Source organism: Vitis vinifera, chromosome 7, assembly GCF_030704535.1.
Source record: "Vitis vinifera cultivar Pinot Noir 40024 chromosome 7, ASM3070453v1".
Classification (NCBI taxonomy): Eukaryota; Viridiplantae; Streptophyta; class Magnoliopsida; order Vitales; family Vitaceae; genus Vitis; species Vitis vinifera.
Window position 1 is genome coordinate 24,905,659 of NC_081811.1, and position 144,179 is coordinate 25,049,837.

Below are 144,179 nucleotides of genomic sequence, written 5' to 3' on the forward strand. Positions count from 1 at the left end.
TTGAAACATGTTGAAAGTAGTATCCTCAGGATAATCATTAAGAACTGGTTGAGTTGAAGATAATTGTGAGGTTAGCTTTGCAGGGTCCTCATGTGTACTACCTCTACAGTCAATATGGTTTTGGGAAGGGCGACATTAGGCAACTGTTTATTGCTGGTTTTGGGTCCTCTATGTTGTTTGGGACAATTGTTGGGTCTCTGGCTTAGGAATGGCAACGGGGCGGGTTCGGGACGGGTCGCCCCAATCCCAACCCCGCCCCGTTTATTAAAAATAATTCTCATCCTCGTCCGTTTAAAAAATTAAACGGGGCGGGGCGGGGCAGGGCAGGTATGGAAAATTCCCAAACCCGTCCCGCCCCGCCCCGTTTAGCCTCCTTTTTAAAAAAAAAAAAAAAAAATTTAAAAATTTTAATTACATTAAAATAAATATATTTATAAATAATAAAATTTTTATATTTTTTATAACTTATTTTATTAATTTTTTTATTATTATCTATATATTAAAAATAGTAAAATAAAATTAATTTTAAATTTTAAATTAAATTAAATTTTAAAATTGATTTTATATATAAACGGGGCAGGGCGGGGCGGGATGGGGCAATACCTGAACCCGCCCCGAACCCGTCCCGGGTTAAAAAAAAAATTCTCATACCCATTAAAAACCCGTTTATTAAATTTCAACCCCGTCCCATTAGGGGCGGGGCGGGACGGGTACTCGGAAAAACCCGCCCCGTTGCCATCCCTACTCTGGCTGATAAACACTAAGATTTCCTTTTAAGTTTGTTTGTTTTATAGTCTATATTAATTGATATATTGATTCATAATATTTTTTGCACCAAATTTAGAGGTCGGAAGAGGCCATGCGTTACTTACTGCATAACTTATATACTGAGCTGCATCACCAAGCATTCTCCCCAGGTTGGTAATAAGGCATTGTATGCGTGAGATGTGATCAGAACTTTAAGGAAAATGGGTCCCTACCCTCCCACATACATGCGTATTCTAAAGGCAAAAGATTTAGAATAAGAACCTGGCACGCCTCTGTTAGATTATATTTTTGAATAATTTAAATTAAATTTGAAAGTTTATTTTATATATTCATTATTAAAAAATATAGCTTATTTATAAATTATTTTTTTTAAAAAAATATTTTTTATATATTTTAAAACTAATTGAAATAATGAGTAAATATATAAAATAATATGAATAGCTCCCAACACAATTATCTTTGTGAATTGTTTTAATATATATGTATCGACAATAATTTGATTTTTATTACATCCTTACTTAACACCTAATCTATTTCTTACATCTTTCATGTATTTCATATCACTTATTTGTAATATTCATGAAGTAAAATGTGGAAATATATAGAAGAAAAGGGGTATATTTGTAAAAGAAGAGAATGAAGGAAAAAAATGTTATTTTTTTTTCACTAAAAAATATAAAGAGAAAAAAAAATATTTTTGTTTTATTTTTACTTTTGAACAGTAAATTTGTTGTCATTATCTTAGGGGTTAATTTCATTCACATCTCTTGAGATTTTGATTAAATACATCTAATCCCATAAATTTAAAATTAAATTGAAAGAGAAAGCACCCATCATTCTTTTCATGTTATGCCTTTTTTGTTTTTTTTTTTTGATAGTACAGTAAAGCTTCTAAAGAACAAGAAATAAGCCTGTATCCTTAGGAGGGCATGATGTTTAGATATAAATTTTGGTAACATGGAAACCATGGGAAGTTGTCTTCCTCCATGGTTCATGCCTTGTGTGGAAAGCATCTGGGTAGCTAGCTATATCACGTTCTTGTCCAATTCAAAGTCCTTTTCAAACGCTAATATCAAAGAATTAGAATATGGTAGTTTTGTCCGATTCAAAGTCCTTTCCAACCACTAATATGTTATAATTTAAAGACGGAATGATTGATAGTACTCATTCGAATTTTTTTGGATGGCCAAGCATAAAATATTTGACTTAACCAAGAATCTACCTCGAGATATATACAAACGCCAAGTGGAAAACGTTTTAGAAGAGGCAGAGTCAATACATGCCCGGGAGGGACATATGGCCTCCCTTGCTTGCACAAAGAGGCCATCACTTTTAACCAAACACACGCTTTCTCTTGCTTATTATTATTATTATTATTTGGATGGGTTGAAAATTCTCTTTCTTATTCTCTTTCTTATTTTTGGATTTAGAAATAATGAAAACTTTTAAATCTTTGAGTGAAATGATTGATTTGTTTAAAAATAATAAGCAATTGAATACAAATCAAACAATGAATGATAACTTAATTTGCAATATCATGGAAGATTATGACAAATTTGTAGAATAGAATATTATAAACTAATTTTTAATTTTTATATTTGGTATTTGTATTTTTTTTTTTTTTATTAATGTTGCCATTATTGCAAAAAGATGTCTCCTCTGTACCAAAATTTTGGCTCGTGTGTAGCACTGAATCGGATGGTAAGAAACTTCCGGTTACAGGGCATGATTTGATTTCTTGATTACTCCTTGTGCTGGAAACCAAAGCATCATTCAACAGAAGCTAAAACCTTTAATTTTGTGACTACCTGTTGAATATTATGATTGAAACTATTGCAATAATGTATGAGATATACTGCTAATACACCAATGTGTCTGATCACTGTCTTTGAATTTATAGGACTTACATTCAAAAATGATTTAGGTAGTAGACCAATAATAGTCCATTACTCATCAAATCACTGTTCTATGATCATTCTATTTAACTTCACAACCATTACAACTCCATTACAAATGAAAAAACTATTAGATATCACACATCAGGTTTGGGCAATTTCAAAAGGGCTTTAGAAGAGCCTAATGACATAGAAGAATCTGAGGTGCAAATGTTGCAGGAACACCCACTTTGATGACTCTGTGAATCAGTGGGGGTGGCAGAAGACGTATAGGAGAACTTACACATATGCATCGGAGGTGCAAAATACATTGGCACTGGCATGGTCATTGGAAGGTTGGGCAGTGGAGCTTCAAAGCTGAGAACATTTATCACTTGTCTTATTGTTGGGCGGTGAGTGCTATCAGGGTGACAACACCACAGCCCAACTGTCATCAAGCACCCCATTTGCCTTTGGTCGAATTCCATAGACAACCCCTTGTCCGCTGCTTCAAAGAGTTGGCCTTTTCCATACAGGTTCCACACCCACTCTACTAGTCTTGTCTTGCTTGGTTCTGCCCTTGGCTCAACTGGCCTTCTTCCGCATGTGATCTCAAGGGCCACAACGCCAAAGCTGTAGACATCGGATTCCTTGCTGGCCTTGCCGGTGGTCACACATTCCGGGGCGAGGTAGCCCATGGTGCCAGCCAAGACGGTTGTTTGTGAGCCCAGCTCATGGTCCACAAACCTGGCCAGACCGAAATCTCCGAGCTTGGCATTGAAATTTGAATCCAACATGATATTGCTGGACTTGATGTCTCTGTGGACCACACACTGTTCCCACTCTTCATGAAGATAGAGCAGTGAGGATGCTAAGCCAAGGGCTATTTTGTACCTCACTGTCCATGTTAGCGTGGAGTTCCCTCCAAATAGGTGGGTATCCAGGCTTCCATTAGGCATGAACTCGTAGACGAGGAGTAATTCTCCGTGTTCATGGCACCAACCAATGAGTTGAACCAAATTTCGGTGCCTCAATCGACTGATGATCTTCACTTCTGATACATACTCCTTTTTCCCTTGCTTTGATCCCCTTGAAACTCTCTTCACCGCCACTTCTGTCTTGGAATCGGATAATAGACCCTTGTAAACGCCTCCAAATCCTCCCTCTCCTAGCTTCCCTTCCTCGGAGAAGTTCTTGGTTGCGTGACTCAGTTCACGGTAGGTGAACCTCTTTGGCCCAGTTCCTTTTTCAAATTCATCATCAATAGCCAGTTCAAGGGCCATATCTTCTTTTCTGGGACCAACCCTTTTTCTCCACCAGATGAACCAATACCCACCAGATCCACAAGTCAAGACACCAATGGTCACAACTAGCGCGACCACCAATCCGAAACTCTTCTTCCCTTTCCCACCACTGGCCTCTAAGGTCGACTCGAATTCCCAAGAGTAAACAGTGTGCAATTCAATCGACTCGCCTGTGGCAGCTGAAAAACCAACTCTTATCCACTCCGGCAAAACTTTCGTCAAATCAACAACATACGAAAGGGTGGAATTCCCGCTGAAAACCGGATTATCAGCATAAGTTAGAAAGACGCTTAAATTTTTGGTGGCTGAATTGTAACTCACCCAGGCATTTGCTCTTGAACCATTCTTAATGCTACTCTTCCATTGGACCTTTTGCACAGAGATTATGGAGTTGATATTGATGCCTACATGATCTGAACTTGGATCCCATTCATCTTGGCGGCTGTCAAACTCAACTGCAATAATTTTATTTTGTGAGGTGTTGAAGGCAGATTTGGCGCTGAACAGCGCAAGGTAACCACCGCTTGAATCGGGAGGAATTCTAGAATCAAATGGTGCCAGAAATAACGAGAGGCCATCACCATACACAGAGTCATTAACCGCCTTAATGGCGAAGGAGAAGTGAGTGGTGAAGTTTGTCAGCCTTCCTGTGCTGGCATCCCAAAGGCGCACTGGTTCTGCATATGAGGCTCGACCTGTGCTACTAGTGAGGGAATCATCAACTTGATTCTTTGTGACTTGGAGAAGCCCGCCTGTTGCAAAAGCATCATTTTCAAAGAATATGTCTGGCATGTTCGGCTGGAAACCGGAGAAACTGAAGGAAATAGAATTTGCATGGGGGAGCAGCAAGAGGAAGAAGATGACTATCTGAAACAAGGGAGAATGAATTTGATGAGCTTGAAGTTGAACTATGCATGATCTTGTGTGGGAGAGAGCCATGGATGATAGCATATAGAGAGAGAAAAAATGAAGGTGATATTGGATGGACTAGAGAAGGCTAGGAGTATATACTTCAACAATATGCATGTCCTAATTCAACCATAGGTTTGATTAACCAGGTCAATCTGATGATCTTCAGCCCAATCCTTCAACTACCGATTCAACTAAAGGTTTTATTAACCAGGTCAATCTAAATCTTCCATGGGACTACTCCTAGTCAAGTGACAGATGGAGTCCCACTTGTTCATATTCATGCCCAGATGTCAAACCTATTGGACATCCAATTCTGAGTATTGAACAAATGCCTGGTGGGGAATATGGAAAAGTTAAGTTCTGACTAATTAATTTACAGGTGACCAGTCCTTGGTCGGCCTACTAGTTTAATTTTATGGTTATTTAAATCATGGGAAGAATACTTCATGCGCGTTAGGTATTGAGTTTTGCTTCAATCCCATTGACATTTACTTTTAAATAAACCCATCTGCACCAACTCAAAAGCCTGAAATTATATGATCATCTACTTTGTCTGAACTCGGTTTGGCTTCTTGTATTTTGGACTTCAACATGATGAGAAGGAGGAAAAAAGAATAATAGGAGGAAGGCTTCCACCAGAAGGCCTTCAATGACAAACAAGATACAACCAAGTGAGACAAATAGGAGAGGAAAGAGCATATTCTAGAATTGGTACCCAACATCACTAAAAACGCCGGTTGCCGTCTCAGATTTCTGAATTTTCATAGGTACTAAAAGCATATGGTTGTTTGTTAACCTCGGATTCAGTGGACTCCATGGCGGTGTTGGCCTAATTCCAAAGGCCCAAGGGTCATAGTAACATGCACCAATGATTCCATTTAACATCCTTGTATTTTTGGCAAATTGAATTTAAAACCAGATTTTAAAAAATAAAAAAAATAAAAAAAATTGTTTGGATGAGTTGTTTTAAAAAAAAAAATTTTGTAAAAATATTTAAATTTAATTTATATATTATTAATTTAATTTAATTCAAATCTTATTAAAAATGAAATTAGATTTTTAATTAAAAATAAATATTTTTTTAATAAAGCATGAATAGTAATATTATAATAAAAACATAAATTATATATTTTTTTATATAAAAAATATACTATTTTAGCATATGCGGATATTAACATTTTTGTGAAAGTATATTGGATCTCTTTTTTTGTTAAAAATAAAGAATAATAATAATAATTTAAAATATAATTGTTAATAATATCTTATTTAAAATAAATAGTGAATAAGTTTAACTTTTAAATGAATTAAAATTCTCATTATATATACACATTCAATGGCAAGAGCTAGAGATTGTTAGGTGTATCGAAGAAAAATATTATATTATAATCATCATTATGGTAATTAATGGTATTTTATATTATTATAAAAAAATAAATAATTTTAAATATTAATTATGAAAATGTATCGAGTTAAACAACTATTGTACTAATAACACTTAAAAAAAATTAGATTTTAAATGAAAAAAGGATGCCCCATTAGACCTTATTGTCTTACAACTTGATCTCATTTATCCATACTTTCATTTCATTTTTTATATTTACATCCAAAAGCCTAAATTTTTCTATATACTTTGAAAAGTGGAGATTAAAATTTCCACAAATGCCAAATCAATTTTAACATTAAAAATTAAATCATAATAAAGTTGAAATTCAAATTTATTAAATTACTAATATTTTAAATTTTATTTATCATTAAAATATATTATTTAATGGTTGAAAATTATATTGAAGAATGAAATAGAATTCTATTATTTAAACAAATCCATATTTCAATAATTATATATTATATTATTTTATTATTGAAAAATTTATTATTTTCTTTTTCCTATATTATTTTCATATTTAGCATGTATAATGGGGATAAATATTTTATTTTCAAATTTTTTAAACAATATATTTATTTAATTTAAGTCATAACAAGCAAATCAACCAAATGGGGATTGTCTTGTTCAACAACGCCCATTCAATTCATATTTAGATAAGCGGAAAAATGGTCACATTAAGCATTTGATGGAAAAGAAATATTAATAATAGAAATTTTTATTTCTCATAGTAATTTCATTAAATATATACCAAATAAAAAATTAAAATGATATCTTCTAAAACTATACATATTTTTTCTAAATATGTGGAAAAATATCTTATGCCATGGACATGACAAATTACACATATGTATATGCACCTTGAAATAGAGACATTTGTGAGTACCAAAAGTTTGACGGTTCAAATCACTATCATATTGGTTCTCAAATTTGCAACTCAACATCTTGACTTTTCACCTAGCAAATGGTGAAGTCTTCCAGGTTACATGCGACATCCAACTTATCAAACCTTATGAATTGTCTACATGGAATTGTTCTTTCAACAGAATCACACCAAATATTGTTTGGCTTTATTACCAATTAATCAGATTTTGTCTAATATTAACAATTTATATTTGATATATATATAATTTTTTTTTCTTTTCATTGAATTCTCTCATTTTTAATCTTGCCTTTTCATTCATTATGTCCATTTATAATTCTTTCTTTCTTCACAGATTTTTTTCCGTATGTAAGCTTGGATTTTCCCCCATGTAATTAGTTTTGAAATCAATAGTAACATAAAGATGCAGTAGCCAGAATAGAAAAATCTATTGACTAACCGTGCGTCTTAATTTAACAACAGTTATTATTTTTATTGTCCTCGGGCAATTTAGTTGTATGCTTTTATATTTACCTATTACAGCCTTCTCGGTTTGCAGTCATAAGGCCGGAAATTAAATAGTACTGCATTGTCACATTTTTCAAGCTATTAAATTTTTCAAATGAAACCAAAGCCCAAAGGGAAATTAACCATTGCAAGACAATCCTAGTTCTCATCCTCTCATCCTCGTAAGTTCTTCATTTTTATGAATTTTGTTCCTTCTCTACTTCTAAGATGAATGAATCAAACTAAAGGGAAAGGAGAGCCCAGAAGTGCAGCAGGTTTTTTTAGTGATGTGTGCATGTTTTTGCAGGATTTTTTGATTGAAAATGGAGGTAGTTTGGAAGAGGCAATGGGGTTTGCTGGTTTGGTTTTCAGTAATGATTCAATTCTTTCTTCTCAGTCACTGTCATCTGAAGTATCCCACAAGGTTCTTTCTTGTAGAAGAACCTATTTCAAGTAACATGTTTATTTACATTCTTGTCAAAAATTCCTTAATTTTTTGGAAGGAGTGGTTTTCATTTTCTACCATATTGTGATCAGTTAACTTATTTATTTTGTAATAGTTGCAGGAATATTTTGAGAAACATCTCTGGTGAAGGATCAAATAGTGGGGTCAAACTGATTATACACAAACATGAAGTAAAGAAAACAATTATAAAATGCGAAATCAGGAATTGCCAAATTGATTTTCTTCTAAGCAGAAGAAATTAATTTTAACTTTCTTTATAATGAAAATATGTTTCAGGTGGAGATGAACAATGGCATTGTGAAAATCACTGTGTCACGTCCCTATGGTAATTTACGGGGAATAAAATACCATGGAGTGGAGAATTTGCTTGATGATGATCTCGATAGAGATGATAGAGGGTATGCAACTTTTCCTATCAATCCATTAGAAGGCTACATCCTATGGCAAACATGACCCTTTTTTTCGTTTGGATAAATTTGATGCTTAATTTGTCATGATTGAATCAATAAATCAATTCAACCAGGTATTGGGATTGCTCCTGGGAAGACGTGAATGGTAGTAACAGTAAACAATCGATGTAAGCACTGTCCATTCCTCTCTTTCTTTGGTCTCTTCTTCGGTCATGATTTTATGGATATAGGTAATATTAGTGAAGATGTAAAGAATGCATTTGTTTCCAACTGAAGCCATGTAAATGATTTTGGCTGCAGGATTTTAGGAGACCGATTCCAGGTTATAATGCAAACTAATAATCAAGTTGAGGTTTCATTCAAGACAACATGGAAATCTTCCGATCCATTGCCTGCTTTAAATGTAGACAAAAGGTGCTGTGCAAGCCTTAACATGCATGCCCCTCTTTTTGACAATGAGAAAAAAATGTGTTCATAGTGCTAACGGGTTTGCAGGTATGTAATGCTGAGTGGCTCCTCCGGGTTCTACACTTACGCCATATACGAACGCTTAAAAGGATGGCCTGGCATGTTTCTCTGGGAAACCAGGATTGTTTTCAAGCTTTCTCAAAAGTGGTAATTATTATTATAATTCTGTGAGATTTCATAGGAAAAAGCAAGTGTTAATATTTGATCTTAAATTAAGCAAAGTTGGCAGGCAAAATTGTTAACGTGGTATTTGAAATGAATGGTTAGGTTTCAATACATGGCAATCTCAGACACCAGGCAGAGGATAATGCCGACGATTGCAGACCGAGAGAGAGGTCAATCCCTTGCCTACCCAGAAGCTGTTCTGTTGAAAAATCCAATGAATTCTGAGTTGGAAGGAGAGGTGGATGATAAATACCAATACTCAAGTGAAAGCAAAAATGACAGGGTGCATGGGTGGATCAGCTTAAACTCAGGAATAGGATTCTGGATCATCACACCCAGTTATGAGTTCCGTACGGCTGGACCTCTCAAGCAAGATCTTACTGGCCACGTTGGCCCCATCTGCCTCTCTGTATGTGATCTTAACAATTGTATCGGATCTTTTGAAAATTAAAAGTTATTTCTTAAATTTATAGCAATTGATGCGCAGATGCTTATGAGTGCTCATTACACTGGAGTTCCTCTAAATGTTACATTTGAAAATGGAGAGCCATGGAAGAAGGTTTTTGGTCCTGTTTTCATCCATCTAAACTCGGTTTCAGACAAAACAAAAGCCACTTCGCTGTGGGGCGATGCTAAACAACAGGTACTACTATTTCATATGTAGTTATACTTGTGCGGGGCCTCATATGATTTCCATTGATTCATGTTATATGTGTTTATCAGACGTGGAAAGAAATTATAAGTTGGCCATATAGCTTCCCACACTCACCAGACTTCCTTAAGTCTGATCAACGTGGATCTGTCATCGGTCAATTATCAGTCCAAGACCAGTATGTCGCTTAGCTTTCTGCACTGATTAGATACTGCGATTAATTAATATTATGAAGGAAGTGACTTTATATTATTGTTTCAGATACCTTAAAGTTGGGAATGGGCCCGCAAGGTTTGCACATGTGGGTTTGGCTGCACCAGGAGATGCAAGATCATGGGAATACCAAACCAAGGTTTGTACCAAAATCAACTTAGACTGGATATTGAGACTTCCATTCATAAATTATGTATAATTACATCAAATGAGGATGAGATAATTCATATACAATTCCAAGATAAATATAAGGGATAGTGAGAGTTTCATTAAGACATCTAATTAATCTTCTGGTATTTACCTCAAGATATTGATCAACTCTAGATACTTCTAGATGAGGTTGAAATTTGATCTTTAAGACCATAGACCTTAATTACTGTGAGTACTTGTGACCTCTACGGCAAGTGGTTTCCAATTCTCTTGGTTTTTTCTTGAGATACTTAGGACATTTGCTAGTTCCCAAGATATGATCTCTTAAGACCATAGGTCTCAATTTTGACCATAGATCTCAATCGCGGATAGTATTTGCTACTCAATCTCCAACATGTGGAACAATCAATTTTTCTAAAAGTTTAAACCCAAAGGATTTGGATCCATCATGTTTATCAATAAATGTTATGCTCTCCAACAACACCTCCCTCATATATAACATTTTTTTTTATTTATTTGAAAAGCTTACATTGCACTTATTAAATTAAAAAATTAAACATACGTTGACCTAGTGAGATTTGAACATATAACTTCCCACCAAAGAAAATTCTAATACCATATTAAACTATCAATTTTTCCAAAAGTTGAAGTTTATAGAATTTGGATTCGTTGCATATATGAAACTCTCCAACAAGAAGTGATCGTTAATGTGAAGTTTGATTGATGTTGAGTGGCTGAAGGTAATGGAAAAAATGGAGACTTGTTTGGAGTTTGGTTCTATGAGAATGGAAGATGTTGGGATTTAATGTTACTCACATGGACTCTGATACCATGAAATAATAACATGGCATAAGGAAACACAAATTTCTTCAATTCATTTTCTAAAGATCGAGACTTCCATTTACGGAATTGTATGTAATTACATCAGTTGAGGATATGATAAGTCAAATACAATTTTAAGAGATGATACAAGCATTAGTAGAAATTACTTTTAGACAAGTGATTAAGGGTAATGATTAGCCCAAGATATATAGTCCTAAATGAGGTGATACAGAATTATTTTAAATGATCAGACTCCTTAATTTAAACAACGAACTAAAGTGTGATGGGGCACCAATTTTCCGTAAAATTGTATTGTTTTATGTGTGTTTTCAGGGTTATCAGTTCTGGACTCGAACTGATGAGCATGGGAATTTCTTCATTAAAGCCGTCCTACCTGGGGCCTATAATTTGCACGCATGGGTCTCTGGTGTTATGGGAAATTACATGTATGAAGCTACTGTTACCGTTACTCCAGGTACTCAACCCCACAGTCTATTTCATGGTTTGGTGCTAATCAGAATGTAATGCCAAGGGTTTTTAACAGAATGGCCCAATGGCATCTTTCAGTGAAATAGTTGGAAGAAATTTGTATTATTATGTCTTTATAATCTCTCTCAACAATTAAACAGAATTACATTGCATGTGAAGAAGATCAACAAACAACTTGATTGACTACCAAACTAATGCAGGATCTGTAACCAAACTGCCTCCACTTGTATTCAAGCCTCCAAGAGATGGCCCTACACTTTGGGAAATCGGCATCCCCAACCGGCATGCTGCCGAATTCTATGTGCCCAATGTCACCAAGAACATTAACACATTATACTTGGAGCAGGACAAGTAAGCTCTCACCAACATGATTAATACTCCTAGCTTTGAACAATCATATTGTAACTAAATTGCAGTACTCCCTTACCCTAATGGTTTTCCAATTAACAGGTTCCGACAATATGGATTATGGGAGAGGTATGCAGAGTTATATCCTGAGAACGATCTTGTCTTCACAGTTGGCACTAGTGATTTTGCAAAAGACTGGTTCTTTGCTCATGTGTTAAGGTGTGGGTTTGGCATCAATGATTATCAAAAAGATTTTGTTCGTTGCTCATGTTAATTAGCAAGCGTGTTCATCTCTAGTTTGTTAACTTTGCAAGTGCTTCTTCCAATACTGCTTTGCAGGAGATTACCAGATGGAAAATTCAAGGCAACCACATGGCAGATTGTATTTGATCTTCCAAAGGTGGACAAAGCCAGAACTTATAAACTCCGATTGGTGTTGGCAGCAGCTCATATGGCTGAAGTTCAGGTAAATTAAACAAAATTCCAACCCCATCAACTTCTCTCGGAAAGCCCATGAGAAGTTTTCAATGCCATTTCTTTTTTCTTAAGTTTCGTCTAATTTAGTTTTGACAAGGTGATGTGTTCCAAGGTTCGGGTGAACCGCAGAGACGCCATCAGGCCCGACTTTACAACAGGACCAACAGGGAGAGATAACGCCATTGCGAGACATGGGATTCATGGGGTGCAGCGCTCTTTCACTGCTGCTCTACCAGGATCCCTATTTGTGAATGGTCGCAACACAATCTTCCTGCATCAGCCAAGAAATCAAGAGGCTTTCCAAGGAGTAATGTATGATTACATCCGTTTGGAAGGTCCTCCTCAAAGCACACATTGAAGCCAAGGCCATAAATATGACACAGATCCTCACGTCCATATTGTAGAATTGCAGGCTCAAGAATGAAAAAAATCAGTAAAGAATTTAATTTGTTAATAGCATAAATAAGGGTGAGACATTCTTGATTTCAGAAAGATGTTGGCATTGAAGCCAAGCCTACATATCTACATGACCTAAAACCACAACCTACAAGCAAGAACCTCAACTTCTTGGCCTTCTTTCTGGTTTAAATTCCTTTCTTTCTTTCATGCATACAATATATATATCACGCTGCCTTTCTAGTAAAAAATCAAATACTTGTGCATGAATCATTAGCAACTATACATAATTTTTTCCTTCTATTGAACATGATAATAAGAATTACACTGTAAGAAAATGAATCTCAGAAATCTAGTGGAAGAATCACCAATTATTCAGCGACCCACATTGGCGCCGGAAAATGTCATGGAAGGCTCACTAGTAGTGCAAATCCAGGAGTTAGGCTCATAAATATAGGTGGCAACAGGCATCTTCATTGGAAGATTTGGCATCCCCACCTCAAAATTGAGAACCTGCATTGCTTGCCTTATAGAAGGCCTCAGAGTGTGATCAGGGTGAGCGCACCACAATCCCACAATCATCAAACGCTCTATTTGTTTCCCATCAAAGTCCCCACACAGTCTCTGATCCACAGGATCAACAAGGCTTTCTTTTCCATAGAGCTCCCACACCCATGGTACCAGCACTACCTGCCGCTCATCCATCTCAGGTTCCACTGCTCTCCTGCCACATGCAATTTCCAGAGCCACCACTCCAAAGCTGAATATATCTGATTCCTTGCTAGCCTTTCCAGTTCTAATGCACTCTGGTGCCATGTAGCCAAAAGTACCAGCCAACCCTGTGGTGTACCGACCTTGGGCATGATCTACAAGCCGTGCTAGGCCGAAGTCTCCAAGCTTGGTGTTGAAATTTGTATCCAACATTACATTGCTGAATTTAATATCTCTATGCACCACGCACTGTTCCGAATCTTCATGCAGGTATAACAATGCAGAGCCCAAGCCAAGTGCTATCTTTTACCTCACTTCCCATGAGAGTATGCTTTTCCCATGGAAGAGATTATAATCGAGGCTGCCATTGTGCATAAACTCATAGACGAGAAGGAATTCGCCTCTTTCATGGCACCAACCCATGAGCTGCACTAAATTTCTATGCCTCAATCTGCTTATTATCGTCACCTCCGACTTGTACTCTTTTCTTCCTTGTCTGGATTTTTGGAGATCCTCTTAACGGCAACGTGTAAGTTCAAATCACTCAACACGCCTCTGTAGACATCTCCAAATCCTCCCTGCCCAAGCTTCCCTTCGTCAGCGAAGCCATTTGATTGGTATCAGAGCATTTTTGTCTTGAGGGACCAGTGAGGTGTGTGAGCCTAAACACCGTATACCAAACCTGTATCTGAAAACCTTCTGAAAACCTTGCAGAAATGGAAGAAGCAAGCTTCACAGCAGCACCACCAGTCTTCAATGGAGAAAATTACCAAACTTGGGCTGTCAGGATGACTGTTCATCTACAGGCTCTTGATGTCTGGGAAGCAATAGAGGAAGATTATGAAATTTCTCCACTTGGAGCCAATCCAACTGTGGCACAGATGAAAAACCATAAGGAGAAAAAGACGAGGAAGGCTAAGGCCAAGGCTTGCTTATTTTCTGCAGTCTCACCATTAATTCTCACCAGAATCATGCAACTTGAATCTGCTGCAGAAATCTGGAAGCATCTACGGGAAGAATATCAAGGCAATGAAAGAGTCAGAAATATGTAGGTGATGAATCTGATTCGAGAATTTGAAATGGTGAGGATGAAGGAGTCTCAAACCATAAAAGATTATGCAGAACAACTTCTTACCATAGCAAACAAGGTGAGGTTGCTAGGTAAAGAGTTTTCTGATGAAAGAGTTGTTCCAAAAAAATTTGTCACACTTCCTGAAAAATATGAAGCTACAATTTCTTCTTTGGAAAACACAAAAGATTTGTCAAGTATCACCTTGGCAGAACTACTAAATGCTTTACAAGCTTTGGAACAAAGAAGACTCATGAGGCAAGGAAGTTCTGTAGAAGGAGCTTTTCAAGCAAAGACACAGACCAATGAAGGCAACACAAAAAGGAGGAAGAACAAAAAGAACAACAATAAGCCAAGCAACAACAACAATAAAAAAACTGGAACCTATCCACCCTGTCCTCATTGCAAGAAAACAAATCATCCTCAACAAAAATGTTGGTGGAAACCAGATGTGAAATGCAACAAATGTGGTAGACAGGGACACATAGAAAGGATCTGTAGAACTCAACAACAGCAGGGAGAAACCAATGTAGCAGCTGAACAATACCAGGAGGAGCAACTATTTTCAGCAACATGTTTTGCAAACGGAAGCACCTCTGAAAGCTGGCTCGTGGACAGTGGTTGCACAAACCACATGACATATGATCAAGATCTCTTTAGGGAGATTGATAGGACAGCTATTTCCAAAGTCAGAATTGGAAATGGTGAGTATATTCCAGTAAAAGGTAAAGGAACAGTAGCTATTGAAAGCCTAATAGGTTTAAAGCTCATTTCTGATGTTTTGTTTGTGCCTGACATTGACCAAAATCTGCTAAGTGTTGGACAGCTTGTTGAGAAAGGGTTTAAAGTTTGTTTTGAAGACAAAAATTGCATAATCAAGGATGCTGAAGGCAGAGAGGTGTTCAACATAAAAATGAAAGGCAAAAGTTTTGCCTTGAATATGTTAGAAGATGAGCAAATTGCTGCTGCACAACATGAGAACAATACAATGCTTTGGCATAAAAGATTAGGGCATTTCCACCACAATGTCGTGCTCTACATGAAGAAGAATCAGATTGTAGAAGGACTCCCTGATTTGGAAGAAGAACTTCCTATATGTGCAGCCTGTCAATATGGGAAGCAAACAAGACTTCCTTTTCCTCAAAAAGCAGCATGGAAATCAACACAGAAACTACAATTGGTTCACACAGATGTTAGTGGACCTCAAAAGACACCATCTTTGAAAGAGAGTAAGTACTATATTGCATTTATTGATGACTTCACAAGATTTTGTTGGATTTATTTTCTCACTTACAAATCTAAGGTTGCTAATGTGTTTTTGAGATATAAAGCCATGGTTGAAAATCAAAGTGAATACAGAATCAAGGTTATAAGGTCGGATAATGGTACAGAATATACTTCAGAAAAATTCAACAAATTTTGTGAAGATGCAGGCATAGATGACCGCTCACTGCACCATACACCCCACAACAAAATGGGGTGGTGGAAAGAAAAAAATAGAACAATAATGGAGATGACAAGATGTCTTTTGCATGAGAAAGAGCTGCCAAAAAGTTTCTGGGCTGAAGCTGCAAATACAGCAGTATTTTTGCTAAATAGACTACCAACAAAAGCATTGCAGAAACAGACACCTTTTGAGGCCTGGTTTGGTTATAAGCCTATGCTAATGAATTTAAAGACCTTTGGTTGCTTGTGTTTCTCTTATGTTCCTCAGGTGAAAAGAGACAAGTTAGATAAAAAGTCAAAACCAGGAATTTTCATTGGATACAGCAGCACCTCAAAAGCTTACAAAATCTACTTGCCACAAAATAATAAAATTGTGGTAAGCAGAGATGTTAAGTTTTTGGAAACGGAGAAATGGAGCTGGGATGAGCAGAATCAGCAAAATATTGATGAAGATGTTGATGAACTTCCAGTTAGAGGTTTCAGGACACTTTTTGATATTTATCAAAGGTGTAATATAGCTGTTCTTGAACCTGCAGGGTTTGTTGAAGCTGTTGAAAATAAAAGATGGAGGGTTGCAATGCAGGAGGAGCTAAATATGATTGACAAGAACAACACTTGGGAGCTAGTAGATAGACCTTCACACAAAAAACCTATTGGGGTTAAGTGGGTTTACAGAACCAAACTCAACTCTGATGGTTCTATAAACAAACATAAAGCAAGGCTGGTTGTCAAAGGGTATGCACAAATGTTTGGTGTTGACTTTTCAGAAACCTTTGCACCAGTAGCTCGTTTAGATACAATCAGGATGTTGTTGGCTCTTGTAGCTCAAAGAAAATGGAAGATTTATCAACTAGATGTGAAGTCAGCATTTTTGAATGGCTACCTAGAGGAAGAGATTTTTGTCGAACAACCAGAAGGTTTTGCTATCAAAGGAAAAGAAGAAAAAGTATACCTTCTTAAGAAGGCCTTGTATGGGTTAAGACAAGCCCCTAGAGCCTGGTACAGCAGGATTGACACTCACCTGCTAACTTTAGGCTTTCACAAGAGCTTGAGTGAATTTACACTCTACATTAAGAAGATTGAAGAAGATATATTAATTGTTTCTCTATATGTTGATGATTTGCTTGTAACAGGAAGTAATGCAAGGTTTGTGAACAAATTCAAGGCTGAAATGGAGCAGGTCTTTGAGATAACAGACCTAGGTGAGATGTCTTACTTCTTGGGAATGGAAGTACACCAGAAGCAGAATGAGATTTTCATCTGCCAACAAAAATATGCCAAAGAAATTCAAAATGGAGGAATGCAAATCTACATCTACCCCTATGAACCAGAAAGAGAAGTTCTGTAAGGAGGACGATGCTGAAAAGGTAGATTAAGGACTTTATCGAAGCATGATTGGATGCTTAATGTACTTGACTGCAACAAGACCCGATATAATGCATGTTGTAAGTCTACTTTCGAGATACATGCATTGTGCTAGTGAAATTCATTTCCAGGCAGCAAAGCGTGTGATAAGATATGTTAAAGGCACTGTGGATTATGGCATAAAGTTCAGTCAAGTTCAAAGTTTCAATTTTCATGGATTTTCTGATAGTGATTGGGCTGGTTGTGTTGACGATATGAGAAGTACTTCAGGCTATTGTTTTAGCTTTGGTTCTGGTGTTTTTTCATGGAGTTCAAGGAAGCAAGAAGTCGTGGCTCAATCCACAGCTGAGGCAAAGTATATTGATGTTGTTGCAACTGTAAATCAAGCCTTATGGCTTAGAAAGTTGCTGACAGATTTGGATATGAAGCAAGAAGTGAGTACAAAGGTGTTTGTAGACAACCAGGCCACCATATCTATTGCAAATGATCCAGTGTTTCATGGTAAAACAAAGCACTTCAAGATTAAATTGTATTTTCTGAGGGAAGTACAGAAAGAAGGAGATATACAACTAGTCTACTGCAATACAGAAAGTCAGAATGCAGATATTCTGACTAAAGCTCTTCCTAAAATAAGATTTGAGTTTCTACGAGAAAGACTTGGAGTTTGCAGCTCCTAAGTCAAGGAGGAGTGTTGAGAGTTATGCCTTAGTAGCTGCTGAGGGAAAGGCTGAAATCGTCAACCACATGCAATTGAAGTCAACAAGATTACTAGAATGCTGAAGCTATTTTTATGTTTCTGTTTTTGCTGTTGCTATTTTTATGTTTTTTGCTTTTAAGTTAAATTCTGATGCTATTTTGTAGGAGGTAGTTGTTTGTTCAACAAGTGGCTTAATTTGATGCTTTTTTTTAGGTCATATCTGTTACACAATCTGTATAAATTCAGCCTTATGATCAAATAAAAAGATCAGATCAGTAGCAGCATATCTCTGTTCTCTGTTGCTTGGTGTGTTAACCTCCCCTGTTTCCAACAGTAGCATTCTCCAGTTCACTATAAGAGAACCTCTTTGGGCCGGTTCCCTTTTCGAGTTCATCATCTGTAGGGCTATCCATGACCACATTGTCGTCCGCTACAACATTATTCTGTCTTCCTCTGTCTGTCTTTTTATGTGACCTCAACCGTAGCAAAATATATCCACCAATCAGAAAACAAGCACCACCAATGAGAACACAACCAGCAATCGCTGATTTCGCAGCCAGATTGAGCTTCCTTCTCTTTTTGCAGCCGGCGATGCTTGAACTTGGAAGACCTCCTAAAGATCCTGCCCCTGTTTTTTCAGCTTCAACAACTTTTAAGCTTGAATAGAATTGCCATGAATAAATGCTATGTATCTGGACTGACTCAGACTCCCTCACTACGGCTGAGAATCCAACAATGACCCATTCTGGCAAGTATGCTCTCAGATCAACTACTCTACAAAGGGTCGAGTTTCCACTAAAATCAGGGTAAGCATCATGAATCAAAAAGATACATAGAAGTTCAGTACTGGCGCTAAAAATGATTGACACACTAGCTCTTTTTGTATCACTGATGAAGCATCTCACATATTTCACAACCCTGACAGACTTGTTATTTATCCCCACAGGCTGCATACTCGGGTCCCAGTAGTTGGGAAGATCAACAATCTCCAAGGCAACAGTCTGATTTTTCGTCAAGTTAAGTGGACCATCATTTGGACCAGGAAGGATATCGGAACCATTTGGGACAAGGAAGAAAGAAAGTCCATCACCAGGAAGGAACTCAACATGAGAGTCTACAGCAAAGGAGAAACTAGTGTTGAAGTCAGTAAACTTTCCTGTGGCCTTATCCCACAGATGCACTGGTTCTCTGTAGACTGCTTGGCAAGTGAGGTTCTTATCAAAACGGCTTCCATTTATTTGGATTGTGTTGTCTGTAGCACTAGCACCTCCATGGTATGGTACATGAATACCTTGATTGAAACAGGAGATGTCGAATGAAACTGGGGTGACAGAAGGAATTTAAAACAAGAAGATGGCTATCACAAAATCCGTACTGTTCCAAGGAGACATAGCTTGTGATGATGGTGTGATAATAAGCACTAATTCCATGGGGATTCATGTGTAGGTTGACATTACTGCTCTTTGTTCCAACTGTCTGAGTTTCCTTACTGTTTCCTTCATGAAATCTCTGTACTATTGAGTCTTGCAAGTCAAGCAATATTTTTAGGAAATCTAGTGGTCCTTTGAATAAAACTGCCATTGCTGGAAAGCACATTCAAATTGTTTGGAACTTCTGATCAGTTTAATTGCCCGATCAACCGGAGGGCTGATGTTAAAAAACTACCGATTGGCCACAATTGGTAAGCCGGGAAAAATGGAAATGACCAAATAGCAAATTTCCACAGGATGAACGTGTACGACATTCAAATATAGTGGTAAAGTAATCCGGACATGGTTGGCAGGAAGTTGAATTGATAGAGATCTTAAATAATACAATAAAAACCCTTAAAAATAATCGGGTATGGGACCATGAATCTTGCTATACCCATCATGAATGTGGAATATTGGGAAAGGAGAAATAAACTGAAATCTTCAATGACAGTGATAGGCAGGATATAATAGATGTAAACTTGTACTTGGCTCAAATGAAAAACACTGGGACCTGCATATCTTTGCATTTGATTCTTTCAGTTTGGCCCATTTATGGAACGTCATTCTCATGGTTGACAAAACGAACTACAAAAAAATGAAAGCGTAATTTCTAAGGAAGGGGTTAGCAATAGGAGATGGGTATATAAGTGAATTTTCATGTGATTTGGTAAGTCCCCATATAATACGGTCCAAAAATCAAACAATTATGTGTATAAAATAATGTAATACTGCGTTGGATGGTATAGTTACAGGACTTTCTAAATTATTAAGGATCAAACTACTTAACAGTTTGGGCCACGGCCGGCTGGAAGAAGCTAATAGGAAAGTGTTTGGTACATGTAAAGAAAATATGATGTTTTGATAAAATATCTTTTAACTGTTTTTATTTATTTTTTAAAAATTATTTTTAAAATAATTATATAAATATAAGAAATGATTAAAAATAAAATACAATAAATACAAATTATCTTTAAAATATATTTAAAAATATAACAAATAAATTAAAATTATTTTAAATTTCCAAATAGGTTTTCTTTTTTTTACAAAATATAGTACAATAGTTTTTAAAACCTGCTATCAAAATCTATTTTTTAGAACAGTTTTAAAAACACTTGCCAAATAAAGTTTTTTATTTTTATTTTAAAAATAAAAATTATTAAATAAAAAGAGAGAATTTTTATACAAAACTTACCATATACCTTTAAAAATTACCTTTTCAAACCTTAAAATTTAATATAAGAAAAAAAAATTGAATAGCTTGAATTTTTTAATCTTTTAAGTTTCTACAAATTCCTCTATTTTATATAGAAAGTACTATTATTTTTTATTTTTCAAATAAAAATTTCCATTTTTTGTTATAAAAGTAAAAATTGTAACATCTATGTAGAACATTATAATTCTTAAACAGCTTTTGAAATTATTTGTTTTTTTTTTAAGTCAAGTCTAAAAATTTATATGCAGCTATTATCATTTTATATTTTTTTAAATAAAAAATAAGAAGTATTCAAACAAACAACTTAATAATTCAATTCTTTATCTTTAAATATTAGTGTTTATTAAAATTTACTTGAAATTTTCTTTAAAACAAAAAACACCGTATGAAGAAATAATGGAAAAGACCAAGAAGAATAAGGCAAATTTGGTAGGAAATACGACGGGAAAGTATAAAAATGGCCTATTTGGTAATTGTTTTTAAGTTTTTTTTTTTAAAAAAAAATAGTTTTTAAAAATTATTTTATAAAAAAAAAGTCTGTTTAGAAACCTAAAATATTTTTAAATATGTTTTAAAAATAATTTTTATGTCTAATTAATCATCCGACATGTTTGAATAATTATTCTTTAAAATAGGTCTTGAAAAATAAGTAAAAATAATATAAAATAACTAAAAGATATTATCTGAAACATCGTTTTTAAAAATAAAATAAAAAATACTTTTTGATTACCAAACATGTTTTCTATTTTTTCTATTAAATAGAAAAATATTTTTGAAAATAATTACTAAATATACCTAAACCCTGTTTCTTTTTTATTTTTTCATTTATATTTAAAAAATAATAAATTTTAAATTTGTATATTTTGATTCAACTTTTTTTTGTTCAAATTCAATTACACTATTTTATTAAATATGCAATTTAATTGTTAACAATTCCAACACAACTTCTACGCCAATTCCAACATTTCTATAATATTTGTTAAACTAATTTAAATTATAAATAATGATCAATTTAAGTCCTCAGTTTATTAAAAAAAATTGAATTAATTGATAATTTAACATCGATTTGTCTCTCCTTTTGTGAGAGTTTTCGATTTGTCTCTCCCCTTGTGAGAGTTTCTGCCTTTTTCTCCTACCATTTGTTTCTTTCTATGAAGGTTGTGCTTGCTTCTATTATGGATTCTCGACTGGAAAATCTCTCACTCTCAGTTGATGAGGAGGAGGAACTTGTTCTCGATACGGGTGAGGATGGGAGCACTACTCAGTCTTTTGATCTATGTCTCATTGGAAGGTTTCTCACTAATCGGATGATCAATTTTAATGCTATGAAACATCGTCTTGCCAGTGTTTGGAGACCCAGAAAAGGTATCTATATCAAAGAAATCAACAAACAGCTTTTCCTTTTCCAATTTTTCCATATTGTTGATTTGAAGAGAGTTCTTAAGGGAGGTCCATGGACTTTTAACAACCACCTACTCATTCTCCACCATCTAAAACAAGGTGCAATTCCAACTGCTATACCTTTATTTCATGTTTTGTTTTGGATTCAAGTATATGATATTCTAGTGGTTTATGTCTCTTAATGTTGGTAAGCAACTTGGCAACTTTATTGGAAAATTTGTTGACTACGATATAAATAACAATGTTGGCCTGTGGAGAAATTTCATGCGTATCAGAGTTCTTCTGGATGTGAGACAGCCATTAAAAAGGTGGAAGAGAATTCGAAAACCTCAGGGGGAGTGGTCCTTGGTTCAATTCAAATATGAACGGTTGAACACTTTCTGTTATCTGTGTGGCATGCTAGGGCATTCAGAAAAATTTTGTGATAAGTTTTTCTCTATAACTGATGGTGAGATCAAAAGAGAATGGAGTCCAGATCTTTGTGTTCCAATGAGAAGAGGTTTTGAATATGGTAGATAGCGATGGTTGCGAGAAACAATGGAGAATTCTACGCATGCAGACGATTCCGGGTATGGTAATATTGTTATGGGATCAGGATACGGATTTGATTTTTCCATTCAATGAGTAATCAGCTCCGAGTCTGGTGGGATCAAGGATTTTCAAACTGCTAACAGGTTGCCGCAAATATTGCATGGATTACAAACTTTTCCCACGTGCACTACCAAGCCAACTGGTTCCTCTCATGCAGATGGTCACGTGATTACTTCAGGAGGTGATAACATGGGCTTTAAGGAAAATGGGCTGGAGATTGTGGAGGATAAAAAACGCAGAAGGGCTGAGCTATTTTTTTCTGGCCATTCAGATAGCATGGCTATTGATTCTAGAGAACGGGCCACTGTGAGTCAAGTTGCAGGGGCTGCTAACAAGGTGCTGGAAACAAGCTCCACTACTGACATTTCATTGGCAGGACCTAGTAACCAGGCCTTCCAACAGCCATGATAGGCATTAGTTGGAACTGTCAAGGGCTGGGCAACCCTCAAACAGTTCTTGCTCTATGTGAGATCAACAAATCTCGCAAGCCTGATTTTATTTTTCTTATTGAAACTCTTGTACATTCAGCACAAGTTGAGAAGTTGAAGTCTAAGCTGGGTTTTGAAGGTGCTTTCTATGTTGATCGTGTGGGACGATGAGGGGGTTTGGCTTTTCTTTGGAGGAAGGCAGGGATGTTTTCTTTGTTGAGTTACTCTCAATCACATATAGATATGGAAGTCTCAAAGGAGGATGGTCTTCGGTGGAGAGTTACTGGTTTCTATGGTTTCTTAGATCGAAGCCAAAGACATTTGTCTTGGAATCTTCTTCGGTCTCTCTATTCTGCTTCCTCTCTTCCATGGTGCTATTTGGGTGACTTTAATGATATTGTCTGTAATGAAGAAAAAAAAGGCAGTGTCCCACATCCTCCATGGTTAATTAGAGGTTTTTGTGAAGCTCTTTCAGACCGTCAACTTCAATATCTTCCTCTCAAGGGGTATCTTTTCACTTGGGAAAGTGGTCGTGGGTCAAGTCACTGGGTTGAGGAGCGTCTTGATCAGGCTTTAGTAAATGTATCTTGGCTTAATCTTTTTTCTAATGCAAAGCTAAATAATTTAGTAGCTCCTATCTCTGATCACTCCCCAATTGAGTTGATTACGGTGGACAAGTTTTCTTGTGTTTATAAACACAAGTTTCGGTTTGAGAATGGATGGCTCAAGAAGGATGGACTAGATTTTGTAGTGTCAAATGCATGGAGATCTCCTCATGTTGTGAGCCTGATAGACAAAATTCATACTTGCTCTTTTGCTTTAAAAGAGTGGGACCGAGAACATGCTTTCAAGTTCAAGAATAAAATATCTCATTACAAAAGGTGTATTGAGCAATATAGGGACAAGGATTGGCCTATGGACAGTCAAGTTTTAAAAGCTTATAAAACTTTTTTATCTAATGTTCTTATGCAAGAAGAGTTTTTCTAGAAACAGGGGGCAAAAAGTCATTGGTTGCAGAGGAGAGACATGAATACACGCTATTTTCATGCAGTGGCTAGTGCAAGGAAAAGAGCCAATAAAATTAATAAACTGCAGGATGACATGGGGACCTGGTGAGAGGATCAACCTAATCTGTGTCGGGTGGCCTTATCATATTTTAAAACTCCTTTTGCTATGGAAAGAAATATTTCTCTGCCGAATTTGAGCTATGTGGACAGTAGGGTAACTGTGGCTCATAATGCAAACTTGCTATCTCCTTTTTCTTTTGAAGAATTCTCCATTGCAGTTTAACAAATGCATCCTGACAAGTCATCGGGACCGGATGGTTTCAACCCTGCTTTCTTTCAGCATTTTTGGTCTCTTATTGGCAATGATATTTTTCATGCTTGCTCTTCCTGATTAAACAACAATGAGTTTTCAGCTTCTTTAAATGAGACTATCATTGTTTTGATTCCAAAAAATGATAATCTTGTCTCCATGAGGGATCTTTGGCCTATTGCTCTCTGTAATGTCCTTTACAAAATTTTAGCAAAAGTTTTGGCCAATCAATTAAAAGTTTTCCCTCCTATTTTAATTGATGAATCTCAATCAGCTTTTGCTCCTGGTAGGGCTATCACAAACAATGTGATAGTTGCCTTTGAGATTATTCATTACATGAAAAGAAAAACTCATGGCAAGGTTGGGGATGTGGCTCTCAAAATTGACATCAACAAGGCTTATGATAGAATACGTTGGGACTATCTCAAAGCTATCATGTTGAGAATGGGCTTTGATTCTAAGTGGGTGGAGTGGATAATGTTGTGTGTCTTTACTGTTTCCTATTCTGTCTCTGTGAATGGTGAGCTAGTTGGGCCATTTTCTCCTGGGCACGGGCTAAGACAAGGAAACCCTCTGTTGCCATATTTATTTATTATTTGTGCAGAAGGTTTGTCTTCCCTCATTAAGTAGGTAGAGAGGCGGGGTGCTATTCATGGTTGTAGGATTTGTAGAGGTGCTCCTAGGATCTCACATCTTTTATTTGCCGATGATAGTTTCTTTTTCTTTAGAGTTGATGCAGTAGAGAGTTCAACCATGCACACTATTTTTGCTAAGTATGAATCTAATTCGGGACAAGCTATTAATTTTCAAAAATCAGGTATTTTTTTAGCAGAAATGTCTCCTCTTTGGATAGAGATTTTATCTCTAATATTCTTGGCGTTTCCACTCCTCTTAACACTAGAAGATATCTTGGGCTTCTCTCTTTGATTGGCAAGAGTAAAAGAGTTGTGTTTGGTTTTCTCCGTGATAGATTGTGGCGGCATTTACAAGGATGACAGAGTAAGTTGCTCTCTCATGCAGGTAAGGAAATCTTGATCAAGGTAGTTGGTCAGGCTATTCCTTCATATTGTATGAGCACTTTTTCATTGCCTATTTCTCTAAGTGAAGAGCTACAAAAAAATGATGAACTCTTTCTAGTGAGGCCCGAAGTCTGATGGAGGAAGGCGTATTAATTGGCTCAATTAGGATAAATTATGCCTTCAAAAAAAAAAAAAGTGGACTGGGTTTTCGTAATCTCTGTGATTTCAACCTAGCCATGCTAGGCAAACAAGGATGGAACTTGATCACTAAACCAGATTCTCTTATTGCTAGACTCCTCAAAGCTAGATATTACTGTTCTGGGGATTTTCTTTCAACCCGTCTAAGCCATAATCCAAGTTTTACTTGGAAAGGGCTATGGAGTTCTCGAGCTATTCTCTTAAAAGGTAGTAGGTGGAGAATTGGAGATGGTTGTAGTATTGATGTGTGGAACAACCCTTGGCTTAGGGATGCGGAAAACTTTAAAGTTGAAACTCCTATTATTCATGACTTAGCTCACTTAAAAGTTCATGATCTCTGGATCCACAGCTGTAAGGAGTGGGATGTGGAATTACTTAGGGGGATATTTTCACCTAGGGATGCTCAAGCCATTGCTAGTATTCCTTTGAGCTCGAAGTCTCCACCTGATTTGCTCATTTGGCATTGGGACAATCATGGAAACTACATGGTGAAATCAGGGTATCGTATAGCGAGATGGCTTTCCTTGCATGGTAATTTGCCTTCACGGCCTGTAGCATGGAATATGCTATGGGATTTGTCTATCCCACCAAAGACAAAATTATGTCTATGGCGTGCTTGTAAAGGATGTCTACCTACCAGGTCTGCTCTCTGTGCACGAGGCATGCCTGTGACTGATACGTGTGTACTCTGTGGAGGATATGAGGAGGATTTAATGCATCTTTTTCTCTCATGTCCGTTTGCTCTTTCATGTTGGTTACAAGTTGACTTGATTCCCTCAGTTAATGGTGTCTCTTCTTTTCTTGACTGGTTTTTCATGCTCCTCACTAATGTTGATAAAGAAGTGGTGGGGCGTGTTGGGTCTATCATTTGGGGTATATAGAGGTAGAGAAACTCCTTCTTATGGAATAATAGTGCCTCATATCCTACTCAAACAGTCTATGCTAGCTTATCGTTCCTAAAAGATTGGTTAGATGCAAGATTGGGTTCTGATCAAAAGCTTTCTAATGGAAATGCTAACACTCAAGTCAAATGGAGTAAACCTTCCCCGAGAATGTTGAAATGTAATGTGGATGCAACGATTTTCTCAGAACATCAAACCATCGGGCTGGGTATGATTCTACGAAATGAATTCGGCTCTATTATTGGTTGCTACTCTAAGGTTGTTAATGGTGTGAGTTCTCCTAAGGAGGCTGAAGCTTTGGGGTTACGTGAAGCTGCAAGATGGCTATTGGAGCTGCGTGTTTCAAATGTTATAGTAGAATTGGATGTTAAAGGTGTTTATGATGCATTTTACTCTAAAGCTCTTGATAGGTCTGAATTTGGCATGCTTATTCAAGACTGTAGATCTCTATTTCTAGATCAAAGTTTTACTCTATGTCATGTGAAAAGGCAAGCTAATGCTACTGTTGATGCTCTTGCAAAAGCAGCAAGCTCTTTTGCTAGTCCAAGTTTTTGGCGGGATGCTTCACCTCTATTAGGAGCTATCTTAGCCTTTGATGTTTCTATTTCTTCTCATTAATAAGATTTATCATTATTTCAAAAAAAGAAAACATCATTTTATAAAGAGTTAAGCCTGAGGTGTATTGATAAACGAGTACTTTGAAGGATTCTATAGAACAAAAGTCGGTCAAAATATTCATTATTATACTATTTACACATTTGAGCATATGATTTACTTTAAATTTTTATATTTTGATTCAACTTTTTTTTGTTCAAATTCAATTACACTATTTTATTAAAAATATATAATTTAATTGTTAACAATTCCAACACAACTTCTACGCCAATTCCAACATTTCTATAATATTTGTTAAACTAATTTAAGTTATAAATAATGATCAATTTAAGTCATCAGTTTATTATAAAAAATTGAATTAATTGATAATTTAACATCATTTTATAAAGGGTTAAAACATGAGGTGTATTGATAGACAAGTACTTTGAAGGATTCAATAGAACAAAAGTCAATCAAAATATTCATTATTATACTATTTACACATTTGAGCATATGATTTACTTCATTTTATATGAGACATATGACTAGAAAATTCATTTGAGCATTTTCTATGTAAAGATTGGTCATAAATTACTTGCATGAACTTGCCTCTCTTACCAATTTCGATTGAAGATGACTTTTGCAACCAAGGTTGAATGGGTGAAACTAGTTCTTTATATCTCGTGAATTTCCATGTTACATCCATGGTAGGTTATTCTTTTAAGTTGAATTGATAGAGACTTTAGATTGATATTCTCTTTGACTAATTTTTTTTTATGAAATTTTAATTATTTTGTTGTTTTTGGTTTAAATTTGGTGCATATTTTAATTGTAGATTTAATTGAAAATTAAAATAAAGTTAGTGTTCTTTTATTTCTTCGGTTCCAAATTGATTCTTTCTGTTTGGCCCATTTATGGAACGTCATTCTCATGGTTGACAAAGCGAACTACAAAAAAATGAAACGTAATTTCTAAGGAAGGGGTTAGCAATAGGACATGGGTATATAAGTGAATTTTCATGTGATTTGGTAAGTCCCCAAATAATACGGTCCAAAAATCAAACAATTATGTGTATAAAATAATGTGATACTGCGTTGGATGGTATAGTGAGAGGACTTTCTAAATTATTAAGGATCAAACTACTTCACTGTTTGGGCCACGGCCGGCTGGAAGAAGCTAATAGGAAAGTGTTTGGTACATGTAAAGAAATGCAATTTGGTTGGATAATTATTTCCCATGTCTCATAACTTAGACTAGGTCAAGACAAAACCAACAACCAACCCACTGCAATTTCACCTTGAACATCACACCAAGTACTCTCCCAGCTCATTCCCCAATTAACTTCCGTAGAATGACACTATCACAAGAAATTCCAGAGAACTTAAACGAATTTATAATGAATTTAATAAATACCATTAGAATATGAATGTAGATCAGAAAATTCATGTATCAATCTATGAACATATTATATCAGTATATATATATATGTATGAAGAAACCAATAATCAAATAGCCATATGGATTTCACGATCTATCATTTTCCCGCAGCTACAGAAGCTGAACACTAGTTTTAACCTGCTCTGACCACGGTCCAGAACCAGCTTACAATATTCTAAAGTGTAACAGAGCTCGATCTGGCACATTACAAAAGATCCCTTAAACGTTTTCTCACAAGAATTATGACATTTCAGCATCCTTACCAGATAGCGAAGCCAACCAACATAAGATTAGGACTGAATCCTGAGGCTTAAACATGACACCCACCAAATCAAATATGGGCCAACATACCAGTTTAAGTATCATTAGTCTTTGTGTGTAAGGATGGAAACAAAGTGGGTTCATTTCAATCATGACCTATTTCATTTATTTTAATATGACTTAATTTTTTTTTTTAAATGGATTTTTTTTCAAATTTAACGGGTTTCATCTCTGACAAAATTACCTAATCTGGCTTTGATCTTTCGGCCGGCCTTTCAATTATTGTCCATGCCCATATGCTAAAAATTTAGGCAGGCCTTGTTCTTGGGCAAGTATGTATGATTGGTATAGGGATGGTATTGGTTTGGTTACTTTTTTCAAGTGCCTATCTCGCTCCAGTCCAATGAATTTGAGATTTTTAAAAAGACTAATTAGATCAAATTCGGATATAACTTTGTTTCTTTATAATTATATATTATATCAAATAAAAAATTATTTAATTTAATTAATTAATTATATAACATTGGAACCCATCCTAAATAGTACTTGGGTTATAAAATTTTCTCCAATTTGTTTGTCATTTTTTCAAATTCATCCTAATTGGAATGAAGTGAAACGTGTACTCAAAAAATCAGTCTCATCATCATCCCTAGATTTTATGGGGTAATATAGATAGCAATTATTATTATCTCTACACCTTAATGTAAAAACTTTCATTTATGCAAAGGAGTCCACCACTCCCTAATTTTCACATTGAAAATATAAAATTAAGCCACACAAACGAATTCACCGAGTCTGAGTCCTTGTCCTTCTCAATATAAATTAGCAAACCCACTAGATCTACCTTGCTCCAGCCTACACCAATCTTGTGAAGGTTTTCTTAAGCTCTTAGCATCAGTTCATGATTAAATTTTACAAAGGTGAGATACTAGCAGCAAGGACACCGAAGCATTCATGCAGGGAGGAGAAAAGGCTAACATAATATAAACAATAAAATTAATTCATATTTATGTCAAGCTAATCCACAAAGAAGACAAATATAAGCACCAAAGGGTCCAGAGAAGATTGACTCTGGAGCTTTCTTGGCCGGTTAAGAGTAGATATGAAGTCTAGAAGATGTTTCCCTGTCTTGCCTGCCGAGGAAAGAGCTGAATTTTTTGCCAGTCAATGCCTTTCCTCCTTTTTAAAGAAAAAAATATGTACAGGTCCTGATCATATGGGATTCTTGGGTTTGTGACACATGGACGGTAGCTAATAGTAGTTTGACAGAATCCATGCCAACTGGCAGAGATCTGCGTGAATGTGTGTAAGACAATTGGTTTGGTCTAATCCATGAAAGTAAGGGAGACAGGAGACTAGCTTCTGTGTGTTTTAGAGTCTGTGAAACCAAGCACCAGGTAAATAGCTGAATACAACAACATAAGAACTTCAATATAAACATAGACAAATTAGATAGCCCACATACCATTACAAACTGAGATATTGGTTTAGTTGTTTAACGACCCTCTTCAAAGCTTGAGTTAGTTATAAAAGGTTCACCAGAGCTTACTGCCGGCGTAGGCACATAATACATGGGAACAGGCATCTTTGGTGGGAGATTTGGCATGACTGCCTCAAACTTAAGAGCTTGAATTGCTTGCCTTATTGATGCCCTCAGGCTACGATCAGGGTGAGCACACCACAGTCCAACAATCATCAAACACTCCACTTGCTTGGCGTCAAAATCTGTATGCAGTTTCTCATCAACAGCTGAAAGAATGTGCCCTGTTCCATACAGATTCCATACCCACTCCACCAAACCCATGTCAGATGTGTCTTTCATAGGATCCCTTGCCTTTCTACCAGTGGCAATTTCTAAGGCAACAACTCCGAAGCTAAAAACATCCGACTCTTTACTAGCTTTACCTGTGTTTATGTACTCCGGTGCCAAGTAGCCCAACGTTCCGGCTAACCCAGTTGTTTGGGGACCGAGCTCATGGTCCATGAGTCGGGCAAGCCCAAAGTCACCAAGCTTGACACTAAAACTGGAATCAAGCATTATATTGCTTGATTTTATATCCCGGTGGACTACACATTGCTCCCACTCTTCATGAAGGTAAAGTAAGGCAGAAGCCACGCCAAGAGCTATCTTGTATCTCACGGCCCAGGAGAGAGGAGCCTTTTTTCCAAAGAGGTGAAAATCGAGGCTGCCATTGGGCATGAACTCGTAGACAAGCAGGAACTCACCTCGATCATGGCACCAACCAATGAGTTGCACTAGATTTCGGTGTCTCAACCGGCTTATGATCTTCACCTCTGTAATGTATTCTTTTTTCCCTTGTTTAGACCCCCTGGAGATTTTCTTCACTGCAACTGCCATATCTAAATCCATTATGTACCCCTTGTAAACGCCTCCAAATCCTCCTTCTCCCAACTTCCTCTCCTCTGAGAAGTTGTTCGTAGCCGAAACTAGATCTCCGTAAGAAAACCTTCTCGGTCCTGCCCCTCTTTCTAGATCATCATTCATCGATGTTAAGTTGGTTGTCTCCGCTGTTTCCCTTCTCATCTGCTTCTGCCTCCATAATTTCACAAAAGCTATGATCCCAACAGCTATGAAAACCCCAGCAGAAACTGTTACACCAATTATTATCCTAACCCTTTTTGCATTCTTTTCGCTTGCCTCTTTTATATCCAAACTTGAATTGAACTCCCATGACAGAAGCGTATGTCGCTCACCATACTGACCTGTAGCAGCTGAAAACCCAATGGTGACCCACTCAGGTAAAACATCCATCAAGTCAATTCGGTAAGAAAGGCTGCAAATTCCTTTGCAAAACAGGATTTGCTTCATAGCTCCAGAACACAGTCAAATTCTTAGTAGTAGCATTGTAGGTAATCCAAGTATCAGCAGTATCTCCACTGTGAAAGCTAGCATTCCATCTAGTGGACGTAACTGAAGCAATCGAGTTGTTATTGATACCCACATGCTCGAATGGAGGATCCCACTCTTCATTTGAGTAAGAGTCGAACTCAACAGCAATAATTTGATTCTGAGATGAGAAACTGGTTGTGGTGTTAAATAGGCCTAAAAATCCACCGTCTGAGTTGGGTGGGATCTGAAAACCGACGGGAGCGAGAAAGAACGCCAACCCATGACCATAGTTCGTGGCACCCCGGGTGTCAATGATGAAGGAGAAATGAGTAGAAAAGTCGGAGAGCTTTCCTGTGTTAGAGTCCCAGAGCCGCACTCTCTCAGCATAAATGGCACGACCAACACGGCATAGGTAATTCACTTTGTTGAATTCAATGGCTCCAACAGAAGGTACTGCATCTCCTTCATAGAGGATGTTTCCATCACGGCCAAAGCGAGATATTTGGAAGGAAACTGAGTAAACACATGGGAGGAAAATGAAGCAAAGAAGGGAGGATAGGATATTGGTAGTAATTGAAGTTGGTAAATCACAGAAAGAGGTGGCCATGGCTCTCTTCACACAGAGAAAATTCAAGGACAAGTAGCCAGGGCTACTGCATGAAACTGGCATTTGACCTTATATAATAATTCTAGCATTAGTTTATACCTTGATGCTCAAGTTTCAACTACCATCTTTTTATTTTAAATCTGAGGAGAAGCTGTATTGAATCATTGAAATGGATCATCTCCCCAAAATATGAAGAAATGCTGATAATTGCGGATTTTTCGCTGCAAACTGCCGGCATTCAAGGAAATAAAAAATAAACAATCATCATCATGATAACCTCGAAACATTAAATATGCCTTCCTTTCAAACCAAGTCTCGTATGTACATCTCATATGATTACGTTTACGTTAACTCCATGACTTTGCAACAGCAGCTAGCAATTCCCCATGCTCAGCTGAAACGGGTAGGAGACTTATCAACGAGAAAGAAAACCAAGGACCAGAACATGGCAGAAGGATTCAACACAAGATTTTATATCATTTCACAACGTTGACCTCCAATGGTCGAATTCTAAAAGGAATCCGTAATTGTTGGGAAACAGAATAATTAAAGAATAATGCTGCTATTTTCTTAAGCCAGAGAAACATTAAAAAGCATTTTTAGCAATCGACAACCCATTTTGCTACAAGTGAGCTGTGCGTGTAATTAATATTTAAGACCAAGTAATTTTCCTCGTAATATGATAATATTTATTTCAAACACTTCAATGTGACTGCCAGTTTGGCCAGCGGCATCTATGCAGACAAGCGAATGAAGACAAAATATGAAAATAATATTTCTTCTAATGTTGAAAACATTACTCCGGAGTTATAATTTTTAAGGTTACATTTGATTCATAAAAAATATCAAGAAATGAAAATAAATATATGAAGGAAAATAATTTTTTCCTTAGTTTGTGAAAACATAAAAGAAAATTAAATATAATTTAAATTAATTAGAAACTTCAATATTTTAAAATTATTATTTAATCTTTATATCAAAAAATTTAAATAAATTAAAATCATGATATAAAAATAATTTATTAACTTTAAATCCTTTTTTTTATTTTTTTTCACTTTCTCTTTCTTTCTAATTTTTCTCTCTATTTTTTTATCTTCTATTTTCCCTCAAATTTTTCAAAAATCAAATATAACCTAAAATTTTAGAAGTTTGAGAAATATTAAAAATTATTATTTATTTAGGTTTTTTATATTATTTAAGACTTTAAGTCTAATTATAAATTAATAGTACTTTCAAATGATAAATTTATTATAAATAGAGACTTGTTATTACATATGTTGATTAATGAGTTGAATAAAATAAAATATCATTTTTTAAATAGAATGATTATCAATACCGAAAGTATTCCAATATGTGGTATTAGAGTTAAAAGATCAAGAAAGGTGCAACATTGGAAGATTAGAACTTCAATACAAAGAATATGCATAATATTAAGAAAATTGCAATTATGTTGATGAAATGAGATTACAAATGGTAACTTAATTGAAATTTACAAGCAATAATTTCAATAATCGGGTCTTATTTAGATCCCACTAAAAAAAATGGTTACAACAAAGTGACTAATTCAAAAGAATTATTTTATTTGAGGTGCTATTATAAGAGCAAAGAAATTTATTCAATGATCCCCCAAAAGAAAGATTATGAAGCATTCTATAATATTCTAAACCGTAGATAAATCTATATTTGTGAAAATCTCAACGACAAAAACAACAAAGTGTGCATGGGATACTCTACAAAAATTGTGCAAAGAAGATGATCATGTCAAGCAAATGAAATTGTAGATACTAAAATATGAACGGATGAATGACTTTGAACTAATCCCAAAGAAGGAAATGACTTTGAACAAGTGTAAGATGTTTCTTTTTTACTTGGTGTATTGTTTATTCCCATATACTAGAAAAGTGTAGAAAAAAATTTGATGATAAAAGTGAGAAGTATTAACTAAAAGTTACAAATTATATAATCCAAAATTAGGTAAGTCGATTGTGAGTATAGATGCACAATTCTTAAAAAATAAAAGTTGAACATTGGCTCAAAAAAAAGCAAGAAGAACAGAATTTTAATTGAAGAAGGGCTTAAGAAAGATAATCCGAAGATTTTACAAATGATAAGTTGTAATTGTATTGACAAATAATCCAATGTTTTATGGTAAAAGCAAACGCATAAATATCAAGTTTCACTAAGATCCCGTTTGGTAGTGATTATAGGAAATGTTTTTAATATTTTTAATACTCGAAAATTTTCATCATTCAAGTGTTAGAAATTCTAGAAACATTTTCTAAAATCACTCTCAAACGTATTCTAAATAATAAAACTTGTAGAGGATGGCGATCAAACTTTAAGTTTTTTAAATTTAAAGATTGAGTTAAAGCGAATGTATTCAAAAAGTTAAAAGATGATGCTTAGTATTCAATAAGTGATATTATTGAAAATATTAATTAACTTAAGAGAAGTATGAGGAATTGTTTTTCATTTTAGTTTAGGAATCCTACATTTATTATACCCAAAAAAAAGAAAAAGGATCTGTCTTACAAGAATTGAGAATACTATGAAGCCCAAACCCAGCATTTTTCACTTGCAGAAGACGAAACGGAGAAAGAAGATAGAAAACCAGAAGGTCAGAAACGGTGTCGTTTAATAGGAACGAAGAGCTCATTAAAATGGCAATGAAGCACCCTGTATTCCTTCCAATTGTTACTACCATCATCCATTGCCGGACCCGAAGCAAAACCCTAATTTTGTATCACATTTGGTAAGGGTCAACTAAACGATACGTTCGGGCTAGAAGTTGTTGGGCTTCTACAATTGGGCCCAACCCACTACAAGCACCTAAGTGGCCTTCGAGCCTTGCTGAGCAAGCCTAGCAGTCTTGGAGCCCAAGAAATACATTTCATATTTAATAAGTAATAATTAATAAGAAACATTATCTTGAAGATAAAAACCATCAAACCCGGTGAAATGGGAACTATTCAGTGAGAAATTGAATGGTGTAGTGTCTCTGGCTGTGTGCCCTTATCCTCTTGGAGATAATAAACTCAAATTTTGCAATTTCCAACCATATATATGAAGATTAAATGAGGTGAACTAGTGGTTTTGGATTTGAAGATGTCCATCTGTCTTGTTTCCATTCCTCGATATACATAATAGGATGGACTACGTGGTTGAAGAGGCTTCACTGATTCTTTGAGATGGAGGCCAGAGAGACAAATACAGGCAAGTGGGTGGCTTGGTTAAAAGTGTAAGTTAAAAAGAGGCAAACAAGATTGGAATGTAGTCAGCTTCCTTGTGCTTCAAATCCCTCAAAATCCATGCATGCACAGCTAATGATGAGGGCTGTTCTCAAAACTCAAATCGTACGTGAATTTTGCAAGTTTGTTCCTTCCAAGTGCATGTGGGGGTTGAGGCATCAAAAGGGGCATACCCCATCCTCCTTTCCAGGAAAGCCATATCTTCTCTCCTTGGGTGGAGGAAATTGAGAGTTATGATAAAAGTTCATGTGCTGATCTCATTATTTTATATCTCTGCCCCTTTAACAATATCGCATCTGTAAAGAAGCAATTTTCAATGGCGGGTGACTCAGAAAAGTGGCATTTCCATTTTTTGGGAAGATAAAGTAATGAACATTGTTTATGAGATCACCTCTTTTCCTCGGCCTATGCACATATATGATTTGTTGATGATTGACACCTGGCTAAGCTCGTTGCTCGTAGTTGGAGGCATGACTACTCCCCACTTTTTTAATCCACTCTTGACTTTGGGTCTCCCTTGTTCCCATTACCATTTTCCTGCTAAGACTCAATCTCATTGGTTGAACAAATCCACTTCACGTGGCCTTCAGCCAATCGTAAATTGTGTTTACAGGCAGTCACCAAACCTTTATCATTGTTGATGCACCGACCGGAGCTAACATGATTTGTTTATACAAGTCTATTCAGGTCTCTAACCATCGCATATAATATATATATCCACAGTTTCTGAATAAATTCTTTTTGGCAAGAGTAAAACTCACAACCCTGGGTGATGGGATTGTACGGATTGTTTGCCATTGGGCTAAGCACGATAAGGGCGTGCCAAGACTCCTCTCGATTGGCGGATGGGGGGTTTCGGCCCTTCACATGTGTGTCGGTAACATGCCATTGGCCTGCAGCCAGTTGCAGGGTTTCTCCGTCTTGGAAGGAACTGTAACAGGTATCCATCTTTAGAGATCATGATGTTGTAAGGCAAATGAAGCAAGAAGATGGAAGCAGAAGGATGGTGTTCCATAGTAGACAAATACACAACATTACTAATTCAACTGAGACAGAATTCTATAAGTAGGTTAACCAAATCCAGTGGCCGTGGATTTGGTTCCAACAGAGAATATGGCCTTTTCTGTATCACAAGTTACAACAACCAATTACATGTTCTCACGTTTTGAATTGCGAGCACTATGTATATTATCCATGCATACAGTGCAATGAAAGACTACATATCCATGCATAGAACAACAGTGTATATCATGGAAAGACCAATTTGATCATTTCAAATATTGGTGCAGCTTCAATCCAAAATTTTTGCTTGCTTGGCTCATTAAATAAACATGAGCTAGTTTATCAGGGATTGCTTATACTTTAGCCAGTGGTTTAACTGCAGTATGACTTGATAAATTAAGCATATATTTAACTTAAAGTCACTTTTAAGTCATTAAACATTAAGTATAAAGCTTTACCAAGCGTCCGCCTTGTAATTATCCTTCACAGTGCTCAAGCGTTTAGTGCAACCCGTGTTATATTAATATTTTCCGTGTCTTAAAAAAATTAATCAAGTAACCATACTATACTTGAACTAGTATTCCCAGGTGTCACTGACTAATACGGCGGACGGGGATGACACCATCAAAATACTAAAAAAAATTAAAAGGTCTTTACAGCTTCTGATTCATCCTCGAGTACACAACTGTAAAACAACCCCACTCTTATTAGTGGTTTCAGGATTTCAAACCAGTCCTATATTCTCCCTATTAAGTGGTTTCACTTTCATTGAAAACCACTTATTCCCTTATAAAGAAGATGTGAATAAGAATGCTTACAAACCTCTCACAGCATCAACCATTGAATTTGAATCTTAAAAGAGTAAGATCATCTATAAATCCTCTTCCATTTTACGCTAACAATCATTTGGTTTATTCACTACGGTATCTCTTTTCCATGTTGTAGAAACCCTAGAATCTAGAGCGAGCCGTGAGGATGGGAAGAGGAAAGATCGAGATTAGGAGGATCGATAATACTACGAGCAGGCAAGTTACCTTCTCAAAGCGAAGGAAGGGACTGTTGAAGAAGGCTAAGGAGCTAGCAATTCTATGCGATGCAGAAGTTGGACTGATTATCTTTTCCAGCACTGGGAAGCTCTATGAATTTGCAAGCACAAGGTTTGCAGCATCTTATCACCTTATCATTTAGAACTCTTATGAGTTTTTTTGCATATTTAGAAGCTTATATTATCATTTACAGTAGCATATTGTCTTTTCTTGATAGGCAAGCAATAAATAGAATACTGAATCTACAGTAGCTTCTTGTTAATTAGCTGTGGATTAAGTTTTTCTGTATTTATCATAGGATTTTTCCATTCATTTTATAAGTCTAGATTCCCTTTTATAAGCATATATCTTTCTGTCATGAATAAGATCTTTGTTCATTGATGTTGTGACATGTAGTTTTGTGATGCAACAAATATAGTTTCCATAGCATCATTACATAAGAAAGAGAAGGGTTTTTATGCTTACTGCGAATGGCAACAAGAGAGACTGCACTTTCATCCTGAACCGGCATGATATGATGAAAAAAATTTAGAAGTTGTGTGAAAGGATAAGGATAAGCTACTTCCATGTAAAATTTTATTTAGAACGAAATGATAATTCATATAGCTGGCAAAGGCCTTGCATGGTTGTCTCATTTAGGATGATTGAATTTGAATAAGAAACTTGAATATGGAGTGTATTATTGTTTTAGTTCCTAGATTGTGTGGAAAGACTGCTCAAGACTCTAGTCCCCTATGTAGAGGAATCCTTAAGTGACCTGGGTTCAAGCATTAAGCTGAAGTCTGCCATGAGTTCCCTCAATCCTCTACTGAACAGAAATACAAACAGCAAAAGATTGTAAGAAACATTTGAAGTATAAATAGGGGATTAGCTGTCTTTGATCTCTTACATCTTGTTTTCATTGGTGTGAAAAGTTTCAGTATCCTACTTCAGAAAGGAAAGGAAAGGAAAGGAAAAAATTGGGTGTGATTTGCAGTGTCACCAAACTTGTTTTCTTCTTAGATACTTTGCTGCAAAGCTATATATCAAGATACCAGATATGAGAATGTCATGGCAGCACCATTACGCTGAAATGGCAGTTTTATTATTTTTGTTCTTGTCTAGAATTGATTCTTCATTGAAAGTTTTTGTTATCTCAAACTTAATGTTCATGTCATATTTTTGTATCTTTAAGACCATGGCCCTCTCTTGGGCAATTCCACACTGCTTCCCAAACTGAAAACTACGAGAATCTAATTAAGGGCACAACTATCATTTCTTTTTGTCTTTACAAGAATGGTTAGAAAAGGGGGGCCTTTTTATAATTCCGTCTTTAGCTATCCGTATATTTTACCGGAGACCTTGCTTTACTGAAGAGCTCCTTTTCTTAATTTCCTTGAATTCTTTCCGTGATGTTGATGAGGATTGTGATGCAAATTGATTTGGCGTGCACCAAGTAGCTTTGTCTAATTGGAGAAAGATGATGACCATGAGCAACTTTCCATGATTCCATATCTAGAAACGTAGAAAAATCATTCTTTCTTGTGATTTTCGTATTGAGATAAGGAGATGGGTGTATACTTTTGGGAATTCAGCATGGAACAGGCATTTAAGTAGATTAGTCCAACTTTGCTACGTTTCTTTTTCTCTTTTTGGTCCAAGTGTGTTAGGTAACATAACATTATAATAGCCTTCCCTTAAAAACTACTATATAATTTTAAATTAAGATTATTCTACACCCATACTTTCATAATCCAACATTGTCCCAAACCTGTGTCCAATCCAAATGTTCGATTTCAAATCTAGTCTATATTGGGTATGAAAAAAGGAGGAAAGCAGGCCACAATTGACACTTGTGCTTCAATTGCATCCTTTGCTACTTTCTAACATGTTTATGGACTTTGGCTGAACCTAGATGCCAGCATCTTTATATTCTCCATGTTCAAGATGTGTTACCATCAGCATTGGTCAGTATAGTTATGCCCAATTTGAATTTTTTGAAGGTAAAGTAGACCAAAACTTAATTTTAATAATGAGTTATATATCAACTTGTGTCATTGTTAATCCCAGAACTAAATTTTTTTCATTATTTATCTGTACACTAGAATACTACCCTCACATCTCTGCTTTGTCTACTGACATAGAGATGAAGGGACACCGGCATGCTAGTCGATTTACTCATTTTACCTACGAGGGATGTGGGATAAAAGATGGTGAAAGTGGCACTTTCCTTGTTTTAACCAATAAAAGAACCAGGTAATCTGGTGAGAACAACTACATATACACCTTTCATAACCAAGTACAAATAAACAACTAAGGAGAACATGAAAGGAGTAAGAGAATCAAACCATCTTCCATGACTAAAGGAACCATTGTAGAGTGAATGTCTTGGGATCTAATGGATCCCTTTTTCTCCTGCTAAGAAGCCTGTAGTTCTAATAAAGAGCCAAGGCCTAGTGGCTCATTGTCTCATCCTTACAGAATTTCTAAGCATGTTCCACTCCATACTATATCAGTTCAAAACCACTACAAGGACCTCATCTGTTAGCACAATAAAACTTACAGTCTGGTTGCAATTGGTACAGCAACCCCTGGCCCTAGATACAACCCTTGTTTAAAGCTTGAAGATTCTTCTTAGTATTGAGGTTTGAGCCCTGAATGATTCTGCAAGAAAGCAACAAAAGAATCAACCTCCTTACATGCTCAATATCACAAATGACATGGCTGATTCCCCACTTTGATTTGAGAACTTCCATAGTGAAACTCTAAGCAATCCAGAACCCCTACCAGAAGGAAATGGTTTCCAGTGCACCAGGTACTCCAACATTTTCTAGGAAACACAAACCTTTTAGTGGCCACCTACTTGTTGAGAGCTTGCAAGAAGCCTCCATCCAAATTGCTATTAAATTTCATGGACATTAGATAAACCTTTGTGTTTCACCAAGAACAAATTTGAAATTTCTAACTGACAAAATTTTAGGAATAAGTGCAATCCCTATGGAACAGAAAGTTAAGAAAAGAACGAATAAATGTAAATGATGTTTCCTTCAAAGCAAAATAGCCAACCATCAACATGTTTTTCCTGTGATATTGAAAAGACAGGTTCAGTGGAAAACAGCTAGAATTTCAGCAGAATGATGAATGGAAGGACTAGCATGAAATATAGTCAGATGAGTAGAAAGGAAAGTGTGAGAGGTAAGGCCTAGTTTTGACCAAACCTAAATTTATAGCAGCAGGAAGCAAGGAACATCATAGCAAAAGAGTCATTAGCAAATGTTTTTTGAACTCCTTCAGAGAGGAAGAGAGAAGTTCTTCTAAATGTCTACTAAAAGAATCTCAAGTACAAGCCCTGCTAAGGCCTCTCAATTTAAAGATACCTAATTTGGAATGGTATCTGCTGACTCCAAATAAGTTTCAAGCATACAGTTTCATTTTTTATTTACTTACTCACTTTCCTGCTTTCTCTGCAGTCTGCAGTGATAAGTGACAAAATGAATCACAGGTTCTGAATCAAATTATACATAAAATATGTGCATCTCTTCATAACTATCTCATTGTTCATGCATAAAACTGAACCATTTATAACTTATAATATAGTCAACATTCTGAGTATCATGTTTACAAAAAAATCTCTTTCCATGAGAGAGAGTAACAACAATGTTAGAAAATTGGAGTCTCTAATTCCAAGGTACAATAAACCATTTGCACAGAGTTTGCATCCACAAGAGAAGAATAAGTTGAGGTATGTTACAATGAACTTCTGATTTCCCCTCAAGCACCAACTGATCAGACAAATAGGAAGTAGCAAAGATATTAAAAGATATTTTATGACAGAGAAAAGTAAGTGATGGAAAAATGACCAAGTATCCCTAACAAGCAGTTCTCAAGTCTTTAGATTCAACCTAGTATAGCTAATCCTGTCAAGGTTTTCAGTTAAAAATTAAAATAGGAAACTAGCCTTAGATCTTTTAAGTTTGGATATGGAAAGTTCAAGAAACTGAGAGGACATCTCCACTTTTAAAACCTGTATGTTATTCTAGCTCCTCAACATGGAAATCTCAAATTCTTGACCACAGATAATCATCAGTTTCTTACATTAAATAGCATATATCACGAATTACATATACCCGTATGACACAACATAGCAACCAAGAAGAAAGGCTACAGGTATTTGGATATTATGATCTGCATTATAGCCTTCGTTACTTTTTATTCCTTTCTTTTCTCCCCTTTGATTTCTGTTGCTGTGTTCCTGGAATACCACAATATCATGTTGAAATTTCCAGTATTAAAGTTAATGAATTGTGCAAAAATTAATCACTTTGCTCTTCACTCTTACCAGCATAAAATCTGCAATTGACCGATATCACAAATCAAAAGAGGAGAATCATCAATTGCTGAATCCAGCATCAGAAGTCAAGGTATTCCTTCATTAACCATCCTTCAATGTTCAACTGCAAGTTCCACAGCACAAAAAGAGCTATATCTAAAAGATTTAATTTCATCACATTATTTGTCTAATTATGAGTGCTGAACATGTATGGGTATTACCAAATAATAGAAAATTAAGAATTTTTTCTTTTTAGACACAACTGAGACAGGCAAACAACATATGTTTTCCGTGTCAAGTATCTGTAGCAGGTAGAAGAGGGGATTTTGGTTTCTACCAAGAACTAGGCATTTATCCTGAACATTGAACTGATAGGATAATTCTGATCATCCAATAAGTGTATCCTTTGTAAGGCATGTAATGCTCAAAAGGGTTGGCAGTCAATAATGCATGCATGGGTGATAGGACCATCTTAATTTACCTTTCAGCATTGCAAAACCTAGTCTACAAGATTAAGTTATTGACTAAATAAAGAAATTAAAACATGCCATAGGTGCACCAACAAAATAAAACCTTTTTTTAACACTGACAGAAAAACAAAAACAAAAAAAAAAAAAGCCTTAGTTGAACCTGTGATCATAGATACAAAATTCCAAGTTCATCCCTTTTTTTAACAATGAAGCCTCTTACAGAGTTTGGGAAGAGTCACAGCAATATTAAATATGCATTAAAGAATTAGGAGACATCAAAAGAACAGAACATTCTGTCTGAAAGAGGAATACCAATGAGAAACTTAACTAATCTTAAAACCACACATGCATGCATACAATTTTGCATGTATGCTTATTATTGTAAGTGTATTTTGTGTGAATGCATGCATATTATATGGTACAGAAACTTGAAGATCTTGCATATGAAACCAGGCTTTTAAATGCTCTTTACTGCAACCCCTTGCCTATTTTACTGTTTACTGGGCCATCATCACAATCATCATCACTTGACCACTAGCTTCTGTCCTTGAAGACTCATTTCAAGGAAAACTAATACCTGGATATTGTATCTTAATCTAGCACTGAAGAAAAATACCACACAATGGCTAGTACAGCTGCAGAAACTTTCGCAAATAGCATCCTCCCTAACTTTTTAGTATTTTACCAATCCTTCATGTTCTGCAACTGGAGTGCCATTCAAATGTCTAGGAATCCTGTATTCCAAGAACAGATCAAGCATGTAGAAATATTGCCCATTTTATTTTTCATCACTGCATTACTTGGAACTCTACATACAACATTCAAATTTGTCAATTTCTTCAAAAAGATATCATTTGCTTTTGACAGAGTCTTTACTAAGTGATAAATCCCCAACCACGTAATCGCATGGACATTTCGAATTTCTTGTCCTCTCTCCAGATGTCTCATGTTTGGAAACAAGTTTTGAAGTAAGGTATTTTGATCTTAATCCTTAGGAGTATCACTGCTACCAATAGAATCGAACTTCCTGAATGCTGTATCCCTAAGGTTGTGTCCAATTAAAAAAAATATATAAAAGCAATTTATTAGTAGTTAAAATTTGTCCAGTTGTATCCTGCTGTCCCCTTGGGGCACCCAAAATACTTTTTTTTCCACCAATTTGGAAACATCCAACAGTGACAATGTTCTAGCTCGGCACGCATGACTTCCTGTTATCTATGTCTGTGCTATATAGGTCAAAATTAGTTATGTGCACTGGATTAGAAATTGGTATGACAAACTCAGAGTGCTAACTTTTCTTCACTTTTGCTTAGACTAACTACCTTGGGAAGGAGAGGAGATACTTAGGTAGCCTTGCTCTTCCCTCACATTTTATTCTTCTTATTCTGCTCATTTCTTTAGTTCTTCTTTGTTCTTTCTATATCATATATAGTCTTCATGGGGCTCAAATCACTAGGATCAGGGTAGATATCTTGAAACCTTCTGCATCAATGCCACCTTGTAAAAGACCCAATTCAGAAGGTCTTTCATTGTCTAAGAAGAGAATTACAAAAAGTAAAACAACAAAAAGAGGAATCATAGGATTCTCTGTCATTCATCAAGGCGTTAATAAAAGCATTTATGCTTCTTCATTGTAATGATGATTTTTGTCATCCATTTTTTCATTCTTTGTCCTTTGTCTCAGTGAATGATATTCAATTTTCCCATCTAAATGGTAGTTTCTCTCAAACAAAGAACTCCCCACTCTCAGCTAGTGTCAAAAAGCACAACTAATGCTATCAGGAGCAAAGCAGATAGTATTGCAATATTCTAGCATCTTGTCAGCCAAGACTCTCTTTAATGGTATTATGCCAATAGAAAAGTTAACATATATGAAGCACTTCAAAGGAAATCAATGAAGCTCTACATTAGTGAGTCTTCAAGTGCTACACCTTGCAAGAACACCACAAGATTGCCATGATTTGATGTCACATCTACCAATTTACAAACTTTTACGATTACTTACTTCCTATATTTAGCTTCCACTTCTTATCCTACAAGCATCATATCTCAACATGCATGCAGAACATAACAGCATTCATACATTTTATTGACTAAGATAAACAAAAAATCATCATCACAAAATGATTAATTACTATTAAATATTAAAAAAGAAAAGGAAAAATGAAAAACAAAGGAAGCGTGAGATGGCAATGAGGATCCATCTTCAAAGTTTAATCACAAAAGGAAGAAAAAAGAGAAAAGTCAAATTAGGAGAAGTTAATTTGAGTCATAGTAGAATTTATAAAATTTGGGTTTATAGTTTTGTTTTAACTCTTATTGCTTCAGAGATATAGGAATCTTAGAAAAAGAGATAGAATCCTAGTAGAGTAACTAGAGTCCTAATAGATCTTGGGTTTCAATAAAATAGAGAATTAAATTAGTTTTTTCATGCATCTTTGCTTGCGATGATGAGATTCCAATACCCTTATGTTTTAGATGAGATTCTTAGAAAACTTCAATGAAATTCTAAGACTTTATTTCATCTCTTCTTTTCTATCCTTTCTTTTTCTACTTTTTATTTTATTTTCCCCACTACCACAAGCTTAAATAATTATTCCTCTCCTGTGTTGCTTGGTCTTGGTTGGAGGTGTAAGGTGTAGATACATTTCTAGCAATCAAATTCTTTTAACTCCAAGATTAGGATACAAAGAACTTACTAAGAAGGATCCAAAATTTAGACATGGATACTGGAAACGATATAATAAAGAAAAAAACAATTAGAAATCAATTAAAAATAATGTCTTTAATAAGAGTTTCCTATTTTTTTTCCTTTTATCTTTAGCTTTTATTCCTTATACCTAAATATTTTTAAATTCTCTCTTTTTTCAATGTAATAATCTACTAAGTTAAAAATAAAAAATAAATCAATCAATCAATCAATCAATCAAAATCAAATAATCATATCTAAAGCAAAGTAGGAGTATCCAACGAGAAACCCACACCCACACACATGTTCTGTTAATACAATATGCTAGTGAAAAAGAAAAGTCTAGGTATCATAGTTCTTCTCCTTAAACCCTAAACAAGTGAAATCCTAGCCCAACCATTTAAATGTAGACAACCATCCTAAGGTTGTCCTACATCAATTTTGGTATCACAACCGAAGTTCTTGGCCTGAAGGTGCATGCAACTAAGGAGAAAAGCAATTTAGCCAAGCATGAGTTCCAAGACTACTTCTAGTGATCAAGATGCCACTTTAACGCATTTAGAAGAAGCTTCAATAATCACGAAAAGAGGCCATAATGAAGCTTAACAACCAAACTAGAAGAAATTATGAAGTTATTGCAGAGAAATCATAAAAAACTACTAGTTGAAGAAGGAAAGGGAGTGGGAGTTTTACCTTGAAAAATCACCTCACAAAGCATTTGAAAAAGGATGTAATTTTATAACAAGCACGTGTAATGAGATGAAGTTGAAAATGAAAGAACACTTTCCTCCAACTAATTATTCCAACTTTTGCAGCTAAGATGTTCTCACCTAAACAAGGCAATAGATTAGTTGAACAATACACTAAGGAATTTCATGAGTTGACTATTTGCAACCAGGCGAAAGAATACAAGGCTCAAGTAAACACTTGTTTTAATGATGGGTTTCAAATGGAGATTCAACTTGAGATGGTAGTAGCACATACTAACACAATAGAGGATGTTTACCAACTTGCCATTAAATCCAAGGTTAAGCGGTGGTCTTCTCTAATCAAACAAGAAGTAAACCTTCAAGTACAATAAAATTTAATACTCTCGTTGATGGAAATGGAGGCAACAATCAACAATCTTCTAATGCAACTAACAAAAATGTTAAAAAGGTAAAACTTCCATGCATTTTGCTAAAAAAAGGGTTGGCATAACTCCATTATGCTTCAAGTATAGGGAACATGGTCATTACGTGGTTGTCTTTCCAACCAAAAGGCTACACTTTTGTGTTGAAGAACCGAAACTTGAATCCAAACCTTATCCAAAGGAACATGAGATTAATAATGATGAGCAACTTGGTAAAAAAGATAGTTATTGTACTGTTTTATCCTATGACACCTAGACCCTTCAATTTCACCCAATGTACCTATATCAACACAACATGACATGGGTGTGGACATGGGATCCTTGTTGGACGCTTCTATTTTACTTTGCGTGTGACTAATCTTTTCATTGATATCCTTTTATCCTTTCAACTTAGGAATAATTACATTAGAGAAAAGAAAAAACAGTTAGCTAAAAAGAGAATTTTTGTAAGAACATTTAGGGATAAGAGGAAAAAAATTAAAAGGAAAAGATGGGAACTTTTAAAAAATATATCTTTAATTCTAATTTATTTTTAATTAACTTTTCCTTTATTATATCGTATCTCAGTACCAATGCTAGTTTTTTATATTCTTTTTAGCCGAGTCTTCATATCCTAAAATTTGAGTTGTGAAGGATCAAATACCTAAACAAATACCCGCATCCAACACTCATACCTAAACCCATGCAACATAGGTTGTATCCCAAGAGCCTTGCAATGCAACATTATTGGTTGCTCTAAGGACAAAGAAAGGAGAGGATTGGCAACATGCTACTTTTCCATATGGGTGCTTCTTCCCAAGCAAGCCTTTGTACTATGATTACCAATGGAAGTAGTAGTTTAAATATGGCTTCATAAGATTTCATTGAAAAGCTTAACCTAAGAATGTCCTTATTAACTAGCATACGTAAATGACACCTCTATTTTGAAATTCTCATTGTTTAGTTACATACATTATTAGCAAGGTCTTTGAGGAATCAATATGATGTGATATCTTACCAATAAAAATTTGTCATATGTTGCTAGGAAGGCCATACCTTTTTATCGAAGAGCTCAACACAATGGTTATAAAAATACTCCACTCTTCTAGAAAATGGGTGTAAGAAATTCTCCATCCAATGAAGGAAATTCCACCAATTAAGGAATTAGACACATTCAAGAACGGTGCTCATTATGCATGCACTTGAATGGGAAAACATGGATGGAAAAATTTAGATAAGAGAACTACAAAGAAGAAAATTTTGCAAGTAAGGAAGACCAAAGTGTTTCTTAGTGTTGATTAGATTGGTGATTTAGAGTCCAAATGGATTGAGTTCTTGGTCATGGCAGCAAGACTTATTTAGGAACAATTTCTAATATTTATCATATGCAAGATTTTTGTTTTAACCCAAGTAACCGAAACTACATTCTAAGCACACTGCAGTGGTGATCTTGTTTAGAAAATATATGCAGCAAAATGAAAGGCAGCTGCTGTTATATCAGTACAAAATTATGTTAATCAATGGCTATAAATAAAGAAGCTTAGAGCTGTCATTCTAATTTAAACAAAGTGAAGGAGATGTTAGGCTCTCAATGGTGGTTGTATCCTATGCATAATGAATTTTCCATTTTTTTTTTTTTTTTTTGTGGAACAACTAAGAAAGGAAAGGTGGAAAGCATTGCTTTAGATTTCAATATATTGTGGAACAGCTGCAAAAACTTGAGGTCAAGTTTCCTCCGAGTGGAGGGGATTGATGAGGATACATCTTCAAAGTGTAATTAGAAAATGAAGAAAAGTGAAAAGAGAATGAGGAATCAAATTAGGAGGAATTAGTTTGACTCATAGTAGAATTTATAAAACTTAGCTTTATAGTTTTGCTTTAATTTTTATCAGTTAGGAGATATAAGTCTTCAAACAAGATTAAGAATCATCTTTGCTTGTGATGGTGAGACTCCATTACTTTTTTCTTCTAGGTTAAATTCCTTTAAAACCTTATTGAGATTCTAATGCTTTATTTTTACCTTCTCTTTTCCATTCTTCCTCTCTTTTCTTCTTTTCTTATCTGACAAAAAATAATCTATCATATATTTCATTACATTCTGGTTTACAATATATATACAAAAGAAATTAAGCTACCTATCAAAAAAGGACCCTTAAAGTCAAGTAACCTAATTGCAAGGGTCTTATATGGAATTTGCCCAAATTCTTGGTACAAAAATCATGGGTCAACTTTTACAAAAAAAAAAACAAAAAAACAAAAAAAGGGTAAAAAAAATATGGTAGAAGAAATTAGATATATGGCAGGAAAATTAATTGTTAATTTCTTAGGCTAATATTTTAACAATCCCCTCAAGTTGGTGCAAAGATATTTTGCATTCCCAGCTTGTCTAAGATTACATAAAAAGTTGAACTCCATAAGCCTTGTGTTAATATATGTGCTAATTGTTTAGAAGATGGGATATATGGAGTGCAAATTAGCCAATGTCAAGTTTTTCTTTGATGAAATGTCAATCTATCTCCACATGTTGGTTTGATCATGATAAACAAGGTTATGGGTTATATTTATAGCAGTTTGGTTGGTCTTGAGGCCTGGCTCAAGTGGTAAAGGGATAGGGAGGGTTTGTAGGAGGTTCCAAGTTCAAGTCCCAATGGGGATAAAAAATTTACCTATCAAAAAAAAAAAAAAAACATTATAGCAGTTTGGTTATCACAATATGACTTTATGGATAAAGAATGATCTTTATCCAGAGTAGTTTACAAATCCCTTGAGCCATGGCCCTAAACTCAACTTTTATGCTAGATCTAGCCACTACTGATTGTTTTTACTTCTCCTAGTAACTAGATTTCCTCCCGAGAAGGTCCAACCCAATCAGCATCACTGTAAGCTTCCAATTCTATATTTCCTATCTTATGAAATAAGATTCCCTTGCCTAGTGTAAACTTTAGCTAACATAGGATTTTGCATATTGCCTCCATGTGAGATTCATGTAGTGAATGCATGAATTCGCTTACCAAACCTACAACATATGCAATGTCTAGTCAGGGACTCAGGAGTGAGATAAATAAATTAATTTCTCCACTAATCTTTGATAAAGATCTAAATCTACCATATCATTTTTTTATTTTCCTCATAGTTTATGATTTTACTCAATCGAAGTCTCTACTAGTTTGCATCCAAGCATCTTTGTCTCCTTTAGCAAATAGAGGATATATTTCAATTTGGAAATAAATATCCCCCCTTTTTTAACGTGTCACCTTAATCTCAGGAAATATTTTAGACTCCCTAGATCCTTGATCTCAAATTCATTGCACAAATAAGGTTTTAGCTTTTGAATTTCACCCTAATCAATGACAATAACAATAATGTTATCTACATAAACTATTAAGGCAATCAACTTACCAAAGAAGTTGTGTTTGATAAACAGAGTGTATAGTCCCCTTGGCTTTGATGGTAGTTCATTTTTGTTATTGATTTTGTAAATCTCTCAAACCATGTTCTTAGAGATTGTTTAAGTCCATAAAGGAACTTTGCAGACTTCGCAAACTTTGTTCTTTCAAGCCTTGCCACCAAACCCAAGTAGAGTGTCTATATATACCTCTTTTTCTAAGTCATCATATAAAAAAGCATTTTTCACATCAAATTATTGCAAAGATCAATCAAGATTAGCAACTAAGAATAATAGAATATGAGTAGTGTTCATTTTTGCCACTGTTGCGAAGGTCTCTTGGTAATCAAAACTATAAGTTTGGGTGAAACTCTTAGCTACTAATCTAGTCTTATACCTTTTTATTCTCCCATCAGCCTTGTATTTAATTATGAAAATCCACTTACAACCTACTGTTTCATTCCCTTTGGGAAGCTCAACTATATCCCATGTCTCAATTTTTTTCTAAGGCTCAAATCTCCTCATTAATTGTTTTCCTTCAATTCTCATCTCTAAGTGTCTCTTGAACATTTCATTACATTCTAATTTACAATATATGTACAAAAAAAGGGTCAACAAGATCCCTTAAATTAAACTACGTATCAAAAAACAATCCCTTGAAATCAAGCAATTTGATTGCAAGGGTCCTATGTCAAATTTACCCAGATTCTTGGTACAAAAATCATGGTTAACTTTTACCAAAGAAAAAATGTGGTAGGAAAAATCAAATATACGGCAAGAAAATTAATTATTGATTTCTTGGGCTAATCTTCGAACATTATCTTATTTTTCCTTGTTACCACAACCTATAATCACAGTTCCACTTAAATCCACAACAAGTGAAATCCTAGCCCTACCTATTCGATTATAGATAATCACTCTTGTTTACTACATCAGATGACCTATCATTTACTCACAAAAAAGGAGGTGTGGTTTGAATCTTTGTTATATGTCTATATTTAATAAGGTTTTTCTGGGTAAATGGTAGAGGATGTTTCACGTGGATCAGAACAATTTGTGGAGATGAGTTATCTCAAGAAAATATGGGTAGGTTGGTGCTCTAGGGAGGGGAGATAGGGTTTGAAATTGATTTTTAGGAAACTATCAGAAGAGGCTATGGAGCAAAACTTCGGTGGGATATTTGGAGTGGAGATTTGGTATTGAAAGATTTTTTTCCCAGTTGTTTACTATTGCCAAGAACAAGGATGTTTAGGTGGCTGATATTTGGAGTTTGCAATGTGGTAGAGGCAGGTGGAGTCCTTGTTTTGAGAGATTTTCAAGACCGACAGTTGGAGAGTGTGAGTCTTTTCCTGCAACAGGTTCCGTGGACGGTGGTGCCTAGAGGATGTTAGGGTTGTCTAGAGTGGAGAGGCACCAAGAACAAGATACCTTTGTTAAATTCTTTTATAGATCATTGACTCATCTTGTTGCCTTTTTCCCTCAGAAGGAGTGTGGTCTCAAACACTCCTAAAGTGACTTTCTTCAACTTCTAACTACTAATCTGCTTATGGATTGGGGTAGGCATTTAACTAATTGCTTCTGCTTCTACAAGTTTTGTGAGGAACCAGCCAATCGCATTCCAATTCATTGCAGTTTGGCCTGTATTTTGTGGAAACTCCTATTCTATCACTTTGATCTTTTTTGGGCTCTTCCTCAATCAGTAAAAATAGGTTTTACATTGTTAACATGGGATTTTTGTAGGCAAAAAATGTAATAAAAAAAAAAAAAAGGTGTGTGGAGCACAGTCCTGTTCCACTTGTTTTTCATCATTTGGATATAGAGGAACTCAAGAACCATTGACAATGAGGAAAGCACACCTCAGGCTTTAAAAGAGTTTTTTAAGTGAGTGGACAGACTAGGGATTCTTTAGGTCTTCAAATATGTCTCTTATGGATTTGATTGATTGCATAAGGAGTTAGTTTTCTTTTGTTTTTGTTTTTCTCTTTGATGCCTATGTATACATTCAGTACACTTGGGGAGTGCTACCCCTTTCTGTTAGGCTCTCTTAATGAATTTATTTAGCCTATAAAAAATAAAAAATAAAAAGTCAAGAAAATGAACTTTCAAAGTTTAAAATAAAGAAGAGCACTGAGAGAAAAGATAAGTTTCTCCTAATGACTATGCTTAAGCATCACAGAATAGAAAGTTGAAACTGTGCGAAAGCATAACAGATTATGAAGTTGAGACTCTTCCAATGTCCAGGAAAAATCATCTTAATATTCAGTTTCATGCACAGAAAATGTAAATTAGCACCGCCGCACACTCTGAAAACCTGCTCTATAGGACCATCCAACAAGACATATTATAACCATTATAAACATAAAATTCTAATATATTAAGGGAACTGCAAAAGACTAAAACTTGGAAAACAAAGAGATGCCCAAGTATAACCATTATGTTAGGATGTGTTAGTCATAACAATGAAATAAGAGAAAAGTCACTGGTAAACCATCAAAAGTTTGTATTATGTTGTTTATGCAGATTGCAAGATGCTTGTGAACACTATGATATAACAATATGGGAATTGGATGTTGCATATGAAAACCAAACCCAACTATTACATATTGACATGAAATGACTTTATATGCATGATGCATGTTCCTTCACCTGTGAATCCTGGCAAAAACATGAGCCGCCTACTGATCAGTTTGTTATGCCAAGTTTCCATTATGCATAAATAAAATCCAAAAACTTGCACTACTGATTGATCATATTAAAATTTTATAATCAACAAACACCTTTAAAGAATATTGACAAAAGGAATTTGAAATGTAATTACCAAAAAATTCACATAAAAAAAAAAAAAAACATATATATTGTTATTAGTACAAAAGCCCTGGACTGCAAAACAAATACTTTAGTAGCTTGGCTCATTTCTTTAAGTGGTTTCAATATACTAACTTTATCATATCAGGTTGTGCTCACATTAATTAAGTTTTGGAAGCTTATCCTTTTCCTTTTTTTTTCTGTTGATCAAAAGGGATAACAGAATTACATAAAAAAGATGTAGATTCAGAATTTATCTTATTTCTATAATGTCAAATTCATGGAGGTTGGAGCTTAAAAAGTGTTTATTTTTCTATTTAGTCATAGTGGTAGCAAGTATCTTACATATTTGCATGCCATAATACGTGCCATTGCACTTCTGCTAGTTTTGGCAGAGAGAAGCAGCAATTTTAAGGCAACAACTACAGAACTTGCAAGAAAACCACAGGTACAATCTTTCTCCTTCAAATTACTTGATCTGATAAGAAAAGGTGATTAACCTGAAAGTAGCACATTATAAGAATTGATGGTACCATTATAGCTTTCTATGTCACGGTGTACTTTATAGCATCATTTAATATGTCCACTAGGAGTTCTTTTGGTCCTTCAGATGTAAGACTGATATCAAAAATGAAATAATAACAAGATATTGCTAAAACTAGAAAAATTCAGAGACATTCTAGGTGGACAAAACAAGTACATGAACGATTTTGTCCGGGCAACCAACAACACCATGTGACTCATCAATGTGAAGTCTCACGAACTACATGTGACATTGTGGGAAAGTTTAATTCAGCCTGGGTAGACACGAACATCATGGGATGCACCATTATGCTTTTGTTTTACTCCATGGTCAACAGAGTACTGCATTTCTTATTATAGCTTGTTGCTGGGATGGTCAATATTAGACAAGCATATTTGACAAGCATAAATGCTTGTGTCCAGTTAGCTGGGTCCCTTCAGTTATATTTACTAGGTCAGGACTAGGCTGGATGACGAAACTGTGGTCATAAAGGAAACAAAACAAAGAAATGCATTAAAATACAGACTCTGGTTATTTTCCAGAACCATATAATTTACTTAATAACCACAAGGTCAAATGTTTTCACTTCCTCTTTTCAGTAATTTATGGTTACACGAAACAATCTACAAACAGGTCTAAAACTTGTTTCTTAAGCTGTTATTTTTAAACACTAGCACATTACATTAACATTCATAATTTATAGTTATCAATAATGAAATAGCTGATAAAAGAGGTACTTCGATGATGAGAACTGACCTCCCTTATTTTCCCAAGATATGCTATTAAATTACGACAAGGCATCAAATATTGGAATATGCATTAAAGAATAATGGACCTACATTCACATTCTGAAAATACAGGCAACTGATGGGCGAAGAACTTTATGGTTTGAGTGTCAAGGATCTACAAAATCTAGAGAACCAATTGGAAATGAGTTTGCGAGGTGTCCGCATGAAAAAGGTCAGAAGCCTTAGTCCTCCATGCAATCCTTTGTGTTTACTCTCATGTGGCACAGTCACATGAAGAGCGTTCTGCATGCATAACACTTAACATGGTTCTCTAACTTCTGCAGGAGCAAATCCTAACAAATGAAATAGAGGAGCTAAAGCAAAAGGTTTTTCCAAAAACAACAGCTGTTCATTAACATAAGACTTATACAAGAATGATTTCAGTTATAATAAGCTAATTTTTGTATTTTGTTTACAGGGCAACCTTGTTCAACAGGAAAATGTGGAACTGCACAAGAAGATGACCCTTATTCGCCAAGAGAACATGGAATTGTATAAGAAGGTACATTGGTTAAATTACTAACATCTATACAATCACAATGTTTAAACCATATTAAGCGAAACTAGTTATCTAAATGAGCCTAGGAACAATGCCTCATGTCTCAGGTTTATAGCACAAGAGACGTGACTGCCGCAAGCACGAATACCATCATTCCATATGGCTTTAGTATTGGAGAGGATTCAGCCGTCCCCATCCATCTCGAGCTAAGCCAGCCTAAGCAACGATGTTAGCAGACAGCAGCAAGACAACCTAGGGAGGGTAAAACTTCCTTTCTCGCCCTTTAAAGAAATGTCAAGAGTCCACAGTACTACATTCAAATATTGATCCTCGCTTTATTTCTTGAAACTGCTGCAGAGAACAACTTCATTTGAAAAATCCCCAAAGCATACAATAGTATGCTTCTCAGATTGAGATGAGCTACACAAGCAATCGACATGGTTGAAGGCGCCAACCATAAATTCGGTTACAGATCAGTCGGATCATATTTTCTTGTAAAGCTTCACAAAAAATTAAAAATACCATGTGCGCATCGATTTCCTTAGCTGTCAAAAATCTTATCATTATTATTGCTATGGATGATGGGGTCTAGATGCCCTTCTTCTATATATGTTTGCTAAAGAGAGAAAAGAATTGACATATTGGATAAGATTCCAACACTAGCATCAAGATGATCAGTGAATAATCAATAGTCACAAAAGAAGCAGGAAAGCTTCTCAAAATTAAAGTTCATTTGAACCCATGTCAGAGACCATAACATATTCTGTCTGACAAACATGGTGAAATCGGAAAAAGATTCACCAACCGCATGAGCATCCATAGAAAGTGAGAAATGCACAATATCCTTAATCCCACCAAAAAAAAAAAAAAAAAGGAAAAAGGAAAAAAAAAAATTACAAAAGGGTGAGGGAAAACCAATAAAAGTAATCATACCTTTATCAATTTAGCATTGTCACAAAAATGGCAAATTAAGTAGTAGAACACAGGACATTCAACAGGAAAGTTTTGGAATGATACATGAAAACAAAGCAATTAAAAATCAAAAAGGTCAAGTAAAAAGAATATTAAAAAATAAACCCGTTTGATTTGGATACTAAAGCAAATCATGCTATGTAGAAACCTAGCCGTCTGACTGTCTGAGACCCACCAAACAGTTCAAGGACCACAATACTACTAAAAAAATGTAAACCATTTCCAATGCAGCACGTAAGCAAATATTCCACCAAAGCATATCACTTAGACGATCAAACCCCAATATAATTGAAATCAACAGCAAAATCACAAGAGCAACGGGACTGGGATCAAACCGTTGTAAGCCAAATCTTGACTAGAAAACTGTCTTGGAATGAGGTGAGGCATGTGACAAGCGACAAACGGTGGTGAGAGTAGGTTTGAATATTTCATATTTGAACAGAGGAAACGTTTTTCTCGAGAAAGTGACAGGACTGTGACGCATGAACCTTTCCTTGTGTGGAGACAAGCGCCAGGGGTGGATTGGGGAATGGGTCCATCGTGGGCCTTTGGGATGGGCCTTTGAGGAGTGATGCGATGCGATGCGATGTGATGCGATGTGATCCACAATCCAAGGCCCAATAACGTGTCCAGTTGTATCGAATGCACGTAGCATGGAGTGAGGTCACGATACAATTATTATTCTTCACAAATGCATACCCCAGAGAATATATTCATGTGTCCACTGATCACACCCACCCAACAACCGACCAAAGGGCAGTGGTCAAACTTGTCTTTGATTCATCACGCTCCCACAAACACTCTTCGTGTTCTCAGAGACCTCTTCTCTAATTCATTGCAGATTTTTAAGATTAATTGGCCGGTTATAATCTACTTAATCAATTAATATCCAATTTAGTACACCTTTGTGATTTTTTAAAAATTGTTTAATTTAACTACTCCATATAAATATAAAATATATTTCCAAATATCTCCCATTAAAATTTAGATTATTTGATTAAAAAAGATTAAATCATCCCGATTTATATTCATCAATTTTTTTCATCCTAAAAAATATTTTCAGGTTTTTTTACAAAAATAATTTTTTAAAATATGTGTAAATAATCAAATTATTGAAAGGAATTTATGCTTAAAAATTGACTATTCTTTAAATTATAAAATAGATAGGTTAATTTTACCATTTTTGGAATTTTTTTTTTCATATTTTTAACCTATTAATCCTAAAGATTTCCATTTTAAAAAGTTTTTTTTATGTTAATATAACAATATTTTATTAAAAGGGTTAGGCGATTCTCAATTTAAAAAGATAATCATTGTTCCAAGTTAAAGAAGGAAAGATTATAAAAAAATTTATAAGAAATAATTTTTTTTTAACTTGTTATACTATGCTCCTTTTAAAACATAATTATTTTTAACCAAATTATTAAATATATGCTAAAGTCCTTATAAATCGATTCAAACAAAGCCTAAAATAATAAAAATAAGGAATGAAAAGAAGACTAGGGAGTTGTTTGAAAACTATTTTTGAAAACAGTTTTCTATTCTACAAAATACAAAACAATTTAACAAAAAAAACTTGTTCTTTATTTGTTTTGATAACATCTTTTAATTATTTTATATTTTTTTTACTTATTTTCTTATTACTCTTTTAAAAAGTAGTTATATAAAGAATGATTAAAAATAAAATATTAAATATAAAAAATATTTTTAAAATATTTTAGATTTCCTATGAACATTCATTTCACAAAAATCAGATCTCAAAAATGGAATTTTTTTTCAAAAACAATTACCAAACATTCCCTAGTTCACTCCATTCAGCCATGTTCTTCGGGAGTTTTTACCCATCTATAGAACAAACAACTAGCTCCTTCCAAAGCACAAATGGCTGAGATAAGGTGGAAAACTGGTATCCAAAATTCAAGTTTCTTTAAATACTAAACGAGATTAACTTCCTATTTTCTACTTTTGAAACTCTGGGTAAAATTAATTCAAAACTTTAACAAATTCCAGAAATCACTATAGACTACCCAGCAATGAAGGTTCGCCAGCCCATCCATGGCCACCTGATCTCATTTCCTCTTCATCCATTGCTGTATAAATCATGGAATTTGTAGATCCAATATGCATGAAGAAAAGAAAACTTGCAGAGACCCATATTCCTTACTAGCTACTAATATTAGCATTATATATATACGAATATCTCCATTCTCAAAATCAAAGCTAAAGAAACAGTAGTCGATCAGAACAGCCAGCTAAGGTCGATGATACTAAAACACAAACATTCATTGCTTGGGCACAGCCCATCTAAAGTCCCGTAACACTTGTGAACAGTGTCCGTACTCCTCCTTATGGCATCCGTCGTCGAAGTTCTGGGAATAGCTCACGGCGTCGTATTGAAACGTCAAAGGTTTTGACCCATATATGCTCTTGCCTTCTCTCATTATCCTCTTTATGATGTTTCTGAGTCTCTGGCTTCGGTTGCGGCCGCGGCTGCAAATGCGGAGGCGTGAATAGTCTTCGGGGCCGTGGAAGCACGGAGACGACGGTATGCAGCCGGAGAAGTGTGAGGAGCAGCGGTGCGCGGTGAGATCTCTCTCCATTGGAAAAGATGAGCATAAAATTTGAAGGGGTTCTGTAGATGAATCCAATAATTGTGTGGGAGGGGAGGAGGTTGATTGTCTTTATATTATAGACAATGGTGTAGAGTGTAGTGTGGACCTTTCTGTATGTGGGGTTTGTTTTGTAGGATTCATTGTATGTTTTCAGTGGTGTTTTGATGTCATCTGAGCCGGTTAGTTGAAACATATGGGTTATTAAAGTCACGGCCGAAAGCGAATCTGTGTACTTCTTTTTAATTTAAAGAGTAGTGGGATTCGAATAATTAAAAAAAATAAAAATAGAGTGTGTTTGGTAATTATTTTGTAGAATGATTTTATGTTATCGTAACAAAAAAACATGTTTAGAAATAAAATAAAGTTGTGTTTTCATATAAAAAAAATGGTGTTTTTTAGATAATTTTTTATTATTTTCACTTATTTTCTCATAATTATTTTAAAAAATAAGTATATAAACATGTAAAATAATTAAAAATAAAACTTTACATATAAAAATTGTTTTTAAAACATATTTAAAAATATTTTAGGTTTTCAAATAAATTTTTATTTTACAAAACATTATAAAACAGTTTTCAAAAACCATTTTTTAAAATAGTCATCAAACAGATTTTATATTCCTTAATTTTGTTTTTAAAACAACAAATATTTTTCAAAACATTACTTTTATTTATAATCTCAAAGAGTTATTATAAATTTTAGGAAAAGTTTAACCTAGTAAATAAATATCTATCAAACTTTTCATCTTGAAAATATATGATAAAATTTAAATCATTCAACGAGATATAAATAATAAATCAATGTATAAAAAGAAAAAAAAAAACGAGATCAACAAAAAATTCAAGATTAAGGTAAAAAAGTTAACTTTAAGTACACATAATAAGATCTAATTGATCACACTTTTCATTGTATCCCGAATCGATATTTTACATTCATGGCGTTGATGATAAAAGGGTAGACTTAAATAAATTATGTCGGAATAAGATTAGTCCCAACGCATTTAGCCTTAATATTTTGTATAATGAACTAAATGTGAACAATTGTTTATGCCAAACTTTGCAGCCAAAAGGCTACAAATCTTTTGATGTGATGAAGCAAAAGGTTGGCATTATAATTAACCTTGAGTTTTGTTAGGTGAGATGGTGGATAAATTATTGAAAATTTAATATAAGCTCGACTTTTTCTAGTTTTAATCAAGGATGGTAAGAATATTGGTTTGGTGTAAAACACCCTCCTCTCCCTCCATCATTCCAATTGATTAAACCGCTTGGCTGTTGAAGAAGATTAATTATAGCACTTATGTTAGGCCCCTTTCAGTACGTCTGATGAGGAAAGAAAAAATTAAAAATTAAAAATTAAAAGCCTAAAGTCCAAAGAAAATGATATCATGGGTGGATGTGGGATGATGGTTGGAGGACATGGCATGTGGTGATTTATGATTCATCACATTCAATGATTCAAAATCTCCAATTAGGATGGTTGATTTTCAATCATTTGGTTTGAAGACTTGTGATGATCTGATGAAAGGAATCCAAGGATGGGTCAGGTCAGATCCGGGAAGACGATAAGTAGGAGATGGAAGTGGGGACACCCTGTGGGTGGAGCCAAATGTTGTTATGTCAGAAATGGCAGTCATCTCTGTTTTTTAGCTCTCCCCCTGCAAAATTATTGGTGGGAGGACAGGCAGTCTCAGCCCCCACAAGTGCTGGTGGTATGGTGGAGGTTTGGTTGTACCAGAATCACACCCATTAGTCTATAACAATTCCAACTAATTCTTCCACTTTCTCTTTTGTTTTTGCTTCCTTGCTTTTCAAAATTTGTTTTTATTTTTCTGTTTTGGAATTTGAATCCTTATCTCATTTTTTTATTGCGAGTTTATATTAATCTTCCATTCACTCTGTCCATGGAAGGTTGTATTTCAAGTCTTATGTTTCAAAAGTCCACGTGGAACTGATTATTTTTAATTAAATATTTAAAAACAAAAATCTATTTTAAAATTATAGAAATTAAAAATAATAATAAAAAACAAATAAAATTGGATATGACCAAAACTCAATATCATACCAAAAATATCCAAATGTAATATTTCTAACAAATGTAATAATTTTTAAAAATAATTTAACAAAAAATAATAATTATTCTTTCACGAAAAATTTTTATATCCATGTTTTTAGTACATATACTAAAATAATATATTTGTAATAAAAATATATAATTTATGATTTTGTTATTTATATTTTACTAAAAAATATTTATTTTTAAAATTTATTTACAATTATAAAATTATTTTCCTTTTTAATAAGATTTTGAGTTCGATTTAATTAATTTCATATATATCTAATTTACAATGTTTTTACAAAATCAAAATAATTTTTTTTAAAAAAAATAATGTATCCAAACTATTTTTAAGTTTTAAAAAAAATAGTTTTTAAAAACAAGTATAAAAAACACAATCAAATGGGTCTATTTTTAAAAATTACTTATCTAAATTATTTTTAAGCTTAGAAAACAAATTTTTTAAAACAAGTACATAAAACACAATCAAATCACGATAATAGCTCTACACTCCTTAAAATTAAAATTATTTTTAAATAATTCTAAAAATTTGTTTGACGGTGATTTTAAAAAAACTTTTAATATTTCAACCGCTTAAAAATAATTCATTTAATAAATATTTTTAAATATTATAAATATTAGAAAACGCTTATTAAAATAAACTTCAAACTCAATCCAGATCAACTGTATAATTTTGTCACGTGTACAATGATTCTTCTTTCCGAAGACTTCACTCATCTTCGAAAACACATTATGCACCGATGTGCTTTATGTCAAGCTCGCAATTATTACTTGTACATGTGTTGTGTTTGCTTCCCTGGTACACGCACATACCATGGATGCCAATTGCCAGCCACTAACTCATGTTCATGGAATGCCCCTCTCACCCCCAAATAAAAATAATGTACAATAAGTGAACTATTGCGTCAAGATAAAATTATGTCAATCTTAATATGACTGATTTTAGGCATAAATTTTATTATAAGATATTTTTGTTAAAAAAAAAAAAGAAGGTTCAAAAAATTTATTGTTTTTAAATATTAAATCTCATTTGATATTTAGAAGATAATTTGGTAAAAAAATCTTGAATTTTGATTGGTTTAGTTTTCTAGTTACATGAAAATTCTATCATTCTAAACATTTCCTTCTACTAAAAAGTGAAAAGAAAATTCTCTTTCATAAATTTGTGCTACCGCCAAGCCCGAAACCAAAACTTTGCGAATTGGAACTGTCTGGATTATAAAAATGGACTGCCAACCATGAATGGGTTACAAAGCCCAGTATGTCTATAACCTTTGATGAGGCCCACTAGGGTCCAATGGGCCTAAGATATAAATCATGGTGTGGATTTGCGCAAGAAAGGGACACCACGTCTGGAAGAGGGAGGGATCGAAGGATTGAGTGGCCAAATCTGTCTCATAAACAAATTGGATCCTATCTATGGGACTCGCTTTTGTGGCTAAGAAATGGAGGTTTTTGGATAGGGCTTTCATGGCTGCATTTGCGTCCATCTACCATTCATCCACACCTCAAAAAAAACCTTTAATTAATAGAAATATTATTTATCTGAAAATATTATTTATTACCTACATCTGAAATATAAAAATATTTCGTAATTTATCCCTCAAATATAAAAATATTATTTATAATATTGAAGGTTTTGATTAAATTTCGTAATTTATCTGAAAATTTTCCCACTCAAAGTTTCCAAATTACTCTTTATTACCTACATCCAAATGAGAATTCGGTACATGCGAGGAGAGGGAAGGCGGTTGCCATCAACGGTCCACAAACCAAGGGAGGTAACAGAGCTTGAATCTGCTACGTAGGATATGACTATCCGATTAAATTTGGGTCTGAGCAATTTATACACAAGACACCTTGATAGAATCAGTCTGAAGTTTTGGTGGGACCGTGAATGGCTATTGAAATTTGAAAGCAGTTGGTGGTGGTGAGTCATACCGTTGGCATCCGTCCAAGTCTCGGCACCTCTGAGGTTGGGAGTGAGATAACGAAAACATCAACCACCCAAGACTCACCCAAAACCAGAGAATAACAAAGGGAGAGTTGGAGAGTGAGTGACGAAGAGAGAGATGGCGATGGCAATGGCGCTTCGGAGGCTTTCATCGTCCGTCGACAAGCCCGTTCGTAGCGTCTTCAATGGCGGTTCCATCTATTACATGGTTCTTTCTTTCTCATTTCCCTGTTTGGATGCTCAGAAAATACAGGAAAAGACGGAATAGTGGAAGAACTTTTGGTGGTTCTAAACTTGTTTATTTATTCTCCTTTTCTTACATTCTTTGAGCATCCGGATTTCTTTGGAAGTGCTTGTTCTGTTTCTGATGATCCATTTTTCGTTTTGGTTTCATTTTCCAGGCATCTTTACCGAATGAAGCTGTATACGAGAAGGAGAAATCTCGTGTTACAGTAAGCGAATTAGTTTTTCATTTATTGATTTTTTTTCTCTTCTCTCCTGGAATGTTTATTATGTCGTTTCATCTTATTTGTTCTGTTCTGGTATAAATTTCAGTGGCCAAAGCAGTTGAATGCTCCGCTGGGGGTTGTGGATCCTGAAATTGCAGACATTATTGAGCTCGAGAAAGCAAGACAATGGAAGGTGATATCTCTGTCTCTGTAGATATTTTTTTTCTTTAAACAGTACTTTCGAGTTGTAGTGGATTCAATTGTTAAATCGACTGTGAAGGTACAAATGTCTTGACCAGTGGAGTTGCTATTCATGTTTCATTGAACCAGCATTAATCCACGTGGAAGTTATAGAACATGTTAATTTGTGACCTCGTATCACCTTGTTCTGTTTCATTACTGAGAAACTGGAAGAAAATGAAAGAAAAGGAAATTATACATTACATCTTTTATCGTTTCAGTTGTTGGAAAATTGAAACAATCATCCAAATATAAAATTGTTTGCAGATTTAACTTGAATTTTTCAGCATAGATTCCTTTTCGGCATCGATTTTGAGTTGGTGCTTTGTGTACAAGTTGATATCCTACTGAAAATCTTTTGTGCTTGTAAAGGGACTTGAACTCATACCCTCCGAGAACTTCACTTCTGTGTCAGTTATGCAAGCTGTTGGGTCTATTATGACAAACAAGTACAGCGAAGGATATCCAGGCGCTAGATACTATGGAGGAAATGAGTAAGAAGATATTAATTTCCTTATCATGATTTTCTTTCGTGGTATTTGTAATGTTTATTGGTCATCGTGGTATTTGTAATGTTTATTGGTCATTGTTATCATTTAGCATTATCATATTTATGTAGTCAGTTCCAGTGTTCATTCTTTTGGATTTCCTGGTTAGTACTGAAGTAGAAAGAGTGAAACCTTTTATCTTTCAGGTACATTGACATGGCAGAATCCTTGTGCCAGAAGCGTGCTTTGGAAGCATTTCGGTTGGATCCTGCAAAATGGGGAGGTAAATACATATGATCATGTATGTCAAGATAGATGCCATCTACATGTTTCAAAGCAATGTTTTTGAAATTCTTTTCTCACCATGAACTGGTTTAAAGTTTTCTGAAAGATATGTAGGCATGTGGATTTATCTGTTTGAGATTCTCTGGAGCCGTACAAGCAATGCTCATTTATGTCCTAAATAGTATCAGTTAGATGCGAATATCAGAATATATATGAAGTTAACATCTAGCCTAAAAAGTTATCAATTCTGGTTACTTTTGGGCACTCTGAAAAATTATAAGACTACTTATTTTGATAGGAAAGGAAAAGTTTCCTTCATGGCACCCTTCGTGAAAAAACTTCCAGGCGCTGTGTTTTCTCTTCTTCTTTCTCCTTTCCTTTTTTTCAGCAGGTAATAGTGTGTCAGCTTTGATAAATGTTTAATCACCCTTGGTTATGCAGTGAACGTGCAGTCTTTATCTGGCTCGCCTGCAAATTTTCAAGTTTACACTGCACTATTAAAAGCTCATGAAAGAATTATGGCACTTGATCTTCCTCATGGTGGACATCTTTCTCATGGCTATCAGGTGCTTATGACTTTCATCTAGAGTTCCCTGCTAGATATACCAGTGCTTTCCATCTTCTCAGTGGCTGTCTATTTTGACTTATTAGCCATGGGAAAAAAATTTTGCCTTGGAAAAATAATTATGTGAGTTTCTGTTTTCAAAGCAAGCTTAATAGCTGCACAGAGTGTAGTAACTGAATATATATATATATATATATATATATATATATATTCTCTTTTGGTGTTTGAACTGTCATCTGGGAGGTTTCTAATATTTGATGATCTCTCCTTGTTTGTGGTATTATTACTTTGCCTTCTTATGTGCTAGGGACAGTAACCTCCTCATTTCTTCGCTATTGTGCAGACCGACACCAAGAAAATATCTGCAGTGTCTATATTTTTTGAGACAATGCCATATAGATTGAATGAGAGCACTGGCTACATTGACTATGACCAGGTAACTTTCCATTTTGCTTATAGCAGGAGTTCTTTTAGTTCCATCCCTGAGCAAATTTTTACTTAGTTTTTACTATAATATTTTCACACAACTTGTTTAATTGTACTTTTTAGATATGCTAAGTTGGCTTAAATGGTGAAACAGAACTACACTTTGAGAAATGAGTAAACAAGTGAAGTTGAGCTGTGTAGAAAATTGAGATAGCACTCAAACCATTTCTTAAAAGGGTGATGAATCTTGTAGTTACAAAATATGGGGAACTAGTATAGCATCGCTTTCTGCATTAAGTGTTCTGAGTGGGTTATAAATAGTTTTAGAATAAAAGAATATTAAAAAAAAAAAATTGAACCAAAAAATATCGTCTTCTGCCCATACAAAGTAGTACAGTTTCTAATGCACCTGCACAGGAAACTTTTAGTATATTACTTTCTCTATATATTTATACAGTTTTAGGTAAGTAATTTATGCATACGTCTTCCTGAATTTGTGTATGATATGGATAAATCGTTTGAACAATCTATATTGTTTTTCCACTAATTAATGCCTATTTTATTTTGTAATGAATTAACTTCTGAATCACAATTAGGGGAATCTTGATTACTGATGAATACCAAAGATTAATTTTTCTCGAAGAAGAACAGAGGAATTCTTGCTATTAATGTTAATGGATCTCTTAAAGGGTTAGACAAATTATATCCCATACACCAGGAGTAATTTATCTGAAAATTTTGCCTGATTGTATCAAATAAATATGCGTCTGCATTATAGTTTTGCTATAAAGCTGTGGTGTTGGAATTGCAAGATCCCCAATGAGGTACTTGGAATAAGCATAAAATCCTGGAGTTGGAAATATTTGGTCAAGCATATAATACTTGTGGGACCTTCTTAGCTTTTGATGTGCTTATACATGTGTAAGCTAAAAGTTTTACATGTGTCATCCACAACAGACATGGACTAGTGTACAGATTTAATACGATGCAAAAGTGATTTATCCCTTTATGACTTGCATGCTGAAAAATTTTGCACTTTGTTTTTCTCATATGTGTTACCTTCTTGTTATTTAAGTATGTGGATAGATTAGAAATCCTGAATGATGTTGATCCAGCTTTCAGATTTGTCTGCGATTGAGTTGTCCATTTAGATAAGATGTGTCTGTCTATTCGTTTATGCATATTTGTTAGTAGAAGCTTGTGTGACTTAATAACTACTAATTGCAGTTGGAAAAAAGTGCCACACTCTTCAGACCAAAACTAATAGTTGCTGGTGCTAGTGCTTATGCCCGTCTCTATGATTATGCACGTATTCGCAAGGTAACTGCAATCAAAACAATCATACATCTGAGTTTCTTTTTTTTCTCTTTTTTTGGTTTGACCTCATTTGATGGTCTGGAAAGTCCAAGTTACATTTTTAAAGTATTTGACAGGTTTGTGACAAGCAGAAAGCTATCTTGTTGGCAGATATGGCACATATTAGTGGGTTGGTTGCGGCTGGTGTTATCCCATCGCCATTTGAGTATGCAGATATAGTGACAACCACAACCCACAAGTCACTCCGTGGACCACGTGGAGCCATGATTTTCTTCAGGAAGGGGGTAAAAGAGGTTAATAAACAAGGGAAAGAGGTGAGTTGTTTTAAGGAAAATATCATTTTATTTTAACCATTTCTCCCTTGACCTAGATATCATACTCCATTACTATTTATTAGGCAAGTGTCTGCTTCTTTTGTTACTGAACTTGAGGTTATATTGTTGGACGTGGAACTAACATTTATACTTTATATATGTGAAGGTTTTGTATGACTATGAAGACAAAATCAATCAGGCTGTCTTTCCTGGACTTCAAGGTGGCCCTCACAATCACACAATTGCTGGCTTAGCTGTTGCATTGAAACAGGTCTGTTCTCTGGCTGGATAATTTTCATATATTAATGCGCATTACATTTTTTTTTTTTTTTGTGGCAAAAAGGAAAGAGGGGGGGGGGGGGGAAGAATGAAAATCTAATCTGCCATAACCCCAATTTTTGGAGTTGGGTCGAGGTCCTCTTTCCTTCATTTCTTTCCATGTATTGGTTGCAAATTGCAGCAGACATCAAATTGGTCCTCATGTACCCAATTCAATGCTGGTCTACATGCAAGCCAGTTTTTCTTAGATTAGTACAAATTTTTCACTTTTGGTAGGGGATTCATGTAAAGATAAAAATTGGGGGGTTCATGTAAGAATGTAGACAAACATTACATCTTAGGAATATGCTCAAAACCTGGTCTAGCCCAACTGGTTATGTGCGTCATTTTTTGAGTAATAACACACACACAATATTGCAATAAAACATATTGAAGGTCTTGGTTCACTCATAAGATGCACAGGATAAGCATAGTCCTGGAAATGCTAAAATGAAATTACACATTCTAGAATAAGGTCATATTTGGACTAACCTCAAGGAACAACAGGTTCTAGTGCCTTTAAAATATTTGTAATAGTCAAGTAGGGACCATATCCTCTAGGAGGATATACCTTATTGCAAAATCACCAATTCCAATATGAAATTTTGCTTTTAAAACATAGTCCTTTTTATGAAATATAAAGGCAATTGCTTTAAAAACTTATCATTCATATTCTCTTATTCTTTACAAATGCAGGCTACTACTTCAGAATACAAAGCTTATCAAGAGCAAGTTCTCTCTAATTGTTCAAAGTTTGCAGAGGTATGGTTATGAGGTGGCAGAACTTGTTGCTGAAGAAAGATTTCATAAATTTTTTTATATTATTCTTATATTCTTAAGCTTTGATAAATTAATATGATGTTCCTTCATCAATGTGTGGGGTACAATTGATTAGTCAATATTTTTTACTGAAACTTTTACCAATTTTGCAGACTTTGATCAAGAAGGGTTATGAACTTGTTTCTGGTGGAACTGAGAACCATTTAGTCTTAGTGAATTTGAAGAACAAGGTAAGAGGAGAAACATTAATTCTTCCTTTTGACTAGTTAAGAGGGTATCCATGCTTCAAAACTTTGTTTAGGAAATCTTCTAACATGCCTTATATAACAAACTTGAGATAGCAAATCATGCAAATCATCTGCTGCAGAGTTTTTATAAGGCAATTTTCAAGTGCCTGGAAAAATAGATAAGAGTTGTTGGCTCCATTTAATTTATGTGTATCATTTAGCTTTTATTATAAAAAGGAAGAGCCACTATTTCTTATGATTTTCTCTGTTCAGGGTATTGATGGCTCCAGAGTTGAAAAGGTGTTGGAATCTGTTCATATTGCAGCTAACAAGAACACCGTTCCTGGAGATGTGTCGGCCATGGTTCCTGGTGGCATCAGGATGGGTAGAGTTTTTGTTGATCACATGGTGCTTGTGTGATTTTTATTTAAGTTTTACTTGATCTGCTCTCTTGCTTCAGGAACCCCTGCTCTTACTTCTAGAGGATTTGTTGAGGAGGATTTTGTTAAAGTAGCAGAATACTTTGACGCTGCTGTGACCGTGGCAGTGAAGATCAAGGCTGAAACTACAGGTCTTAAAATTCTATAGTATATTTCTCTTGCTTAGTGAGCCAAGAGTCTATCTGATCACCACCACTTTAGCAAATATGTTTGTGACAGCCTCCATGCTTGAATTTACTAATACTAGGTTTCTATGTTTGGTTCTTGCAACCCAGGGACAAAGTTGAAGGACTTCTTGGCCACAATGCAGTCTAGCCCTCACCTCCAATCTGAGATTGCAAAGCTTCGCCATGAGGTGGAGGAGTATGCAAAGCAATTCCCAACAATTGGATTTGAGAAAGAAACCATGAAGTACAAGAACTAATGTAGGTATGCTATTGCCAGATATATGCTTTGACCATCAGTAGTAATGGTTTATGGATTGTAAACAGCTAGAGTAGATGAGCTTGATAAGACAGCAATCACAACCCACAAAGTAATGAATACTTGGGCATGGACTTGGAAACCTCTTATTTGCCAGTATGAATGTGGGTTTGAACTGATCTCATTGCAAAATGGGTTAATTTTAAAACCCATCTCACACATTTTGCCTTTTTGATTAGCACCTCGCACCTCTTTTTGCTGAAATGTGACCCATACAAAGCTTGATTTTCAAATACTATACCACTTACAGTTTAACCAGTGGTTCATAGAATTCTCTGTTTTATCAGGATATTGCTTCATTGGTATTATCAGAATCATATTTATGGGGTAGTAACCTTACAAATTTTTCTCTTGCCTAGAGAAGTATCCTTTACAAAGTTTTGGTTTCAAAAGTTTGTTACCATTGACCATTTGACTGCTGATGTTTCCACACATACATGAGAATATCACACTTAAAAGCATACATAGGCCATTGGTCTCCATAACTACCCTTGTTGTGTTTAGTTATGCACTTCACAATATATGTGCTTACTAGCTGCCTGTGTGAGAATATGCATGGGAAAATTGTTTTAGATGGACAACTCAAAAACAGTCCTCTGGTGTAACTCATACCATGATAAGGAAAATAATAATCTGTAGTTAGTTTCAAGTCAAATGAACCATTTATAGATCATTTGTGCATTGAGGATGCTAGTTCTCAAACTACTGCAAGACATTTTTTAACAAGGTGGAGTCTCAAGGAGAATTTTTTTCCCCTAACCAGCGTTATGGAGAAGTATCCATCTTTTCTAAAAACAACTAAAAATACTCAAAAAAATGTGGCTGCTGCAGTTTATATTGCTTCTTGTTTGGGCCTTCTATTCTGCTGCTTGCAAAGCATGTGATGAAATATTTCTCATTCCAATTTACTATTCTTTTTATTTGAGTGCTGATTATTTAGTTGTGCAGAACAGGCACTTCGAGCATAAGCCAAATGATGTTCCAAGTAAATGCAAGTGAAGGAGGGATGATGCATCTGTGAGCTATAGATCAACAACGCAGATGAAGATCTTTTATATGAATTCAGATGAACATTGAAAAGCTGTGTATATTTTATATATACATATTAGCAGGAGGCTCTTTAAAGTTTAAAGCAATAAACTTGTCTTACTTTTGATCTAAGAAAGACAAGTTTTCTTTTTCACAATGGTGTAAATAGCGTTACTGACTCTGGCTTTGAAATCTCAAATGGATTTCTATTTCCTAACTGGAATAGAATCTGGTGCCGTTTCTTTTTCTGCATCACAACACAAAGAACCTTTATAAATTCTTCTTTTAAGCGAAAAAAAAAAAAAAAAACCTTAACAAATTTAATTATTCTCTTACTTTTTTTTTCCCGAATCTCTTAAGGGATGGAATAATATGTATGTACGGATTTTTAAAATCAGAAACTTCTATTTAAAAATAGAACATCTTATACAAAAAGTATAGACTTAGGTGGCGTTTGTTTTTTTGGCTTTTTGCTGAAAGCAATTTGTTTTCAGAATTTAGATTGTTTGTTTTTTTACTTTTTCATGACTTATTATAAACTTTTTACTAAATAGAAAAAACCAAAATATGTAACTTTTTCTAAATAGAAAAATAACATATTGGTTTTTCTTCACTTTTTAATGCTTAATAAAAATAAAATACTACAAAAACAAACAACCTAATATTTAATACTATTAATCATTAAGGTTCTATTTAAAATTAAGTAAAAAACAAACACCACCTTAGTTTGTGTCTTTAAAAATTTAAAATTTGAAGTGGTAAATTTTTTTTGAGACTTCAATTTTATAAACAATTTTAAAACTATTACTTTTTCAATATAAACTTGATAGTTGTAACTTATTTAAAAGTTACCACTTTTTTTATATTTTAAAAATGGAATACATAGATTACACACAAATGAGTCTTAAATGTTTGTTTAAGAACTAAAAAGTTCAAACTTAGACTTGATTTAAACTTCATTCTTCATTTGATAATTTAGATTTTGGATGAAAAAAAAAATTAGGTTTTCAGGTGCAACTTAAGTTATAGAACTTAGGTTGATCTTGATTGATAAAATTTTTTGAAAACCCTAAGATCAACCTAACTTGAGTACCCTTGTTTACATTGAGTTCTAAGCCCAAAATTGGAATGTCGAGCCTCTAATATTGAATCAATTGAATTAGAAATCAACAATTATTTTGTTATCATTGAGTTTATTTAAACAATCATGCATTCAAAACAATTCTTAATATTTTCATTTTAGAAAATTAGATAAAAAAAAAAAGGAAACAATTATTTTAGCTTAGTTTCAATAATTTCCATAGTCAATTCCCATGGATGATACTCAAAGTACTACAAATACCATTGTGATTCTTTTTCTTATTTTTCTTACTCCAAGCTACTACATTGAAAGGCTTAATTACTTTGGATAGTAGTGAATCACAACCGGTGCTTGTTAGGGAGATTGACTTTGCTTATGCCAAGTGTTATGGAGGAAAAAGTGCTATTAGCAACATTTACTTTTGGCCTACCTAATAGTAATGTATAACTAGAAAAAAAATTAGAGTGACTTGTCATATGATTTGTAATGCCCAAGTCTTTTTTTTTTTGAAGGGTAATTTAGGAAATTCATAATAATGATATTAAATTAATTAATTAATTAATTAATTTAATAAAATGGAAAAGGGGTGAAAAGGTAATTTTACGAATAATACTCTAGGTATAAATAGAAAATTCTCTTCTTCCTGTTCTTTTCTGAATCGCATTCTTGTTCGCACAGAGTTTCCAGAGAACGTGAAGTTGAGGTCAAATTTCAAGGTTTGGAGAACAAACCTCTATAGGTAAGATTCTAACATCTAGATTATTATTTTATATTCATTAGTTAATTTCAAGCACATTAAATATATTTTTTTTGGAAAACCCCAAATCTAGATTAGGGTTAGTTTATTTTTTTTTTTAATTCGTTTTAATATCAAATAGTGAAAATTTAAGATTTTGATTTATTATTGAAATTGGGGAGATCTTAAATTTTTTTTTTGAAAAAAAAAAAAAAAAAAAGATTCATGTGAAGATTTCGGTTTAGATTAGGGTTAGTTTATTTTTTATTTTTTTTCGTTTTAATATCAAATAGTGAAAATTTAAGATTTTGATTTATTGTTGGAATTTGGGAGATCTTAAGTTTTTTTTTTTTTTAAAAAAAAAAACGCGTGTGCACTGGTTGCATGCGTGTAGGAACTGTGCATCCACTTTTTTTTGTAAGGATTTCATGGTTGAACTCTAGTTGGTGGATTTTCACATACTCTATTATTAGGCTTTGATGGATACTTGGGTATGTAATATTTAATAGTAGCAGGACTCCGTATTGTTAGACTTTGATGGGTACTTGAGTACTGAGTACTGTATTATTTAATAATGGCAGGGCTTTGTGTTATTAGAAACAAATTGAGAATTTATTAATTTATTTCAATAAGGAATAGATTAGTTAAATTATAGATAAATAGTAATAATTATTCCTCTTATATTTTGTTAGGTGAAGAGTAGATTTTCAGGATTATTTTCTCTCCAAAGTTTTTGAGGACTTCTTTTGAAGTAAGGGAAATTAATGCAGTTGTTAAATTATTTTTTGAAACAATTTATATATATATATATATATACATTATTTGAAAACGTTTGAGTTATATTCCGTTTTATGCATGGATCAAACTTGTTTTGCATGAAAAGTATGTTAGAATTTTATATCATGTATTTGACAAATAAATGTGGAGATATTATATGTTGTAAATTTGAATAAATGAAATAAATATTTGACTCTGGTTTGTTTGGCCCTTGTCAACGAGATATAATAGTTGACTTTTGGCCCTTGTCAATGGGATATAATAGTTGGCCTTTACATTTCTTGGTGAGGAATGTAATTGATTTGAACCCCAGCCTCTAGGAGTTTCGGTTAGAGGTTACTAGTACTAGTAGTGTTTGGTTTCATCCACCTTAAAGGAACAATTTGAGGCTAGCTACCCATTTGAAAAGTCCCACCTAATTGAGCACCCTTTGATGTTTGATGACCAGAGTAAATAAATTATTGGAATGTTTTGATTGAATTTGATATGAAATCGTTTGAATCAGAAATAAATGCATACAGTTAGAAATTTTGAATGTATTGACAACAAAAAAAAAAAAAAAAAAAAAAATTTACTCACAGCTTTATGAAAATGATTGATTACAATATCTTCTACTTTGCAAGTGAGTTTGAAATATTTGATCCATATACTGCATTAATGTTCCTTATTGGGCTGTAAGCTCATTCCCATTTGTTGACTACATTTCAAGTACTCCTAGTTCGGATGAGGAGTGATGGCTAGGCTGAGGAATGGTCATCATTAGAATTTGACTTAGGATTTTATGTTGGATTTTGTTTAACTGTTAGTTATGTTCATTTGGATCCTTTGGTATTTGGAAGTTATTTGGATATTGATCCTTCAAATTTTATGTTAAATCAAAGTTGAGTTTTGGAGATTTTGAAATTTGTTCTAGTACTTGAATTGTTTAAGTTTGCAAATATTTGAACAATGGATTTTGGATAATGGATGTTTTAGTTTTGAACTTGAATTTTGAGGATTTTAGATTTTGTTCCACTACTCTGAATAGGTATTTGGTAATTGGTAACTTCCAATTACAAGATAATTGTTTGGGTCAGGTTACACTGTAAGCCTTCGGGTTTAAAGTGTGAAATGATCGTCACGCCCTTGGAGTGGGTCTTGGGGCGTGACATGATCAGTAGCTCCAGAATCAATGATCTAAGTGCTCAATAAACAATCCTTAGAGGCACCAAAAACTTTGATATTACCTACTTGGACAAAAGAACATGAGGCAATATTTGCAGTGGGAATTTGATCATGTGTTTCAAGCTAGTTGAGAAGTGTTTTCAGTTTTTTGTAATGCTTCTTGCTGAGTAAAACAATTTCTTGTTTAGTTGAAGGGATACTTTCATGAGAGACATCAATGGTGGCAGCTTGATACACTTGTCCAGATCTTATGGCAGGTTTTATTCCTCTACTACTCCTCCTTTTACCTCCTAACCAAGGCTTGCCATGGAGTTCCAACAAGATTCACGTGTATGTCTTAGTTTGTGACAATAATTACACCAAAATGAATCTTTATCATATGGTTTCCTTCCTTATCCTTTGGGTTCTAGTGGCTTGAAATTTCCAACAGTAGTTAGTGCTAAATTTTCTGAAATATGACCTCCAAGCATCACAACTAAATGACTTTCTTCTCCAATCACATAGGCATAAACCTTCTTGATGGATGGAAGAGGTTATTTCCCTTATATTTGATCTAATTCAAGATAAAGACTAGTCAAGAATTCAAATACTCTCTCTTGCTCCATTATCTTCTTCAATATAGTAGTGTCCTCAACAACGACCATTTCTATGTGCTGGTAATGATCTAATTCCAGCCATAGGCTTCGCGCTTTATAGTAAGATTCAGTCACACGCTGACTTCCCTGCTTAGTAGCATGAATTCTAATCTTGGAATAAGTTTGACTAACAGCATCCCATATCTCTTTGGCAATGAAGAGAAACAAGTATGTTCGGCTAATCTCTTATTGCATGGAGTGTAATAGCTAGGACATGATCATTGAATTTTTCTCATCCCATAATTCATATCTTGGATCACTAGCATCAGGTTCTAATTTGGCACCCACGATATAGCCTATCTTCCCTTTAAGTTTAATGAAAAGTTTGGCCGATTGGGACCATTTTAGGAAATTTTGGATATCAAGATTTTGAGTGGTGATTTGGAGTCACTATGAATAGTAAATAAAGGTCATAAGGTTGGGAGTGTAGAGGAGGGATTGAAGGGCAACACTATTTGAGAGTGTGGTATATTTTCACTAGTTTTAGACATTTTGAGGAAATAACAACAAGATTTCTAGTTTTTTAGATAAAACAAGAGATAACCTCAAGGGAATTGTAATGGGGAACTAAGTTACCAACAATTAAGGTTGGTTTGAAAAAAATAAAAAAGTTACAGCAATGAAGGTTGTATGTGACTAAGCAATGAAGGCTCTATGGATCTTGGCTATGTTAAACTTCCTGCTCCAATACCATGATGAGAAATGATCTCTTGTACATTTCATTACATTCTAATTTAAAATATATATACAAAAAAAGGGTCAACAAGATCCCTTAAATTAAGCTACCTATCAAAAAACAATCCCTTGAAATCAAGCAATTTGATTGCAAGGGTCCTATGTCAAATTTACCCAAATTCTTGGTACAAAAATCATAGTCAACTTTTACCAAAGAAAAAATGTGGTAGGAAAAATCAAATATACGGCACAAAAATTAATTATTGATTTCTTGGGCTAATCTTCAAACATTATCTTATTTTTCCTTGTTACCACAACCTATAATCACAGTTCCACTTAAATCCACAACAAGTGAAATCCTAGCCCTACCTATTTGATTATAGACAACCACCCAGTTGTTTACTACATCAGATGACCTATCATTTATTCACAAAAAAGGAGGTGTGGTTTGAATCTTTGTTATATGTCTATATTTAATAAGGTTTTTCTGGGTAAATGGTAGAGGATGTTTCACGTGGATCAGCACAATTTGTGGAGACAAGTTATCTCAAGAAAATATGGGTAGGTTGGTGCTCTAAGGGGAGGAGATAGGGTTTGAAATTGATTTTTAGGAAACTATCAGAAGAGGCTATGGAGCAAAACTTTGGTGGGATATTTGGAGTGGAGATTTGGTATTGAAACATTTTTTCCCAGTTGTTTACCATTGCCAAGAACAAGGATGTTTAGGTGGCTGATATTTGGAGTTTGCAATGTGGTAGAGGTAGGTGGAGTCCTTGTTTTGAGAGATTTTCAAGACTAACAGTTGGAGAGTGTGAGTCTTTTCCTGCAACAGGTTCAGTGGATGGTGGTGCCTAGAGGATGTTAGGGTTGTCTAGAGTGGAGAGGCACCAAGAACAAGATACCTTTGTTAAATCCTTTTATAGATCATTGACTCATCTTAGTGGCTTTTTCCCTCGGAAGGAGTGTGGTCTCAAACACTCCTAAAGTGACTTTCTTCAACTTCCAACTACTAATATGCTTATGGATTGGGGTAGGCATTTAGCTAATTGCTTCTGTTTCTACAAGTTTTGTAAGGAACCAGCCAATCGCATTCCAATTCATTGCAGTTTGGCCTGTATTTTGTGGAAACTCCTATTCTATCACTTTGATCTTTTTTGGGCTCTTCCTCAATCAGTAAAAATAGGTTTTACTTTGTTAACATGGGAGTTTTGTAGGCAAGAAATGTAAAAAAAAAAAAATGTGTGTGGAGCACATTCCTTTTCCACTTGTTTTTCATCATTTGGATATAGAGAAACTGAAGAACTAATGACAATTTGGAAAGCACACCTCAGGCTTTAAAAGAGTATTTTAAGTGAGTGGACAGACTAGGGATTCTTTAGGTCTTCAAATATGTCTCTTATGGATTTGATTGATTGCATAAGGAGTTAGATTCCTTTTGTTTTTGTTTTTCTCTTTGATGCCTATGTATACATTCAGTACACTTGGGGAGTGCAACCCCTTTCTGTTAGGCTCTCTTAATGAATTTATTTAGCCTATCAAAAATAAAACAGAAAAAGTCAAGAAAATGAACTTTCAAAGTTTAAAATAAAGAAGAGCACCGAGAGAAAAGATAAGTTTCTCCTAATGACTATGCTTAAGCATCACAGAATAGAAAGTTGAAATTGTGTGAAAGCATAACAGATTATGAAGTTGAGACTCTTCCAATGTCCAGGAAAAATCATCTTAATATTCAGTTTCATGCATAGAAAATGTAAATTAGCACCGCCGCACACTCTGAAAACCTGCTCTATAGGACCATCCAACAAGACATATTATAACCATTATAAACATAAAATTCTAATAAAACCTGCTCTATAGGACCATCCAACAAGACATATTATAACCATTATAAACATAAAATTCTAATATATTAAGGGAACTGCAAAAGACTGAAACTTGGAAAACAAAGAGATGCCCAAGTATAACCATTATTTTAGGATGTGTTAGTCATAACAATGAAATAAAAGAAAAGTCACTGGTAAACCATCAAAAGTTTGTATTATGTTGTTTATGCAGATTGCAAGATGCTTGTGAACACTATGATATAACAATATGGGAATTGGATGTTGCATATGAAAACCAAACCTAACTTTATCATATCAGCTTGTGCTCACATTAATTAAGTTTTGGAAGCTTATCATTTTCCTTTTTTTTTTTTTTCCTGTTGATCAAAAGGGATAACAGAATTACATAAAAAAGATGTAGATTCAAAATTTATCTTATTTCTATAATGTCAAATTCATGGAGGTTGGAACTTAAAAAGTATTTAATTTTCTATTTAGTCATAGTGGTAGCAAGTATCTTATATATTTGCGTACCTTAATATGTGCCATTGCACTTCTGCTAGTTTTGGCAGAGAGAAGCAGCAATTTTTATTTTTATTTTTTTATAAGTTAACACGAAATATATTAATACAAGGCAAAAAAAGTCACATAGCATACAAGGAGTATACAAAGCGGCAAAGGCCTCACAACCAAAAAGAGACAAAAAACACACCAACCCTTAAATGGAGGCTAACCACTCCAAAAAGCCTATAAGGGAGCGCGACTCCACTCCACTATACAATTTTGCCCAGCCCCACACATTACAAACAAAAAAATTTTTAAGTTTCTGAATAGCTAACTTCCCCCCCTCCCCCTCCCTAAAAGCTAGTCTATTCCTCTTATTCTAAACCGTCTAAAAAATAAATAATGGAATGGATCTCCAGATTTTTTTCCTTTTTTTACCCACAAAAAAGCCCTTCCAGCTAAGTAGAACTTCCTTTACAGTTTCTGGAAAAACCCACTGGGCACCGAACAAACCAAGGACAATCTCCTACAACACTCTGGCCACTATATAATGAATGAGCAAATGATTTACATTTTCCTCTTCGCTACCGCATAAAAAAAATCGATTAGGAAGTTGTCACCCTCTCTTTTGGAGTCTATCAAGGGTAAGAAACTTCTCCCAAGCGGCTTCCCACGCAAAGAACGCTAATTTAGTTGAGACTCTTGATTACTACTCAAAAAGTGTTATTTGATAGTTTATAATTAATCCTTTTAAACACTTTTGAGTAGTAGTTTTGGCCTTTTAACTCAATTGGCATGTTAAGGACCCTTGAAAGCAATTTTAATCACTTTGTGTAAGTTTTGGTGTTTTTGTTAGTAATTTGATCACCAAAGCAATTCAAGATTGAGGAGAGTGATGAGGAATCTTGGGCAAAGCTTGGAAGTCATTTGCCAAGAGTAAATCCAGAATGCAAGGAGAAAAAGTAAAGAGAATCTGCCATGAAGCATATTCTTGATGACAGTCGTGGCAGCCACTTTTGAAGCACTTTCTGAAGTCCAATTGATACATGCTATATACCATTTCAAAGCTCAGGAAGTCAAAAATCCAATGCTTCAAACGGTGCGTAATTCAGAGTTGAAACGAAGAAGTTACAGCCATTGCAAGTCAATCACTCCAAGCTGAAGGAAGCATTTTGCAAAGTGTTGCGAAATCACCCTTTTGTTGCGAAGTGATTTCGCAGCATTTTTGTACAGTATGGTGTATTTCTTCCTGAAGTTGCCCGATATATGCCGCAAGCTGGAAGCTGGGAACCTCAAGGTGGAAGCCAACTTCGCAGCCCTACGAGAATAGCCTTTTGCTGCGAAGTGATTTCGCAGCCCTTCTTGAGTGTCTGCGAAATCTCGCAGACACCATTTTCTCTTGCGAAATGGTCCCTGGAGCATCCCGATATTTGCTACCGACATTGGGAGATATTTTACATCAGATTTTTGTTGTCTAAATCCCAAAATACTCATTGTAAGCTACCAATTACAAGATTCCTTAGCTTTTAAGTTAGTAAAAAGAGAAAATATCTATGTAATAATTAGTTTTATATTATGTTCATATATATACCTCTCGGGAGCCTGTTCTCAGAGAGGAGATCCTTTTGTAAAGTTTTGGGAAAGCAAGTAAAGTTCAGGCCCTTTGTTTTGCCTTACCTTCTCACTTTGTATTATTTATTTCTTACTAAGTTATGCACTCTCTGAGGAATTTTCCCCAGAGAATGAGTAACTAAACCTCTAGTTCCTTGGAGCTAAGGTTGCCGGGGAAGGTTCTAACTGCAAGAATGCAAAGCTTTGTGGTTTCAGCCATCAATGAAGAGGAAGTGAAATCCTTTAGTGATTTCTATGTTTTTAGTTAGCTTAAAACACCTTAGAGTCACCTGGGCCAACACTTGGTAAGGCAAGTGATCTCCAACCATGGAGATGCACTAGTTTACCCCTTGCGAGCCTCTGGGAGGTGATTTTAAGGTAGGATTTTCTGGAATTGCCAACACTTGGTAAGCTTTTGGACTCCAAGGAGACATCCATTAGTTATCTCTTGCGAGCTTGAGAAGGGAAGTCCAAGGTTAAAGATCACCTTGAATGGTAAGTGCTTGTGAGAGGCATGAACCATTGCAAGTTGCATCAGTGAGAGGGAATTAAAGTTGAAATCTAATTAAAGGATGTATCTGTACAACACCAGTTAGAGAATTGACTATATGTTGAATCTCTAACGCAAGGAAATGAACCATCTGACCGAAGCTATGTCTTTTGCATGAGGAACCACCCCAGTGAACCTGACTCTCCAAGGAATGCTTTTCTTCCTAAGTTATTCCCATTACTTGTTCTATTAGTTAGTTTAAATTCAAATCTTTACCAATCAAAGTTTGTGTTTTATTTCTTAAGCTAACCTTGAAATGAAACAAGACCAATTCTCTTTGAATTGGTATCATTGATAACTTGCTAATCATTCCCAGTGAACGATCCTAGAGTCGCTATACTATAGTAGCTTTTTCTTTGCTACCCTAGTATATGGTGTAATAGGTTATAAATTTTGTTGATTACTCCCTCAATCAAGGAGCACCAGCTGGACACGAATCAGTTGAGACACCAATTGGGCATGAATCAACTCTATCCACCCAAATGCCATTTTTGGGGAAAACGGAGACAATGGGGCTAATCAACAAGCTGTACGCATTCTTAACACCAAACTGTCCATTTTTTCCTCCCTTCCAAAAAACCGAGTCTTCCTCCAAAGTAACCCTTTGACCCCTTAAGGCTTGAAGTAAATCACCTACCAAGTCCAACTCCCAATCATTGAAGTCTCTAAAAAACCTTAAGTTCTAGCCTCCTTGACCAGAATTCTGGTCCCACATTTCTCCCACTGTGGCGTTCCTATAGGTAGCCACAACATAGAGATGAGGGAATCTTAGGAACAACTCAACACCCCCACACCAAGGATCAGTCTAGAATATGATTCTAGTGCCTTTTCCCACATTGAAAGCCATATTATCTCAGCACCAATCAGATTCTTTCAGAATTTCCTTCCAAACCCCGACACCAAATGCCCCATTTGCCTTCTTAGTCCTCCAACCAAGGTCCTCTTGCCTATATTTCGCCATAAGCACTTGCTTCCACAGATTGTCCTTGGCCAGATCGAATCTCCAAACCCATTTACCAAGCAAGGCTTTGTTCAAGAGGACTAGCTTCCTCAAGCCAAGCCTCCCCTTCTCTTTACCCGCATACACCATCTCCCAATTGACTAAGTGGGCTTTTCTTTCCATATTTCCCCCTCCCCACAAAAAGTCTTTTTACAACATTTCTAGCCTTCTTGTCACCATCTTAGGCATACGGAACAAGGACAATTGATACAAAGGCATACTAGCCAATGTACTCTTTATGAGGGTGATTCTTCCACCTTTGGAGATATACTACCGTTTCCAAAGGGCAAGTTTCCACCTCACCCTCTCTTCCCCCCCATCCCACACGGAAGAGGCCTTATTGGGCGCCCCCAAGTAGGATGAGGGTAACTGACCTACCTTGCATCCAAGCTCCACAACCATCTCAACAATCTTTTCCACCTCCCCTACTGGAATAATTTCACTTTTAGCTAGATTAATCCTTAATCCTGAAGCAGCTTCAAACCACAATAAAATCCAGCTCAAATGAGTCAAGTGTTCTTTCTTTGCCTCACAAAACACTATTGTGTCATTAGCAAAGAGAAGGTGAGAAATATTGATAGCCGGCCCTACTACCCCGCCTGATGTTGCACCCAGAAATAAAACCCCCTTCCATAGCCCTCCTAATAAGAACACTCAACACTTCCATTCCCATGACGAACAAGTACGGGGAAAGAGGGTCACCTTGACGTAGCCCCTTAGAGCTAGAGAAAAACCCAACAGACACTCCATTCACCAAAACTAAAAACTTGGCAGTTGAGATACAACTCCACATCCAACCCCTCCACTTAGACCCAAACCCCATTTTTTGCAAGACCCTCATCAAGAAATGCCAATTAACGCTGTCATACGCCTTCTCAATATCCAATTTGCAAATTAGGCCTTTCTCTCCCCTTTTTTGCCAAGAATCAATCACCTCATTTCCAATCACTTTTTTAATCCTATTGGCTAGCACCTTAGCCAGTAATTTGTACAGCCCTCTCAAAAGACTGATAGGTCTGAAGTCTCCCAGGTCTTCCGCCCCTCCTTTTTTTGGTAAAAGGACCAGAAACATGTTGTTCAGGCTCTTGAGGAAAGAATTTTGTTCATGGAACTCTTTAAACATCTCTAAAATCTCCTCTTTCACGAACTCCCAGCAGCATTGCCAAAAGGCCACAGTGAAGCCATCCGGTCCTGGATCCTTGTCCCCATTCATGTCTATTAGAGTCGAATGAACTTCATCCTCGGAGAAGGGAAACTCCAGGATTTCCGCTTCTTGCTGGCTGATTTGATTCAAGTTTAGACCCCCTATATCCGTCTTCCACTCCGAGTCTTCCGTGAGCAACTGTTGAAAGGCGTCTGCAATCCCTGTCCTTACTTCTTGCTCCTATGACAACCACACCACAACAATTTTAAGGCAACAACTACAGAACTTGCAAGAAAACCATAGGTACAATCTTTCTCCTTCAAATTACTTGATCTGATAAGAAAAGGTGATTAACCTGAAAGTAGCAAACTATAAGAATTGATGGTACCATTATAGCTTTCTATGTCACGGTGTACTTTATAGCATCATTTAAAATGTCCACTAGGAGTTCTTTTGGTCCTTCATATGTAAGACTGATATAAAAAATGAAATAATAAGAAGATATTGCTAAAACTAGAAAACATTAAGAGACATTCTAGGTGGATAAAACAAGTACATGAACGATTTTGTCCGGGCAACCAACAACACCATGTGACTCATCAATGTAAAGTCTCACGAACTACATGTGACATTGTGGGAAAGTTTAATTCAGCCTGGGTAGACACGAACATCATGGGATGCACCATTATGCTTTTGTTTTACTCCATGGTCAACAGAGTAATGCATTTCTTATTATAGCTTGTTGCTGGGATTGTCAATATTAGACAAGCATAAATGCTTGTGTATAGTTAGCTGGGTCCCTTCAGTTATATTTACTAGGTCAGGACTAGGCTAGATGACGAAACCGTGGTCATAAAGGAAACAAAACAAAGAAATGCATTAAAATACAGACTCTGGTTATTTTCCAGAACCATATAATTTACTTAATAACCACAAGGTCAAATGTTTTCACTTCCTCTTTTCAGTAATTTATGGTTACACGAAACAATCTACAAACAGGTCTAAAACTTGTTTCTTAAGCTGTTATTTTTAAACACTAGCACATTACATTAACATTCATAATTTATAGTTATCAATAATGAAATAGCTGATAAAAGAGGTACTTCAATGATGAGAACTGACCTCCCTTATTTTCCCAAGATATGCTATTAAATTACGACAAGGCATCAAATATTGGAATATGCATTAAAGAATAATGGACCTACATTCACATTCTGAAAATACAGGCAACTGATGGGCGAAGAACTTTATGGTTTGAGTGTCAAGGATCTACAAAATCTAGAGAACCAATTGGAAATGAGTTTGCGAGGTGTCCGCATGAAAAAGGTCAGAAGCCTTAGTCCTCCATGCAATCCTTTGTGTTTACTCTCATGTGGCACAGTCACATGAAGAGCGTTCTGCATGCATAACACTTAACATGGTTCTCTAACTTCTGCAGGAGCAAATCCTAACAAATGAAATAGAGGAGCTAAAGCAAAAGGTTTTTCCAAAAACAACAGTTGTTCATTAACATAAGACTTATTCGCCAAGAGAACATGGAATTGTAGAAGAAGGTACATTGGTTAAAGTTTTTCCAACACTAGCATCAACATGATCAGTGAAAAATCAATAGTCACAAAAGAAGCAGGAAAGCTTCTCAAAATTAAAGTTCATCTGAACCCATGTCAGATGTGAAATCAGAAAAAGATTCACCAACCGCATGAGCATCCACAGAAAATGAGAAATGCACAATATCCTTAATCCCCCCCAAAAAAACTTAATCCCCCCCCCCCCCAAAAAAAAAAGAATTGTTTTCCACCCAATAACCCAAGGAAAGAATACAAATTGAAAAAAAAGATATTACCTTTCAAAAATCCCTAAAATATCTTTAACTATCAAGTGAAAAAGCTATCAGTCACTCTTACCTTTCTCTTTTTTTTCTTTGACTTTTTCACATTTCTCTCACTTATTTATTAGTGGGATCAAGTTAAATGATTTACCAATTATTTTTCTCTAACAAATTGAATATGAAAGATAAATAATAATTAAAAATTATTATTGACAAATACATTTTTGAAGTAAATAATTTTTAAATACTTTATCAAATATTATTCTTTTTTTCAAACTTACATAATATATAATAAATATTATTATTTATTTCAAACTTATATTATTTCTTATATATATTAAACAATTTTTAAATATCTCATAAAATATTAGTATTCTTTATTTGTTCTAATTTGCAAATTAGACATCATTAAATTTTTTTTTAAACTTATAAAATATATAATAAATATTTTTTAAATACCTTAGCAAATATTTTTTTGTTTCTTACTTAAAAAATAATAAATATGTTGTATATTATTTCTCATTGGTCTTAATGGCATAGTTTGGTAAAAAAACAAAAAGAGAAAAAAAAACTATGGATAATTGTTCTAATGTCAAACTCAAGTTGATTAAAAATCATACAAAATCTATTAGGAGTCTTGTACACCCTTGTACACTTGGCACATTCCCTATGTACAATTAGTGTAATATTATACAGTGGTGCAAATTTCATTTCCCTCATAAGCTATGTGTCTATGTAGGTGTGTTAAGCATGTTTTTAATCATTTGGTTGGGAAAATTGTGGATGACTTATGATTAAATTTTTTCCCCCCTACATCATTGTTGGGAAAAACATTAGAATTTCCATATGGGAATTAAATAAAGTGTATGACATGAGTATACAATTCTTGGGTGACAAGGAAAATAAAGGAGTAATTCATAATCGATTGAAATTTTTCACAAATACTAGTCTTGTACATCCTTGTACACTTAGTATATTTCCCTTTGTACAATTAGTGTAATAAGTATACAATTCTTGGGTGACAAGGAAAATAAAGGAGTAATTCATAATTGATTGAAAATTTTCACAAATACTAGCCTTGTACATCCTTGTACACTTAGTAGATTTCCCTTGTACAAATAGTGTAATACCTTTGTACAGTTAATGTAACACCCTTGTACAATGGTACAAATTTCATATTCCTCCTAAATTATGTATCCACGTAAGTGTGTTAACCATGTTTCTAATTGTTTGGTTGAGAAAATATTGGATGACTCCAGGTCAATTTTTTTTCCCTAAACATCATTACTAGGAAAAGTATTGAAATTTTTATGTGAGAGTTAAATAAAGTGTATGACATGAGTGTACAATATGTTGGCAACAAGGAAAGTAAAATGGAGTGGTTCATAATCAATTGAAATCTTTTTACAAAAGGTAGCCTTATACACCCTTGTACACTTAGTACATTTTCAATGTACAGTTAGTGTAATACCCTTGTACAATGATACAAATTTCATATCTCTCTAAGTTATGTGTTCACGTAAGTGTGTTAATCATATTTTCAATGGTTTGGTTGAGAAAATGGTGGATGACTTAGGGTCAAATTTTTTTCTCCAAACATCATTATCGTAGAAAGTATTGAAATTTCCATGTGGAAGTTAAATAAAGCGTATGACTTAGGATTAAACTTTTTTAAGTCTTTTTATTATTTTCATATGAAAAATAGTGTTAAACAAGGTTTTCAATTTTCATTTTTAAAAATAGTTTTCATTTTTTAATTAAACATATTTTCTAAAAGAGATCATATAGAAAATAAAAATTATTTAAAAAAATAATAAAAAATAAAAAATAAAAACTAGAAAAATATTTTTAAACCAAACTCAAACACAATCTATATAATTTTTAATTTTTTTTTATCTGAAATGAGTAAATATACCTTTTAACCCTTTTATTTAAGAAAAATTCAATATCTACTATATATATAGTTATAATTCACTTCTAAAATTAAGTCATACGAAAATATTTTAATTGTATATTTAAAATAAAAACTCTTCATCCATCCTATTTCTCTCTTTTACTTTGTTTTTTTTTTTTTGATAAATTTTTAATTAATTCAAATCATTAAAAAAAATCTTTATTAAACAAATTTACAACATTTCATATAACTTATTATTAAAAGTTATGTTAAAAAAGTTATTAAAACAAGAAAGAAAGATTTTTTTTTAAAATAAAAAAATAAAAAATTGAACCTTTTATTTTATAATGGGAAAAAGAAAATTTTAAAATACTTTTTAGTATAAAAGAAAATAAAATAGTGAATATATTTATTTTAAATAGTGTTTTAATCATTAAATTATTTACTTCTAAAATATAAAAGATAATTTTTATTTATTTAAATTAACATTTTTTAGAAAGTATTTTTCAAAATAGTTTTTAAATCATCAATATAATTTTTGTTTATTTATAATTTAAAAATGTAAAATAATGTTGATTTTTCAACTATTTATAAAAAAGTTTGAAAAAACCAATGAAAAATAAAAAAAATGGTTAAAGAAGAGAGAATGTGTTAATAGTGACATGTAAAGAATGGTAGAATAAAAACAAAAATGAGTAAAAGGGTATTTGTGTCCATTATCATCTTATATCCTTGTAATCAATTACGAGTGATAAGAAGACTTTAGCTTAATTATCCACCCCAACCGGGTGAAAACACAATTCTCCAAAAAAAAAAAAAAGTAAAAAGAAAAAAATATTACAAAAGTGTGAGGGAAAACCAATAAACGTAATCATACCTTTATCAATTTAGCATTGTCACAGAAATGGCAAATTAAGAAGTAGAACACAGGACATTCAACAGGAAAGTTTTGGAATGATACATGAAAACAAAGCAAATAAAAATAAAAAAGGTCAGGTAAAAAGAATATTAAAAAATAAACCCGTTTGACTTGGATACCAAAGCAAATCATGTTATGTAGAAACCTAGCCGTCTGACTATCTGAGACCCACCAAACAGTTCAAGGACCACAATACTACTAAAAAAATGGGTCCATCGTGGGCCTTTGGGGTGGGTTTTTGAGGAGTGATGCGATGCGATGTGATCCACAAGCCAAGGCCCAATAACATGTCCAGTTGTGTCGAATTATTATTCTTCACAAATGTGTAGCCCAGAGAATATATTCATGTGTCCACTGATCACACCCACCCAACAACCGACCAAAGGGCAGTGGTCAAACTTGTCCTTGATTCATCACGCTCCCACAAACACTCTTCGTGTTCTCAGAGACCTCTTCTCTAATTCTTTGCAGATTTTTAAGATTAATTGGCCGGTTATAATCTACTCAATCAATTAATATCCAATTTAGTACACCTTTGTGATTTTTTAAAAATTGTTTAATTTAACTGCTCCATATAAATATAAAATATATTTCCAAATATCTCCCATTAAAATTTAGATTATTTGATTAAAAGATATGAAATCATCCCGACTTGTAATCATCACTTTTTTCATCCTAAAAAATATCATATTTGACAAAAATGTCTTCAATTTTTTTTATAAAAATAATTTTTTTAAAACATATATGTAAATAATCAAAATATTGAAAGGAATTTACGCTTAAAATTTGACTGTTATTTAAATTATAAAATTAGACAAGTTAATTTTACCATTTTTTGATCTTTTCATATTTTTAACCTATTAATCCTAAAGATTTTCATTTTAAAAAGCTTTTTCTATGCTAATATAACAATATTTTATTAAAAGGGTTACGTGATTCTTAATTTAAAAAGATACTTGTCAAGGAAAGATTATAAAATTTTTATAAGAAATATTTTTTTTTAACTTATTATATTAAGCTATTATTTTCTTATGGTTTTTTTAAAAAAATATTCATATAAACATATAGAATAATTAAAAATAAAACACAAAATATAAAAATTATTTTTAAAAATATTAAAATAAATTAAAAATATTTTAGATTCGTAGATGAAGTTTTATTTCACAAAAATCAGATCTCAAAAAGGGAATTTTTTTTTTTTTTTAAATAATTACCAAACAAGATTTTTTAGAACAAACAACTAGCTCCTTCCAAAGCACAAATGGCTGAGATAAAGTGGAAAACTGGTATCCAAAATTCAAGTTTATTTAAATATTAAACGAGATTAACTTCCTACTTTCTACTTTTGAAACTCTAGGTAAAAATTAATTCAAAACTTGAACAAATTCCAGAAATCACTATAGACTACCCAGCAATGAAGGTTCGCCAGCCCATCCATGGCCACCTGTAATGATCCCATTTCCTCTTCATCCATTGCTGTATAAATCATGGAATTTGTAGATCCAATATCCATGAACAAGAAAAGAAAACTTGCAGAGACCCATATTCCTTACTACTAATATTAGCATTATATATATACGAATATCTCCATTCTCAAAATCAAAGCTAAAGAAACAGTAGTAGATCAGAACAGCCAGCTAAGGTCGATGATACCAAAACACAAACATTCATTGCTTGGGCACTGCCCATCTAAAGTCCCGTAACACTTGTGAACAGTGTCCGTACTCCTCCTTATGGCATCCGTCGTCGAAGTTCTGGGAATAGCTCACGGCGTCGTATTAAAAATTAAAAACCTAAAGTCCAAAGAAAATGATATCATGGGTGAATGTGGGATGATGGTTGGAGGACATGGCATGTGGTGATTTATGATTTATCACATTCAATGATTCAAAATCTCCAATTAGGATGGTTGATTTTCAATCATTTGGTTTGAAGACTTGATGATCTGATGAAAGGAATCCAAGGATGGGTCAGGTCAGATCCGGGAAGACGATAAGTCGGAGATGGAAGTGGGGACACCCTGTGGGTGGAGCCAAATGTTGTTATATCAGAAATGGCAGTCATCTCTGTTTTTTAGCTCTCCCCCTGCAAAATTATTGGTGGGAGGACAGGCAGTCTCAGCTCCCACAAGTTCTGGTGGGATGGTGGAGGTTTGGTTGTACCAGAATCACACCCATTAGTCTATAACAATTCCTACTAATTCTTCCACTTTCTCTTTTGTTTTTGCTTCTTTGCTTTTCAAAATTTGTTTTTATTTTTCTGTTTTGGAATTTGAATCCTTATCTCATTTTTTTTATTGGGAGTTTATTAATCTCCCATTTACTCTGTCGTACATGGAGAGCTTTGACCCAAAATGGTACATTTAAAAAAAAAAATCTAAAAACTAAACTTGTTTCCAAAATAATGTCTAATCTATTACATTTGTGCCACATAAGCTGTCATGTCATAAAACCGTAGTTGGTGACTATAACTTTAAAGTTGTAGTTGATCACTACGGCTTTAACTTTATATATATTTATATATAACTTTAATTTTAAATATACTTATTTCATTATTTAAAAAATAATAATATATAAAATTAAATAATTAATATTTTTAATTTGATATAAAAATATATTTTTAAATTTTATTAAAATAATAGGCACTATATTTAATATAAATATATTTAGTTAAGTATATTTAAATATAAATAAAATATAATAAATTATGAAATCCTATTAAAAAAACAAATAATATAAATTATTATATTAATTAATAATTTTTATATACTATATGTAAGTGGTATATATTATTACATGTATATAAGTTCAATAAAGTTTAAAATTTATCATATTTTAATTTAAGTTCATAATATCATATCGATATGATAATAATTTATTTATATATTTAAATAAAAATGTGATGAATTTTAAACTTAAATTAAACTTATATATATATATATATATATATATATATATATATATCTATCTCTGTGCGTGTGTGAGATATTATATACCACTTATATATAATATAAAAAAAATTATTAATTAATATAATAATTTATATTATTTATTTTAAATAAAAATAATATTTTATTTATATTAAATTTTAATTAACTAATTATATTTATATTAAATATAGTGCCTATTATTTTAATAAAATTAAAAAATATATTTTTATATCAAATTAAAAATATTAATTATTTAATTTCATATATTATTATTTTTTAAATAATGAAATAAGTATATTTAAAATCAAAATAATATAATATTTTTATTTAAAAAATTAAAGTTATATATAAATATATATAAAGTTAAAGCCGTAGTCACCTTAAAGTCGTAGTTGGTGACTACGGCTTTGACCATTTTTAAAAAAAGTCAAAACCATAGTCACCAACTACGGCTTTAAAGTTAAAGTTAAAACCGTGGTTGATGACTACGGTTTCTAATCATTTTAGAAAAATAAAATCGTAGTCACCAACTACGATTTTATGACATGATAGCTTATGTGGCACAAATTACTAGATTAGACATTATTTTAGAAACAAGTTTAGTTTTTGAAATTTTTTTTTAAATATACTATTTTGGGTCAAAGCTCGTCCATGGAAGCTTGTATTTCAAGTCTTATGTTTCAAAAGTCTACGTGGAAGTGATTATTTTTAATTAAATATTTAAAAACAAAAATCACCAAAGACTTACCCAAAACCACAGAATAACAAAGGGGAGCTTTGACCCAAAATATTACTGTTAAAAAAAAAATTCCAAAAACAAAACTTGTTTCCAAAATAATGTCCAATCTAGTGCGTTTGTATCATATAAGCTGTCATGTTATAAAACCGTAGTTGGTGACAACAGTTTTATTTTTCTAAAATGGTTAGAAACCGTAGTCACCAACCACGGTTTTAACTTTAACTTTAAAGCCGTAATTGGTGACTACGGTTTTGACTTTTTTTAAAAATGGTCAAAGTTGTAGTCATCAATTGTGACTTTAACTTTATATATATTTATATATAACTTTAATTTTTTAAATAAAAATATTATATTATTTTGATTTTAAATATACTTATTTCATTATTTAAAAAATAATAATATATGAAATTAAATAATTAATATTTTTAATTTGATATAAAAATATATATTTTTAATTTTATTAAAATAATAGGCACTATATTTAATATAAATATATTTAGTTAATTATATTTAAATATAAATAAAATATAATAAATTATAAAAGCCTATTAAAAAAAACAAATAATATAAATTATTATATTAATTAATAATTTTTATATACTATATGTAAGTGGTATATAATATCACATGTATATAAGTTCAATTAAGTTTAAAATTTATCATATTTTAATTTAAGTTCATAATATCAATATGATAATAATTTATTTATATATTTAAATAAAAATGTGATAAATTTTAAACTTAAATTAAACTTTTATATATATATATGTGTGATATTATATACCACTTACATATAATATATAAATAAATTATTAATTAATATAATAATTTATATTATTTATTTTAAATATAATTTATTATATTTTATTTATATTTAATTTTAATTAACTAATTATATTTATATTAAATATAGTGTCAATTGTTTTAATAAAATTTATTTATATATTTAAATAAAAGTGTGATAAATTTTAAACTTAAATTAAATTTATATATATATACACGTGTGTGATATTATATATCACTTACATATAAATATAAAAAATTATTAATTAATATAATAATTTATATTATTTATTTTTTTTAAATAGACATTTATAATTTATTTATTTTAAATAAATATAATTCATTATAATTTATTTATATTTAATTTTAATTAACTAATTATATTTATATTAAATATAATGTCTATTGTTTTAATAAAATTTAAAAATATATTTTTATATCAATTATTTAATTTTATATATTATTATTTTTTAAATAATAAAATAAGTATATTTAAAATCAAAATCATATAATATTTTTATTTAAAAAATTAAAGTTATATATAAATATATATAAAGTTAAAGTCGTAATCACCAACTACGACTTTAAAGTTAAAGTTAAAATCGTGATTGGTGACTACGGTTTTTAACCATTTTAGAAAAATAAAATTGTAGTTACCAATTATGGTTTTATGACATGATAGTTTATGTGGTATAAACGCAGATTAAACATTATTTTGAAACAAGTTTAATATTTAGAATTTTTTTTTGAACTGTACTATTTTGGGTCAAAAGCTCAACAAAGGAAGAGTTGGAGAGTGAGCGACGAAGAGAGAGATGGCGATGGCAATGGCGCTTTGGAGGCTTTCATCGTCCGTCAACAAGCCCGTTCGTAGCGTCTTCAATGGCGGTTCCATCTATTACATGGTTCTTTCTTTCTCATTTCCCTGTTTGGATGCTCAGAAAATACAGGAAAAGATGGAATAGTGGAAGAACTTTTGGTGGTTCTAAACTTGTTTATTTATTTTCCTTTTCTTTCATTCTTTGAGCATCCGGATTTCTTTGGAAGTGCTTGTTCTGTTTCTGATGATCCATTTTTCGTTTTGGTTTCATTTTCCAGGCATCTTTACCGAATGAAGCTGTATACGAGGAGGAGAAATCTCGTGTTACAGTAAGCGAATTAGTTTTTCATTTATTGATTTTTTTCTCTTCTCTCCTGGAATGTTTATTATGTCGTTTCACCTTATTTGTTCTGTTCTGGTATAAATTTCAGTGGCCAAAGCAGTTGAATGCTCCGCTGGGGGTTGTGGATCCTGAAATTGCAGACATTATAGAGCTCGAGAAAGCAAGACAATGGAAGGTGAAATCTCTGTCTCTGTAGATATTTTTTTTCTTTAAACAGCACTTTCGAGTTGTAGTGGATTAAATTGTTAAATCGACTGTGAAGGTACAAATGTCTTGACCAGTGGAGTTGCTATTCATGTTTCATTGAACCAGCATTAATCCACGTGGAAGTTATAGAACATGTTAATTTGTGACCTCGTGTCACCTTGTTCTGTTTCATTACTGAGAAACTGGAAGAAAATGAAAGAAAAGGAAATTATACATTACATCTTTTATCGTTTCAGTTGTTGGAAAATTGAAACAATCATCCAAATATAAAATTGTTTGCAGATTTAACTTGAATTTTTCAGCATAGATTCCTTTTCGGCATCGATTTTGAGTCGGTGCTTTGTGTACAAGTTGATATCCTACTGAAAATCTTTTGTGCTTGTAAAGGCACTTGAACTCGTACCCTCCGAGAACTTCACTTCTGTGTCAGTTATGCAAGCTGTTGGGTCTATTATGACAAACAATGTCAGCGAAGGATATCCAGGCGCTAGATACTATGGAGGAAATGAGTAAGAAGAAGATATTAATTTCCTTATCATGCTTTTCTTTTATGGTATTTGTAATGTTTACTGGTCATTGTTATCATTTAGCATTATCATATTTATGTAGTCAGTTCCAGTGTTCCTTCTTTTGGATTTCCTGGTTAGTACTGAAGTAGAAAGAGTGAAACCTTTTATCTTTTAGGTACATGGACATGGCAGAATCCTTGTGCCAGAAGCGTGCTTTGGAAGCATTTCGGTTGGATCCTGCAAAATGGGGAGGTAAATACATATGATCATGTACGTCAAGATAGATGCCATCTGCATGTTTCAAAGCAATGTTTTTGAAATTCTTTTCTCACCATGAACTGGTTTAAAGTTTTCTGAAAGATATGCAGGCATGTGGATTTATCTGTTTGAGATTCTCTGGAGCCGTACAAGCAATGCTCATTTATGTCCTAAATAGTATCAGTTAGATGCGAATATCAGAATATATATGAAGTTAACATCTAGCCTAAAAAGTTATCAATTCTGGTTACTTTTGGGCACTCTGAGAAATTATAAGACTACTTATTTTGATAGGAAAGGAAAAGTTTCCTGCATGGCACCCTTAGTGAAAAAACTTCCATGCGCTGTGTTTTCTCTTCTTCTTCTTTCTTTCTCCTTTCCTTTTTTTCAGCATGTAATAGTGTGTCAGCTTTGATAAATGTTTAATCACCCTTTGTTATGCAGTGAACGTGCAGTCTTTATCTGGCTCGCCTGCAAATTTTCAAGTTTACACTGCACTATTAAAACCTCATGAAAGAATTATGGCACTTGATCTTCCTCATGGTGGACATCTTTCTCATGGCTATCAGGTGCTTATGACTTTCATCTAGAGTTCCCTGCTAGATATATCGGTGCTTTCCATCTTCTCAGTGGCTGTCTATTTTGACTTATTAGCCATGGGAAAAAAATTTTGGCTTGGAAAAATAATTATGTGAGTTTCTGTTTTCAAAGCAAGCTTAATAGCTGCACAGAGTCTAGTAACTGAATATATATATATTCTCTTTTGGTGTTTGAACTGTCGTCTGGGAGGTTTCTAATATTTGAGGATCTCTCCTTGTTTGTGGTATTATTACTTTGCCTTCTTATGTGCTAGGGACAGTAACCTCCTCATTTCTTTGCTATTGTGCAGACTGACACCAAGAAAATATCTGCAGTGTCTATATTTTTTGAGACAATGCCATATAGATTGAATGAGAGCACTGGCTACATTGACTATGACCAGGTAACTTTCCATTTTGCTTATAGCAGGAGTTCTTTTAGTTCCATCCCTGAGCAAATTTTTACTTAGTTTTTACTATAATATTTTCACACAACTTGTTTAATTGTACTTTTTAGATATGCTAAGGTGGCTTAAATGGTGATACAGAACTACACTTTGAGAAATGAGTAAACAAGTGAAGTTGAGCTGTGTAGAAAATTGAGATAGCACTCAAACCATTTCTTAAAAGGGTGATGAATCTTGTAGTTACAAAATATGGGGAACTAATATAGCATCGCTTTCTGCATTAAGTGTTCTGAGTGGGTTATAAATAGTTTTAGAATAAAAGAATATTATAAAAAAAAAATTGAACCAAAAAATATCGTCTTCTGCCCAAACAAAGTAGTACAGTTTCTAATGCACCTGCACAGGAAACTTTTAGTATATTGCTTTCTCTATATATTTATACAGTTTTAGGTAAGTAATTTATGCATGTCTTCCTGAATTTGTGTATGATATGGATAAATCGTTTGAACAATCTATATTGTTTTTCCACTAATTTATGCCTATTTTATTTTATAATGAATTAACTTCTGAATCACAATTAGGGGAATCTTGATTACTGATGAATACCAAAGACTATTTTTTCTCGAAAAAGAACAGAGGAATTCTTGCTATTAATGTTAATGGATCTCTTAAAGGGTTAGATAAATTATATCCCACACACCAGTAGTGATTTATCAGAAAATTTTGCCTGATTGTATCAAATAAATCTGCATCTGCATTATAGTTTTGCTATAAAGCTGTGGTGTTGGAATTCCAAGATGCCCAATGAGGTACTTGGAATAAGCATAAAATCCTGGAGTTGGAAATATTTGGTCAAGCATATAATACTTGTGGGACCTTCTTAGCTTTTTTGATAAGTAAGTTAAAATTTCATTTAAAAAGAGATGCCAGAAAAGCGACTCAAGGTATACAAACCTATGCACGGTATACAAACCTATACACCCATCACCAAATGCCCACAGAAAAAAAAAAAAAAAAAAAAAGACCCAAAGACCAACTGGCCCAAAATACAGCCTTGAAAGGATCCTAACCAATCAATAAAATTAACCAAAGATTGAGGACATTCGACTATAAACAGCTTAGCCTCAGACTATAGAGAGAGGATAAATGAATATTCAATCTCTGAATTGACAGCTCATTATCCTTGAAAGCCAATCTATTCCTCGTCTTCCAAACCGTCCAAAAAATATGCAGAGGAACAGCTCTCTACACCTTTCTGCGCTTTTTGCCCACAAAAGAACCATGTTAGCTGAGAAGCGTCTCTCTAACTGAAGAGGGCATCACCCAAGACACCCTAACCAAGGTAAAAAGTAACTCCCATAAGGTCCTTGTTTTTTAACAATGAAGCAGCAAATGGTCTATGGTCTCCTCATTCTCAAGACACAAAACATCTATTAGCCTAGGACCATCCTCTTTTCTGAACAAGATCTAGGGTTAAAGCATTGCCCCATGCGGCCTCCCACGCAAAGAAACTAATATTGGGTTGTACCCACCCATTCCAAATATAGCTATATGGAAATAAAACAGGGCAATCCACTTCTAGAGCACGGTATAGGGACTTGGTCGAGAATTTTCCGCTCTTTGATTTGTTCTAGACCACCATATCTTCTTCATCCTCAAACACTTTCCTCTTGTGAAGACGCTCCAAAAAACTTTTCGTCTCCTCCACCTCCCAATCATTTAGGGCTCTTGAAAAACAAGGGTTCCAACCCCTCCCCCCCTCAGCCAGAAGATTCCAGACTTCCGCCACCCAAGCTTCTTTTTCAATAGACAAAGCAATGAGGGAAGGAAAAGACTCACATGGAAGACAGTCCCCACACCATCTATCCCTCCAAAATCTCACCATTCTTCCATTGCCAACACTGAAAGAAATATGTGTACCCACCAACTCCCAGTCCATCCTTATTCCTTTCCAAAGCCCCATGCTATGTACCTCTCTCACTTCCCGAGAGCACCAACCCCCTCTATTTTCCCCATATTTTCCTCTAATCACTTGATTCCACAAAGCCTCTTTCTTATTTGCGTATCGCCAATTCCATTTGGAAAGAAGGGCCTTATTAAGAATTGAGAGACATTTGACCCCCAATCCCCCTTTCTTTTTACTTAAGCATACCACCTCTCATCTTACTAAATGTGGTTTTCACTCCAGGTTGCCACCAACTCATAGGAAGTCCCTTTGAATCTGCTCTAGTCTTCGTCTAACCGAACTTGGTAATCTCAACAAGGACATAAAATAAATAGGCAGATTCAACAAAGTACTTCGGATTAGAGCTGCTCTACCTCTCTTGGATAAGTATTGTCTCTTCCACATAGCTAATCTTTTACGGAAGCGTTCTTCCACTCCATCCCACACTGATACTGACTTAAACGGAGCACCCAAAGGAAGACCCAGATAAGTAGACAGGAGACCACCCACTCTACAACCGAAGTCCAAGGCAAGGTCATCAATATTCTCTACCCTCCCTAGTGGAATGAGTTCACTCTTCTTCAAGTTAATTCTTAACCCCGATACGACCTCAAACCACATGAGTAACCAACTTAGATATGTCAGTTGGTCTTGAGAAGCTTGACAAAACACCAAGGTGTCATCAGCAAACAACAAGTGGGAAATCTAAACCCCTTCTTCGTTCCTACCCTTCACCTTATAGCCTAACATAAAACCTCCATCCACTGCCTTTTTAATAAAAAAAACTAAAGACCTCCATGGCTATCACAAAAAGATAAGGCGAAAGAGGATCACTTTGCCTTAATCTCCTTGAGCTTTGAAAGAATCCCTTAGGCATTCCATTAACCATCACAGAGAAACTCATAGTAGATATGCACCATTTTATCCACCCTATCAATTTCTCACCAAAACCCATTTTCTGCATAACTGTGAGAAGAAAAGCCCAATCCACATTGTCATATGCCTTCTCTATGTCAAGTTTGCACATGATCTCATTTTCATTATTCTTCAGAATCGAGTCAATGGCTTCATTAGCTATTAGCACTGCATCTAGAATTTGTCTACCCTCCACAAAAGCCCCTTGAGCCTTAGATACCACCTTTCCAACCACCTTTTTTAAGTCTATTGGCTAAAACCTTAGCCAACCACTTGTATAGGCTTTCCACTAAGCTTATGGGCCTGAAATCCCTCAAATCTTCAGCCCCTGCTTTTTTTTGGGATTAAAACCAGAAAAGTTGCATTTAATCTTTTGACAAATTTACCGTGTTCATAGAACTCCCTGAAAAAGTTCATCACCTTCTCCTTCACAAAGTCCCAAGCAAACTGCCAGAACGCCATTGTGAAGCCATCAAGCCCTGGAGCTTTATCCCCACTACAACCAATCAGCTCGCCATACACCTCTTCTTCCGTGAACGACACCTCCAAAACATCAGCATCCAAATTCTGCAAAGTTTCGCACTGCAGCCCAGATAAAGGTGGGCGTCAGTCCCCCGAATTGGACGGTAGGGATCTAAAAGCATTTACTATTCCTTCACTAATCCCATTCTCCTCCGAATTCCAAACACCATTAATCCTAATTCGGTCCATATTATTTCTTCTCCTATGAGCGTTTGCCATCCTATAGAAAAAACCTGTATTTCTGTCATCCTCTTTTAACCACATTTCCCTAGATTTTTGTCTCTAAGTAACCTCTTCTAATAAAACCCATTTTTTAAATTCTTCCATTGCTTCTCTTCTAGCATCCATCTCTTCCAAAGACAGTCCATTAGTCTTTTCATTTTCATCCCAAAATTGCAACTGCTCCAAGGCCAAATTCTTCCTGTACTCCACCCTGCCAAAAACATCTCTGTTCCACTCCTTCGGTTTAATATTCACAACCTTTAGTTTTTCAGCCAGAATAAAGCTTGTAGAACCATTAAAGTTTTCCCCCTCCCACCAGGCCTTCAAAAAGTCCTTAAACCCTTTCACATTTAGCCACATATTCTCAAATCTGAAAGGGGATGAACCTCTTCTCACACCCCCTCCTTCTAACAGGATTGGGAAGTGGTCGAACACTAGTCTTGGAAGGACACACTGTCTTGAGCCACTAAATCGACAATCCCACTCCTCATTGACCAGGAAACAATCTAGCCTTGAGAAAGACTGGTTATTCACCCTTTCACTCCAAGTAAAAGGGCCCCTAAATAGTGGCAAGTCCTTTAACTGTAAGTCTTCTATTACATATGCGAATCTTCTCATGTCTGAATTAAAACTCCCCACTCTACTGTGCTCTTCAGGGTTTAGGATAATATTAAAGTCACCAGCAACACGACCCATTCCAAAGACTGTAAACTGTTCCCAACTCATTCCAGAAGCATTCCCTCTCTCTCTTCATGGTCGGACCATATACCCTTGTAAAAATCCACGTACAGCCATCCTCGTAGTTCTTAAAAAGGCAGGATATTGAGTGTTCTCTCTTTTCCAAACCAATCAATTCTAATAGCCTATTATCCTAGATCACCACTATACCACCCGATGTACCCCTTGAATCCACAATACCCTATTCTAAAAATCTCCCTACTCCTAAACTCCGAATAATACCCCTTGTCATCTCCTGTATTTTTGTTTCCTGCAAGCAAATCAAGTCCACCATATTCTTCTTAATCAAAGCTTTGATTACCTTCCTATTGTCACAATTATTAGCTCCTCTAACATTCCAAGAGAGTATACAGATCTTCATCTAACCTTAGAAGAACAACCCCTCTCTTTTCCTCCTCCAATATGGTTCACAATCCATTCCAGCTTCCTCAACTCCTTTTCGATTTTTGAAGAATCCAATTTTCTATTTTTCCTACCATCCAGCTTCCCATTCTTCCCCGTTTGAGCTTTCTTTTCTTTTATTCTTCTGAGCAAAACCAGAATCTCTCATTCAAAGCCCTCCGTCGGCATCCCGAGGCATCGGCTAAACTTAGTTAAGCAACTGGACTGCCAGCTCAGCTCGCTCACTTCTTTCCCCTCCTCTATACTTTCTTGAGTATCCATTTTCAAAACACCCTCCATCCCCTACTCTTCAGTCCCATTAGCCAATCCCGACAATCTAGGGACCTCCGTCTCCCTTCCATCCGCCATGATCATCCTTAAAAGACCCAAATCTGCTCCTTCAACTATTTCCAACCTACAGCCTCGACCGCAACCCCCATCAGAGGCGACAAACAACCCATCCCGCCCAGAAATAGAAGAAGAAAAAGAGAAATCTTGCTTTCCCAACGAGAAAAAAGCCCATGGACTAGAAACTGTGTACTTGGCCGCCTCTTCCATCAGAGCCTCGTCGGTAAGAGCTTTGGTTTTTGGCATCGGAGGGGACGAGCCCTGTTGGAAGCCGAAAACGACCCATTCTGGACACTCACAACCCTCCTTGCTACAACCCCCGCGAGCTGTAACTCCAAAGGAGTCTTCGACAGTGGGTCTCCCCACCTCAACTGGCTCTTTTAAAGAAACCAAAGTGGGTCAGCCCACTTCCATGTTATTAACTATTGGGCCTAAGTGGATCGGCCCATAGTCATCCGTGGAGACTAACATGCCCTCCTCGTTGGGTCTTCCCTTGACATTTATCTCTAGCAAGTTTGATATTGGCCTTAAGTGAGCCAGCCCATTGTCAAGCAAGCCCTTCTCATCGGGCCTCTTTTCCACTGTCTTCTTCACTGCCGTATTCAAAACCCAGCCCAAAGTTCCATTAACTTTGGCTGTAGACCCAACTTTTGATTTGCTTCCTCCACCATACTTCTGCCTACTTTTAGACGTGTCCGCCTTTGACTCTCTTGTTGGCATCAAGTCAGAAAAGGGAGCCTCCATGTCTATTCTGCAGCAATTTTCTCCATCTTCATACGACACAACCACATTTGCGGACTGCCCAGATGACTGCATCTGCTCCATTACACATCCGGCGCGTGATGCCCCCCTTCTTCTTCCCTAACCTCCTATTCCTTTCCCGGCCCATTTCTGCTCACTGGAACCACTTCAGATACCATTGGCAGCACCTCCCACCATAGTTGAATAGCAAAACATGTAGTGCCTATTACCACTTGTTGAGAACTTGGCCAATCTAACCTCTCCAATTTCACTAATACTCTGGCCTATTGGAGTTCCTTAAATGCAATAGTGCTTTCATCCACTACAATAAATCCCCCACAGCAGTCTCCAATCTTTTTGAATATTTTCTTGCTCCAAAAGTGCAGTGGTAACCCCATCATTCTCACCCAAACATCCTTAAGTTGTTCACAACTTTGAGAACACCCCACTTTTGGGTTACACCTTTCCAAGTGTAGCATTGAATCCTTAAAACATCGGGAACCTCTGAATAAAACTTTGTCTGCCTCTGCTTTATTCTAAAACTCAAATAGAATAAAAGGACCCCCCATCCTTGCTAACTTCACACCTCTTTTGAGTTTCTATTGATTTTTTCCCCAACTTTCCAAAGCACACAGGTTTGGATCTGAAACCAAAGCCTCTTCCCATCTCCCAACCAGGCACCTTTCCAACAACTCCCTTCCTCTTGACACATCTTCTTCTCCCAGTTGTAGCCACGCTGCTTCCCCTAGCCTTCTCACTCTTGGGACCCCTCTTGTATTCACCGCTTCTATAAAGAACTTTTTTTTCTGCCCCTTAGGAACCTCATCTTTGCACTCAGTTTTAGAGTAAGCAAAAACTTCCCTAGTCTCATCATGTGACGATATTCCAAGTGAGCGAAAATTTTCAACCAGCAAGGCCCAACTTCCCAAGAAACCTTTTCCTTCCAGGAAACTAAACAATGTCTCTTTGCCTCTGAGTCAACCACTGAACATAATAGAAATATGTCGACCTCATTAGCTCGACATTCTAGTTTAAACTTCCTACCCCCCTTCTCCTAACTTTTGGCAAGTCTTTGTGCAAGCTCACCCCTATAGCTAGCCTACACTCCTTCCAACAACCAACACATGCTGGAACTCCCAAACTTGATCCATAAGGTGAATCCATAAGGTGAATCCACAAAAACTTCAAAAGACTTAGAGTCTACTGCAAACCAGCAACTCCCTCATCTTCTCCCCATTGATCAACTTGGATGTTCCTATTGCCAATGATGATTTGATTATGGACTTAATACCATACTCTTAAGAGTTAAGGAGAGTACAGTTTTCCATTAGGAGGAGGAGAAAGAAGAAGAAGACCATCTAACTTAACTTTTGTGGGACTTTCTTAGCTTTTGATGTGCTTATACATGTGTAAGCTAAAATTTTTACATGTATCATCCACAACAGTCATGGACTAGTGTACAGATTTAATACGATGCAAAAGTGATTTATCTCTCTATGACTTGCATGCTGAAAAATTTTGCACTTTGTTTTTCTCATATGCATTACCTTCTTGTTATTTAAGTATGTGGATAGATTAGAAAGCCTAAATGATGTTGATCCAGCTTTCAGATTTGTTTGCGATTAAGTTGTCCATTTAGATAAGATGTGTCTGTCTATTCGTTTATGCATATTTGTTAGTAGAAGCTTGTGTGACTTAATAGCTACTAATTGCAGTTGGAAAAAAGTGCCACACTCTTCAGACCAAAACTTATAGTTGCTGGTGCCAGTGCTTATGCCCGTCTCTATGATTATGCACATATTCGCAAGGTAACTGCAATCACAACAATCATACATTTTTTTCTCTTTTTTTGGTTTGACCTCATTTGATGGTCTGGAAAGTCCAAGTTACATTTTTAAAGTATTTGACAGGTTTGTGACAAGCAGAAAGCTATCTTGTTGGCAGATATGGCACATATTAGTGGGTTGGTTGCGGCTGGTGTTATCCCATCACCATTTGAGTATGCAGATATAGTGACAACCACAACCTACAAGTCGCTCCGTGGACCACGTGGAGCCATGATTTTCTTCAAGAAGGGGGTAAAAGAGGTTAATAAACAAGGGAAAGAGGTGAGTTGTTTTAAGGAAAATATCATTTTATTTTAACCATTTCTCCATTGACCTGTTAATGTTACCATATACAAATTAGGAATCAAATTGGTTGTACATATAGGAAAAGATTGACATATTGGCTTACCATGTATTTGTTAATGTTACCATATACAATTTAGGAATTTATACTCTATGTATAGGATATAGATCTGTATATAGATGAATGCAAAGAATAATAATTTGATCAGAGTTCTCGGTTTCTGTGGAGTTTATTTAAGTATTTTGACATGGTATCAGAGCAAGGTTTCAACACCTTCTGAGTGGAGTTTGTGATCTTCTACCAATCAAACGCTTGGCATAGAAAAAAATGTTGATCAGGTTCATCGCGACCTGGTTCTTGTCCGTTTCTGTTCCAATTTTCTGGTGGGCTATTTCTTTTGTTTTTCGGTTGCATCATGTCATCAGATAAGTTGGAATTGTTTCCTATTAGATTTACAAGCAAAAATTATTGTGCTTGGGAGTTTCAATTTAAATTATTTGTCAAAGGAAAATAATTATGGGGTCATATTGATGGGAGTAATCTTGCACCTCGTGATGTTGAGGCTTTGTCTAAGTGGGAAATTAAGGATGCTCGGGTTATGAGCTGGATTCTTAGCTTGGTTGAACCTCACCTTGTTCTCAATCTGAGGCCTTATAAAATCGTTGTTGCTATGTGGAATTATCTCCACACAGTTTACAATCAAGACAACTTTGCTAGGCATTTTCAATTGGAGTATGAGATGACTAATTTCACACAAGGAAGTCTCTCAATTGAGGAATATTTTTCTGGTTTTCAAACTCTTAGGATTGATTATTCTGACATTGTTTATGCTAATGTTCTCGCTGCAGCTCTCTTTGCTGTCCAAGTAGTGCATGCAACCAGTAATCAAGATCAATTATTGATGAAGCTACGACCCGACTTTGAAATTGCATGGTCTAATTTGATGAATCGTCATCCTGTACCATCTCTAGATGTCTGCTTGAGTGAACTTTTACGTGAGGAGCAGTGTATCGTAACTCAAGCTACCATGGAACATCAGGCTAATGTTAGTGCACCTGTTTTTGTAGCTTATGCAGCATAGGGGGGGAATAAGGGTCAAGATATGCGTGTTGTCCAGTGCTTTAGTTTTAAAGATTTTGGTCACATTGCTCGGGATTGTCCCAAGAAGTTTTGTAACTACTGCAAGAAACAAGGTCATATCATCTCTGTTTGTTCCATTCGGCCTGAAAAAAAGCAGAGTACTGCTTATCATGCCTCAATTGGTGCCTCTAGTTCTACTGCATTGCCTGCTGCCTCTTCGGTTGTTCCTATTCCTGCTCCTATAGCCTTAGCAAACCCGAACACACTTATTCCTGAAATGGTACAACAAATGATCATTTTTGTTTTTTTGTTTTTTTTTGCTTTTGGGTTCTCAAGTAATCATACGATTTCTTCTAAGCCATGGTATTTTGACTCTAGAGCTTCTAACCATATGACAAATATTGTTATTTTTCTTCCTAATGTCAGAAATTATGATGGAAATCTGAAAATTAACACTGCTGATGGCAATTTTCTGCTTGTTAGTGCTATTAGTGATATTTCATCTTCCTTAATTGATGTTTTTGCGTCTCCTAACCTCTCCACAAATCTTCTTTCTGTTGGTCAATTGGTTGATAATAATTGTAATGTCAATTTCTTCCATCCTGGTTGTGTTGTGTAGGATCAAGTGTCTAGGAAGATGATCGCGAAGGGACCTAAAGTGGGACAATTTTTTCCTTTTCATGTTTCTCCTTCCACTATTATTCCTAGTTTTCCTTTGCATGTAATGTTGTTGGTTCTGGACATAAGATGTGGCATAGATGTCTTGGCCACCCAAACTCTGATGTCCTTCGTACTTTGTTTAATTATGGATTATTGGGAAATAAAGCATGTTCTTCTCTTGATATTTCTTTCGATTGTACATCATGCAAACTTGGCAAAAGTAAAGTTCTACCTTTTCCTTTTTCCGCATCTCGTGCCTCACAATGTTTTGATATTATACATAGTGATGTTTGGGGGATTGCACCTATTGTTTCTCATGCACATTACAAGTACTTTGTCACTTTCATTGATGACTTTAGTTTCTTTACTTGGGTTTACTTCCTCCGGACTAAGGCTGAAGTTTTTTTAAGTCTTTAAGTGCTTTCTTGTACTTATTGCGACTCAATTCTCTGCCAACATCAAGGTTTTGCGCTTTGATTCTGGCGGAGAATACATGTCTAATGAGTTTCAGGACTTTTTTCAAAGCAAAGAGATCATCTCTTAGCGTTCTTGTCCTTCGACACCACAACAAAACGGTGTTGTTGAGAGGAAAAATCGCCACATTCTTGATGTGGTAAGAACTCTTTTACTTGACTCATCGATTCCTCCTCGTTTTTAGTGTGAAACACTTTCTATTGCAGTTCATTTGATCAATTGGTTACCATCTTCTATGTTAAATCATGTTTCTCTTTTCTCTAAGTTGTTTGGTCATTCTCCTTTATATTCTGATCTTCGTATATTTGGTTGTGTTTGTTTTGTGCATCTACTTACTCATGAATGGCATAAACTTATTGCTCAGTTTGTTAAGTGTGGTTTTCTTGGTTATGCTATCCCTCACAAGGGTTATGTTTGTGATGATCCCCATGCTCGTCGTATACGAGTTTCCCGGAATGTAATTTTCTTTGAAAATCAAGTTTCTTTCCATCTCATGTTGAGCTGCCATCTGCATCTATATCTCTTCTGCCTAGTTTTTCTTAATCCCCAACAATTGTGGAAAAGTTCAAACCTGGTTTTGTGATGAAAGACGTAGTCGACATGAGTCCAATTCCATTTCCTTTGTGCCCCATTCCGATCTTGACCTGACACCTGATCCTGCTCCTGTTTCCACTACTCTTCGTCGGTTTACTCGTCTTTCTCGACCCCCTGATTGGTATGGATTCTTCTCTCATGTCTTTCTTGTTGCTACTTTATCCACTATTTTTATTCCCTCTTGCTACAAATAGGCCATGGAACATGAGTGTTGGCAAAATGCAATGCAAGTAGAACTACAAGCACTTGAAGAGAATCATACTTGGGATATTGTTCCTAGTCCTTCTACAGTCAAACCTATTGGGAGTAAATGAGTTTTCTCTGTAAAACTTCGTTCTGATGGCTCTTTGGACTAGTACAAAGCTCGCCTCATAGCTTTGGGTAACAAGCAAGAATATGGGGTTGATTATGAGGAGACATTTGCTCTTGTTGCCAAAATAACCACGGTTTGAACCATCTTAGCTATTGCCTCTTCACAATCATGGCAACTACATCAGATGGATGTGAAGAATGTTTTTCTTCATGGTGATTTCCAGGAAGAGATTTACATGAAGCTTTCCTTTGGTATGACTAATTCTTTTCCTCATGATGTTTGTAAGCTAAAACGTTCTTTGTATGGGCTCAAGTAGGCGTCCCGGGCTTGGTTTGAGAAGTTTCACAGCACAATTCTTTCCTTCAGTTTTACCCAAAGTCAGTATGATTCTTCCCTTTTCTTCCACATGTCTGCGTCGGGTATAGTCATTCTCTTGGTTTATGTGGATGATATTATCATTACTGGCACTGATTGTGGTTTGATTACTAAGCTTCAACAGCTGTTACATACAATTTTCCATATGAAAGATCTTGGACAACTCACAAACTTCTTAGGATTGGAAGTTCATCATCGGGCTAGTGGTATTTTCATGAACCAGCATAAGTATATTCAAGATCTTATCACTTTGGCTGGTTTGGAGGACACTTCTTCTATTGATACTCCTATGGAAGTAAATGTCAAATACAGGAAAGATGAAAGGAACCTTCTAGATGATCCTACTCTCTATCGGCGCTTGGTTGGGAGTTTTATCTACTTGACCACTACTCGACTTGATATCACCTATGTTGTTCATCAGGTCAGCCAGTTTATGACTTCTCCTCGGTACCTCCATCTTGCTGCAATTCGACGCATCATCCGCTATCTTCGAGGTTCACCTACTCGTGGGTTGTTCTTTCCTATCGGTTCCTCTCTTCAACTTGTTGCCTATAGTGATGCTGATTGGGCTGGGTGTCCAGATACACATCGATCTACTACGGGTTGGTGTATGTTTTTAGGTGATGCCTTAATTTCTTGGAGATGTAAGAAACAAGATCGTGTTTCAAAATCCTCTACTGAGGTCGAGTATTGTGTCATGTTTGTTGCTTGTTTTGAAATTGTATGGCTACGCGGTCTACTTGAGGAGCTTGGGTTTCCTCAGACTACTTCTACACCTCTTCATGCTGATAACACTAGTGCTATTCAGATTGCCACAAATCCCATTTTTCATGAACGTACCAAGCACATTGAGGTTGATTGTCATTCTATTCGAGACACCTTGGAAAGTCGGGTGATATCTCTTTCTCACATCTCTTCTGATCTCCAAGTGGCTGATATCTTCACCAAAGCTTTGACTCAATAGTGACATCAATTTATTGTTGGCAAATTGTTGTTGGTTGACTTACCAACATCAATTTGAGGGGAGATGTTAATGTTACCATATACAAATAAGGAATCAAATTGGTTGTGCATAGAGGAACATATACAATTTAGGAATTTAGACTCCGTGTATAGGATATATATCTGTATATAGATGGATGCAGAAAATAATAAACTAATCAAAGTTCTCAGAGTTCTCGGTTTCCATGGAGTTTTTTTTAGTATTTTGACATGACCTAGATATCATACTTCACTACTATTTATTAGGCAAGTGTCTGCTTCTTTTGCTATTGAACTTGAGGTTATATTGTTGGATGTGGAACTAACATTTATACTTTATATATGTGAAGGTTTTGTATGACTATGAAGACAAAATCAATCAGGCTGTCTTTCCTGGACTTCAAAGTGCCCCTCACAATCACACAATTGCTGGCTTAGCTGTTGCATTGAAACAGGTCTGTTTGCTGGCTGGATAATTTTCATATATTAATGCGCATTACATTTTTTTTGTGGCAAAAAGGAAGGGGGGGAGAAGAATGAAAATCTAATATGCCATAACCCCAATTTTTGGAGTTGGGTCGAGGTCTTATTTCCTTCATTTCTTTCCATGTATTGGTTGCAAATTGCGGCAGACATCAAATTGGTCCTCATGTACCCAATTCAATGTTGGTCTACATGCAAGCCAATTTTTCTTAGATTACTACAATTTTTTTTCCTTTTGGTAGGGGATTCATGTAAGGATAAAAATTGGGGGGTTCATGTAAGAATGTAGACAAACATTACATATTAGGAATATACTCAAAACCTAGTCTAGCCCAACTAATTATGTGCGTCATTTTTTGAGTAATAACACACACTTACAATATTGCAATAAAACATGCCTGAAGGTCTTGGTTCACTCATAAGATGCACAAGATAAGCATAGTCCTAGAAATGCCAAAATAAAGTTACACATTCTAGACTAAGGTCATATTTGGACTAACCTCAAGGAACAACAGGTTCTAGTGTCTTTAAAATATTTGTCATAATCAAGTAGGGACCATATCCTCTAGGAGGATATACCTTACTGCAAAATCACTAATCCCAATATGAAATTTTGCTTTTAAAACATAGTCCTTTTTATGAAATATAAAGGTAATTGCTTTAAAAACTTATCATTCATATTCTCATATTCTTTACAAATGCAGGCTACTACTCCAGAATACAAAGCTTATCAAGAACAAGTTCTCTCTAATTGTTCAAAGTTTGCAGAGGTATGGTTATGAGGTGCCATAACTTGTTGCTGAAGAAAGATTTCATAAATTTTTTTATATTATTCTTATATTCTTAAGCTTTGATAAATTAATATGATGTTCCTTCATCAATGTGTGGGGTACAACTGATTTTAGTCAATATTTTTTACTGAAACTTTTACCAATTTTGCAGACTTTGATGAAGAAGGGTTATGAACTTGTTTCTAGTGGAACTGAGAACCATTTAGTCTTAGTGAATTTGAAGAACAAGGTAAGAGGGGAAACATTAATTCTTCATTTTGACTAGTTAAGAGGGTATCCATGCTTCAAAACTTTGTTTAGGAAATCTTCTAACATGCCTTATATAACAAAGTTGAGATAGAAAATCATGCAAATCATCTGCTGTAGAGTTTTCATAAGGCAATCTTCAAGTGCCTGGAAAAATATTTGAGAGTTGTTGGCTCCATTTAATTTATGTGTATTATTTAACTTTTATTATAAAAAGGAAGAGCCATTATTTCTTATGATTTTCTCTGTTCAGGGTATTGATGGCTCCAGAGTTGAAAAGGTGTTAGAATCTGTTCATATTGTAGCTAACAAAAACACTGTTCCTGGAGATGTGTCGGCCATGGTTCCTAGTGGCATCAGGATGGGTAGAGTTTTTGTTGATCACATGGTGCTTGTGTGATTTTTATTTTAAGTTTTATTTGATCCGCTCTCTTGCTTCAGGAACCCCTGCTCTTACTTCTAGAGGATTTGTTGAGAAGGATTTTGTTAAAGTAGCAGAATACTTTGACGCTGCTGTGACCGTGGCAGTGAAGATCAAGGCTGAAACTACAGGTCTTAAATTCTATAGTATATTTCTCTTGCTTAGTGAGCCAAGAGTCTATCTGATCACCACCACTTTAGCAAATATGTTTGTGACAACCTCCATGCTTGAATTTACTAATACAAGTTTTCTATGTTTGGTTCTTGCAACCCAGGGACAAAGTTGAAGGAATTCTTAGCCACAATGCAGTCTAGCCCTCACCTCCAATCTGAGATTGCAAAGCTTCGCCACGAGGTGGAAGAGTATGCAAAGCAATTCCCAACAATTGGATTTGAGAAAGAAACCATGAAGTACAAGAACTAATGTAGGTATGCTATTGCCAGATATATGCTTTGACCATCAGTAGTAATGGTTTATGGATTGTAAACAGCTAAAGTAGATGAGTTTGATAAGACAGCAATCACAACCCTTAAAGTAATGAATACTTGGGCATGGACTTGGAAACCTCTTATTTGCTAGTTTGAATGTGGGTTTGAACTGATCTCATTGCAAAATGGGTTAATTTTCTCAAATGTTAAAACCCATCTCACACATTTTGCCTTTTTTATTAGTACATCACACCTCTTTTTGCTGAAATGTGACCCATACAAAGCTTGATTTTCAAATACTATACTACTTACAGTTTAACCAGTCGTTTATGGAATTCTCTGTTTTATCAGGATATTGCTTCATTGGTATTATCAGAATCATATTTATGGGGTAGAAACCTTACAAATTTTCCTATTGCCTAAAGAAGTATCCTTTACAAAGTTTAGGCTTCAAAAGTTTGTTACCATTGACCATTTGACTGCTAATGTTTCCACACATACATGACAATATCACACTTAAAGGCATACATAGGCCATTGGTCTCTATAACTACCCTTGTTGTGTTTAGTTATGCACTTCACAATTGTTGAAAGAGAGAGAAAAAAAAAACCTTAATTATCATTCATATGATTAACTTCTTACAATAGAAAAATATATATACAAGGCTATTGATCGCTCATATTTTGTCGTTTGTTGGATCAAAACAAAATTTATAACCTAATTCACTATTCTATAGCAATTTGTACCCGATCAAAAAGTGGTTTTAGTACAAACTACTGTAGTATAGTGGTTTTTAGGTATCGTCCACAAGGATGGATTATTCTTGGTAATTAAGGCTTGAATGAGATGATAAGAAATGATTGTGATAAAATGAAATTGATTTGAAAATGCATGATAAAATTCCAAAATTACAATGTATTCAAATTGAGAGGAAAATGAAGTGTAAAAGAGAAGAAAATTAATAAGATGTGAGATTCTAGGAGTTAGGATTTTCTAGAGAGCAATTTCCATGGTGAATAGGTGTTAAGATCTAATTTTCATCAAGTTAGATTGAAAACCTAAATTTTCATCTAAACCGATTTTTGATTTAGCTTTAGGTCTAGATCTAATTTCTCTTCAAATTAGGTAATCTAATCCAAGAGATCAATTTGATTCATATATTCAATTCATCTTAAATTATCTTCCGATGATTCACACAATGCAACTATTCAATCTCATTAAATCTAGCATTAAGAATTTAATGATTCTACCTAGCTTGCATTGTAGTAATCATCCAAGACAATTTGAAGAGAAAAATCCTCAAATTTCAGTTAATCAATCAATTGGATCAAATTACCTTTGCAATTCAAGCTCAATTCTCTAATTCACCATAGATCTTGCCTCTAGATCCTCCCTCCTCCAAGAAAAACGAGATTTAGCCACTCATGCTTAGAGATTTGATCTCACAAGACATGTTTGGCTACCGAGAAAATAAGAGAAACTGAAGGAAAGTGGAGAATTGTATATAGAGAGAAGAAGTATGAAAAGTTATTACAATTAGAAAATGAATCAAAAGTTTTTAAATGAGTCAATCACGTTTCTATTTATAGGCCAAGGTCAAGTGGACACTTGGCATCATCTAAGAGGTCTTCCGGAGGCTTCTTCATCAAGGAATCTGGAGAAAATGCATTTTCGCATGAGCCCCTAGCAATCTCGCTTGATGGTGCGAAGTGGAAAATCCAACAGCTTCAATTTCGTTCTTCTGGAGCGTTTCGCATGACTGTGCGAAAATTTCGCATGGTCATGCGAAATCACTTTCTCATATTTTCCTTATGTGCTGCAGCCACCTCCTTTCTGTTTCATTTCGCATGACTGTGCGAAAATTTCGCATGGTCATGCGAAATCGAAAATCATGCTATTCCGGCTCCTCTTTACAATTTCTCTCATTTCTTCATGTTTAATCCATCTCCACCACCTTCAATTAAGCTCCAAAGCTTGGTCCAAGTGCATTTCATTGCTTCTTTCATTATGCATTTGGATCATCATCAACTTTATTTGTTTTCTTCAATTTGATTCATCTCTTTTGTCACAAATTTATCAAAAACATACCTTGAAATGACTCCAAAACTTCATAAAACTTGTTAGTAACTCTTGCAAGGGCAACAATATGTTAATTGAGTGTTTTAGGCATAATTACTACTCAAAAGATGTGAAACTCATGAGAATTATTATTTAAAATATGCTCTTTTTGAGTAGTAATCATTCCCCCCAACCAACACATTGCTAGTCCCTTAGCAATGGTATAACAAAAGGAAAGAAAAATAATACCAAACAAAAGAAATCATAAGTCACATAAGCAAATCATTTGAAAAAATATATTTAAAATTTCCATAGCATAAATGGTTGATAAACAAGCACACCCTACTATCCATAGGTATCAATAAAATCCCAACTTATTTACTATCTCTAATAGAAAGAATATCATGCAAGTCAAGGTATCAAAAACATATCCATCTTCATTTCCCAAACAATCTTTCCAAACAAGTCTTGAGTGTAATTAAGCTAGCTCCCGAATATAGTACTCAAAACTAATCCTCTCCCCAACCTAACTCAAATTATCTCAAACAACAAAAATCACTCTCTCATAAGTCAAGAACGCACCTATCTTTATTTATTTATTTTTTTTTCAAAGGACTTATTGTAGGAGTGCAATGCTAAAGGTATCTCCAAGTATATGGTCCATGTAGCGGGGATTCATCGATGACTCCCAACCATAAGGCATAGGGCATCAAGTTTATAGGACTATTTAACTAGCCACTAACTTCTCGGACTTCACCCTGGACTCCTCAAATTAGGATCCAATACCTTAGCACCTACAATTGAGTTCATACCCCACCTATCCACCCATGTAACAAGCATTGAGGTCGGTGGCTCCCAACCAAAATGGCTTAGGGCACCAGGCTTTAAAGACCTTTGGGCCATATACCCCTCGGACCTTGCTCAGGTTTCAAGGCAAGCATAACTCAACCTTTCTATTCATCAACTTTTTTTTTTTTTTTTTTTTTTCAATTGGGCACATTGGCCTCTTTTTAAGGTGTCTCAACTCAATTCAAGAGTAATCAATGTTACAAGATAATTAGGTCCAAGTCTTAAGGTTAGAATAGTTTTTCATCTTATATCCGGGGTCTAGAGTGCACAGTATGTGTCAAGACTCAAATAGAAATGACCCTTTGGAAAATGAAGACTTCAAAGTCAAATCAACTTTAATTTACATAACCAATCTTCTAAGATCAAGCAAATAAGCTAGTACTCTAAATCAACTTTTTTCAAGTTAGGTTTGCTCATTTATCAATCATAAATGTTATAGTCATCTCAAAAAAAATCTCACCAAATAAGTCACAAATGTGATTTATGAAAAAAAAAAATTATAGAAAAACTAATAAAACTAATAACATATTTCCTTCTCTTCATTTTTAACCCTCCCCCCAACCTAACTTGTACATTGTCCTCAATGTGTAATGAAAATATACAAAGAAAGGAAGGGAAGATACCTCAATCTTTCATGAATTTCAGCTTCAATAGCTAAAACAAAAATAAGATCACACATGAGAATTGTCGGATATAAATGACATAAGAGAAGAAAATATGAAAACAAATCTATTAAAAACCAAAAAAAACTATGTTAGAAACACAATGTATGGAGTAAAATCAAGGTATAGATGATGACAATGTTCAAAGAAAACATGATTTCAATGATAAGTCAATGATTCTCATGGAGTTTTTGAAAATTTCACACAAGTGTGCAAACTAGACAAGAAGGTGAAGTGTGTTGCAACCACTTTCTTCTTTTGAAATAATTTGGCACAATCATGCGGAAATTTGCATGTACATGCGAATTGGTCAAGAGAGTTTTATCTTATTATAGCCTTCAGGATAATTTTCGCATAGTCATGCGAAAATTCGCATGTTGATGCGAAATGGTCCAGATGCATGAAATTTCTGCAGTCATCCACATTAGTTTCGAATAATCATGCAAAAATTTCGCATGAGTGTGCGAAGTGGTCCAGATGGCTCATTTTACTGCAGTCTTTAAGATGGATTTCGCATAGTCATGCGAAATGTTCGCACGGTCATGCGAAATGGTCCAGAGGGTTAAAAAAATTTGCACTACCCTTATTAGTTTTGCACAGTCATGCGAGAATTTCGCATGATCATGCCAACTGGGACAGAGACTCGTTTTGCACATTTTTGAAGTTATAAAAACTCCTTTATTTTAGCATGAAGACTCCCCTGTTTTGGCATGAAGACTCCCCTATTTTGGCATGAAGACGCAAATTGGTGATGGGCCATTAAAACTCCTTTTTCCTTTGCTTCATGGATTCCATCCATCCGGAAAGTCCTTCAAAACACAAATCAAAGAATTGAGATGGATTTATTTAATGGAAACTAAAAGAAAAAAAAAATCAAAATTCAAAGGAAAGCAGAGAAATGAGAAACCATTGGGCTAGCTAGCCATTGACATGACTAAGCCCATTAACATTTGTATCAATACTCAATTTGGATATGGCTTGCAAACAATGAATGGACCAACTCCTTGGTACTTAAGCTTTCCCGGAAAAATATATGGCTTGAAATAGCCTTCTTTGAACTTGTTCTTTTGAATAAGTTGGTCATGCCATTCCTTGAGCTTCTTTTTCATGGTCTTTGGATTATTGTGCACACCATGCTTCATGGTTTTCACTTTCTTGAAGCTGAAAGACCATTTCATTAACTTCAAAGGTTGAATTTCTTCATTGATCCTCCAAACTTCAATCCATTCATTGGAAATTATATCACCAAGTTTTGAAAAATTATCTTCAACCTTTTCTTTCACTAGCTCTTCCATAGGCAATTCAATCAAATAAGCCTCCTTAAGTTCCTCCTCCTCTTTGGTACCATGCTTCTTATATGAATGAAAAATGTTCAGCTCAATTGTCATGTTACCAAAGGTAAGTTGCATCACTCCACTTCGACAATTAATCAATGCATTTGCTGTGGCAAGGAAAGGTCGGCCAAGTATAATAGGAACATGGTTGAGTCCACTAGTTCCTTGTTCCGTATCAAGCACCACAAAATCAACCGGATAATAGAAGTTATCAATTTGGATCAACACATCTTCAATAATTCCTCTTGGAAACTTAACCGATCTATCCGCCAATGAAAGTGTGATGGAAGTAGACTTTAATTCTCCAAGCCCCAATTGCTTATATACCGAGTAGGGAAGAAGATTCACACTTGCCCCCAAGTCTAAAAGTGCTCTTTTTACAAAAGTGTTGCCAATATTCACCGAGATAGTTGGACATCCCGGATCCTTATACTTGATTGGAGTCTTGCATTGGATGATTGCACTAACTTGTTCAGTCAAGAAAGCTTTCTTTTTCAAATGCATCCCTCTTTTTATGGTACACAAATCCTTAAGAAACTTGGCATAGGTTGGAACTTGTCTTATCATGTCAAGGAGTGGTATATTGACTTTGACTTGCTTGAGAACTTCAAAAATTTCTGGAGCATTATTTACCACTTTCTTGGATTGAAGAGCTTTGGGAAAAGGTGGAGCTAAGAGCATATCTTTCTTCTTAACCTCTTCTTTAACAATCTCATCTTCCTTTGATCTATCATCCTCATTCACCTCTTTCCCTTTTTCTTGTTCTTTCACATTTTCCTTTTGTTCCTCTCCTTTATTCTCTTTTGGTTTTGGCATAGGTTGATCAACTTGCTTACCACCTCTTAAGGTAATGACTGCTTTGACTTCACCTTTCTCAATAGAACTTTCACTTGTCTCTCCAGTTTCATGGATTCCACTTGGATTTTGTTGGGGTTGTGAAGAGAATTTTCCTTTTTCTTGCACCGTATGCATGCTTGTGAGTTTAGAAATAGCAAGCTGCATATTATCAATCCTTTGTGTGAGATTGGTTTGCAAGCTATCAAATTTCTGATTGAAAGATGTCTCCACATGATCTATCCTTTGGTTTACTTGAATATTGATATTCTTTTGATCACCAATAAAATCACCCAAAATTTTACTCAAGTTTACAATAGCTTGCTCAACCAAAGAAACTTGTTGTGGAGAGTCTTCCATGAATTGTTGGCTTTGTGAGTGTTGCCTTGAAGAAAATTGCTCTTGTTCATAATTCCATGACATGTTTGGATGATTCTCAACAAGTGTTTCCCCCATGGCTGGTATTGTAGGATAATCACTCACTTCATGTTCTATAGATTGATAACTAGAACATTGCTCCATGTAAATTGGATTATCATATATTGCATTCACCTCGTGAAATCCCTTAGCTTCAAGTTCCTCTAGCCTTTTTGTCAAAGCTATCATTTTAGCTTGTAGATCAACATCTTCATTCAACATATACATTCTTCCTTTTGAATTGCTTTGAGACTTGGACTTGTGTAAATCCCTTTCATGTGGCTCATCCCATGACCTTGATATTTCAGCCACATAATTCAAAAATTCAAAAGCTTCATCAGGACTTTTGCTCATAAAGTCACCTCCACACATGGTTTCTAGCAATTGCTTCATAGTTGGCGACATGCCCTCATAGAAGTAACTCACCAACATCCATGTGTCAAAACCATGATGAGGACAAGCACTGACTACTTCCATATATCTTTCCCAACAAGCATAAAATTTTTCATTGTCCAATGCCACAAAGTTGGTAATTTGCCTCTTCAAGCCACTTGTGCGATGTATGGGGAAAAATTTCTTCAAGAAGGTTGTTTGTAGTTCCAACCATGACCTTATGCTTTGGGGCCTCAATGAGTTGAACCACAACTTAGCCTTATCCTTCAATGTGAATGGAAAAAGCTTCAATCTCATAAGCTCTATGGATGCAGTCCCTTCTTGAAAAGTATGACAAACTTCTTCAAAATCCTTGATGTGAGTATAAGGATTCTCATTCTCCATTCCATGAAATTGAGGTAGAAGGGGTACCAAGTGAGTTTTTATCACAATAGGCTCATTAGGAAGAACTATACATGATCCCAGGCCTATCATTTGAGGATGCATATATTCTCTCATTGATCTAGACATGTGAGAATTGCCATTGTTTGGTCCTTGTTGAGTTTGTTGATTTTCCCCTTGATTTTCCATTTCCTCAACAATTGGATCACAAACCAAAAATGATTAGCAATATAAGTCCTTTTCAATCTCTCCCTTGAGTTTTATTCTCAATGTAGCATGCAATGGAGAGCCTACAAAACAAGCTAAGAGAAACCAAAACAAAACAAAAAGAACAAAAGAGAAAAATAAAAGATAAAAAAAATGGAATAAAAAAAAATGGAGAATCGGTAAAGAGAACTTCACCAATCTTGTGATGTGGATCACAAGGGTTAATCCTCACCAAAGAAAATGCCTCAATCACCTTGGCACCATCCCCGACAACGGCGCCATTTTTGATCGCTCAGATTTTGTCGTTTGTTGGATCAAAACAAAATTTATAACCTAATTCACTATTCTATAGCAATTTGTACCCGATCAAAAAGTGGTTTTAGTACAAACTACTGTAGTATAGTGGTTTTTAGGTATCGTCCACAAGGATGGATTATTCTTGGTAATTAAGGCTTGAATGAGATGATAAGAAATGATTGTGATAAAATGAAATTGATTTGAAAATGCATGATAAAATTCCAAAATTACAATGTATTCAAATTGAGAGGAAAATGAAGTGTAAAAGAGAAGAAAATTAATAAGATGTGAGATTCTAGGAGTTAGGATTTTCTAGAGAGCAATTTCCATGGTGAATAGGTGTTAAGATCTAATTTTCATCAAGTTAGATTGAAAACCTAAATTTTCATCTAAACCGATTTTTGATTTAGCTTTAGGTCTAGATCTAATTTCTCTTCAAATTAGGTAATCTAATCCAAGAGATCAATTTGATTCATATATTCAATTCATCTTAAATTATCTTCCGATGATTCACACAATGCAACTATTCAATCTCATTAAATCTAGCATTAAGAATTTAATGATTCTACCTAGCTTGCATTGTAGTAATCATCCAAGACAATTTGAAGAGAAAAATCCTCAAATTTCAGTTAATCAATCAATTGGATCAAATTACCTTTGCAATTCAAGCTCAATTCTCTAATTCACCATAGATCTTGCCTCTAGATCCTCCCTCCTCCAAGAAAAACGAGATTTAGCCACTCATGCTTGGAGATTTGATCTCACAAGACATGTTTGGCTACCGAGAAAATAAGAGAAACTGAAGGAAAGTGGAGAATTGTATATAGAGAGAAGAAGTATGAAAAGTTATTACAATTAGAAAATGAATCAAAAGTTTTTAAATGAGTCAATCACGTTTCTATTTATAGGCCAAGGTCAAGTGGACACTTGGCATCATCTAAGAGGTCTTCCGGAGGCTTCTTCATCAAGGAATCTGGAGAAAATGCATTTTCGCATGAGCCCCTAGCAATCTCGCATGATGGTGCGAAGTGGAAAATCCAACAGCTTCAATTTCGTTCTTCTGGAGCGTTTCGCATGACTGTGCGAAAATTTCGCATGGTCATGCGAAATCACTTTCTCATATTTTCCTTATGTGCTGCAGCCACCTCCTTTCTGTTTCATTTCGCATGACTGTGCGAAAATTTCGCATGGTCATGCGAAATCGAAAATCATGCTATTCCGGCTCCTCTTTACAATTTCTCTCATTTCTTCATGTTTAATCCATCTCCACCACCTTCAATTAAGCTCCAAAGCTTGGTCCAAGTGCATTTCATTGCTTCTTTCATTATGCATTTGGATCATCATCAACTTTATTTGTTTTCTTCAATTTGATTCATCTCTTTTGTCACAAATTTATCAAAAACATACCTTGAAATGACTCCAAAACTTCATAAAACTTGTTAGTAACTCTTGCAAGGGCAACAATATGTTAATTGAGTGTTTTAGGCATAATTACTACTCAAAAGATGTGAAACTCATGAGAATTATTATTTAAAATATGCTCTTTTTGAGTAGTAATCAGCTATGTTGAACTAACTACCATATATGTGACCTATATTAAGAAAGGAAAGAAAGATTGTACACTATAAATACATTATATTCAACACTCCTCCTCAAGCTAGAGCATGTATGTTATATGCACCAAGCTTGTTACAAATATATTTAATCCTAGGACTTCTAAGAGATTTAGTGAAGATGTCTTGTAGTTGATCATTTGAATTAACAAAACTTGTAGCAACACACCCTAATGTGATATTCTTTCTAATGAAGTGACAGTCAACTTCAATATGCTTGGTCCTTTCATGAAAAACTGGATTGGATGCAATATGTAATGCAGCATGTTTGTCACAGACTAGCTTTATCTGTTCATCTTTTCCAAATCTCAATTTCTGAAGGAGTTGCCTCAACCATATGAGTTCACATGTTGCCAAAGCCATAACTCGATACTCAGTTTCGGCGCTTGATCTGACCACTACATCTTGTTTCTTACTCTTCTAGGATATTAAGTTACCTCCAATAAAAACACAATACCCTGAGGTGGAACGCCTATCTAAGGGTGAACTAGCCCAGTCTGCATCTGTGTAACCAACAATTTGGGTATGGCCCCTATCTTCATACAACATACCTTGGCCTAGTGTTCCTTTAATATATCGAAGAATGCGGATCACAACATCCCAATGGTTGTCACATGGTGACTGTAAAACTTGACTAACCACACTCACAGGAAAAGAGATGTTTAGCCAAGTGATGGTGAGGTAGTTCAGTTTGCCTACAAGTCGTCGATATCTCCCAGAATCTCTTAGAGGCTCCCCCTGTCCTGGTACAAGTTTGATATTTGGATCCATATGAGTGTCAATAGGTTTACATTCTAACATACATGTTTCTTCCAAGATGTCTAAGGCATACTTCCTTTGTGACATAACCACACTTGAACTGGACTGAGCTATTTCAAATCCCAAAAAGTACTTGAGTTTGCCCAAGTCTTTGGTTTGAAAGTGGTTGAAAAAGTGTTGCTTTAGTTTTTGGATACCTTCCTGATCACTGCCTGTAATGACAATGTCATCCACATAAACTACCAAATAGATGCACTGGCTCGAAGAGTTATGATGATAGAAAACTGAATGATCTGCTTCATTTCGAAGCATTCCAAACTCTTGAACAACTGAACTAAAACGCTCAAACCATGCTCGAGGAGACTGTTTCAAGCCATATAGAGAGTGGCGTAACTTGCACACTAAACCAGACTCTCCCTTAGCAACAAAACCAGGTGGTTGCTCCATATACACTTCCTTAAGAAGTTCACCATGAAGAAAAGCATTCTTAATATCCAACTAATAAAGAGGTCAATGACATATAGCTGCCATGGAGAGAAATAAGCAAGCAGAAGCAATCTTGGCAACAGGAGAGAAGGTGTCACCATAGTCACAACCATAAATCTAAGTATAACCTTTAGCAACCAAGCGGGCCTTAAGGCGATCAACCTGACCATCAGGACCAACATTAATAGTGTAGACCCAACGACATCCAACTGTAGATTTACCAAGAGGTAAAGAAACAAGATCCCATGTGCCATTGGAGTGCAGAGCAACCATTTCATCAACCATTGCCTGTCGCCACCCAGGATGAGAAAGTGTCTCACTAGTGCTCTTAGGAAAAGAAACAGAGGATAAAGTAGAGACAACGACAGAATAGGATGAAGATAATCGATGGTAACTCAAAAAATTATAAATAGGATGACGATTACAAGTAGAGCGATTACCTTTCTGAAGAGCAATAAGCAAATGGTCAGTAAATGATAGGGTCGGGGTAGGATAAATCGGTGGAACAGAAGGTGAGTCATTAGGTGCCTTAGCTGAAAAGAGAGTAGGAGCAACAACATGATGTCGATGATAATAAGCCTGAAGAGGACGAGATAGCGCATTTGAAAGGGGGGATAGATAGGGAAGTGGCAATACTTCAGAAATTCAGAGGATGATAAGAATGGAGAGTCCTCAAAGAATGTGCCATAAGCGGAGAGAAAATAGCGATGAATGTCAAAGGAATAACAACAATAACCCTTCTGAAGTTGAGAGTATCCCAAGAAGATGCATTTCGTAGCCTTGGCAGAGAGTTTGTCCTGTCCAGGTGTGAGAGTATGAACAAAACAAGTACAACCAAAGACACGAGGAATAAGGAAATAAAGAGGTTGGGTAGGAAAAAGAAGGGAATGAGGGATTTGGTCATGTAATATAGATGAGGGCATATGATTAATCAAGTAATAGGTTGTAAGAACAACATCCCCCCAAAAATGAAAAAGAACATGACTATGGAGAAGGAGGGTACAAGTTGTCTCAACAAGATGTCGATTTTTACGTTCAGCAACTCCATTTTGTTGAGGAGTATGAGTACAAGATGACTAATGGAGGATCCCATGTTGGGACATAAAAGAAGTAAAGGGTGTAGAAAAATATTCCTAAGCATTGTCACTGCGTAACACTCGAATAGAAACATTGAATTGTGTTTGGATTTCAGCATAAAATTTTTGGAAAATAGATAATAACTCAGTTTGATTTTTCATTAAAAATAATCAAATACATCTTGAATAGTCATCAATGAAAGTGACAAAATACTGAAATCCTAAAGTAGACGCGATCCGACACGGACCCCAAACATCAGTGTGGACAAGTTCAAAAGGAGACTTTGCCCGATTATTCAAACGTTTTGGAAACGAGACACGAGTATGTTTCCCAAGTTGACACAACTCATACACAAGCGACGACAAAGTGGAAAAATGAGAGACCATCTTCTGGAACTTGGAGAGATTAGGATGACTCAGACGATTGTGAATGAAAAGAGGAGCATCGATGGAAATGCAAGCTGCAGGAAATGAAGGTGATGTGAGGTGATAGAGGCCTTGAGACTCACGCCCTATGCCAATCGTCTTCTCTGTACTCCAGTCCTGCAATATCACAGATTTATCAGAAAAAGTGATAGAACAGTTAAGAGTGCAAGTTATTTTGCTGATGGAAATAATATTAAAAGAACACTCAGGGGCATAAAGGACAGAATGGAGAGGTAGAGAAGGGATAGGATGAGCCAAACCAATATCTTTAGCCATAATTTGGGAACCATTAGTTAAAGTAACAGTAGGTAAGACAGATGTAGTAGTAATAGAGGAGAAAATGTGTTTATTACCAGAGATATGATCGGATGCTCCAAAATCTAGAATCCATGGGCCAAGAGAAGGAGACTGAGTAAAGCAGACAGAGACATTACTGGTCTGGGCAACAAAAGCAACAAAAACTGATGTGGCTGCCTGATATCGAAGATAAGCATCATAATCACTACCAGTAAGGGTGATACTTTGAGATGTGGAGCTCGTAGCGAAGTCAGGTCGAGATAGTAGAGGATCAGATGACTGAGCAATGTGGGCAGTGCGAGGAAGTCGTCTATGTAACTGATAGCAACGATCTCGAGTGTGACCAAGCTTATTACAATAGGTGCACTGAGGACGTTGTCCTCGACTCCAATTGTCACTACGTCCTCCTCGAGAGTTAGTCTGAGAGGCTAACATATATGAATCTGAAGGACCATCAGTTGACAAGGTCTGAGTAGAGGAGAGGAGTAAGAGACGAGCGAACACATCATCCAATGATGGTGCTGATGGACTAGTAAGAATTTGATCTCGGACATACTCAAGATCTAGACGGAGGCCAATGAGGGTTAACACCATAAAGAACTTGTCAGTCTGTATTTGTTGAGCTTCAGCACCATTAGTGAAGGGTATCAAAGTTAAGAACTCCTCCTTAAGAGACGCAATCCGGCCAATATAAGTAGACAGATCCATGTCCTGTTGTCTCACATGAACAATATCAGAAATCACCTTATAAAATCATTGAATATCATTCGTGTATAATCCTTTAGTCTGAGTCCAAAATTTAAAGTAGGTTTTGTAGGCACGAAGATGATGTAAAATTTTGAGATCAACAGATTGCCAAAATACGTTGCATAATTGTGCATCGATTTTCTTCCATTGCACTTTGTCAACATCAGGTTAGCATCCTCAGGTGTAACAAGATGATCCTCATAACCTTGTCCCATAAATCAGAGTTCCACGGACGCTGACCAGGAGAGATAATTCTCGCTACCAATCAATTTTTTCGATGTGATAGTAGGAAATCCAGAGATGACGGATGTAAAAATAGGATTTTTAGTCACCATATCCACTACACCTAAGATTGAATCACATTTGGATCGAAGAGAGCCCTAAAGGGAGGTCGGATCACAGTTGTGGAAGAAAAACCTGGTATGTTGGGACCCAAACAAAGGAGAAAGTGATTGGAGATGAAGAAGAGGCCTTCCCAAGGCACACATAGTCTCGGCCAAGGAAGGGAGTTGTTGTCGAAGGCCGAAGGAGGCTGAAATGCCAAAAAAATGGAGAAGCAGGGTTCAGAGAGGACTGACGGAGGCTTAAAAGTGCAAGACTGCGCTAGACTAGCCTGTTGGTAGAAGCTCGCACCAGAAAATGGGCCACGCTCCCTCACATGCTAGTGCATGGGATTCAGGCCGCCAGAGAAAAACGACACGTGAGAGACACGTGGATCGGTTTTTGGCTCCGATGCCTTGAGAAAAGTTGCAGATCTCCTCTTTGCACTCCTGATGATATGGTTAGTGTAAAAAAATATCGCCGAAAAAAAAAAGTCGCTGAAAAGCTTTGGGAGATGGAAAATGTGATCAGAATGAAACACGGTCATTGGACGGATTCCCGGAATTAATTACACGGGTAAACCAGAAAGAATAAAGTTTTCTCCCTTGGCTTTGATACCATGTTGAAAGAGAGAAAGAGAGAGAAAACCTTAATTCTCATTCATATGATTAACTTCTTACAATAGAGAAATATATATACAAGACTAGGTTGAACTAACTACCATATATGTGACCTATATTAAGAAAGGAAATAAAAATTGTACACTATAAATACATTATATTCAACAACAATATATGTGCTTACTAGCTACCTGTGTGAGAATATGCATGGGAAAATTCTTTTAGATGGACAACTCAAAAAAAGTCATGTGGTGTAAATGCGATTTTCTGTTCTAGAATTCAAAATGTGTAACTCATACCATGATAAGGAAAATAATAATTTGTAGTTAGTTTCAAGTCAAATGAACCATTTATAGATCATTTGTGCATTGAGGATGCTAGTTCTCAAACTACTACAAGACATTTTTTAACAAGGTGGAGTCTCAAGGAGAATTTTTTTTTTCCCTTAATCAGCGTTATGGAGAAGTATCTATCTTTTCTAAAAATAATCATAAAAATGTGGTTGCAGTTTATATTGCTTCTTGTTTGGACCTCCTATTCTGCGGCTTGCAAAGCATGTGATAAACTATTTCTCATTCCAATTTACTATTCTTTTTATTTGAGTGTTGATTATTTAGTTGTGTAGAACATGCACTTTGAGCATAAGCCAAATGATGTTCCAAGTAAATGCAAGTGAATGAGAGATGATGCATCTATGAGCTATATAGATCAACAATGCAGATGAAGATCTTTTATATGAATTCAGTAGAACCTTGATATGAATCTTCATTGAAAAGCTGTGTATATTTTATATATACGTATTAGTAGGAGGCTCTTTAAAGTTTAAAGTAATAAACTTGTCTTACTTTTGATCTAAGAAAGACAAGTTTTCTTTTTCACAATGGTGTAAATGGTGTTATTGACTCTGGCTTTGAAGTCTCAAATGGATTTCTATTTCCTAACTGGAATAGAATTTAGTGTCGTTTCTTTTTCTACATCACAACACAAAGAACCTTTATAAATTCTTTTTTTAAGCGAAAAAAAAAAACCTTAACAAATGTAATTATTCTCTTTTTTTTTTTTTTCCTGAATCTCTTAAGGGATGGAATAATATGTATGTACGGATTTTTAAAATCAGAAACTTCTATATAAAAATAGAACATCTTATACAAAAAGTAGAGACTTAGTTTGTGTCTTTAAAAATTTAAAATTTAAAGTGGTAAAATTTTTTTGAGACTTCAATTTTATAAACAATTTTAAAACTATTACTTTTTCAATATAAACTTCTGTGATAGTTGTAACTTATTTAAAAGTTACTACTTTTTTTATATTTTAAAAATGGAATACATAAAGTACACATAAATGAGTCTTAAATGTTTGTTTAAGAACTAAAAAGTTTAGACTTAGACCTAATTTAAACTTCATTCATCATTTGATAATTTAGATTTTGGATGAAAAAAAAATTAGGTTTTCAGGTGCAACTTAAGTTATAGCACTTAGGTTGATCTTGATTGATAAATTTTTTTGAAAACCCTAAGATCAACCTAACTTGAGTACCCTTGTTTACGTTGAGTTCTAAGCCCAAAATTGGAATGTCGAGCCTCTAATATTGAATCATTTGAATTAGAAATCAACAATTATTTTGTTATCATTGAGTTTATTTAAACAATCATGCATTCAAAACAATTCTTAATATTTTCATTTTAAGAAATTAGATAAAAAAATTATTTTAGTTTCGTTTCAATAATTTCCATAGTCAGTTCCCAAGGATGATACCCAAAGTACTACGAAAGCCATAGTGATTATTTTTCTTATTTTTCTTACTCAGAGCTACTACATTGAAAGGCTTAAGTGCTTTGGATAGTAGTGAATCACAACTGGTGCTTGTTAGGGAGATTGACTTTGCTTATGCCAAGTGTTTTCTTATCTCAATCTACATATTGGCCCATCACATGTCAAGCCCTCATTAGTAGCCCTTTGTGTGGGCTTGCCCTAATGCCAAGGTGTCTTCCTTGCTTGGGCTAACCATAATGTTAAGGAATCCTCCATGTGTCATGTATAGTATCAACCCATGTGTTTTGTTAAGTCCACAAGTATAACCCACTCAAATGTCTAGTCGGTCCTTGTACATGTGTTGCCCATTTTTTATGTCTTTGCAACTCATGCATCCCAAGCCTTCTCTTAGGCCACATGCTTGTAAAGTGCCTCAATATTAAGTGTATGTGGCAATTCAATTGATCTATTCGACTCGAGGCAACCATGCTCATCTGTGTGCCACAATCACACCTTGTGTCATTGCCCTCATGGGTTCTGCTACACACTATGGCATTGCACCTCTGTATGTGTATTAGCAAGGTTCATCTATACACCTAGGCTCATGTATGAGGTCCCTCATGTTGTGTTGTTGGTGTGGGTCAACTTGAGCTACTATCACTACCTTGGAGTCTTGTATGCACATCCTCCCCCCTTAAAGAACATTTTAAGCCATTTCCAAAGTGTTTGGAGGCAACATCATAGGTGTTTAAGTAGGCATAATGAATCCCCTAAACCAAATAGAAAATTTGAAAAATCAAAATTCCACTTAGAAACCCCATCTCAAGGTTTTCTTTTCTAAGGAAATATACCACCAATCCAAAATCCCATGCTTGAATTTTGACTATGTTGAGGGGTATCATGTGTTAGCTCGTGTGTTTTGTGTTGCCCTCATATGCTAGCAACATGTATTGCACCTTAAGCCAGCACCAAGCCTCCACATGATCCCTTGTAAGCTTTGATTATTACCTTAGTTTACTCAATAACACACTCATAGGTGCATGGTGCTACCCTATTTGGTGCCTCATTGTCTAATCCAAGGGGCTAACAACAAGCTATGCTCTTCATTATCAAGTTCATTATAGTTATGATTCTACAACATTTTAAAGACGGGTATTTTTATGGAACCAAATATATTGACTTTTCTTAGAATAGATTTAGATATGTTTTTAGTGGGAGTGACTTATCTTAAAGATTGACTTTTCACTTAGACATTGAATTTGATGATGATGGTTGTACACTTAATTAACTTGCCTATGAAAATGATTTTTCCTAAAGTAGCTTTCATTATGATAAGAGAATAAACTAAAATAAAATAGTGTATTAATTTTATCTTACATGCGTCAAACAAGGACAATAACATTAGTCTGAGTGGGACACCTACCTAAAGTAAGCTATCATTTATAGGAATAAGATACCATTTTATGATTAAAAGTACTTTAGTAAGAACATTACCTTTTAATTTATGCTAAAGTTTATCTATACCATATGAATGCTAATGATTAATAAGTGTGCATGTTTATTCATTTTAGGAAAAATGTATTTGTTCGGTCCTCTTGTTGTTATTCTCACTCAAAATAAATTAAGTAGACCTAATTATGTGGATTGGAAGAGAAACTAGAATAGGTTACAATTAGTTTGCACATGAGGACTCATCTTAGAAATCATAGATGAATATCAAAAGTGAAAATAAGTTGTTGAGATGACTATCTGTTATGATTATTCAACAATGTGTTGCAACAACACGCATCTTATGCCATTATCCATGTTATGCCTATGAATTTTCCAGAGATGTTTGATGATAAAGGAAGATTAGTTAAACTAGTTGTTCTAAAGACTATTATAAATACTAAATGACTGAAGAAACTCCTATTAAAGATCATATGATTAAAATGATTACATTCTTTAATGATATATAGATCTTTAGAACAGAAATCAACGAGGAAACCAAAGTCAATGTGGTACTTGAGACTTTGCAAAATCCTACAAGAAGTTCAAGTTGAATTTGTGTTTTCTTTTTTGTTTACTTCTTTGCATTTAGTTTTGGCATAACTTTTAGTATTATTGGTATGACTTTGGTATTTGGTCTTAATTTCACTAATGATGGCATATATGATTCTTTTTGTTAAGAGTAAAATTTGCATATTGAATTCAAATTCTACAAGCTTATCTTTTTAGAAAAATTGGTAGTTCAATATGATATTAGAGTTCGGTTTGATAGATAGTCATGCATTCGAGCTACCTCTCTACAATTCCTGTCTCTTTATGTCTCTCCACTTGTGGGTATGGGTCGCATGTGAGAAAGTGTATTAAGTAAAATAAAATTGATTTTAATGATTATTATGTATATTAACTTACATGAAAATGACATATATAACATAACGTAGAAACCAATTTGGTTAGTACCAATATTTTCCTTATCTTTATGATTAAAAAAAGACATTGATATGGACAAATATTTCAAGATTTTTTACTAAAAAGATTGAAACATGTTATCATCACATCTTAGGAATAAAAGGGTTATTCTTGTGAGGATGAGAGGGAACAATGTGTAATAAGAGAAGACATAGTTATAGGAAGAGATAATTTGAAGTAGGAAGTATTACAATGTGCATGCCAAACCTCTATTATTTTATTTCATCATTGATGAATTCATTTTGTAGATAAGATGTGCAATAATAAATTGAGAACTACATTCAAATTATGTTTTTGATGGGTCAAAATCCATCTATGACATTGGGTTAAATATGTATATCATGTTTCTTAACATCGACAAATTGTTAGCTTTCATAATCTTTCCACTATAACTTTTACAAATAGATATTATTTACTTGCAAGCCAAACATGTTGGTAGATGTTAGTAGTTACTAATTGTGCGTTTTTTTTTTTTTTTTGGAGGAATTCCACTAAAAAAAGGCACACATGAGTATTATTGGTTTATGATTGTTTCATATAATAATGTGCTTTGTAGCCTTCACTAAATTTCTCAGGGCATTTGATCAGCTTCTTTCATAGAGTAAGATTGCATTTCCTAGTAGCAATGTCCTCCTTATTCTTCCCGATTCACGCCAATATTTCAATAATTCATAACTACATTTTCATAGTAGCGGCAGAACAGTCCCTATCCCATGATATCAATTTCGATTGATGCAAAATTGCTCCTTTTCCCCCTTTCTATTCTTTATCTTGCAACGGGCCATGCAAGAAACCCCGCAAAAGTTCCGACAAACCATACTTTGCTCTTTTAGGTCGGAAAGCACCATTAGAAGTTAAGGGAAAAGTTTGCATGCTTTCCTGCTTACTTCTCTTTCATAATTTTGTTCAAAGAAAGCCCGGATGGCCATAAGTTTTAAGCTTGTGGCTGTCTCTCTATAGGTTATCATTTGCTACCCATATTTAACAAAAATTGAAGAATTTTGGACCGACCGGACCCCACTATTACGTCATGTCTCAAATATCAATCGCCTCACAGGTCACGACTCACAAGAGCCACAGCATAGGAAAAATTAGTACAAAGAAGGGAGTTATGGGTAGCGCCCACATGCCAAAGCGGGCTCTCATCGGAGCTCTCCTTATAGCCAACATGCTTACGGCGACTCGTCTATCCTTTTCCATCCAACCCCTCGTCCGCAGGTCTTCTTATTCTCTTATTTGTCCAAAACATTTCCCAAAATCACGTCCCTGTCCTCTCTGGTCTTCGTCTTTCTCTTTTTGCCTTCAGAACCCCCACAGATCACCAACCTGTCCCTCCATCGTTCCATTTTCTTCTCATTGTTCCGCTCCATCAATGGCTACTGTCCCCCAGTCAACCCCAGAAGTCAACCCTCTCCTCCTGGATTTCGATTTCCCGCCCTTTGATGCCGTCAAAGCTGATCATGTCATCCCTGGGATTCGTACTATGTTGAATCAACTTGTACGGTTTCTTTGATTTTGACGATTGTGTTTGGTTTTGTGCTCCGTTTGGATATCGGGAAAGTGTACGATGAGGGAAAAAAAAAACGGGGGAAAAGAAATTAAATGGTTGATATAAATGCTTTGCTCGGATAAGTTGTATTTCATTTCTGAGAATCGGAAGCAAGGCAATCATTTATTTTATTTTCTAATGGTTTCCTTAGCAACCAAGAAAACGTTTAGGGTTTCTCTTTTTATGCTTTCTAGTTTAATTGGAAACTGATTTGGCTTTAGGCACGGTTTCTTCGTCAAGAAAATGTAGTAACAAAAAAACGAATCGAGTATCTAAATCAATGAAAACAAATTATGTGCATGACCAAGCTAAGACAACTGTTTTGGCTTAGTGAGTTGATTTTATTCATTTTTCAAGAAAACTTATAAATCTTCAGTTTTCTTGTATCATTTTCTTATTTTGCTTTTTTCTCTCTTTTTTACTTGATCAGTGTGTTTGATAGTTTGTTTGTTTGCAGGAGAATGATTTGATTGAATTGGAGAGCAAAGTCGAACCCACATGGCCCAAGTTAGTAGATCCTTTGGAGAAGCTTGTGGACAGATTATCTGTGGTTTGGGGAATCGTCAATCATCTCAAGTCTGTCAAGGATTCGTCTGAGCTTCGTTCTGCAATTGAGGAAGTCCAGGTAAAACTTTCTTACCATTGCATTTTATCCCTCTCAGTTCTTTCTGTTTTGCATATATATTGTGAATGCAGACTTTGTTGGACAAACTTTTCAAATATGTAATCGAACAACCCTTAATTGTTGTCATGTGGTTGGTTAAAAAGACAAAAGAATAGAAAATAAAATTTTGAATCTTTCATTCTATGCTTTCTTGGCTTCAAAATAAAAAAGAAAAAAGAAAAAGAAAAATGGAAAAGCTTGAATCAAGTATGTCAAATGGTTGTAATAGGATCAATTTGTTTGAAGTTATTATAATTTTTATTTGGATCCCAAAAAATGAAACATATGATTCTAGATTTTCAATATTTTCTTAACAAACAACAGAACATTGAAATGACTGAGCCAGAACTTTAAATAACGGTTCATATTAAATTGATCCCTATTATTTTGTCTCCTGTACCTTAGGACAAAATCAGAAACTTGTAACATATTTCTAAATTTAAAAGAAACCTGAATGTGATGCAGTTTATAGGCAAGTTATGGTAACTCAATTGAGTTTTTGTTTAACAATGGCCTCCCATTAAGTATGATGTCTATGAATTGTACACTCTTTATTTTCTCCATTTATTTCTACTTAATTCTTTTTTTTTTTTAAATTGCAGCCAGACAAGGTCAAATTTGAGCTTAGGTTGGGGCAAAGCAAACCCATTTATAATGCATTTAAAGCTATTCAAGAATCTCCTGAGTGGCAAACACTGAGTGATGCTCAGAAACGTATAGTGGACTGTGAGTATACTTTTGTAATGGAAATTTTTTGTTCATTTTGTTCCATGTGAGTGGTTAACCTTATGGCAGGAAACTGATATATTACGAAAACTAAAATATTGATATTATTATGTTTTGATTTACTTGTCCTACCATGCCCTTAAACTATGCCTCCTTCTGTGTTGGTTATGTTGGAGAGCCATGGGTACAGGTTTGTGTTTGCTAGAAATATACCCTTGCTGCCTATAAATTGTCTGTATTGGTTTTTACCATTTGTTATGCAATGGATTGATCTATTCATAACTTTAAACAGATGTTGGATCAGTGATCTGGTTCTTAAATTTAACTATTTTAGATATGCAAATGCCTTGTCATTGCTGTACGGATATGAATAGAAGTCAGAAAAACAAAAGTAATCGGTGTTCGTTCAATCTCAAAATTGGCTTGTGTCATTTATGAAATTAGGTCCTAATGAATTGCTGATCAGAGTGGGTTCACTACATTTTCTGGTGTAGTCATTCATTCCTGGATGTACTTGGAGACATATCATCCAATTCTTTGGTTTCAACAATTAGCAATTTAACTGCCCACCAATCCTCATGTGCCTTAGTTTGGGGGAGATTTTTTATTTTTATTTAGATTATAGGTTGTGTAGACAGATTATTTGCACAAGACATTCTTGTCCCTGTTAATACCTGAATCCTTTCTCGATAGGTTGTTAATATCTGAATCCTATCCCCCTTTTCTTTGCCCAGATGTTTGAATTCTTGGATTTATTTATTTATTAGTTTTAAAATTATTGGGAAACTACTTCACATAGAATAACTTTGATCTGTGATTGGGAGATTTGAAACTCATATATATGCTGGGCACCAAGATATAATTTCTTAGTGTTTGCCTGCAATGTCAGGCACAAAAGATAAACGCTTGTGTCAGATAGTGTTATAGCCTATTTTGTACTAGAACCTCATATATCGGGGGAAAAAATTCTCTACCATTATCTAGAATGGGGTTGAAGAGCCTAAAACTTTTCTGTTCCTTGGATTTATTTTTCCAAAATTCTAGTGATCTCACGCTAGGATTGGTGATGGATAATTTCTCCCTTTATGGACTATGGTATTCCATGGAGTCAAACCAACCTGTAAAATTTTATAACTACAAAATTGGGCACCAGTTATGATGCTTACTTTTTCTCCATCTTTTTCCTGGCATCATTTTCTTCTAATATGTTCTGATGAATTGATGTCTAAATGTAAATATTGTTTAACACCAAGGAGACCCTGTATCATAGTTCATACTGAAACCAGCTTCTTTCGTTTAGTTTGGAACTCCTTTCTACTCTTAACAACAGTTGGGAGAATAATTGATGGTCATTTTGTGTTTAGTGAGTTAAATCATAATAAATTCTTAGCATCATGGCTTTACATTTCAGTATTCTCTCTGGAGATTTCGCCAGAAATTGGATTTGGAGGAGGAATGTTATTAAGATCTTGACCATCACAGACAGAAGTATCACCCTGGTGATAACTAATCTTCCCACAGGGCTCACAGGAATCACCATGACATTTGTGGAAACGGGATTTGAGTAAGAACCATGAAGGAGAGGTGAAGAAAGAAAGAACTAGAGGGAAAATATATTTTTATTTTTGTTTTTTCATAATGTTGGTCAATTCTATGATCAGTTATGATATGGCGTGGAAAGGATTTTGGAAACTGTTTTTAGGATGTAAAATGATAACATGATGCTTTGTCATTGTGCATGTCTTTGCAGTCTATGTGTGACTTGATGTCTCCTTGTCTCATATCTTGGTAACCAAGAACCACAATGCATCATATGTATAGGGTCTGCATTATTTTAGTTTAAATAATCATTTTAGTTTTTCTGATATGGCCTAATAACTTTTGTACTTGTTCCCATGCAGCCCAAATAAAGCAAGCAGTTCTTAGCGGTGTTTCTCTTGAAGATGATAAAAAGGAGCATTTTAACAAGATTCAACAGGTGTGCTTTAATATCAATAAATGAAGTTTATTCATTAAAAAAAATATCAATAAATGAAGTCAATGAGGAAAAAGAGATACAGGAAGCATGCTTCAAGGCATGTTATTTTTGCTTGTTTGTTTTTAAATCCATTGATTTTTAAGCACTGGTTTGTCTTTGTTTTCTATTTTCCTGTATATGCATATTATGATACATATGAGCACCTGAAACTGAATATGTTATCCATCACAAGCCAAGGGCAAAGTTTTCATCACCAAAACAGGGATATGAATGGGCAATGGCTTTATGAAAATCCTAGATCATATACATGAGCTCTTCCAATCTCAGGAAGTTAATCAATATCTCGGCTACATTAATTTATGCATGCTATAATGATACAGTCTGAAGTTTAAAATCATATCACAACTCTCAAGTAGTTACTTGAGGATTACGACTGATATCCTCTTGTAGTTGCCTTTTTCTATTTTTTGCTTCTAATGAAATTTTATCCTATAGGATGGCTATATTTCAATTCTTGCTACTTCATGCAATGATATATCCAAGTCAATTTTTTGTTTTTTCCAGACATATAGGAAAAAATATGAAAAAGGAATGCTACTGTTGACCCATAAAGCTTTAATTTTTTCCATAAGTTGTTTTTATAGAATGTAAGCTGATAAGGTCTTTTATTTGTTTATTTTGATGCTTATTTTCATAGTTGCTGATTGTGGGATTTTTTATTTCACTATGAATTTATTCTCAGGAGTTGGAAAAACTCTCTCAAAAATTTGAAGAGAATGTATTGGATGCCACAAAGAAGTTTGGAAAATTGATAACTGATAAGAAAGATATTGAAGGATTGCCTGCTACTGCTCTTGGGTTGGCTGCTCAAACAGCAGTGTCTAAGGTATTTTTAGCTGATTTGTAGCTCAATTTTTTTGCTTGTTAATCCATTTCCTTCCTCAAGTCCAGTAAGATTGGCAATTCTCTTCTCATTTTTTGCTTATGCTCATCTACAATCACTTCAGGGGCATAAAGATGCTACTGCTGAGAATGGGCCTTGGATAATTACATTGGATGGTCCAAGCTTTCTTTCTGTTATGCAACATGCTCAAAACCGTTCCTTGCGTAAGGAAGTTTATTATGCTTATGTAACCCGTGCCTCTAGTGGAGATTTGGATAATACGGAAATTATTGGCCAAATCCTGAAGCTTAGGTTGGAAAAGGCTAAGCTTCTTGGTTACAGTAACTATGCAGAGGTATGAACTTATAATGTTTTTTTTGGAGAAAACATCTCCTTCATAGGTTTACTGAAATACTGTTTTATCAGGTAAGTATGGCAACCAAAATGGCTACTGTTGATAAGGCAGAAGAGCTTCTAGAAAAGCTTCGCAGTGCTTCATGGGATGCTGCAGTACAAGGTAGTTTTTTGGATGCACTTAACTACGCCTGATATGGATTAAAGTGGTGGTCCACCTATGATCTTTTAAGCAGTAGGGTTTTATTTTGAAACGACTCATACAAACTTGTGAGGTTTTTGTATGCACTAAATTGTATTAATTTAATATTTAAAGATACTACAGATTCATAAAGAATTTTGCCTTGAGGCCTAGAAGTGGGAGGGGATTGGGGTTGGGGGGTTCTAGATTTGAGTTCCCTGCTGGAACAAAAATATTAATAAATTCTGCAGACTTGTTTGATTTTATGTTGGATTATATAAGTATTTACTTAGTATGTAGTGGTGCATAGAAGCAAAAACTTGATGCAACTTTACTCAGTTTGCTAGTCAGTTTTTGCACAATTGAGAGCAGAGTCTATAATACTTAAATCTCTTTACTTGATGCTTTAGTTTGAAGGTTATATTTTCCCTGATGAATCATTAGCTTAAATGATAGACAAATCATGGTGGGTTTTATTCTGTCTGGATTTTAGGACCTGATTTCCTGATGTTTTGTGAGTATGATTTGTCTGTAATAGGTTTACACTTCTGCTTCTTTATTCTTGATGCAACCTTTTCCCACAAAAGGCCTATTGAGTTGAAAAGGTCTGATAATTTGTTTGATCCTTGTAGATACGGAGGACCTAAAGAATTTCTCCAAAAGTCAAGGTGCAGTAGAAGCTGATGATTTGAGCCATTGGGATCTCAACTTTTGGAGTGAGAGGCTTCGTGAGTCAAAATATGACATAAATGAGGTTAAGTCTCTCTTCTTTTCAAAATGTATATGCTAAATCATACTTGAATTTTACACATTGCAGATTCTGTGCTTTATCCAGAATCTATTGGTAAGATTTTAATCTTGCTGGATGGTCATTGCTTCATCCTTGATCTAAAAATTCTTATTTTGTTCTCAGTTGTTGGTCAGACAAGTTATGTTTATTATTTTAGAGTTTTTGTCTAAGGAATTTTCTTATGATGTGTTTACTAAACTTTAAAGATATGTTTGGTTCCCAGAAAATACCAAGGAAAGAAAAAAAATGCAAAGGAAAATTATTTTTTCATGTTTGGTTGTCCTATGAAAAATATAAAATAAAATCAAATATCATTAAAACTAATTAAAAACTTAAATATTTTTAAATTATTTAATTTTTATATTGATGAGTTAAAATAAGTAAAATGAGTTTGAAATAAAAAATAAAAATAATTTATCGAATTTTAATCTATTTTTTTATTTTACTTCATTTTTTATTTCCTTCTATTTTTTTTTTTTGGGTATTTTTTTTTCCCTTACATTTTCCCTCAAAATTTCCAAGAACCAAACAAACCTAAGAAAATGGAAGGGAGGAGAAAGGGAATCAAAATGAGAAGGAAATGGATGGGTGGAATTTGAATCAAAATTAGGAATTCTGATATTACCCTTCTAGAAAAAGCTATACTATATTATTATTGTTAAATAATTGCTATTTTTAATATTATAATAATATGACTTTGATTTTAACTCATTTTAAAACACATATAAATGTAGTAAACGATGTTAAATATTTAATTGTGCTAATATTTTATATCTATATATTTTTAAATTTTTACTTTATTTAAATGGAGACTAAAGATAATTTTCAAGATTGTTTTTAATTTTTTTAATTATAAAAATAAAATTGAAAGGGAAAAATTGGATGGCTAATTTTGGCAGGGTATCTATCCATTAAGTAATATGATCATGAAATGACATTGTTCTAAATGAAGGATCACTTGTTGATGGTTGCATGGCAAGTTGATGCACCCAAGGTTTTAAAAACCAGACTGGCTGGTCCAACCGGTTGGACCATTGACTAGCGGCCTCTCTGGTCCGGTCAACTTAGGTGAACTGTTCAGGGATTGAACTGGTGTTGAACTGTTAGAACTGGCAGTTGGCCGGTTCTCTAAGAACTGGTCATGCTTTGTTTGACCAAAAATTGATGTCGGCCGCTAATCCATTGGCCCCGATTCTGCTTCCAGCCCATCAGTTTCTAAGATTTGTTCCATTGTTGCAAGGTATTTATACAAGTTATTGACTTGACTGCCTTCTGATATGGGATTTGCTTAAGATGTAGAAAGGACTTTTTGCCTTCCTAAGGACTTCGACCTTGGATCTCCAGTTTGTTAAAAGTGTAATTAGACCATTGGGATATGAAAGCATTGTATTAATTAGTGCTGTAAAATGCTATATATAGAAATAATGCTTCTTTCAAATTTTTTATTATTTAAAACCCTTAAATAATTAGCTAGATGTTTCGTTTGAGGGTTTAATAAGGTTTTTTTTTTAAATTATAAATCATAAGATATACAACATTTGCCATGTAGATAAAATTAAATATTATAAATTTTATTCCATCTTAAATATATCTTCTCATTAAGATATTATGCATATTAATATTTTATTTAATAAAATTTAAAATATTAATATATTTATATCTATCCTTGTCATTTAATTCCCAACATCAATTATAAAAAATGAAATGTTATTATTTTTTAATCGTAATTTTTTATAAAATATAAATTGTATTATGTCATCGGGTGGACCATGGTTCAATTACCAGTTTGACCATTGAACTGTAAATTGATAACTTTTTTGGTTCAATGATTGATATTTTTTTAAATTATAAATCATAAGATATACAACATTTGACATGTAGATAAAATTAAATATTATAAATTTTATTCCATCTTAAATATATCTTCTCATTAAGATATTATACATATTAATATTTTATTTAATAAAATTTAAAATATTAATATATTTATATCTATCCTTGTCATTTAATTCCCAACATCAATTATAAAAAATGAAATGTTATTATTTTTTAATCGTAATTTTTTATAAAATATAAATTGTATTATGTCATCGGGTGGACCATGGTTCAACTACCAGTTTGACCATTGAACTGTAAATTGATAACTTTTTTGGTTCAATGATTGGTTTGATTTTGAAAACATTGGATGTGCCTAATTCAGCCTTTGTTTGTTGCTGAGGAAGTGGAAGAAAGGGAATGAAAAATCCTTAATGATTCCATGAACTACCCAAGAGCTTTGGTTCTTCATGCTAAGTTAATCAAGAATGGTTATGTTGGTATTCAAGGGAATCATATGTTGAATCTCAATGTGAAATCCCAAAATTTGGAACAAGCACATGAGATGTATGCAGGAATTCCACAAAGGGATGCCTTCTCATGGACAGTTTTGATTTCTGGTTTTGCTCGAATTGGGTTGTCTACTGATGCTCTGGGTATATTCCCCAAGATGCAGAATCAAGGTGTTTGCCCCTATCAGTTCACTTTGTCAATAGTTTTGAAGAGGTCTTCTAATGTGAATGATTCTTGAATTGGGAAGGGAATTCATGTTTGGATGCTGCATAAGGGAAACCTCATCATTTTCCCTCACTTTTTGGCTTCCATAGCAGGGTCTTCTGAGGGCATTTTTGCCCACATTCCTGTGTAGCAAGAATAGGAAGTGGTTTTTTCGTATTTACTTAAGATTTTGTTGCATGACTTATTCATTAATTCTAGAGCCATGTTTCTCTTGTGCTGAAACTAGTTTGTTTGTTTCTTTCACAGTGCATAACCTCATTGAAATTCAACATTCTGCAAATGTTGATATCATTAAATGGAAAGTTTTCTCTAATATGTGATTAGGTTGAAATTGCTTATTCTTTGTGGGTTTTTTTCCTGATTGTAAATAAGCCCTCATTTCTGATAGAGAAACTTATTTATTTTTTGTTTTAAAATCCAACAGGAGGAACTACGCCCCTATTTCTCATTGCCAAAGGTCATGGGTGGTCTTTTCAGCCTTGCTAAGATGCTTTTTGGAATTGACATTGAGCCAGCTGATGGTCTTGCTCCAGTAATATATTTAAATTGCCTTTTATTTGATATCCTTCTATCCTAAAGTGATGGTTTCCACTTCTAATCATATATGGTTTTTGCTCCTTAGGTTTGGAACAATGATGTGAGATTCTACTGTGTGAAAGACACTGCAGGTAGTCCAATTGCATATTTTTACTTTGATCCATATTCTCGTCCATCTGAGAAACGGGGAGGTGCATGGATGGATGAGGTTGTTGCTCGCAGTCGTGCATTGTCACGTGATGGTACCAAAGCTAGGTTGCCTATTGCTCATATGGTGTGCAATCAAACACCACCAGTGGGAAATAAACCAAGCCTTATGACATTCCGTGAGGTAAATGGTAAACCTAACACATTGTTTCTATCTCAAGCTGCTTTAATCTCTCTCTCTCTCTCTCTTGTTTTTTTCTTTGCTTTTCTTTTTTTTTTTTTGTTTTTTTTTGTTTGGGTTTTATTTATTTAAATTTTTTTGAGGTGATTACTACCAAAGATGACATCAGGGAGCAATTGGCAGCTTTGCCTGTCTGGCCCTTCATCCAGTTCAGGGGCTGGCTTAGTGGTCTGTCGGGTCAGATTGTATGTCTAATTGACTTCAAAGATTTGGGTTAGATGATACAGTCTTCATTGATTACTATTTGTAATGATAAATCTGATGGAAAAAAGCTATTTAAATATGTAGATGCAGTTTATATATAGAGAATATAATAAAAAGACACTAAAAAGGCTGTCATCTAAGTATTAAAAAAAAGGCGCACTTCATTGTTCTTGAAATGATCTGCTGAGTATTAAAGATATGGTAGATGATGATTATTTTGTTTTATTTTCGTTTTTGGTGGGTAGGAGAGGAGAAAGGGAGAGTGGGGGTGATGGTGGTTATGTTTATACATAGAATATCATCTTGTTCAGTTTGTGCATGCACAATCTTATATTGTTAGTTATATATGCATGTTTTGCATATATATCTTATATTGTTAGATACAGTCTTCATTGATTACTATTTGTAATGATAAATCTGATGGAAAAAAGCTCTTTAAATATGTAGATGCAGTTTATATATAGAGAATATAATAAAAAGACACTAAAAAGGCTGTCATCTAAGTATTAAAAAAAAGGCGCACTTCATTGTTCTTGAAATGATCTGCTGAGTATTAAAGATATGGTAGATGATGATTATTTTGTTTTATTTTCGTTTTTGGTGGGTAGTAGAGGAGAAAGGGAGAGTGGGGGTGATGGTGGTTATGTTTATACATAGAATATCATCTTGTTCAGTTTGTGCATGCGCAATCTTATATTGTTAGATATATATGCATGTTTTGCAGGTTGAGACTGTTTTCCATGAATTTGGTCATGCACTTCAGCATATGCTTACCAAGCAGGATGAGGGTCTGGTTTCTGGTATTCGGGGGATAGAGTGGGATGCTGTTGAATTACCTTCTCAATTCATGGAAAATTGGTGTTACCACAGGTACTTTTCTAACCAAAGTCTTATTTTTAATCCTCACTGATCTTTTCTGCTGTTCCCAGATTACAACGTGGTTATTTTGCTCCAAGAGAATAATGGATCTGGAAAGGATGAAAAGAATGTATTTAGGTGGTCTTAAATATATTTTTGGGTTCAAACAAGTCCTAGTTCATCACATTGACTAATTTCAATCTTCCAGTAAAATATATGGCCTTTTTTGGTTGCAGTTTCCATTTTCCCTTGATAACTTGTTTTTATGTTTATTCCTACAAATATAATTTAATGAAAGAAAGTGAAATTTGGTCAAGTAATGGAGGAAAAAAAAAAGGTGAAATATGATCCAAGTGGGAGGAAATGGTTTGAAATTCAATTGCCGTAAAATTTGAAATTCAATGTAGTAAAGAAGCAGCACTTGTTATTAAATATTGTTGTTGCAGACTGCCATTGCGATGTGGGAAAGGCAGGGATTGGGTTATGGTTTATTTTGGCACAGGGTTATGTTTTGGTTGGTTAGGAAACAAACGACCCCTTAGTCCATTTCTAGGTCCACCACTATCACACATGTTACCTTGCCCAAACAGGTGTTAATCCTTTTCACTCAAGTTGATTTACCAGTGGGAGGAATGCATGATGTATCGTTTGTCATGTTTTGGAATTCCCTTTAAGGTTTTTAACAGAAGGACATGTTTTTATTCTTGTTATTTAAGACATTATCATATACATTTTGAAATTATCAATTCGTAGGTTTTTCTCTTTCATACTCTGCTGTCAATAAAGTTTGATCAGGTCCAAAAGGACCTTCTGCAACTTCTATAAATTAATATTAGTTATCATCTTTAATCCATTTTTCCCCTAAACCATCTGGGTAGCTGGCTTTCACAATTCACTAGTGCAACTGTGCAAGGGCTTCTCTTTGTTCATGCTTTTGAGGGTGGGGGAATGACATTGTGGTCAGTTAGGAACTCCCTCACCCTTTTGTCATCAGAAAGTTTTCAGGTGGTGGGACTTACTCTGTCCTAGTTACTTCTTTAACCCTTAATTTGCTATGGTTGTAATATTTCAATGAGGGATTCTTTGGGACCCTGGAACTTGGATTTCTGATTCTAATTAGATGGTACCATGTAAGAGTACAAATTCGTTGTGTTAGAGTGCCAGCATTTTCATATCATATGATTTCTTCAATTGTTGCATCTATTAACATCATACATGTGTGGCATATTTAAGGGTCAACATACATGTTCATTGCATTCATGTGCCGGCATTGAAATCATATGATTTATGAGGATGCCGTGTCTGCATGATTTGTGGTGGTGGTGATTGTGATAGCTTCTGACATTATTGGATTAATCTAAACCATGTAGCCACGTTTTAAAATCTTGAGGACCCATTGAGCTTAAAGTGGGCAATGACTACAAGGGAGGGAGTGCACCGTTACAACTTATATGGTCAACATGTATGATGCTGACCATTTGAATTCATTAATGGTTGCTGCAGGGATACTTTGATGAGCATCGCTAAGCACTATGAAACTGGAGAAACACTACCTGAAGATGTGTATTTGAAACTTGTTGCAGCAAGGACTTTTCGTGCCGGGTCCCTTAGTCTTCGTCAGGTCAGTGCAAAATGTTTATATGTTGTCTTACTTGTTTGCCTGTGCATTTTAGTATTAGCATATCTTTTCATATTAACTTCATTTAGGATATCATGTGTCATATGTGTGTTCTTTTTAGAAATCCCATATTGCCTGTCCCGCTGAGATGAGATACAAAGTGTAAGAATTTCTTACAAGAAAAAGTGACCTTGATGTTCATTACCGTATATCGAAATCTCAACAACATATTGTATTTCATGAAAGTGACATTTGTAACCTAATGGGCTTACTATGCAGGTTCTAGGTTTTGATAAGTGGAGGGCGTGGTTTTAGGGGGAAAGACATTAATCTATGCTATCTATTTATTAAACCTGATGATCAAGTTTGGTCTTTCCTTGGTGACTACTTAAAATACTAACATTGTTCCTATCTTTATAACATTAAGAAAGAAATAAATAAATAAACAAAATAGTTAAATAATTCATACTTTCCCTACTCAAGTGCCTTAAAGCCACTCTAAGGAGAAAAAAACTAACTTCTTTAAGGTAACTGAAAGAAGAGGCAATAATGTGTGATAAAGAGCACACACTAAATTATGAGGAACTTGCAACAAGTGCAAGCTACACCTATATTATTTGATTCATCAATAATGAATGCATGGCAGGTTCTATGATTGCTTCCTTTGTAATTTTGTAGATAAGATTTGCAACTGTGGATTTGGAGCTGCATTCAAAGTATGTGCCAGGTGGGTCAGAAACCATATATGATGTTGATCAGAGGGTTTCCAAAGGAACACAAGTGATCCCTCCACTTCCTGAGGACAGGTTTCTATGCAGTTTCAGCCATATATTTGCAGGTTTGCCTTTTCTGTTAATTTTGCTAAATACAGCAGTTTTTCCTTGTGAATTTATCTCTTATTGCTTCTTGTGAATATCAGGTGGATACGCAGCTGGATACTATAGTTACAAGGTAATATTTCTTACCTTTTTTTTTTTTTTTTCCTGTAGTTCCTTTCTTCTTGGAAGTGATGGGTGGATTTGGCTTGGATTTATTTCTGTAATTGGTTGTCATGGTTTTAATACTTATGCATCCTTTTTACCTTGTGAAAACAAACCCTTTATGATGATAACCTGTGTTGATAATCAACTTACTGAAAGTATACTGGAAAATAAAATTTTCCACTCTTCCTCTCCTTTTATCTTTAAGGTCGATTTATGTGAGCGTTTGGGTGTACGGATGTAGAGAAACTCATTTATTTTCCTCTTCTAAAAGTGAAAATAATGATTTTGCAGTGGGCAGAGGTCTTATCTGCAGATGCTTTCTCTGCCTTTGAGGATGCTGGATTGGATGATGAGAAGGTATGTCCATAAGAGGCTGTCCCTAAAGATTGGCTTTCACAGCATTTCCACCAAAAAGCATACCCATAGATATTATTCATTTGCTTGCTAAATCCATTTTACATGTAAGTGATTACTAAATTGTGATTTCTTAAGTGTTGTTAACAAGCTTAAGGATTAGCTTTCCAGCCTTTCCAGAAGAAATTGCATACACAGTATTATTCCGTCACATAATGATGTGCATGCTAGTGGTTACTAATTGCAATTTCTCAAGAGGAACTGAACAACCCCTTTAACATGGTGATATTACATTTCCATCCAAATAGCAGTTGACTTGTCATTCGTTTCAATTTATGAAGCAGTAATGGACTCCTTATCCCATGGTCCCTATTTTAATTGAAGTAAGAATTGCAGTATTTCACATTCTATTCATCAAGATATATTAATCTGTCTTGCAACAGGCTGTGGAGGAAACAGGGAAAAAGTTCCGAGAAACCGTGCTTGCTCTTGGAGGTGGTAAAGCACCATTGGAGGTTAGAGAAGTTAAATTTGCGTGTTTTTTTTTCTATTTGCGTAATCTTCTTCTATATTTTTTAAAAATAGACCCTGAACAGCCATTATTTTTCTAGATTACGGCTGCATCGTAATAAAATTGTGAATTGTAGATAGTGAATTTTATTTTGGATTGGCCTTTCCTAGATTTTGTGAATATGATGTTGTGACCGTGCTAAAAGTTGTTGTCTGCAGGTTTTTGTGGAATTTCGAGGGCGTGAACCTTCTCCAGAGGCACTACTGAGGCATAATGGCTTATTATCGGTCACCGCTTCTGCATAGAAGTTGTATTTTCTTATAAAATTGCTGTACAAGGCTTTGAAGCGGCCTTTAGGATTGTTTCTTTTTTTAATCATACACCACAGACGGGCTCCAATAAGATTAACTTATTCTGAAGGACGTTTTGGCAATGTTCTTATTTAGGTGATTTTCTTGGTAAGGAAATTGACACAATGAGAGCAATAGTGGATGTCTCTTGCTCGAAGATACGCTTTTGGATTCCTCTAATTGGACGATAAAAAGAAATGTTCAAAAAGGGGTTGTGTTTAGTAGTTTGGGCTTCAAAACTGGATGAACATCGGCATTAGAGCCCTCTTGCTTGCACTCTGGAAAATTCCTTGTGGTCTGGGTGGGCTTTTCACTTGAACGTGCGATGGTGGTGTTTTTTTTTTTCCTTACAAAACGTTTCTAAGATATTTTAAAAAGTCTTGCCAACAGGCGGATAGGATTTAAGTACTTTTGCAAACGATATCAACAGTAGTTGATGCCATTAATAATTCTAAACTTACAGTTAAACAGAATTTAATAACAAGCGTGCGCATGTACGAACGATGGCGTAACTTGAGATAAAGGACACAAATGAATTGGAATGCCCTGAGTCCTGGGCCTTGGGCTCTAACAACAAGTTGAATTGGGATGGGTTTAGGGCCTCTACTTGATTTCTGTCCAAAAGGGTGGAGAGGGACAAGTACGTAATTATGAAAGGCTTGCCTTCAAAGATTAGCCTGGTTGGGAAAATATAATCAACATACCCATCCACCTACCAACCAACTTTTGTGTATGATTTTATTTCTTTATTATTTTTATTATTTTAATTGTCCTCATTCCTCAACTTAAGAAAGGCTGCCAGATAAGAGAATATAAAGCAAAAGAGCGCATACCTTAATTCTGCTCATCACTCTTTTTCCTTTTATGGTCTGATAACTATTTCCATATAGCTAACAAACAGCAGACTTTGATTCAGTTATAATTACTGTCCGTTTGATTCCTGGGAAAATAATTACAAAATTTTGAATCTTATAACAGGTTTATAGGTAAGACTCCAACTCCGAGTTTCCCTTTTTGTTTTGTTTTGTTTTTGTTTTTGTTTTTTCTTTCCTTTTGTTTTCCACCGGTTTCTGAGCAACCTAACGCTGCATTAGGGTTTTATGGTCTGAATCTGCATCTTGCTCTCAGTATCGAGATGGCGAGAGCGGGTGGGATCACCAACGCGGTGAATGTGGGAATTGCAGTGCAAGCAGATTGGGAGAACCGGGAATTCATCTCTCACATTTCCCTCAATATCCGTCGCCTCTTCGAATTCCTCGTCCAATTCGGTATGTAAACACTGTTCCAATCCTTTCTCTCTCAGTTTCTTATCTTTTATTTCAACTAGATCTCGAATTTCTCATCTTTATGTTTTTTTTACTGTTTTCTGGAGTTTTGAGAAATGATTTAGGATGGGGCTTGGGATGTTGACTACGCTAGAATTTGTGGTCTTCGTAGTTGTTTGGATTGGATCCGATAATGTTAAAATGATTTTGCAATCTCGATTTGCTTTAGGGAGTTTCCTTACGATTGTACCGTTGTAATTACTTCTGTCTGTTTCGTAATGGGGTTCATTGAGTATATCAATAGCGTGATGGATTGTTCACTTTGAGGATGGTGACTAAAACATTGTTCTTCTGCGTTTGACTGCTTTGCTTCTTTAATCAAAGCGAGCGTCCTTTTCTGAATTTACTTCCTTTTTTTGCGCATCAGTACAACATTTTGGGACTTTTTATTCAAACATGCTAGGACAACTCAGGTCCAAGATGTTCTCTACAAATTGATTTTAAATGCTTATTCGTTTTGGTTGTTTTCATACTCAATTCCTATGCTTCAGAAAGCACCAGTTTCTTTTTTGAAGTGCGAAACTCTTCATGAATAACCAAAAGAATTTGTACCCTTGCTCTGCCTGAATCTCTTCTTAGTCTTCAGCCTTTGTTCATTTCATCATATTGAATTAGATGTTAAGACTGTTCCTGGGGAATTCTGGTCTAAGATGGGTGGCCTCATATGAATCTTGTGTACCTTTCTTTTGACACATAGACAATGTAGTCTGCATATTCAGATGAGGATAATATCTAGTTCACAATGGTAAGAGTTTGTAATAAAGTTTTCTAACTTCTGCAGTAGTCAGGAATGACCAGTGGGTTAGGTACTGATTCTTAAAGAACATTCACTTTAATGAAGATCTCTACCCTTCTTTCGGATTTGATATTAATGCGGTTTGTAATTTTTGTTGATTTCTTTGAACAGTTTTGTATAAATAAAGGAGCTTTCTGGGCTTTGAAATATTTTAGTATATTCACTTACTGTATTCTCTTTCAGAGGCTACAACAAAGAGCAAATTGGCATCATTGAATGAGAAGCTTGATACGCTAGAGCGTCGTCTAGAATTGCTTGAAGTTCAAGTGGGTACTGCATCATCCAACCCATCTCTTTTTGCTACATGATGTCCAAGTGGGTACTACATCAGCCAGCCTATCTCATCTTACTACATTGTGTTTACTGGATCATATTGTTGTAGAGTAATAGCTTACCCATAAGCACCACTTGTCTTGCTTGTGAACAGATTCTGTTAATCTTGGAAACCATTTTAAGATTAATATATCCATGTGGTTTCATACTTTTTTGCTTTATGAATGGTAAATGTCTCCAAATCATCTTACGGCTGATTTGGGCATATAATACACTTCAAAAAGTAACCTACACTTCTGGTCTTCAGTCTGCCACCAAGATATTATCAATATGACAAGTTCTATTGCTGACTAAGCCTGTCAGAATAGGATCACTAAAGCAAGTTTAATAGCATATAGGTCATGTTAATAGCAATAGTTTTATGAAATTAGTACACACAAGGCAGACAAGTGTTGTTCTTGCAGGTAAAATCATCAGTGGTCATTGCACAAAACCTACAATTTCTAGTTTCTCCCACAATGTCCTT

At 34.8% G+C, this 144,179-nt stretch overlaps 9 protein-coding genes, 1 long non-coding RNA gene and 1 pseudogene across 16 annotated transcripts; 6 read left to right on the forward strand and 5 right to left on the reverse strand.

Moving 5' to 3' along the window:
- Nucleotides 1-2,762: 2,762 nt before the first annotated feature.
- Nucleotides 2,763-4,973, reverse strand: LOC109122127 (L-type lectin-domain containing receptor kinase IX.1-like). Its single transcript, XM_019218384.2, has one exon. It carries the CDS (start codon nt 4,895-4,897, stop codon nt 2,801-2,803), a length of 2,097 nt encoding a protein of 698 aa, XP_019073929.2. The 5' UTR covers nt 4,898-4,973; the 3' UTR covers nt 2,763-2,800.
- Nucleotides 4,974-7,954: 2,981 nt separating this feature from the next.
- Nucleotides 7,955-12,626, forward strand: LOC100252500 (uncharacterized). The gene is made up of 14 exons (XM_019218385.2): nt 7,955-8,032; nt 8,351-8,472; nt 8,598-8,651; nt 8,785-8,898; nt 8,980-9,099; nt 9,220-9,526; nt 9,605-9,760; nt 9,841-9,947; nt 10,031-10,121; nt 11,288-11,429; nt 11,644-11,794; nt 11,894-12,010; nt 12,131-12,257; nt 12,381-12,626. The coding sequence occupies exons 1-14, from the start codon at nt 7,955-7,957 to the stop codon at nt 12,624-12,626; spliced, it is 1,932 nt and encodes a 643-aa protein (XP_019073930.2).
- A 413-nt stretch (nt 12,627-13,039) lies between these two features.
- LOC100247387 (L-type lectin-domain containing receptor kinase IX.1-like) lies at nt 13,040-19,533 on the reverse strand (annotated as a pseudogene).
- A 10,720-nt stretch (nt 19,534-30,253) lies between these two features.
- On the reverse strand, nt 30,254-32,306 carry LOC132254029 (L-type lectin-domain containing receptor kinase IX.1-like). Its single transcript, XM_059737734.1, is given in 2 exon segments — nt 30,254-31,595; nt 31,597-32,306. Coding segments are annotated over 2 exon segments (2,025 nt in total). The 3' UTR covers nt 30,254-30,280.
- A 4,904-nt stretch (nt 32,307-37,210) lies between these two features.
- On the forward strand, nt 37,211-54,724 carry LOC104878193 (MADS-box transcription factor 23). Its single transcript, XM_010648097.3, has 9 exons — nt 37,211-37,354; nt 37,439-37,650; nt 41,861-41,939; nt 52,695-52,756; nt 53,692-53,791; nt 53,904-53,945; nt 54,038-54,121; nt 54,226-54,379; nt 54,476-54,724. The coding sequence occupies exons 2-8, from the start codon at nt 37,469-37,471 to the stop codon at nt 54,349-54,351; spliced, it is 675 nt and encodes a 224-aa protein (XP_010646399.1). The 5' UTR covers nt 37,211-37,354; nt 37,439-37,468; the 3' UTR covers nt 54,352-54,379; nt 54,476-54,724.
- Nucleotides 41,005-76,568, reverse strand: LOC104878196 (uncharacterized). Its single transcript, XR_009466229.1, has 3 exons — nt 76,519-76,568; nt 41,858-46,073; nt 41,005-41,300 (listed from the first exon to the last, which is right to left on the reverse strand). It is a non-coding gene; the product is annotated as an uncharacterized LOC104878196 (long non-coding RNA).
- Nucleotides 61,660-69,229, forward strand: LOC100243424 (serine hydroxymethyltransferase, mitochondrial). Of its 4 annotated transcripts, none has more exons than XM_010648098.3 (16): nt 61,660-61,940; nt 62,134-62,184; nt 62,288-62,374; nt 62,794-62,915; nt 63,116-63,192; nt 63,636-63,760; nt 64,103-64,195; nt 65,413-65,505; nt 65,619-65,816; nt 65,983-66,087; nt 66,831-66,896; nt 67,067-67,144; nt 67,415-67,526; nt 67,602-67,712; nt 67,857-68,010; nt 69,018-69,229. In XM_010648098.3, the coding sequence occupies exons 1-15, from the start codon at nt 61,851-61,853 to the stop codon at nt 68,003-68,005; spliced, it is 1,557 nt and encodes a 518-aa protein (XP_010646400.1). In that variant the 5' UTR covers nt 61,660-61,850; the 3' UTR covers nt 68,006-68,010; nt 69,018-69,229. The 4 variants fall into 4 exon arrangements, with proteins under 4 accessions (XP_010646400.1, XP_010646401.1, XP_010646402.1 ...); XM_010648099.3 differs by having other exon boundaries at nt 61,690-61,940; nt 69,013-69,229; XM_010648100.3 differs by having other exon boundaries at nt 61,690-61,940; nt 67,857-68,006; nt 69,013-69,229.
- A 14,112-nt stretch (nt 76,569-90,680) lies between the features above and the next one.
- LOC100261289 (serine hydroxymethyltransferase, mitochondrial) lies at nt 90,681-122,453 on the forward strand. Of its 2 annotated transcripts, none has more exons than XM_059738590.1 (16): nt 90,681-90,790; nt 90,984-91,034; nt 91,137-91,223; nt 91,643-91,764; nt 91,940-92,016; nt 92,467-92,591; nt 92,912-93,004; nt 100,535-100,627; nt 100,730-100,927; nt 105,777-105,881; nt 106,614-106,679; nt 106,852-106,929; nt 107,200-107,311; nt 107,388-107,498; nt 107,642-107,795; nt 122,198-122,453. In XM_059738590.1, the coding sequence occupies exons 1-15, from the start codon at nt 90,701-90,703 to the stop codon at nt 107,788-107,790; spliced, it is 1,557 nt and encodes a 518-aa protein (XP_059594573.1). In that variant the 5' UTR covers nt 90,681-90,700; the 3' UTR covers nt 107,791-107,795; nt 122,198-122,453. The 2 variants fall into 2 exon arrangements, with proteins under 2 accessions (XP_059594573.1, XP_059594574.1); XM_059738591.1 differs by having other exon boundaries at nt 122,203-122,453.
- On the reverse strand, nt 112,327-113,202 carry LOC132254030 (uncharacterized). Its single transcript, XM_059737735.1, has one exon. The coding sequence runs from the start codon at nt 113,200-113,202 to the stop codon at nt 112,327-112,329; it is 876 nt and encodes a 291-aa protein (XP_059593718.1).
- A 4,396-nt stretch (nt 122,454-126,849) lies between the features above and the next one.
- LOC100257087 (probable cytosolic oligopeptidase A) lies at nt 126,850-143,861 on the forward strand. Of its 3 annotated transcripts, XM_002270183.5 has the most exons (18): nt 126,850-127,276; nt 127,785-127,952; nt 128,594-128,717; nt 130,619-130,695; nt 131,438-131,581; nt 131,703-131,933; nt 132,005-132,095; nt 132,746-132,867; nt 135,881-135,988; nt 136,079-136,324; nt 137,310-137,455; nt 138,947-139,064; nt 139,740-139,899; nt 139,981-140,012; nt 140,336-140,401; nt 140,842-140,913; nt 141,128-142,245; nt 142,354-143,861. In XM_002270183.5, the coding sequence occupies exons 1-17, from the start codon at nt 126,890-126,892 to the stop codon at nt 141,212-141,214; spliced, it is 2,379 nt and encodes a 792-aa protein (XP_002270219.4). In that variant the 5' UTR covers nt 126,850-126,889; the 3' UTR covers nt 141,215-142,245; nt 142,354-143,861. The 3 variants fall into 3 exon arrangements, with proteins under 3 accessions (XP_002270219.4, XP_059594577.1, XP_059594578.1); XM_059738594.1 differs by having other exon boundaries at nt 126,854-127,276; nt 140,842-142,245; XM_059738595.1 differs by having other exon boundaries at nt 126,854-127,276; nt 140,842-142,245; nt 142,388-143,861.
- LOC100267364 (protein BRICK 1-like) lies at nt 142,395-143,861 on the forward strand. Its single transcript, XM_059738596.1, has 2 exons — nt 142,395-142,527; nt 143,564-143,861. The coding sequence occupies exons 1-2, from the start codon at nt 142,395-142,397 to the stop codon at nt 143,686-143,688; spliced, it is 258 nt and encodes an 85-aa protein (XP_059594579.1). The 3' UTR covers nt 143,689-143,861.
- Nucleotides 143,862-144,179: the final 318 nt, after the last annotated feature.

Bases quoted from the DNA above. Each gene is read 5' to 3' on its own strand.
- LOC109122127 (XM_019218384.2), bottom strand. From the start codon at position 4,897: ATGCTATCATCCATGGCTCTCTCCCACACAAGATCATGCATAGTTCAA.
- LOC100252500 (XM_019218385.2), top strand. From the start codon at position 7,955: ATGGGGTTTGCTGGTTTGGTTTTCAGTAATGATTCAATTCTTTCTTCT. The intron at 8,473-8,597 runs GTATGCAACTTT...CAATTCAACCAG, and splicing joins CTCGATAGAGATGATAGAGG to GTATTGGGATTGCTCCTGGG. The intron at 10,122-11,287 runs GTTTGTACCAAA...GTGTGTTTTCAG, and splicing joins CATGGGAATACCAAACCAAG to GGTTATCAGTTCTGGACTCG.
- LOC104878193 (XM_010648097.3), top strand. From the start codon at position 37,469: ATGGGAAGAGGAAAGATCGAGATTAGGAGGATCGATAATACTACGAGC. The intron at 41,940-52,694 runs GTATTCCTTCAT...CACTTCTGCTAG, and splicing joins ATCCAGCATCAGAAGTCAAG to TTTTGGCAGAGAGAAGCAGC. The intron at 52,757-53,691 runs GTACAATCTTTC...CTGAAAATACAG, and splicing joins AACTTGCAAGAAAACCACAG to GCAACTGATGGGCGAAGAAC.
- LOC100243424 (XM_010648098.3), top strand. From the start codon at position 61,851: ATGGCGATGGCAATGGCGCTTCGGAGGCTTTCATCGTCCGTCGACAAG. The intron at 63,193-63,635 runs GTAAATACATAT...TTGGTTATGCAG, and splicing joins GGATCCTGCAAAATGGGGAG to TGAACGTGCAGTCTTTATCT. The intron at 64,196-65,412 runs GTAACTTTCCAT...TACTAATTGCAG, and splicing joins GCTACATTGACTATGACCAG to TTGGAAAAAAGTGCCACACT.
- LOC100261289 (XM_059738590.1), top strand. From the start codon at position 90,701: ATGGCGATGGCAATGGCGCTTTGGAGGCTTTCATCGTCCGTCAACAAG. The intron at 100,628-100,729 runs GTAACTGCAATC...AGTATTTGACAG, and splicing joins ATTATGCACATATTCGCAAG to GTTTGTGACAAGCAGAAAGC. The intron at 106,930-107,199 runs GTAAGAGGGGAA...TTCTCTGTTCAG, and splicing joins TAGTGAATTTGAAGAACAAG to GGTATTGATGGCTCCAGAGT.
- LOC132254030 (XM_059737735.1), bottom strand. From the start codon at position 113,202: ATGCATTTGAAAAAGAAAGCTTTCTTGACTGAACAAGTTAGTGCAATC.
- LOC100257087 (XM_059738594.1), top strand. From the start codon at position 126,890: ATGGGTAGCGCCCACATGCCAAAGCGGGCTCTCATCGGAGCTCTCCTT. The intron at 130,696-131,437 runs GTGTGCTTTAAT...ATTTATTCTCAG, and splicing joins ATTTTAACAAGATTCAACAG to GAGTTGGAAAAACTCTCTCA. The intron at 140,402-140,841 runs GTATGTCCATAA...GTCTTGCAACAG, and splicing joins CTGGATTGGATGATGAGAAG to GCTGTGGAGGAAACAGGGAA.
- LOC100267364 (XM_059738596.1), top strand. From the start codon at position 142,395: ATGGCGAGAGCGGGTGGGATCACCAACGCGGTGAATGTGGGAATTGCA. The intron at 142,528-143,563 runs GTATGTAAACAC...ATTCTCTTTCAG, and splicing joins CGAATTCCTCGTCCAATTCG to AGGCTACAACAAAGAGCAAA.